We start from the raw sequence: 144,179 nt of genomic DNA, 5'->3' as shown, positions 1-144,179 counted from the left end.
CAATATCTTGCTCTCTCTCTTCTTCTGGCACCCCTATAATTCAGATGTTGATACACTTGAAGTTGTCCCAGAGGCTCCTTACACTATCTTCATGTTTTTGGATTCTTTTTTCTTTTTGCTTTTCTGGTTGGGTGTTTTTTGCTTATTCATATTTCAAATCTTTGACTGGATTCTTGGGATCCTCTAGTCTGCTGTTGGATCTCTGTATATTATTCTTTATTTTAGTCAGTGTATGCTTAATTTCTAGTTGGTCCTTTTTCATATCCTCAAGGGTCTCACTAAATTTATCGGTGGTTTCTAGAAAATTCTTGAAAAACCTTATAACTGTGGTTTTGAACTCTATATTCAGTAGTTTGCTTTTCTCCATTTCTGTCATTTGTGATCTGTTTCTTTGTCTCTGCATTTTGGCTGCTTTCCTGTGTTGATAGAGTGGCTTTGTGTGCTAGGTGTCCTGTAGGGCCCAGTGGCTCAGCCTCCCCAATTACCTGAGGTGGACACTCTTGGTGCACCCCTTGGTGGGCTGTGTGCACAGTCTTGTTGTAGTTAAGCCTTGATTGTTATTGGTATCACTGGGAGGAATTGACCTCCAGGCCAATTGTCTGTGAGAATCAGCTATGTCTACAGTGGGAGAACTTCTGTGCTGAAGACACCCTTCTGGGGCAAGACTTGCTTCAGTGGGGCTTTGGTGCTCACTGAGCCTGCCCCCTGAGTGTGTCCCTTATGGATCTGAGGAGTTGTAATCTGGATGGTCCCACTCTGACCACTGGGTACACTGGCTCTTGGATCTCTAACGAGGTGCTAATTTAGCCTCTGCCTGAGGCTCCCCAGCAGGAGCTATGGAGAGATCTGCAGAGTCCTCTTCCTTGTTTGGGGTTTGGAGGTGCCCAGATGAGGCCCAGCGGTGAAGCAATGCAAGCTGCTGTGGGGCCTTGAGCCTTGTTTTGGATGTTCTGGGTCTTTCTGACCCAGCTGCAGTTTGTTAGGTAATTTTAGATCTCAAAGGGCCAGCCCATTCATATGCAAAAGCCTCTGCTGGTAGCTTGGGTGGGGCGGGGTCTCAGGGAATCAACAGGGTGGAGCAAACAGCTATGGCTGCTCCTCAGTCCTGTCCTAAGAGGCCCCCGGATCTCAGTGTCCTTGGGTAAGTGCTGTAAGCACCTCTGAGAGAAAGCAGCCTCGAGTTCCGACTGATGCCAGACAGTCCAGTTTCTCCCCTTATGAGTCTGGGTCCCCAGAGACTTGCCCCGAACTGGAGTTCAGAGCCGTCGGGAGCGTGTGACTACCTCCTGATTGAAAAAGACACTGGGGTCCTCAGTAGCCAGCCCTTTCCGCACGTGTGCCTCTGCCTCCGTACCTTTGCACTTTGCTTCCGTACCTCCTCTGAGTCTCAGTGTGCTTTTCTCTTTCCTTCTAGTTGTAGAATTTCCACTTAGCCAGCCTTCCTGTGGTTCTGGATGATGTCCGTTTTTTCTTTTAGTTGGATTTTTCAAGTGGTTGTGAGAGGCAGCAGTTTCCAGTGTTTACCTATGCCGCCATCTTGGTTTCTCTGCTACTAGTCAAGTGCTAATGCCTTTTAATGTGTCAAATATTTTTACAGTGATTTTTCATCATAATGAACTCTATGAGGTAAACAGGGCTGGAATCATTATTTTTTTTTTTGAAAGACAGGCACGTTGAACTGAGGTGGTTAAGGGACTCAGCTGGTGATATGGACAAGCTGGCGAGGGAAGCCAGGGTTTTCTCACAGGACTGCATTTTCTTGCTTAAAACAAAATAAAACATCATTATTTTGGTCTAGAAAAAGCCATTTTCCAGGAATATTCCTAATTTCATTTGTAACTATAATGATATTATTGTGGTGTTGGAGATAATGCAATTTAGCATTGTCAGGAAAAGTAGAAAAATTACAGGCCATTGTGTAAGTAAGGTAACTGTCAGATTTCTGATGCACTGTCCACCCCTTTCCAAGGTCAGTTAACTCTTTGGGAGACTGTGTTTTGATGAATCAAATACCCCTTTAATATAGTGTGCTTAACTGACAAAATGAAATACACTAAACCTAAAACAGTATAGTTGATTTGGACACTTACAGATTTTTGATACTTACTTTTGGTTGCTTATGAGTGAGCTTCAAGTTATAAGATGTGGAATTTGTAATTCCTTTAGGTACCCTTTTGTATTATCTGCATTAACTTGGTAAAGAGGCACTTGTGTATCTATCTATATAAAAGCCTAAGCGAGCATCCGACCATTTGACCATCCAACCAGTAGCTATGATGCACAATGACCACCAGGGGGCAGACACTCAGCAAAGGAACTGCCAAGCTGCGGTGACTTGGCAGCTGCGGTTCTTGGGTGACGCACCCGGAATCAGAGAGAAGGAGCCCCATTCCAGGGTGCATCACCTGAGAACCACCCTCTTGCAATCTGGGACCCCTCTGGGGATGTTGGAGAGCTGGTTTCAGCCTGGTCCCCACAGGCCAGGCTGAGGGACTGCACCTGTGCATGACCTCTACTAGTGCTATAATAGTCCACTGACTTTCTTTTTTGGTGATACAAAATCACCTTTAAGTATCTTAGTACTATAGATATCAATGCAGTTTTACAGCACTGTGTCCAGCAGATATGCCTAGGCATGGGGTAGTCATAGGAATGCCAGATTAAACTAGTTTTTCTCCAACGGGGAGAAATAGAAACAATGTTAGTGTATATTAAGTTTGGGGAATTTTTTTAGTATTTAGTTTTTAAATATTCACCATGTGTATTCTTTTTAGGTCACCAATAATCGCGCATGCGATTGCAAATCCTGAGGGCCTTTCCTTTGTTCTCAACCTCTTTGATGATTCTGGAGCTTTGAAATCGGTGGCTCCCCCTTCCTGAACTGTCCACTACACTGGCTTCTGTGAAATGAGGCCCCACTTAGCTTCCTGCTTCTCTGATTAACCCTCATTTCCTCTGCTGGCTCCTCTTTAACTACTGACACTTCCAAGTTTCCATTTGGGTGCCGGGAGCCGGTCCATGCTTGCTGTTTCAAGGGACCTGGCATATATGGCATACTGTTCTTAATATGTTTGCTCACCTTCTTGGCACTATGTGTTTTAACCAAGGTCTCTGAGAAAGGTTGTTTCCCCAGGTAGGGATTTTCCCCTGAAGTTAGGGAGGGAATAAAACCTCTTAACTAAGTGCCAGGCGGGTAATTAATCACTTTAACTATGAACAATCATGCTTAAGCTACATAATCTTTACTCCCTGGAATGGAGATAAGAAACGCCCTAACCTTTGTAATAGAGATTGATAGGATTGAATCAACTGGTATAAATACAGATGTAACAAGACAGCAAGAGAGAGAGAGAGAGACAGAAATTGGCACAGAACCTACACAGAACCTAGAGACAGAAGAACTTCGCTGGAGAGAACATGGCAAAAGATCCTGGACTGAACCTGACTACAGAAATTGGCAAGAGAACCTGACTAGAACCTGGTGACTGAACCTGGCTGGAGAACCTGGACAGAACCTGGCTGGAGAACCTAGCAAGAGACCATGGACACAGAACCTGGCTGGAGATCCTAAACAGAACTTCGCTGGAGATCCAGACCAGAACTTTGCTGGAGATCCTGGCTAGGCTGCTGATCAACTGAACGCTGTCTCCGTGTCATTCCTTCTTCGCCGACTCCGTCCACACCTTTGGGGACCCCTGGACCCGCTGGGGTTGGACCCCGGCATTTGGGGACCTTATATGTATGTATTTGTTTTTCAACTCTGTTGATGACTTTTAGATTTGCATTTCCAGAACTTCCTCATCTGATCTCTGGCTCTCTGCAAGGGTTTCCTGATATTTTATTTTATTTATTAAATATATTTTTATTGATTTTAGAGAGGGAGAGGGAAAGACAGAGACAAAAAGATGAGAGAGAATCATTGATTGACTGCCTCCTGCACGCCCCTTACTGAGGACTGAGCCTATAACCTGGGCATGTGTCCTGACTGGGAATCGAACCTCTACCCTCTGGTTCATAGGATGAAGCTCAACCACTGAGCCACTGCAGCTGGCATGCCTCCTAATATTTTAAAATGGGTTTCTCAGTTGTAACTGCAAACTCGGTATGTGCAAAGGTGAACCCATGATCTTTTCCACCTTACATCAGTTCTTACCTAGGACTGAAGGGAAGAAGTTATCTTTAATTCATACCTTTCTTTAACATATGTAATTGGTCAGGAGTCAACGCAACTTCGCATTTTATTAGAATTGTTAACCCAATTTTACTTCCACCTAGACACTCACACTGCTACAATTACTTAGAGGTATTTCCTCTTGCAAAATCCACGCCAGCCTGATCTTGACCTAGCATGTTGATCAAGTTTCTCTTCTTCTCTGAAACCTATGATAGTTCCCTATTTCTTACCAAAGTAGGGTTTAGGTTACTTGACCAGGGTTGAAGGTTATGACCTGATCCTATGATCCTATCCTATCTGCCCTCCTACTTCCTTTTACTCTCTTATGTGCATCTTTCTCTTTCATCAGGAAAGTCTCTGTTGTTCCTGTGGGCACACACACTCATTCTGAGCTGTGTCATTGCTTTGGTGGCTGACTGGCCTACCTAGCCTTCTTCCCATTACGATCTTTACCTCTGCATCACCCACCTACCTTCCAAGTCCCACTTTCCTGTGACAGTAGTCCTGTGTACATATGACCTTCTCTGAAGTTGTTCCAAATTTAGCAGACTATAGAGTGTCTATCCTACAAGCTAATACTGAATCATATGGTTTCAATTATTTCAGTTTATATTGGAATCCTCTGAGGTCAGAGGTTAATAAATAGGTGTATCTGACCCTGGCTCCTCAATCAATGTTAATAAAATAGGTGGTGAATAATTAATAGTTGATTGAAAATGCTGATTTCTCAGATTTCCCAGTCATTCACATTATTTTAATATCCCACCTTGTCATTTGGAAAAATAAAGTGGTACCTCAAAGCTTTAAGGGAAAAATGAAATTATATTCTCTTATTTAGTTAAGAACATAGCTTTCCAGCTCACCTTTGGGAAAAGAGAATAAACATTAAACCCTTGATTTTTTTTAATTAATGGAACTCATTTCACAGGTCTGGCTCTAAGTCTATCCTAATTTATTAACAGGAAACACCTGAGTCTAATTGCTTTCTGGCCACAAAGTCCCTATTATTATTTTTAGACCTTTCTATATAAATACACATATAACTTTGATAAATATTGTAATCACTTATGTTTAGAAAAATATAACACTCTTTGTTCCTATGGCTGGCTGAAATTTTTAATTAAAGGTGATTTTAATTTGGAAATTCAAGATGTTATAAATTAAACTCCACTGTGCTTAACTGAGAGGAGAAGGAAAGTATTTGAAGTGTGGTCTGGGTGTTCTATAAGCTATGGAAAAAATGCCCAGTATAATCTTAATATAGTCATTAAACTGAAACTTCTTTTGTATATTTACAAAAGTAAAATTTGCTTTGTCGCTGAGTTGAGTAGTTTATGTTCTTCCAGACTTTTCACATTAAGTTCTTTAATGTTTTAGATTTGTCAGGCATATCTCACATTATGTAGCATACGTTTTATACATCAAAATGAGTTCAAATTGTTATTTTTGTTTAATTCTTGCTAATTCAACATAAGAGTTAGAGATTCTAGCTGCCAATTGTTCTTCGGGTTTGAGTGGGGATGGTGAGAAGAGTTGGAAAGATAAAGGAAAAAAACAAGGTAAATCAGGTATCATGGAGACAACTCCCTGGCTCTCCCCTAAGGTAGAATAGCCCTCTTAATAGAACCTATAGCTGAGTAAGAGTGAGTGTGACACAGTATCTGTGGGCTGTGACCTTATATTATTGGAAGATCAAGTTACACTCAATGGAAAGGCAGCATTTTGGGCAACACTTTAGTGCACTTGTCAGGATTTCCACTTTATACTTGTCAAGGAGACACTCTAGGCATGCCCAACTGGTTTTACTTTCTTTGCAAGATCTAGTGGAGAGATATTGAATGAGAAGAGGGATGGAGAAATCTGAACCTCCCTTTACAGAAGTCGTTTGATAAATCTGATGTAGAGGAACCTATTAGAAAAATAACTTTTGAAAACTAATTATTGATCACACTAATTGTACACAAATGCAAGCTACCTGAAAAAAAATGTAAACATTAATGAAAAAGCTAGAGTGCATTTTGTGAACATAATTTTCAGTTTTAGTCCTCTGCCTTCTTCCTCAGAAATATAGGCATCAACTTGGCATGTGAGCTTTTTCAGTCAATGTATGTGCACATATATGCTCCTCTAAATATATGTAACATTATTTCATAATTATACTAGAGGCCCAATGCACGAAATTTGTGCAAGAGTAGGCCTTCCTTCCCCTGGCTGCCAGCACCGGCTTCCCTCTGGCACCCAGGAACTGGGCTTCCCTCGTAGCCCTGACTTCGTCCAGAAGGTCATCTGGAAGGAAGTCCGGAAGGATGTCCAGTCTAATTAGCATATTACGCTTTTATTATTATATATTTCTAACAACTTTATCGAGATGCAATTTACATACCATACAATTCACTCATCTGAAGTGTACTATTCAATGATCGTGTACATTCACAGATTTGTGCATCTATCACACAACCAATGTCAGAACATGACCCAAAGGAAACCATGCTCTTTTTAGCTGTCACTTTACTCAATCCCCACCCCACCAACATCCCCCTCAGCACTAGGTAACCACTAATCTGCTTTCTGTCTTTATAAGTTTGCCTATTATGATGATTCCATATCAATGGAACCACACGATATGAGATACCTTGTGACTGGCTTTTCAATTAGCACAATTTTCAAGGTTCTTCCATGTTGGAGCATGAACCTGAACTTCATTTCATTTTCTTACTGAATGCCAGTCCATTGTATGATTATACATTTTATTTATCTGTTCATAAGTTGATGGCCATTTAGTTGTTTCTACCCTTGAGCTATTATGAATAATGCTGTAATGAACCTTCATGTACACATTTTTGTATGGAAATAAGTTTTCTTGGCTCTTGCTTATATACCTAGGAATGAATGATAGTAATAACTATCAGTTATAGTTATTACAGGGCAATTATAATGATAACACTATGTTTAATCTGCTGGGGGACTACCAGACTGTTTTCTAAAGTGGGTGCTCCATTTTATATTCCCACCAAGAGTGGGAGGATTACAATTTCTCCGCATCTTCACCAATACTTGTTATAGCAATTGTATATTTAAAACACAAGATTTACATTTTTTATGGTTTTAGATTCTTGGCATATACTTATTTGTTTGATAGCTGCAAGTTCTTCCATACTATAGATATGCAATAATTTCTTTAGTTATTCCTTTTTTCACAGATTTCCAGCTTGTTCCCAATGTTTCATTTTTAAAAATTATACTATCTGTATGATTAACATCCTTGTGCAAGAGTTTTTCTTCTTTGGATATATATGAAAGTATTTCTCTAGGATGGAAACTAGAAGTTGAATTACTCTCGCGTAGAGTGTAAAATTATTTATATAAAAATATATGCCCAAGAGGTCAAATATACTGTCAATCCCAATCAGTAACTAAGAACCGTGACTATTTCTGTGAGTCATGGAATTTCTCAAATGGGCAGCTTTGGCTCAAAGTCTCCCCATGGTCCTGCCTGAGAATTCACTGGAAAATGTGTTGGAATGATGCTGTAGTCTAAAGACTCCATCTGCCCAAAGCTTCCTTTCATAGCCCCCACTGCTGCTTGATGGCATCCCCTGCTACTCCTGCTCCTTCCACCCACTTTTCACACTCCCCCTCCAATAATTCTCTTGCATGTCTAGTCCTTTTTTGACATCTGCTTCTTTGAGGACCTTGACTTACACAAATTGAGTGGCTAATACCTCTGTCCTTGCCAGGATGGGAGGCAGGGCCAGTATCATGACAGATGAGTCGAGGAAGCCACTGGTGTGGGAGATGTACAAAAGAATTCATGACAGTGGGCATAAGTTCAAGACCCCTAATAGGCCCCTATTCCTGCCTCATGATTTTAAACATCACATTTCTATTAAGGGATGGAGTTTCTATTATTCTGGAATTATTAACATTGTCTAACCCACACATAGAACCTTGAAGGCCTCCACATCCTGGGGTGGTGAAGTGAACTTCTCTCCACCTGCATCAGAATGAAGACTGCCAGCACAATGCCTTTGAAATGCAGTTTTTGAACTTGAAAGTGCAAATGTCTAAGATGATATAACCTTTAGAATTGATATATGCATCATACAAACTCTGTTCAAGGAGGGCTGAGCAGCGCATACTGAACTCTGTGAATTACTTGGCTTTCTTGCATTTGGATGACTAACAATTACGTCAGTATAAATTCTAAATATACTCCTATCCTTTTTTTTCCTTTCACATCTCTAGATTTCCATATGGAACTGTATTATTTGGTTTCCTCCTAGATCAATATTGTGTATGTCTTTCTAACATGTTACTTTCACACATCTTAGGACTTATGATTAAAAATCATGCCCTTAGTTATTTTGTGGCTAAATTTTCATACAGGCAAATGCAGCTTCAAGGTGCAATTCAATGATGTGCAGGACTAAACTAAAACACCCTTAAGCAGACATTAATCTAATGTATTTTCAAAATACATGTGAATGAATGAAAGGTCATTAGAAGTTGCAATAATGTTAGTAGAAATCACCACGTGATAAGCTATGAATTATAAATGACAATTTATAATTACAGTCATCATTTAGGGTCTAATTGATGCAAAATTTATTCTTAATTCAGATGTAATTTACAATTAAGCTAACCTTGCATTATCCTAAAGAAAACATAGCATTATTGAATAGGAGATTGGAGCTAAGATTTTTTTAAAGTTTGGAGACATCTGTGCATTTTAAAAACATCCATTTATCTGCCATGCTTTGAAATATTACTCACTCAGACAAGAGCCTTAAAGAACTTTGCTACATTAAAAAATTCCTTTTAAATGCAACGTCCTTGAAACTATGATTGCAATGTAGCTTTTTAAAAAATTGCTATAACTTAAACTGTAATAATTTAGATTAATTTTCGTCAAGTTGTGATGATTAAGATTTTTTCATAAATGCATTTTAATATTCCACTCATAATTTAGCATTTATAAAAGATTCTTTTCCTTTTTTATCTTTGCAATACAGATTTTTTAAAAAATATTGAACATGGGACCCTTCATCCCCAGGCCGATGCTCTATCCAGTGAGCCAAACCGGCTAGGGCACAATACAGATTTTTATAAGGAAAGAGAAAGAAAATATGTTAAGGATGAAGTGTGCTCAGGTATGATATGTACTTCCTCTGATTTTTGGATTAAAATTGTGTTTTGAGGGGATTGCATGGGATGGGAAATGAGGGAAAGGTAGTTGAAGATGGTCCATATCCCCCTTTAAAATCATTTCAAATTCCAGAGGGGCGCCTCCCGATGGAACTAAGGTTTTGTGCAGCACCTGCGGCCTGGGGACACAGTGCTCTGGGTCGGCCAGAACAGTGGTATAGAACATATTGAAAAGAGTACTTAGTTCCCTAGAAGTTGATATTCTTGAATTAGTGGAATTTTTAAAAAAAATATATTTTATTGATTTTTTTCAGAGAGGAAGGGAGAGGGATAGAGAGTTAGTAACATCAATGAGAGAGAAACATCGATCAGCTGCCTCCTGAACACTCCCTACTGGGGATGTGTCTGCAACCAAGGTACATGCCCTTGACCAGAATTGAACCTGGGACCCTTTAGTTCACAGGCCGACGCTCTATCCACTGAGCCAAACTGGTCAGGGCTAATTAGTGGAATGTTTTAATCCTCAGATTTAAATGGTATATACAGTTTTTCTTTTTTTCTATAATAATACCTCCAAAGACAGACATATTTTTAAATAATGCATTTTAATAGAGATATTTACCTTAAATGTATGAATTCATCTTTGCCTATCAAATTCTGGTTTCTGATCATAAAAGTAGAGGAAGCATATATAAGAAACAGAAGAAAATTTGAAAAAATATATTTAGAGAAAGGATTTATGTTCTCTCCAAAAGTTAAGTATTCACTAAATGAAAATATTCAGGATTTTCCCCAGGAAAGTAAGCCTACTATTGCCACTATCACACCACAGAGACCTGCTCTGGAGGTTGGACACAGTGACCCCAAATGTTCTGCACCTGAGAAGTGAGGCAATGACATGAAGAATGGCTAACAGATGTCCCATATTAGTTTCTTATTCCTCATCAAATGAAATCATCCTCTCTAAAACCAAGACCTGTTCAGGAGAGAATAGCTTTTGCCAATCTGAAGAGCTTTCGGGTCTACATTTACCCAGATGTTTTGCTTTTTCCAACAGATGGCCCTCAGAATTGTCAGTTGCTGCTGCCAATGGGAGTGTTTTCTGAATGTCTTTGGCATGTCCTCCTGAGAGCCTCACAGCACAGCAGCCAGGTACCCAGGCCTTTCCAGTTGTGCCAGTCGCATTCTCACACAAAATGTAATGGAACAGATACACAGTGCCAGAGATGTGAACTATTTACTTATAGAAATGTGCTTCTCTTTGTGGAAAGCTCACATGCTGTGTTAGAGCACCCTTACATAGGTGGAGTGCAATAAAGAATTATTACAAATGCATATCACAAAAGTGTCACTGACGCATTTATGAATCTTTGGTATTCCAAACAAGTACCTTGGTTAATGATGCTACTACCCACACCACCAGACTTTTAATCATATCAGCCAGTTTGATCTATCTATTGGCTAGGGTTAGAGTTTGGGTTAGGGTTGGGGTTAGGGATAGGGTCAGGGTGATTATAGTCCATCAAGAGAATGTTCACTATAGATTTATTTGATAAAAGGAGATTACCAACAGTTCACTTTCTAATGGCACATTAGCACTTTTAGCATTTCCCCCAAGTGACAGCTCAGGCTATCAAATACAGAGAGGAATGAGATTTGCTGTAAGTTTGTTAAGGGGTGGCTAAATCTAAGCTATGTATAATTATGCACAGGCTTCTAGCTTCCTGGATTGCTCATGTTCATAATGAAAATTCTAAATGTGACATGAGTGTTTTCTCTTCCCAACTGCAGATATTTTGTACTCACATATTTCATTATTTGCAGGGTTCAATATTGACTTAGAACTAAATAAATTTAAATACATTCAGGGACATTAAAAATTATTTGGAAGAATTTCTGGAAAATTTCAGATCATTTGAGGTTTTCTTTTAGCAGTCTTTTCAGAAATGAAGGCCCAGATTTGTTAATAGATTAATAGCATAAGCAGATTAAAGGAAAAGGAGAATAAAAGAAAAAGTGGAAGATATGCCATTAAATGCTGGGCTTAAATAAATGAAAATCCAGTCACAAATAAAATGGCTCAATTCAGATCCACACAAGAAATACAAGTTTAAACGCACTGCAATGTAATCTGTTAGAGACCAAACATTGTTTTCTGTTTTTTTTGTTTTGTGTTGTGTTGTGTTGTGTTGTGTTGTGTTGTGTTGTGTGTGTGTGTTTTACTTGAACAATATTATTTGGCACAAAGAGCAAGTAAATAACTAAAACAAAATAAAACAATTAATCCATAATCTAACTACCTTATAACTGAGAATTTTATATTTTATTTAGTTTCTCCAATGTGGATACATTTTTACTCTGTCTTTTCTCATTTATTCTCTATCAGAGATATTGTTTAAATTACTGCAATTATGTTCATATGCACTATTATGGTTCTATAACATAAGCCAATCACCTGTTTTAGTAAAAAAATAAATAAAAAGGTTTTACTGGCACACAGCCATACCCATTGGTTTCTGTATTGTCTGGAGCTGCTTTTGTGATACAACAGAACAGTTGAATATTTGCTGCACAGACCATATGGCCTGCAACCTAACAGATTTATTAGCTTGCCTTTTAGGAAAAAGTTTGCTGACATATCATTATACTGCCATTGAATAGTAAATTTCTTTCCAAGTCTTTTCCATATTATAAAAAATTCCAATATATATTTATGTGCATATAAATTTATTCTCTTTTTATATTTTCTCCTAAAGAAACATACCAAAAATATACATATTTTTGTTCATTGTAAAATTGATTTCAAAAGTTTTGTGCAAGTGGCCACAAATGCAAATTAACACAAGTAATATCTCAGGTTACGAGATTTAATAAAATTTTCCAATATTAAAAATTATTATATATTTTAATTTTTAAGTTTAGCCACCATTTATAAGAGAAACTTTTATTTTTATTGTAAAAGAAATGCAATACTGACACATTTTTTAAAATGAAATTTGATAAATTGGTTCTAAAAAGCATCTAAAAAAGAAAAAAAACAACAAGATTAATTAGCTAAAATAAAATATATAATTAGGATATAGGTGGCCGGAGCATTTTACCAAATGTCAAAACATATTATAAAGCTATGTTTAACAAAATGGGAGTTTTGCCATATAATTAAACAAGTGCATTAAATATAAGACTTGAAAAATATAGACCTATATAATCTTGACAACTTTGGATATATTATATGTGGCATTTAAACTTTGTGGGGAAATTATGCACTAGCTTCTGAATGTAGTTTAGTAATTAGTCATCAATTTAAAAAAAGTTAAATTCTCATTTCACATCATATACAAGAAACCAATTCCAGAGGATTAACTACTTATACATCAAAAAACAAAATAAAATCTAAAGAAATCTCTTAAAATAATTATATTTCTTTAATTTGGATTGGTGTAGGCCTACTTAACTAATTAGCAAAACATAAAACACAAACATCTTAAAGAAATAGACTAACAGTTTTGTCTACATTTGAAAAGAAAACTTTTATATGGGAAAATAATCACACTCAGGATTACAAAGAGTAACAGTGAGAATTTATTTGAGACCTATTTATAATACAACACACACATTTATTAACTCAGAGCAGATAAAAGTTCATCAACTGCTAAGAAGAGCATTTGGAGTCACATTAAAATGTAAGTGTTCATCCTCCAATTTAATAATTCAACTTCTTGGTGTAGATTCTGAAGAAATAGTTACACATGAAAAGTTATAGTAATAATGAAATTGTAACTAAACTAAATCAATATGCAATAATTAAATATCATTAGCATCTCCATATTATGATTATGATTATGATTATTTCATAGGGGACATTTGGCATGTCTTGGAACATTTTCCTTGTTACAGCTTGGGGGAGTGAAGGGGTGTGGCACTGGCAATGTAATGGATAGAGCCCAGGGATACTCCTGAATATCCCATAAAACACAGGACCCTTCCCTCACAACAAAAAATTACCCAGACCAAACGTTAATAGAGCAGAGACTGAGCAATCCTGAATGAAGCTAAAATGGATATGGCAAACATTAATCAGCCTGGACTTGCCTTCTGGAAGAGAAAACCTGGCAGAAGAGGTAGCTATAGCCCTACAAGGAGAACTTGCTAAATGTGCTTCGGGGGTGGGAGGGAGGTCTCCTGGGAATGCAGAAGGAGAGATGGAGAAGCAGCAGACAGGGCTCACAGGAAAGGGTTGGATATATCTTGAGTGCAAGGGGAAGATCAGGGAGAGACTTTTCTGGAGAAATGCATGATCAATTTTGCATTTTTCAATGATCCCTTTGGATGTTGCTTGGAGGAGAGAAAACAGGGAGAGAGCCAGAGGGTTAAGTAAGTCAGAAGAAATCATTTCACGAGGAAAAGAGCACATCCATCACTTGCCTGGAAGGCTGCTAAAAGTTATCATTTTGTGACGTTAACATTTTTGCTTTTTTATTTGCATTTATCTAGTGCTACCATCCAGTGAGTTGGCTCTATCAGTAACATTGTGCTAAAAGTTGTGCACACACCATATAATAGAAGCTGTGTAGCAACCCTGCGAGGAGTGTTGTGTTATCTTAATTACAACAAAAGAGAAGATTGAGGTCAGAAGAGGTGAAGTGTCGTGCCTATCATCATGCAGGCAATAAAGGGCACAGTCAGATTCAGACTCATATCTGCATTTTTCCGTTCCATGTTTGTAATCACTCCCTCTATGTGAAATTCCCAGTGGGTTAAGCATAGGCAAGAATAACATAGTGCTTTAGCAAGGAATCCTAGATTTTTAAAGATGACATTTTGGTCTCACCCAAATGACACATGATGACAATTTTTAGCATTTTAGTTTTTCAATCAATCATTCAGACACTGAGCAAACCTCTATTTTATAATAATAGTTGGGTTTTCAAGCTCCCAAAAGTTTCCTTTCTTTATATATCTTTAGTAGTACAGGTATTGCATTCAGGTAGCTTTATTTTAAGAAGACATCTTTGATCACTTTGTCTCCCCCAGTGTCCCGTGTTACTCCTTCTATTGTTGTTCTCTGGATTCTCAGGCTACTCATAATATCACCCTTATTCTTTTCCTGCCCACCCCAACTCCATGATATTACCTCTTGGTTGGCCACACCTTTAAGTAGCTACAGCTCACTGGTCAGTCTACCCTTCATGAGTAGCAAGTAGAGCCGATTTTGACAATGTCTCAATCCTAGTTCTGAATAACTACAAGAAGTTCCCTCAGGAGCAGTGAAGGGAGAATTTGAGGGAGACTTCCCATTTCCATACACAAAATGTTTTTTCTCATTAAGTAGGAAGGAGGCAATATCTGACCATCAGTTACCTCGAGGTAAGTGCCTTGTTATTCCTGGACACCATTTGCTCTCCCTACTCCAACTCTATCAAAACTTTTCTAAGAGTAGCTTTCATGGACCTTATTTTACAAGTGTACCAGTTAATAATGTGGATTTTTTTCAATAGATGGAATTACACATATGTTGATATATATATGCGATTTCGATTTGATATGTATGCTATTTTGTTGCATTGACAACAAGCTTCAAAATTTCATGTCAAATTTTCTGAAGGTGTTAACATCATAGATATTTTTATGCTTAAAAATGTCAAATATCGGAGAAACTAAGATGGCGGCATAGGTAAACATCGGGAAATTGCTGCCTCCCACAACAACTTCAAAAATACAATGAAAAGACAAAACGGACATCATCCAGAACTACAGGAAGGCTGGCTGACTGTAAATTCTACAACTAGAAGAAAAGAGAAAAGCACACTGAGACTCAGAGGAGCTGCGGAAGTAAAGTGCAAAGGTATGGAGGCTCAAGCGCGCGCAAGGAAAGGGGCTGGTACCTGAGGATGTGGCTGTCTTTTTGAATCAGGAGGGAGTCACAAGCTCCTGACTGCTCTGAACTCCAGTTCCGGGAAGTCTCTGGGGACCCAGGACTCATACAGGGAGAAACTGGACTGTCTGGCAGCAGGCAGAACTCTGAACTTGAGGGCGGCTTTCCCTCAGAGGTGCTTGCAGCAATTATCGAGACACTGAGATGTGCAGCCCCTTAGGGCAGGGCTGAGGACCAGCCATAGCTGCTTGCTCCGCCCTTTGATTCCCTGAGACCCTGCCCCACCCAGGCTGTGGCAGAGGCTTTTTCATATGAATGCCCTGGGTCTTTGCAACCTGAAAATTACCTAACAAATTGCAGCTGGGCCAGACAGACACAGAACTTCCAAGAGAAGGCCCAAGGCCCCACAGCAGCTTGCATTGCTTCACAGCTGGGCCTCATCGGGGCACCTCCAAACTCCAAAAAAGGAAGGGGAATCTGCAGTTCTCTTCGTAGCTCCTGCTGGGTAACCTCAGGCAGAGGCTAAATTAGCACCTCCTTAGATCCAAGAGCCAGTGTACCCAGTGGTCAGAGGGGGACCATCCAGATTACAACTCCTTAAATCCATAAGGGACACACTCAGGGCGTAGACGCAGTGAGCACCAAAGCCCCACGGAAGCAAGTCTTGCCCCAGAAGGGTGTCTTCAGCACAGAAGTTCTCCCACTGCAGACCCAGCTGATTCTCACTGCCAATTGGCCTGGAGGTCAATTCCTCCCAGTGATCCTACAACAATCAAGGCTTAATTACAACAAGACTGTGCACAAAGCCCACAAGGGGGTGCACCAAGAGTGTCCACCTCAGGTAATTGGGGAGGCTGAGCCACTGGGCCCTACAGGACACCTAGTACACAAAACCACTCTACCAACACAGGGAAGCATAAAAAATGCGGAGACAAAGAAACAGGTCACAAATGACAGAAATGGAGGAAAGCAAACTACTGGATATAGAGTTCAAAACCACGTTTATAAGGTTTTTCAAGAATTTTCTAGAAACCACCGATAAATTTAGTGAGACCCTGGAGGATATGAAAAAAGACCAACTAGAAATTAAGCATACACTGACTGAAATAAAGAATAATATACAGAGATCCAACAGCAGACAAGAGGATCCCAAGAATCAAGTCAAAGATTTGAAATATGAGGAAACAAAAAATACCCAACCGAAAAGAAAAAAGAAAAAAGATTCCAAAAATATGAAGATAGTGTAAGGAACCTCTGGGACAACTTCAAGCGTACCAACATCAGAATTATAGGGGTACCAGAAGAAGAGAGAGGGCAAGATATTGAAAACCTATTTGAAGAAATAATGACAGAAAACTTCCCCTACCTGGTGAAAGAAATAGACTTTCAAGTCCAGGAAGCGCAGAGAAACCCAAACAAAAGGAATCCAAAGAGGACCACACCAAGAAACATCATAATTAAAATGCCAAGAGCAAAAGACAAAGAGAGAATCTTAAAAGCAGCAAGAGAAAGACAGTCAGTTACCTACAAGGGAGTACCCATATGACTGTCAGCTGATTTCTCAACAGAAACCATGCAGGCCAGAAGAGAGTGGCAAGAAATATTCAAAGTGATGAATAGCAACAACCTACAACCAAGATTACTTTATCCAGCAAAGCTATCATTCAGAAGTGAAGGCCAGATAAAGAGCTTCACAGATAAGAAAAAGCTAAAGGAGTTCATCACCACCAAACCAGCATTTTATGAAATGCTGAAAGGTATTCTTTAAGAAGAGGAAGAAGAAAAAGGAACTCTTACCATTTGCCACAGCATGGATGGAACTGGAGAGCGGATAAATACCACATGATCTCACTCATTTGTGGAATATAATGAACAATATAAACTGATGAACAAGGACTGATCCAGAGATGGAGAGGCATTGATTGGACTGTCAGGCCTTGGAGGGAAGGTAGGGGAGGGTGGGGGTAAGGGGGAAAGATCAACCAAAGGACTTATATGCAAGCATATAGGCCTAACCAATGGACACGGACAACGGGGGGGTGAGGGCATGAGCGGGGGGTGGGGGGGTAGAGGGTAACGTGGGGACAAGGACACATATGTAATATCTTAATCAATAAAAATATATTAAAATAATAATAATAATAACAATAATAACAGTGGATTAACACACACACACACACACACACACACACACACAAGTCAAATTTCATGCCAAAAAAAAAAAAAAAGAGCATGTGCGGAAAGTTTTAATTCATTACCTTATTTTGAAGAAAAAGTTATTGTATACTTCAGGAAGCTTATGGTGAACATGCTCCATCTCAAGATACTTGTGAGTGCTGGTTTAAACGCTTTAAAAGTGATGATTTTGATGTGAAAGACAAAGAACATCCAGGTCAACCGAAAAAGTTTGAAGACCAAAAATTACAAGCATTATTGGATGAAGATGCGTGTCAAACTCAAAACAACTTGCAGAAAGATTAAACGTTGCTCAGCAAACAATTTCCGACCGTTTACAAGCAATTTTGAAAGATTTTAAAGGAAGGAAAATGGGTGCCACATCAACTGAACGAAAGAGAAATGGAAAACCGAAAAGTCATCAGTAAAATGTTGCTTCAAAAGCACGAAAGACTTTTTTGCATCGAATTGTGACTGGCGATGAAAAGTAGGTTTATTTTGAGAATCCCAAATGCACAAAATCAAGGGTTGATTCAGGTCAACAATCAACATCAACTGCAAGGCCAAATTGCTTCGGAAAGATGACAATGCTCTGCGTTTGGTGGGATCAGGAAGGTGTGGTGTATTATGAACTTCTAAAACCAGGTGAAACCATTAATACTCATTGCTACCAACAACATATAATCAATTTGAACCACGCTTTGATCGTAAAACAACCAGAGTGGGCCAAAAGACACGGCAAAGTAATTTTGCTTCATGATAATGCACCATCACACACTTCAAAACCAGTTAAAGACACATTAAAAGATCTTGCCTGGGAAGTATTAATCCACCCACTGTATTCACCAGACCTTGCTCCTTCAGATTACCACTTATTCCAGTCAATGGCACGTGCACTTTCTGAGCAGCACTTCAAAACATAGGAAGAAATGGGAAATTCAGAGACCGAATGCTTTGCCTCAAAACAAGAAAAGTTCTATTGGGACTGTATCCACAAATTACCGGAAAATGGTGGAAATGTGTAGCTGGTGATGGACATTACTTTGAATAAAGCACTTTTGAGGTTTCTCTTGAAGTTATCATATTTTCTTTGATTACAAAATCCACCATTATTCACTGGTACACCTAGTACTTCTGTTCATTATTCCTATTCCCAGTGTCTTTGCAGCCTGACCCACACTCACGCATTTGTTGAGATTCTACCTCATCATATTTGCCTGAAAGTCTAATAAGCAAACATAAATCCCAGTGGCCTCTTGGTATTGCCGGCAAAGTATGTGAAAATTAGATCCTCTCTGTGATCTACATCTCACTCGTGATAACCAATGAAAAAATAACATGCATGTTAAAATGGTGGCATTGAAATATAAGATGTGATTAATCAATAAACTTCAACCCTATTCATTTCTACATCTGCTGATCCTTATGCTAAATATTTTCATTGTTATTCAAGAAAGTGGTGAAATACAGGTGACAATAAATATTCTAGACAAATGTCCAGACACTGTGATATCTGTCTCGATGTTGCCACATTCACTGCACACAAGATTTAGGGAAAGTCTCTAAAACTTGCATGATCTGTTCTTTTTTTTATTTTGTTTTGTTTTGAAGCATATGCCCAACTATACCACAAGACTGTTGTGAGCACTGAAAGAGATAACATAGTTTAGCGTGCTTTTAAAACTACGAAAATAAAAAACAGGTTATTCTTATACAGAAGTGAAAAATACCTTCACATTTACAGATGATCTGTTTGCAGTTAAGTCAAAGTCATGTGCGAGTGTTTGTCCATGCCACGTATTTAACATTTGGATGATAATCACCCTCCAGTCAGAAAGACAAACGTGTCACCTTCTCTAATAAGCATCCTCGCCCAGCAGAGATCAAGTTCTATTCCAACCAGTTCTGCACCTGTGGTAATCTCGATGTTTCATGGTGGCATTCTATTGTAAGCATCAAAGTTTTACAGGAATGAAAGAGAAAAAAAGGTCAGACATTGGTGTACCTGACACTGAGGTATGTATAAATAACCCAAACTCCCAGTCTCTAATGAAAAGGCTGAAGTTTTGTTCTCAAAGGCGTTCATGACAAGGTGCCTCCTCTCTCCAAAGCTAAAATGGACAGAGGATTGTGGCGGAAAATAAGAGAGATTAAAGGCCTTTATTTCTATATTGTTAAATTATCGCAGCTTGAGCATATCGCTCGGTTGTCATCTAATTGAGAAGTTTATTCAATGGAGTGGTACCCAAATTCACCCTGACACCTGATTTGTCATGGAAGATGAAAATCTAACATTGCCTGGATCAGTTTTAAGAATCTGACTAAAGAGGATTTTTGTCATATCTTTTTTGATCCTTCCTTGTTTACAGAATGCACTTCACTGTAGTTCGGAAAGTCATGATGGATGAGGACATGTGAAAGTTCTTCCCTAACAAACCTGATTATCTAGTTTTCCCCAAAGGAATTCCATTGATGCTGCATTACATAGAGGGTAACTAGCAAAGGTTAGCCACATGAAGAAAATTCTTAACATTTTTGTGACTGGAAAAGACAATTTGATATAGAAGGACAATGGAATCATTTTGTAACTATTGTTGGTATTTTTAAATGAAATTTCCTATTTCTTTATCTCATGCTGATAGAGCAATAAGTAGCTTAGCTCTTCTGTCTTCATTTAGCGAGTCATTGAGTTCAATAGATACAAAGTCTTTGCTTATGGAATAGAGGAGGTTTGGAACCCAGACTTATGATACAACATAGGAATATGCAACTATAACTCGTTAACAGCAGCCTCAAAACTATGGACCAACAGATTTGGCAGAGGCCATTTCAATTCCAATGCTGTAAGCGATGGTCTAACCCTTCTCAGCGCTCCCTGCATAAGGACATTGTGAATTAATGTTGGTGGATCCTAATTGAGCGCTATCTGGCTTAGTGGATTTAGATATGGCTAAAAAATATGTTCACTGCAAGCACTTGCCAATTTATTTCAGACCAATTAATTGTGTCAGTTTTAAAACCTCTTAACCTAGAGTGCATAACATGAGCTTTTCAATCATCCACGAGGTAAACTGGCCAGTAGATGAGCAAACCTAGACTCAGAGTCGTGAGGTCAGGAGCCCAGGAAGAGAGAGGGCAGCACCCACTGTTCCTCTCACTTTAATTTCCACCCAGTTGTAGTTGCTTATTTTCCCTCAGAAAGCTGTGATTTGGGATTTCTCTTTCCCAATATTTAGCTCCATATAAAACAATGACTTCCCCTCCCCACAACTGGGGCAAGTCTTTTTCTACATTTCCATCCATAGCTCCTTTGTTACCTCCCTACTTTTATTACCTGGAGGCCAGATCTGCATTGTCCTGGTGACACCTCGCATCAGCCTCTACCCCTGGGGGATGTGGGCAATAATCCTACTTCTGTGAGCTGTTGTGAAGACAAAGGGACACCTCCCAGGGAGAATGTAGAAGGTGTGACCAAAAAATCACTCCTCACAAGGGCATGCAGGACCTATATATCATTTGCGTCTTAGTTGCCAAATGCTTTAATTGCTTCCTATACAAATAACTTGTATTCCCAAGATGGCTGTATGCTCTGGATAATCTGAGTTGCACACATATTCAGCATCCTTCACCTGTCTAACAAAGTGTTTGTGTACAGGAGGCAAATATGTGAGTCAATAGGTGAATGAATAAGTCTCGATCCCCATCCTGTGATTTCACTGTGGAAGTCACTCCATGCACAATAGTTAGTGCGTTCATTTTAGAAGCTATAAAGATGAACTGTTTAGAATCCACATGACCAAGATTAAAATGCTTTCTGTGAGGCCAACAGGGTACAGGAATGCCTGCAAAGCTTTGGAATATTTTGAACCAAATACCAAGTCTATATCTTAAATCTCTCACTTCACACTATCCCCCATGAATGAGCTGCTCAACCAATGAAAACTATCAGTAAGCATAATTCCCTCAATAAGAAATCAACCAGGCCTGCCCTGACTAGCATTATCTACGATTATTTACCTTATAAATAGAGAAAAATTTTTTAAATCCAGCATTTCAAATTTGCCATGAACATTTATATTCATTTCAGTTTTATTTTATCCCTTTTACTGAAGAGGACTGAATAGCCAGGTTGTTAATATAGTGGAGAAACAATGGAAAGAATTGCTTTTCTCTCTGATAACACAAGCTTAAGAGATGTATACATGTTTGTCTCCCTTCAGTCGATTGCTTTATATAAAGTCCCATTTCTGCTGTTATTCAAGATCTCTTCTCCCACCAGCATTTGGTCAATTTGGCTTTGTGGTCCCTTCTGTTACTCAATGTCCTGCCCATGGCAACCCTCCCCCCAGCCCAAACCAAAAACAACAATAACAACAACAGAACAGCAGCAACAACTAGTAATAATAATGCCATACCTTCCAAAGGCCAACAGAGAGGATTTTTGGATTATTCACTCTTCGGGATAATCTCCACTCCCGATCTCCTACGTTATTAGCGTGCAGAATTGAGAATTCCCTGCATGTGACCCACCTTCTCTGCAGGAGAGCCATGAAACTCTCTGGCCCTTCGAGCAGTTTCAATGAATGAAATTAATTAAGAAAAGGAATTTGAGGTCCTGGGATGGGAATCCTTGCAAAGCACTTTTAAATTATAGTGTCATGACTATAGCGTATTGGAGTAAATGCTTTGATCTCCCTTCTGGTTAACAAGGTGACGCGATATGTTAAAGGCCACCGTTCCCTTTTGCAGGTTTGCTGATGTCACAGACCATCCACAGTATGGAGATCAGACACCCAGGGCCCTCTGCTTCCTCCCACTGATTTCACGCCGTGACCTCGCTGCTATTAAACATAGGCCAAGTTGCACTCTCAGGCCTCAGCCAACCTCTTTTTTAAGTGATCACTTACTCCCCAACATTTCTACTAAAATTTGATGATTAAAGATCACTTAATGGAGGCAGCCCGTTTATCCCTGTCCCTTGGGTGGTCCCCCAGGGCCTTCTTTGCTGTTTCAACACAATTACACAATGCTTCCAGGCCCTGTGAACTTGGGTTATACAAGAGGGTTATGGCAACAAAGACTGTTTTCTTTGGGAAATCGTTACAAAGGGCTGACCTTCCGAAAGTATACAGCACTCTGAAAAGCCGGAAAGCCCAGATGCTTACCACTGGGAGAGGCAGCGGCCAAATTCTAGAACCAGAGGCATCGAGTTAATGCACAGGAGGCATTGAACCAAGACCAGAAGGAAGAGAACTTTCTTTCAGGACCACTTATTTCATGTCCTGGAGCCGGGATTCAAACAAAATGCTTTTGTTGTCTCTCCAGTGCATTCAGGAGGACCTGACCTGGCAATGGCCGTGAGCCTCAGACACGGAGCAGAGTTGGAGCAAAACCAGGGCCATCTGGGAGGACTGCAGAGAGAAGCGGGCGTTCGTTCGATGCCCAGCTGCCTTCCTGGCAAATATTATGAGCCTGATTCAAACAAGTAAGTACACAAGCCAGGCAAGGCAACAGATAAGTCAGAAAAACCTCAGGTTTGGTCTGTATTCATCGCAGGGCATCCCGGGGAAGTCGCAACTTGTTTACTGTGAGGCCTGTTTCCTAACCTTGCTGACAGATGTGAGGGAGGGAGCTCCCTGGGGCCCGGGAGGGGCCGGGAATGGGGAGGTCAGTGAGAGTCCCCCTCCACCCACAGAAGCAATTGCTGTGACAGCAGCCTCACCCCCATCCTCTCCAAGGGCAGGGCAAAACATTGTGGGATGCACCGGACACTCTTCAAATCCACAGGGACCTCCTTTCCATTCAGTGGATTTGGTCTGCTCTGCCAGGCAATGAGGGCACAGAAATGAACCAGACAATACAGGGCTCCTTGAGACCCGGGGTTTCAGAAAGAGTCTTTGCAAAAGCAAGCGGCCTGGGCAACGCTGCAAGCAACAGCCTTATGGCTAGAGTGTCAGTCTTCCTAGTGTAGTGACTTCGTTACACATGGATTTTACTGGAATGTTCAAATGCATTCACAGTGGTTTAATACGTGGTTATCTATAAGATAGGACTCGAACTTCATCCAGCTAATGTTCCTTAACTATTTCCTTACTCATTGGCTTTTATGCTCATTTCTCCTTGCATTTTTATTTACTTACATTTGATTATGTATAACATGAATGGCATCCTCCTTCTTTGAGTATTTCCTGTGTGGAGTGTTTGCAGAGCAAAGCCCTAGGAAGGAAATTGTGGAGGTTTAGCACGTGACTCCTTTCCAGTTTCTGAATATATTTAGATAGTCTAGAGCTAAAGAATAATAGAAAGTAGATTGATTCTCTTTTCTGCTGCAATTACCTCTTGAGGACAGTTTTCTACATACTAAAAACTTTGGTGTAGAGAGTGTTATAATTTTAGTAGTTCTGTGATAATTACCTACCATTTAAGAGGGGGCAAACTTTCAAGGTGCTTTGAGAATTTCAAAATGGATTACTAAATACGTGTCTGTTAGCCTGGAACACTTGTGGTGAGATCATGGAAGACAGAAAATGAATACATGTCATCCTCATTGTCAAAAAGTGAGGGATTTTAACTTCTTTTCATTGGAAGTCAAATAATTTGCTACTGAAACAAGGCATGATGTTAGAAGATTGGTTTCCATTAGTCTTACTGCACATACACATATATGCTACCTATATGCTGCATATATGCAGTGGGTCTGGAATCTGTTACAGGTCTTCTTTTTTTTTAATATATATGTTATTGATTTTTTACAGAGAGGAAGGGAGAGGGATAGAGAATTAGAAACATAGATGAGAGAGAAACATTGATCAGCTGCCTCCTGCTCACTCCCTACTGGGTATGTGCCCGCAACTAAGGTACATGCCCTTGACCGGAACCGAGCCTGGGACCCTTGAGTCTGCAGGCCACTGCTCTATCCACTGAGCCAAACTGGTTAGGGCTGTTAGAGGTCTTCTTTAGAGTCCAAGGAAAAGGGCGGACAGCCCCTCCTGGGACATGCTCATCTATGACAGAGAAAGAGCTAGAGAGCAGATGGAACCATGCAAAGCCTACTGACCCTCTGCTCAGACACGGCCCAGGACCCTGGTCAATGGGTAGGGACAGATAACTCTGTCACAGGAGGGACTCAGTCAAGTGGTGACGGGGGTGTATAACTTTCCCTCAGCAAGGACAATGAAATATGTGGAAACAAAGATATAATCAAGCACACATCATTTATTGTAGTCAACAAATATAGGTTGAGTACAACCTATGTGGTAGGTATTGTGCTAAGATTCAGGGATTTAACTCTAAAGAGATATAGCTCCTATTTCAGGAACCCTACATTAAACCAATAAGTTTTGTAAGTAGCTAAATAATTACAGTCATAATTTTGTGATACAAGATAACGTCTGCCTCTGATAACCTGAGATGTATAATGCTTATTTAAGTTGTGACCTATTAAACAAGATCATCTAAGGCAGAGAAGAATAAGAACTCAAATAGAGTCAGATTCTTGCCTACTTTGTCCAAGATTTATTCGCTAGTGGGGTATAATTATTCCTGCCATATCCCACTGTAAATGTGTCCATAATCTAAAGGATTGGGTACCCCAGGGACTTCATTGGACCATAAAATCACCAGTAACATGCCTGTGTTGACAGCTGTGGCTCAAGGACTCAAATCTTTGAGGGACTTAAATATTTGACGATGCCACTAAGTTTACAGACTACACCTCCCACCTAAGGATTCAGCTGGATCCAATCCCGGTGCAGTATTTGCATTCTGTAAAGTGCTGACGTCACTGCAGACAGTGCAACAATGGACACCAGTATGGATCGCCTTCTCTCATGACTGATTGCTTAGGCACTGTTCTGAGCATTAATGTGTCTTATTCCCATTCCATCCTAACAACATTTCCACACAGAAATCACTATTAAATCCCCATATTTACACATACGAATGTTGAAACATACAGAATTTAAACACCTAGCTGAATTAAACTACCATCAAATGGCAGAGCCTAGATATGGTATAGTATATAAAGTCCCAGGTGAGAAAACCCAGTTTCAATGCCTTGCTCCTTTCTTGCTGCTTGTGCGTAGCAGGCAAGTCATGGAAACTCTTGGACACAGAGGATGGGGGTGAAGGGCGACTTCTTTCTTCCTGCTTGCCCTCAGGAAAATTTTGAATGTTCAAACACCTCTTCAAAGTATGAGTGATATCATAGAAATGAACTAAAATACAATCATCAATGACAAGCACTTTTCCATAACTGGATCATGTCTTCCTATTCCTTCTGAGTACCAATTTCACCTGCCCAGTAAAGACAGTGAGGAAGCTGAACCAAAGCCTCTCAGAGCTTATGTTCTGAACCAGCTCACCTCTCACCGGAACACAAGCCACTCTCCTGCACCAGGTGTGGTCTGGTGATTTCATTTCAGGATTTGGTTTTAGAATCAGGCAGACATGGATTGAAACCTCCCTTGGTTCTGCACTAGCTGTGTGATCAACACAAATGAACCAACCTTTCCGACTCCCATTTTATTCACCTCTGAGGTAAGAACAAGAATGCTAAATCCTCATGAATTATTGAGACTTTGAATTAAAACTAGGAATAAAAAAATAGGAATAAATGCTTAATGTGGTTCTTGAAATCATCATTACTCAAAACGCCCCCCTTATGCAGTCATCATGACATTTTAATTCTGATCAAAATGAGCAGATCTCTTGAAAATGATGTATAAACCTGCCTATCTCCCTGAAACAGATGATGAGAAGGCTTAAGCACTAAGCTGCCCAGTGGGTAATGCTAATAATAGAGCATCAGGTTTCACCTAGAAAATTCAGTTCACTACTCCCTAAAAAAAATTACAAAATAGTAGCAGGAAGTCACTGCAACACATTATTCTAAATACAGTATCTTGCATCATACATATACTATTTGGATCTCAGTGGAGTCGCAGGCCTGAAATTTAAAGCCTAACAAATTTCACAGGAGTTTGCATTTATTTAGTGAACACTTGCCCTTTTCTCTAAGGAGAAAAAGAAATGTTTACAGAAACCTCACATAAGATTCTAGGACTGATAGAATTTTATATAGAACGTACATATGGAAACACTGTTAACTAGTTAAAATCACGGGGATTCAGAAAGCGCTCTGCCAAATACAAAACACTGAGCAGTGTCTTCCTCTTGCCCTTAATTTTAAAGCAGCGGTCTACAGGGGCTTGAACCTCAGGGTCACCTGGAAAGCGTTGGGACCTCCCACAACCAGACCACAGTCTAGATCACTGGGAGCAGGCATCTATGATGTTAGAATTCCAGATGATTCCAGTGTGTATCCAAGGCTGAGAATCTCTGTTTTTGGGCCTTTTAATCCTGTTTTTTTTTTTTTTTATTTTGTTTTGTTTTGTTTTTTTACCTTCAACCGGTTTTATGATAAGCACATGAGGATAAAATTTGTGAGAAACCAAGGTAAAGCACTTTACAAGAGGAAAAAGCCCCGATTAAACATTTTAGAAGCAGGCCTTTCAGAAAAGTTTAGGTAAAACTCTAAAGGCATTATTTATTTTTCAAGAAGTAATGGGTGGGTAGTCAGGTGGTTCCCACACAGAGTTCCCATGATGTCAGCATCACCCCTGTCACTGCTTTAAAAGATGATGGGATCATCTGCTTCCATTTTCCACTGATAAAAACCTCATGTCCCAAGTGCGGCCTGATGACTTGAGCCTCATTTAGCCATGAACATGGGAAATGACAGGCAGTTCTGATGGATGCTTAAGAACAGCCAAACCACGCTTTCTCTGGCCTCAATGCAACTAAACAAGGATTCGTTTGTGCCCAGCTGGTATCAGATAGGCCACTTTGGAAGGCTCTCAAAAATGTGTGCAGCAGCCCCAGATACCTCTGTGGGTTGGAGCACACAGTAGTAAGGAGGCCAAGGTTGTGGGCTGGGCCACAGACTTTACCACGAGCCTCAGCCAGCTGCCCCCAAAATATGTGCCCTGCGTCCCAAAGCAGACAGGGTGACAAAATGTAGATGAATCAGTTCAGGTCCATTAGCACAACTAGGAAAACAACTCAGAGACTCACTGACTATGGATTCATGGCATCATCCTCAGGCAGAGGCTCGACCGTCAGGCTCCTTCCAGTGGTGATGTGAGGGTGGGCCTTTCAGGACATTGAGCAAAGGCAATACCACTTTCCACACCAGTGGTCTAAGGAAGTGTGTATGTTCTATGTTTTGGGACAATGCTTTAGTATATATATATATATATATTTACTAATATATATATTCCTGAGAGAAAGGGAAAGGGAGAGAAAGAAACATTAATGATGAGAGAGAATCATCAATTGTCTGCCACCTGCATGCCCTCCACTGGAGATCAAGACTCCAACCAGGGCATGTGCCCTGACCAGGAGTCGAACTGTGAACTCCTGGTTCATAGGTCAACTCTCAACCACTGAGCCACGCTAGCCAGGCAATGCTTTTAGAATATGATTATGAGAGTAGCGGTGATTATGTAGCAAATCTCACTGAAAACACACTTTAAGAGAGCAGAGGGCTGGTAGACATTCCGTCTCACTCGCTCTTTTCTTCTTTTTGTTTATCTATGGACCTTACATGGTTCTAAGACCACATTCTACAAATGAGTCTTCAACTATTCCCACTGGAAAGCTCAAGGATTTCTCTCCTTGAACCAAGATTTGGTTGTCTCCCTTCTTCCTTCACCTGTTCTGCAGGATTCTCTTCACTTTGCACCTTAGCAATTTGTTTAGTCATCTTCTAGAGCAATTCAACTTTTATATCAGGCAAGGAAATCTCACAAAGCAAGTTACATCTTGGTAAGTAATTGGCTAGTGCTTGGGGCATTTATTTACATAGGTTTACTGGTATTATTGTAAAGGCCACTTAATATTCACATTTTCATATCATACAAATCACATGATCAGCACTTCAGATGGAATAGTATGGTTTATTCTCAGAGAGGAAGAATAAGGAGGCAAATTTCAGACATTATCTACAGATGTAGTCCAAACTGATTTCTAAAGAACATCAATAAATAAGCAAACATGCACACACACACACATACACACACGCACACCTATTTCTCACATAATTTAAGAAATAATATCTATGATGAATTGGATTAAACTCCTAAAATTGAGTGAAAAAGCTATGCTTTGTGTTTTTTGTTATGTGAGGTTTTTGGTCTACCTTTGCAAATTTCCACACTAAAATATACACCACCAACAAAAGTAGATTGAATTATTATTACCCATAATTCTCAATTAACAGATAATGACCTTGTTATGGACATTAGCTGTAAAAGGATTTGGATCTTATTTCTTTTGCCATGTCCTAGAATTTCATTTGTACAAGATGAGGAAATCCAATTAGGCAGCCTGTTTGTTATTATGCCTGTTTTCCAAATTGTCTTTCTACTAAGCTTTGTAGTTTGGTTTCAATGGGATAAGTGTTAGGAACATTAAACTGAAAAATGAGAATATGGGGTGAATAATAAGTTTTTGACTGAGTATATAACTTTAAAATATCATGAGTAAAAAATATTTTAACACAAGTGAAACTTTTATGTTATGGCAAACAGACATAAAACAGAGCTTATCAAAATGTACTCCCTTTGGCCTGGCTGGGTGGCTCAGTTGGTTAGAGCATCATCCCATACACCAAAAAGGTGGTGGGTTTGATCTCTTGGTCAGGGAACATACCTGGGTTGAAGGTTTGATCCCCAGTCCGGGTGCATCTGGGAGGCAATCCATCGATGTTTCTCTCTCACATCAATGTTTCTCTCTTTCCTTTCCTCTCTCTAATATCAGTAACAATATATCCTGGAGAAAGGATTAAAAATGTTCTCCCCTTTGTTAAATTTATAGACCCACTTTATTTACATTTCTTTCAACAAAATATTACCGAGCACCTAGTACATACAATCATTGTCATGTACAGGAACTATAGACTGATTATGAAAAAGGTCTCTCTCTTCTTAAGAACCAATATCTGATATAAAACAAAATACAATCTGCATGATGAGTTCTACAATAAAGGTATATACAGGGGACAGTGGTCCCCCAAGAGTACTCTAGGTCCTGTTAGGGAGATGGAGGGAAGAGCCACACACATAGTGCTTAAGCTGCAATTTTTAAGAATGAGCTGTAGGTAGGTATTGAGAGTTAGAGTGAAAATTGTGCAGTAGATCAGAGCTCAGACACAGGATCCAGGAACCTTGATTCAACTCTTGGTTCTGATATGCTTCCTAGCTGGATGATGTCTTTCCATCTTTGCTCTGTTGTCACTCATTCTTCCAGAACAACATTTTTTATAACCCTGGTTTCAGTGATCATGCACTTGCAAATGATTTACAAATCTCCATCTCCAACCAAGATCCCTTTGCTGAACTCCGCACCATAAATTCAACTATCCATTTCCCATTACCCATTTCCACTGAAATGTCCTGTAGGGAATTTAAGATTAATATACCCCAAACTAAATTTATCATCATTCCCAGTAACACAATTATTTTTCTTTTCTTTTCTTCTTTCTGTCCCTCACTTGATGGATGAGTCTACTGCACAACCAATCACTTAAGCAGGAGACCTGAGATCATTCCAGGAGTTCTCCTTCTTCATCTCTTACCACAGCTCTTTTCTCTGGGTTTTAATCAACACTCATTTGTCTAATACGTACACTCTTCTTTCTTACCACTTAAACCAGCGTGGAGACTTATAATTTTTTGGTTGGGATCGGGGGTGCGTAGGGTGCAGGAGTGGGCTATTTTAATATCCTCCACTATTCCTCTACATTTTTTTTTTACTTCTCAAGTTTTCTTTTTTACCTTGTGTGGATATCCACAACAGCCTCCGAGTTTTCTACCTCTAGTCTAACCTCAACTCTAAGATCTACCATTTCCAGAGTCCCCTTTCTAAAATACCAGCTTCAGCTTGTCGCTCCAGCTCACAGCCCTTCCTATGTCCTTGAAGATGAAACTTGAACTACACTTCAAGACTCATTATAATTTTGCCCCTGACCTCATTTCCAGCTTCATCTCATTATTACTCTTCCATTAAACATCTTTGCTCCAGCAAGGTAGAATTACTTACATTTACCTGAAGGTGCCAGTTTCATGCCATTTATGAACTGCCTTGGCCTGGCTTGACCAGCATCACAGAGAGAAGTGACAGGTCTGCAGTACCCCAGAAGTCATCACTGAAGTATGTCCTACTTACATACTTATGTCAACTAAAGTCCTCCCTCTCCCTCTTTTTTTAAATTTTTCAATTACAGTTGACAGTGGTTAGATATTTATATAACTTAAAAACACATATTAAGTCCAATATAACACCATACATAGTTATTACAATATTATTGACTACTGTTTCTCTCTCTCTCTCTCTCTCTCTCTCTCTCTCTCTCTCTCTCTCTCTCACACACACACACACACACACACACACACACAAATATACACACTACACATTTCTGCACCTGCTATCCACTATAAGTGCAATATCCTTCTCATACCCTTCTAAATGTGATTAGCTCTTCTTTGGCCTTTAACACAAACCTTATCTTCCAGGAAGCCTTTCTTATGGGCTTCTCTCCCTTCCTTTTTGAATCAACTGGATTAAGTTTCCCTTCTGCACTCCCTACTATGTGATGGTAATTGATTCCTTTTCCAATTTCTCAGCCAGACTGCAAGCAATTTAAATGCAACGCTGGTGTGAAAATCCACAGCAATAAACACTTGCTTAGCACATAGTAATAACTTAATAAACATTTCCTGAAATGGAGCCAAAGACAAGTCACTTTCCCAGTTCGTCACTGTGTTCCTCCTGTGACCGCTCCTCTTTCCAAACCTGTTCCTTGGTTCATCTGCCTCCCTTTTGGATCTTCTCTGATGATATCAGACCTTCCTCCTCAACGTCACGTCCCTGCTGCAGAGCCCCTCTCACTTCCCTTTATCTACAGCCGTGCTTCTCAGATGGGGAGGGTTTTGCACCTAGGAGACACTTGGAACTATCTAAAGACATTTCTGATGGTCACAGCTGGACTTGGGGACATTGCTACTGGCACCTGGTGGACAGAACTCAGGGATGCTGGTAAACATCCTACAATGCAGAGGATATCTCCCCACCACAAAGTTTACCACGTCCAAGGTGTCAGTGTTGCCAAGGCTGAGAAACTACTCTGTAATACATGAGTAATCATGCCAACCACCAATCTGCATGCGTAGGGAACATGCTCCCCAGGAATGCAGAGAATATGGCGACTAAACACTGACTGGAGCTGGCCAGCTGCCCATCTGCGAGGCTTTGAAACAACAGGGCTGCTGCCCTGTCCTCAACCTCAGGACAAGCTCACGCGGTACCCAGGAGGCAGTGCCACAACCCAGGCAAAGCACAGACAATGCTGCCAGTCTCTACTTTGCATCCACACCAATGAAATTTCTGGTGGCCACATATTAAACACGCACATTAAGGGCTTTAACAATGTTTGCTATATGTGAAATAATATCACTGTGGCAGGAAGGAATTAATGTGTCTCCATGACTATCCCACCAGGGAGTAAGTCGAGCTTGTAGAAAATGATGCTCAATAGTCTCAGGAAAGCAGTTAGAATGGATTAGTTGCCATTTCTATGATTCACATTTTGCTGTGGAATTCAGAGTCCAAGGAGTTGATTGAGCCACAAAGTTACATGTTAAATTGCCAGGTATTAAATCTGGTCTGATTTCTTATGGAAGAAAGAGTGGATATGCGTCTTATACTCGGCAGTGAGGCAGTGCTAGGCAGCCAGTTAACCCTGAGAATAATAACCAAGGAATTAGGATATTGTAATAATATATATGTTTGTTCTGGGAACAGCGTAGTTGTCAAAATTCACACTGTGAAAAAATTGGCAAATTAAGTTGTGGGGTGAGCAATGCTACCCTGCGGAGGATTAAGCCTTTTGCAGCATTTCCAGAGCATCAGTTTAAACATCTGCTTTAAATTTCTATATGTTCTATTTCCCTGGAAACTAAAAATATTCTAAATTTAACATAAACCAACTCCCTTTATAGCTTATTTTATTTACAAAGACTCTGGGTAGTCTCTGATTTCTAACAGACCCTCAAAGATCATTTTATTTTTCTGAATGACAGTGAATTGCTAGGTAATTTTCTATCAACAGCTTCAATAAGTTCATTAATTCAACTTAATTCCATTGCTAACTTGTGCTAATTTGGAAATCACCCCACACATAAACCTTAGACAGAGGAGCCCCAGAAACAGGAAGGAGTTAGTCATTTGAGCCCCATTTCCAAATCTGAAAAAATATCAATCAACCAATATCTCATCACATCTCCAAGTGACAAGATACCAAAGAGAAAATTGTAAGAATAATAAACAAGCAGGGCTGTCTAATGTCAGAAAAGGAACACACCCATGCCTTCATTTTGACGGTCCAAGATTTTTTGAATATCAGTGAACAATTTGTTGCTCACTATAATGCTCTCTTCCTCTGTAAGCAATTTCTCAGCAAAGACTGATTTCTCATAGTGCTGGCACTGCCCCTCTTCCCTGCCCACCCCTCCCTCATTAATCACATGTCGATGGGCGGTCTGCCCACACATTGCCTATGGTGTGCAGACACTTCTAATGCCTAGCAAAGGGGCTATGTGTGTTCTGCCAACTGCCTTCTCTGCACCTCACAGAGAGCTTGCCAGCTTCCTTGGTTGCTACCAGAAGGGAAGCTTTGGAGTCCTTGTTGGACAAGCCAATTCTAGCTCTTTTAGTACACTCTACCGCTTTCCATGGAATAGTGAAACATCTTCCAAAGATTATTGCTTTAGTGCCTTTATTGTCTCATTAAAATACCTTACCATAGCTCAGAGGGTTAGATGGATACTTTCCCTTAAATGGTCACATTCTCCCTCCCTCTTCCAGAGCTCTCCATAAGAACCTTTCAATAGAAAAAGCCAAACCCAGTTTTTGCAGGTGATCCTGGGTTTTAGATCACCCTCAAAAGCACTTGGATATATTACACAAATTGACTTTTGATATATACTAGTACAACTGGCAAGGGTTAAATATATATGAAAATGATCAATAGTGAATTTCCAAATATTTTCCTACTATAAATTAAGGTCTTACAAATCCTTGAGGCTAAAATCAATAAAGTACTCAAAGTTAGGATACAACGATTTTTTAAATTGTTCCATAAAGCTTTAGGTTCAGCATCCCACAAAAGATTACTGACTAGGCTTTGTAGATCTGTTATACCATATTCTCTAACAAAGACAACTCTAAATTAAAATTTCAACATGCACTTTTATTTAAGGAAATCACTTGAGTTAAACTAATTTATACCCACCATTATTGTTAATTAATGAGATTTTACTCTTGTCTGTAATGATTAAATCTAGTTCCCAGCACAAGCAGGCTAGAGAGAGGCCCAGACAGGCAATTAACAATCAGGATCAATTATGTGACTCTAATATCTATGATTATGGGCAGTAGAAATGATGGCAAGTCCATAACTAGGGAGGTAGAAATGAACTTACATGATGCACACAGCCCAGGTAGATTATTTCCTGCAGGAATATCTAGGCCAAATCCAGTGTATAGAAGAGGAACATCAATTCAGGAAACTGAGAGCAAAGGTTAAATTATATAGCAATGCTAGATTTCCATAATTAACAAAAGGAATAAGAAGTTTATTCAATGTGACAGCATCAAAGTGAGTGAGTATTTATGAAATGACACCAAAAATGTAGACTGGAGTCAAATGATCACAATAGAACATTTTAGTTTTATTCCAATTAAATTAAATTCATAATTCTGTTAAGCAAGAGCCTAACATGATATGTCCTACAATTTCAATTGAACATGTTTCCTGTGTAGAAAACAAATTAGGATAGGGATGAGGCATGCATTTAAGCATAAAGATATGCATACCTGTTGTCCGGATGAGAGATAATGGCTTGTACTAGAATGGTGGCAAGAGAAATAAGTAAAGTTCATGGATTTGAGATATATTTTGGATATAGATTTAAAAAGTCTTATTGAAAAAAACTAGTTGCTTTGATGAAAGATAGCGAGAGAACAGGAGGACTCTTAGCTCCCTGGCTTGCTCACTTTGAAGAGATGGTGATGGCATTGACTGAGATGAGGTCCATTGATGAGAAACAGATTTTGTAGGTTTAGTACATTTTTGACTTGATAACTGTGAGTCATCCATCAAATAGACAGTTCTATATACAAATATGGAGCTCAGTGGATAGCAGCACAAAAGAGGAAAATCATCAGTATTTGATTGTATTTAAAGTCTAGACTGAGGCTGGATGATATCACCCGTAAAGAGAGTATAGAAGAAGAAAAATAATAGAACTTCGGAAAGAAAGTTGAGAAACTCCAACATAAAAAGTTAAGGTTGAAGTTGATATAGGAGAAATAAGAGGAATTGCAAAAGAGAGGAAAAGAAACTTGGGATATAAGAAAAATAAAAAACAGGAGTCAGTGGTGTCAGGAATAACGCAGAGGGTTTTAAATGACTTTCAGTAGTTAACATGTGTAATATCACTGAGAAATCAAGAGAGATGAAGACTGAGAGATATGTCCATTGGAATTGGTAATTGGATGATTTTAGTGACATTGAAAAAAAGAATTTTCAGTGGCGGGGGGGGGGGGGAGGAGTGGAATTAACATGGGCCAGAATATGAATGGGAGGTAAGGATATATATGTTACAAGTGTAGATCATTTATTTAAGACATTTTGTTGTGATGCTAAGCATAGTAACAAACAGTAGCTACGGGGGAAATTGCATTAAAGGAAATTTATGTTTTTAAGGATAGAGAATAACACACATTTTAAATACTGATGGGAATAATCCAATAAAAAGAAAAGCAGTATTAACAATGCAGAAAATATGAGATGATTATAGAGGCAAAACTCTTGATAGGTTAAGAGGGGATGAGATCCACAGCACCAGGGAAGGAAATGTATTTGACAAGAGCAGGGATATGTCTTCTGGTGATTAGGAGCAGCAGGAAATCCATACACCCGCAAGCAGGTAAATTTGGTGTTGTGAGAATAAGATAGTTTCCCTCTGACAAAATTTATTGAATTCATTTAAAATAAAGCATGATTTCTAGTTTTTCAGTAAAGAACAGGAAGATAGAGATTATTAGTGAGGTATGCAAGTGTGGGTGTGGTGCGGGGAGTTGGGAGGAGTTTGAAGAAGAAAGACGAAGATATGAAGTTGGTTCCTTGGAATGGGAGAGAAGATTTACTAGGGAAAGATAACAGAACTACAAGTACCCTTTTAAATGTGTGGTTGGCAATTAAAGATAAAACTAACCAACCCACGTATATCATTTTATTCCACATTCTTTCCAAGGTAAAGAAAGCATAAAATTAGATCCAAACATTGAGAATGCTTCAGGTAAGGGAACTTAGTGTGTTCACCAGTAAATATTACATTAATGGATCATGGAATCAGATAAAAATGTAGAAGGGGATGATGGCTAATGAAAAAGTAATGAAGTGAGTGGGTTGGATAAGAGGTCTGAATGTGATGGAAGAATTGTTGCAGCAAGCTGAAAGTAGAGAAATAATGATTCCATTGGGAAATATTGAAATCAGGATTTCAAACATGTGCAGTTACTAGTGATAAAGGGATCCAGGGCATGGCTTTGGAAGTGAGTGGCTAAGGCTACTAAAATTAAAGATCGCAGCATGCGAGGCAGGTAAGGCAGTGATAGATTAGTATTGTCCATATCACTACCTTAGATGTGGAAGTCATTGGGAATATGACAGTGCTGGATCCCTCAGTGAATGAGGGAGAGTGACCAGGAGGTCTCAAGAACGGTCATATGAGGAAGAGAGTTGGATGAAATGAAGGTTAAAAGATCTGGGGTTTTGGAAGAAGGAACGAAGAAAATGCATTGGTTTCAAAACAGCATTGGGCACGAGTACCCAACACAATACCAGTCCTGGGGTAGATGAGAAGGAAAAAGGCTGAGCAGCCTCCATTTGAGAGGTCCTGGGGGAAATGGCTCAGTCTAGTTTTAGTTAAGACAAAAAGAAGAAATAGCCATAACTGGTTTGGCTCAGTGGGTAGAGCGTCGGCCTTCGGACTGAAAGGTCCCAGGTTCGATTCTGGTCAAGGGCATGTGCCTTCTTGGTTGTGGGCACATCCCCAGTGGGGGTTGTGCAGGAGGCAGCAGATGGATGTTTCTCTCTCATCCATGTTTCTAACTCTCTATCCCTTTCCTTTCCTCTCTCTGTGAAAAATCAATAAAATATATTAAAAAAAGAAGAAGAAATAAAGGTTTGGAAGAACCAGGATGTGGGAGTCTGTGATGGTCACAGATGGAGTTTTTTAGGAAGCGCAGGAAAAGGATGTGGGAGGGAGTGAAGGCCTGAAGGATTGTTGGATACAAAGACGATGATGGCAGCATTAGATTAAGAAACCTCAAGTCAGTGCACAACCCAAGGTTTGAGATTCTTGTGCCACCTCAGGCGAAATCAAAAGATAATATACAGTGGTGTTAGTTCTGATGCGCCCTTAGAAGATGAAGAGAAATCAAGCACAGGTAATCCATGATGCTGAGGACGTGGGACCTGGCTGCTGCTATCTCCAGGAGTTCTGGATATTGAAGATCTCCAATTTTAGATTACATATTGCAGAATTAACAATGGTGAGTCAAGCATGTCACTGGGAAACAAATGAGTGTTAAAAATATTTTCTTTTACATGTCACCCTTTATGAAAAAAGGTTAAACCCATTCCCATCTTTCATAGGACAGAGATAATTTGTGGTTTGTGGGTTTTTTTTTAACAGTATTTTTAAAATATATTTTTATTGATTTCAGAGAGGAGGGGAGAGGGAGAGGGGAAGAGAGAAACATCAATGATGAGAGAGAATTGTTGATAATCAGCTGCCTCCTGCACACCCCCAACTGGGGATCTAGCCAGCAACCCACGCATGTGCCCTGAAGGGAAATAGAACCGTGACCTCCTGGCTCAAAGGTCAATGCTCAACCTCTGAGCCACACCAGCTGGGCTAGAGATAATTTGTTTTAATTTAGTCAAGATTTAGACCCTGCTTTATATTTTTATCTTAATTTGTTTTCTTTTTCCAAATGACACCACCTGTGACAAACTTTTCTCCTCAAAAAATCTAATGGAGAAATGGATTCTCCTCACTCCTCTTTCATTAAGTCACCCTGAAAGGTGATTTAATACATCGATGCCATGCCAGTTATGGAGGCTTGAAATTGGCTCTCTCTACAATTTCATGGGTAATGCCCTCCCAAGACTATTGATTCCTTTCTGGAAATTTAAATCTCTGAACAGCAACGGACGTTGCTAGGAAGAGCTGCACCGTCAGTAATCACTGCATCTTCTAGTCATAGCTCGGGCTCGTCTTTCACTCTAATGCAGATATCTTTTTACTCATCTGATATTAGATCAGACATCCTACCTCAAAAACTGTACATCTTCCCTTCGGTGGCACAGAACACAGGTTAAAAAAAAGAAACAATTTCATTGAGGCTGTGACTTGAAAGCAGCAAGGAATTTTATGACAAATGGTTGACTCATATGAACTCTCCAGAAAAGTACACATTTCTACTCAGCAATATCTCTTTTCTTTATTTCAGTGTAGGATGGAATGTCTCTTCACCTCAATCAGCAACAAACAGAAACCGACAGCAAATCATGAAGACGGTGACATTTGAACTGGGTGTTAAAACATGAAAAGCAGTTCTGAGAATATAAGGGAGGGGTGACTCAGTGTTTGCAAACTTAGGGGTGCCTGAAAAAAAGAAAAAAACAATGACATATTTAAGAATGAACAATAGTTCAGTGAGGGGAGTGTGTGTGTGGGGGGAAGATAGGAGTTATCACACACACAAAAAGTTAATTGTTATATGTTAATTCTAACAAGACAACTGGATTGAATTTTTAAAACACTAGTTCATTATTTAATTGTATTGGCAAGTTGATTGAATCAGAATGATAAAACTAGTTGAGAATGAGGACATAAACATAGTTGCACTAAGTCATATTATGACTCCTCTACTTCGCATTAATCTCTTTATTTAAGAGACACTGTGCCTCTTTTCAGCTTTTGGCAATTTGTACTAATACTCCTTGGACTTAGTCTCTAAGTGTTAAAATTAGGTATCTGAGCTGGGTAGAACTCTACAATCTATGCAACAGTTTTTACTGAATTAAGTAGTCAGCTAACATAGATACACAAATGGGTGTGTGTGTACACCCACCCACACATTATTAACTATACATATTAGTATATAGTTAATCAGGCCAATTATGTAGCCTATTTTTTTAGTAAAATTCCTCTACTTGAATTTACATATGTCATTATTTGAGATAATGTGTAATACAATTAGAACAAGTTTTATATAACAAATGCCAAATACTATAATTTTAATTTTCATAAGTTTGTAAAATTTCTGCATTGATTCTTTACCATACAGGTGAAAATCCTAACTTAGACTCACTGATATGTATTTTAGGGTGCCACTAAAAACCACAAAACATGTTTATATTTGCTTTCTTCTTATACAGGTATTTTTTAGTATATGAAAAATTAGTGATTCTAATATTTTAAGATATTTGAGCCCTAAATTTTATCTTGAAATAGCAAAGATTTCTTTAGATTGAGGAGATATATTTAAACAGTAGTGATTTTTTCTCTCTCTCAGAATGTGAATAAAATATTTGCCTGAAACTCTCTCAGGAATTCTAAACATTCTCTCTTTCCTATGAGTAAGTGACACACTAATCTGGCCTTAAAATAATTTGTGGAATATAATGAACAACATAAACTGATGAACAAAAAAATATCCAGAGACAGAGAAGCATCGATCCGACTGTCAAACCTCAGAGGGAAGGTAGGGGAGAGGGGGTAAGGGGGAGAGTTCAACCAAAGGACTTGTATGCATGCATATAGGCCTAACCAATGGACACAGACACCAGGGGGGTGAGGGCATGAGTCGGGGGGTGGGGGGAGGGGGGGTAATGGTGGGATAAGGACACATATGTAATACCTTAATCAATAAAGAAAAAAATTATAATAATTGTGGTCTTCTAATGTGCTCCAGGGCAGCACATCCAGAAAGCAGGGATGTGCTGGATTTGAGAATCAACAGGAAAGTGAGATAGGAAGGCAGATATACCTGAAGGCTATAGTGTGAATGGGTTTGTGACAAGTGATGGTGAGAAGCTGAGGCCTCATGCCAACAAAACTGACAAACTAGACCCAGGTTAGGACCTGGGGCAAGGATGGAATTTAGTGCCATCCTGTGTTCATCACTCCCAACACCCTTAATGCCCAAGGCCACATGGAGCAGAGCAGAGTAGTGCAGCTCCCCGCCTGGTTCCCTATCCTCACACTACCTCAACCCATAACGCCTCTCTTTAAGAACGCCTCCTAGATGGTTTAACCTGCTCCTACACTCCTGATTACATTCTATCCTTCACACAGCTCCTTAACCTTTTCTAGTGCCCAGGACTCCTTCCTCGTAGGCAGCGGTTCTCAACCTGTGGGTCAATGAAAATGAAAATACATCCTGCATATCAGATATTTACATTATGATTCATAACAGTAGCAAAATTACAGTTATGAAGTAGCAACAAAAATAATTTTGTGGTTGGGGGTCACCACAACATGAGGAACTGTATTAAAGAGTCGCAGCATTAGGAAGGTTGAGAACCACTGCTAGGAATTACAGATTAGACCAATAAATTAAATATATATATATTCAATGTCATTTTGTTATAACATTGATCAGATGCCGTAGGAACTTAATTCTTGTTCATATCAATTGGCCTACGGTAAAATTGGTTTTGCTATACATCCTTTTGCTGCAGTTCCAAGAACCTATCAATGATATTAAGTAAGGGCTTACTGTATACTGAATGAAACTGTTTTCTCAAACAGGTAAGCAGAAAACTCAACATTCACTGAAAGATATTAAGTCTCCAAGCAAAGTCTAGAGATAGACTTTGGAATTCCTCACTTTCTTTCTGATTTGGGGATGATTACTAGTAGACTATAGCCGCTACCCTAGTAACAACAATTTAATGCCTGGCCTCCACACAAGAAGGACTGCCCCAAGTCACACATGGAACCCTAGAAAAGAAAGTCTAGAGATAGTTTTTACATTATCCACGTCATTGGTTCGTAACCCCGTTGAGAGTTTACTGATAGTAAGGACTTTCTTTCCCTAGAATACAAGTGTGCATGTGAATACACACCATTGTGTATACAATCTCTGAAAATTTTTAGGTCACTTCTGCTGGGAGCCGGTCCATCCTTGCTGTTTCAAGGGACCTGGCATATATGGCATACTGTTCTTAATATGTTTGCTCACCTTCTTGGCATTATGTGTTTTAACCAAGGTCACCTCTCTGAGAAAGGTTGTTTCCCCAGGTAGGGATTTTCCCCTGAAGTTAAGGAGGGAATAAAACCTCTTAACTAAGTGCCAGGTGGGTAATTAATCACTTTAACTATGAACAATCATGCTTAAGCTACATAATCTTTACTCCCTGGAATGGAGATAAGAAATGCCCTAACCTTTGGAATAGAGATTGATAGGATTGGAATCAACTGGTATAAATACAGATGTAACAAGACAACAGAACTCAGAACCTAGACAGAATCTAGACACAGAACCTAGACACAGAACCTACACACAGACCCTAGACACAGAACCTACACAGAACCTAAAGACAGAAGAACTTCGCTGGAGAGAACATGGCAAAAGATTCTGGACAGAAACTGGCCACAGAACCTAGAGACAGAACCTAGCGAGAGAACCTGGCTGAAGAACCTAGAGACAGAACCTGGCTACAGAACCTGGATAGAACATGGCAAGAGAACCTGACTAGATCCTGGTGATGAACCTGGCTGGAGAACCTGGCTGAAGAACCTGGCTGAAGAACCTGGACAGAACCTGGCTGGAGAACCTAGCGAGAGAACATGGCAAAAGATCCTGGACTGAACCTGACTACAGAAATTGGCAAGAGAACCTGACTAGAACCTGGTGACTGAACCTGGCTGGAGAACCTGGACAGAACCTGGCTGGAGAACGTAGCAAGGGAATATGGCTACAGAACCTGGCTGGAGAACCTGGAGAACCTGGCTGGAGAACCTAGCAAGAGAACATGGACACAGTACCTGGCTGGAGATCCTAACCAGAACTTTGCCGGAGATCCTGACCAGAACTTGGCTAGAGATCCTGGCTAGGCTGCTGATCAACTGAACACTGTCTCCGTGTCATTCCTTCTTCGCCGACTCCATCTACACCTTTGGGAACCCCTGGACCTGCTGGGGTTGGACCCCAGCACACTTCATAGAGTCTTTTTAGCCCCAATGCAATTCACTAACCCTGGATTAAGAATCTGTGGTCTACATCAGTTTCTTAATCTTGACACAATTGAAATGTTGGACCAGATAATTCTTTGACAGGCTGTCCTATGCATTGTATGAGGTTTAACAGAATCCTTGGCCCCTACCCAGTGGCATTCCCTCCAGTTGTGACAACCCAAACGTCTCCAGATATTGTGAAATTTCCCCTGGGAGGTAAAGTCACTCCATTTCAGAACCATTTGTCATAGAGGGATGATCTTTCCCTCCAGTCAATTTATGTAATCAATTGGTAGAAGCTCCTTCACTGCCAAGAGCAGTGTGAAATTAAGTTAATAAGAAAAATAGTCACTACTAGGCTGACACTGTACAGAAAGTATGTACTTGTATGCTTGTTTGTTTGTTCATTGTTTTATCTTCACTGAAGAAAAGAGTGTACGCCACTCTGTGAGTGTCCAGAAAATATTTGCTTGTGTGTTTGTTTGTAGTTGCTTTTCTTCAAGCCATTCACATTCAGTGGGTGAAACAGAAGAATACACATCTAATCAAAATCATTATTGCCCAAATACTTCCTTTAATGGGGAGGTGGGGGGGAGGGGCTGGAGTAACTCAGATATTTATGTCCATAACAATACTGTACTACATCGATAATGAAGAGTTATATGAACATAGAGACCACTATTCAGTCTGCTCAAGTCTGGGAACCTATTTATTGGCCTATTGTGTGTGTGTGTGTGTGTGTGTGCACCCATGTGTGTGTAGTGGGTGGATGAGGAGACATATGTGTCAAATGTCCCCCTTTAAAACAAAGTCTAAACACATTTAAAGATATTTTTGTAATAATACCATAAATTATTATATTTAAGTCTCAAACCTAAATTAAAACAGGACTACAGAAATATTTACATATGACTCTTAATAATAATTTTCCTTTTGACATATCATATCAGTAGAATTCTATAACATTTTAATTTCCAGGAAGTTAATGTTATCAGCAGCATTGCCTAGGTTTGAAAAACAGTAGGACATTTAACATTGTACAGTTATCTGTTATGAAGTAATTTGAGTCCACAGGGATGGCTGTTGCTCTAAACCATCACTGACCAATAAAACTTTCTGTAGTGATGGAAAGGCTTTATCTCTAAACTGTTCAATACAGTAGCTATTAAGCACTTGGAATATGGCTAGTGTAACTAAAGAACTGAATTTTAAATGTTATTTAATTTCAGTTAATTTAATTTTAAGTGGCCACATGTGTTTAGTGGACACCTCTAAGTGGTGAATATGTACCCATTGAGCAATTTCATTTAGTCTGATTTGATATAATGTAAGGGAGTGGGATGACTTATGTGATAAAAAAAAAAGAAAGCTAGGACACAAATGTTCTCAGAGACGAAACAGTGGTGAAAAACAAAGGAAATGATTTCAGGAAAATACATAAACTATTCCATGGCTTTTAGAGCCTTTCCTGATTAAAAAAAAAAAAAATCCTTCTTATAATTTGGCTTACAGCATGGAATTCCTCACTTTCTTTCTGATTTGGGGATGATTACTAGTAGACTATAGCCACTACCCTAGTAACAACAATTTAATGCCTGGCCTCCACACAAGAAGGACTGTCCCAAGTCACACATGGGACCCCAGAAAAGAAAGCATTGGGGTCCCCAGATGACAACTTCATTAGTTGGGGGGGTGGGCACAAGATGACAGTGCCTACACCATGGCCTTCTGGATGGCTGGCAAGCTTAGGGTTCTTAGTTCAGTTTGAAACATCATGTCTAGTCCTTATTCTTAGAAGGATTACCTGAGGGCCAAGTAGGTTCAACATGCCCAAACCCCCAGCCTGGGGACAATCATCTATACCACAGAATGATGGAGCATCTGCTACAGAAATGGGGAGGAAGACATTTGGAGGTGACAGGGGTTTTGTACGGGAAGTGCAGGAGCTGGAGCCATTCCCAGCAGTTTCCAACAGACCATTCAGTAAGGTCCAGGGGAATGGTACAAAACTGCGATCATAGTCATCTGGCAGGAGATGAAAGACAAGATCATTCTTATCACCCCGCATCCATCCACCTGGAGTCTAAGTTATTCCATCTCCTGGTGCAGGGGGATGTGGCTCTTCCCACCCCACCAAATCATTGTGTCCCATTCTATTTCATTCTTCCCAGTCATCTTCTATTTGCACCCAGAGGTTTCATCCAGAGTGGTCAAGGGCAAGAAGAACAGGAGCACTTGCCAGAATCCTATTAGTCTCCCACTTAGGCTCATGTAGAGGGACTGGATGAGCAATGTACTCAATCAAGTGATTATTGCCCTTATGGTCTAGGACCAGGTCAATCCAGCAATAGGGTTCAGCAACCTTTGGGTGAAAGGGACACCACTCAACCAACTGAGTCATACCAGCTGAGGCACCAAAGTTTCATATATTTATATTTCAGAGAGGAAGGTAGAAGGAGAGAGAGACAGAAACATTAATGATGAGAGAAAATCATTGACCTGCTGCCTCCTGCACACTCCCTACTGGGGATTGAGCCTGAAATCCGGGCATGTGCCCTAAATGGGAGTCGAACTCAGGACCTCCTGGTTCATAGGTTGACGTTCAACCACTGAGCCACACTGACCGGGCCCAAAGGTTCTTTTTATATTAGATGTTAATTAATCATTAAAGTCTTGAATATTAAGTAAAATACTGGAATTTTCTACATTACAAGAGGCTTTTCCTTAAGTAATTATGATATTTCACATTTTTTCTCCAATGTAATTGACAGTGATTTGGGCTCTGAAGCAACCCCTCTCTGGGTTCTTGGGTTTCCCTCGTAAGAGGCCACACTGGATATACAAAATGACACACACAAAGTGAGATGAAGTGCTACCCAGTAGAGAGATGAGTAGGCCCCTCAGGAGTGAATTCTGATATTCAGTTGTGAAATTCTGAAATGCTGCATTCAGAAAATTAAAGTCGTCAAAGTTCACCAGAACTTTCTGATCACTCCCCTTCCAGGGCATTTCTTTGTTCCAAGGGGAACCCTATCAAGGGTAATACTGGATGGAAATACCGGGGAAATGGCAAATGCTTCTGACCTCTGGGGGCTTTTATTAAGCTTGGTGTCACCTCAGCATCGACACTAGTATCACATGATTCTCCGGGAATTATGAAGACCAGCTGTTCCCTCCCTATTGTCACCATTCAAGAGCAGGAGATCAAGTCCAAAGCAGGATTTTCTTCCAACGGTTTCAACATTACAGGCATATGAGTGTAAAGCATTTGTAAATTGTGAGACACTTATGTAGAGTGCTATATAAACCCTGTACTAGTATGTACAGTTCAAAGAATACACATAAAATGAACTCTCATGCAATCACCACCCATATTAAGATATAGACCATTTCCAGCCACCAGCCCCACTGGGTGCCCTTCTCTGACCACAATTCCATCCTTTCCCCTGCATTAACCATGGTTCTTATTTTCCCTTTGTCTTTAAATTTTTACCACCCACACATGGATCTTATAACAAGATAGTTTAGTTTTTATTGGTTTTGAACTTTTAAAACCACCCTATGCATGTTTTTCCATTCTTCTCTGTTTACCTGTAGATTTCCATTTTTGGTATGTAAAGGAGTACCTGGTATTGGACTTGTTCTTCTATAGTAAACAACTAGAAAACCACACAAAATATACAAAACAACTGCTTCCAGGCATTCTACAACAGGGCATCCGGGACTGTTACCCCTGGCAGAAGGCCAGCACACACAGTGAGCCCTGTAATTGCCTGTAGGTGCTTTCTTGGCTGTGAGAAAGTAGGGAAAACCCAAGCACATCAAGCTAGTTGCACTGATTTAACAGAGATCAGTAAGTCTAAGGCAATGAAGGTTTGTAGTGCAGAGGCCAGAAAGGAGAGCACTCTGCAGAGAGAGAGTTCTAGAAACCTGCACTGCCCACTTGAGTCTATGTCTGTATACTAAGCTGTGTTTATGTGTGTGGAACCTTTGTGAGGTCAAAGAAAGAATAATTACCTGGTGGCTATAGGCTAAGTAATCCTAATACCTAACACTGGCTCTGAGACAGTTGTGATCTAGCCAGCCGGAGTGGAACAAAGTTTGGTTTGTGTAAACATACAGGTTACATAATAGTCATCCCTGTAGGGTCTAGCTTTAGTGGTAGAACTAAACTAGTTTTAGAGTAAAGACTATTCCAGACACCCTTGCTTCTTGCAAAGTTTAAAAGCAAGCTTCAAAAGACTCAAGCTTATCTACAACTTACTTGCCTATCAAAACAAACTTTAATACTCTTTAAAGGAAAACAAGAAAATCTAGAGACTCAACAATATAGCAGTCATAATGTTAGGATCCCAGAAAATATGACCATGCATGTGTAAAAATAGAAAAGTATTTCCTATAACTAGTGGAAGTATAAGTCAAAAGAAAGATTCAAAAATATTAAAGATCATGGAATTGGCTGAAAATGTCTTTCAAACAGCTATTTTATATGTGTCTAAATATTTGAAGAAAAACTTGAACATAATGAAGAGATAAATGGGGAGATATTTTTTAACATGGTATGAACTACCCAGACATAAAAAAATTTAAAGGAAAATAGACATATCCACAATTATAGTTTAATATTTTATACTCCTCTCTCAGGAAGTAGGAAAATAAAGAGATGCAGAAATTAGTAAGAAAATTGAGCAATACTATTAACAAATTGGCCTAAGTGGGATTTGTGGAATACTACATACAGCAATTTTTAGAAAAACACATACCTTTTTCAAGAGCATATGGAAAATTCACCAATATAGACTATACAGTAGAGCATAAAAAGTTTCAATATATTTAAAAATTAACAATACAGAGTATGTTCTCTTACAATGAATCTATTCAGAAATAATAAAAGAAATCAGAAAATCCTAAAATGTTTTGAAATAAAAATACACTTCTGAATAATGCATAGGTCAAAAAAATCACAAAAGAATTATAAAATATTTTAATTCAGTTGTAATGGAAGAAAGAGGTGCAGCTAAAGTGGTATTTGAGTAAATTTTATAGATTTAAATGCATATATTGAAACATTTAAAAATTAAAAGCACTTACTTGAGCTTCTAACTTAAGAAACTGAAGAAAAACTTAAATCCAAAGTGAGTAGAAAGAACAAAATGATAAAAGTACAAATTTAAAACATATTAAATAAATGAATAAAAAAGAAAATCAATGAGCCCAGTGGTTGAGCATTGATCCATGAACCAAGAAGTCCCTGGCTTGATTCTGGATCAGAGCACATGTCCAGGTTTTGAGCTGGATCCCAATCCGGGGTGTGCAGAGGCAGCCAATCTCTCTCTCTCTCTCTCTCTCTCTCTCTCTCTCTCTCTCTCTCTCTCTCTCTCTCATGTTTCTATCTCCCCATCATTCTCCCCTCCTTTCTCTCTAAAATCAATAAAAACATATTTTTAAAAAATCAATGAAACCAAAAGCTGATTTTTTTGAAAAATTAGAACAAATGTAGAGAAATTTTGCTATATTTTTAAGGACATGCCATGAAGGTACAGGAATCAAGACAGACACTCAACAATGTAGCAGTCACAGAATAGACATATAGGTCAATGAAACAGAAGAGAAAAATTGAGAAACAGACCTTTAAATATACTGTCAAGATATTTTTGACAAAGGTGCTTAAAATTATAGTTCTAAGTTTGAAGGATAATATTTTTAACAAATGATACTGAGATAATTGGATATCCATAGGCTAAAAATAATGAAACTCAACCCTACATCATACCATACACAAAGTCAACCTAAAAATTGATTATATATTTAAATGGTGAAGTTGAAACTATAAAATTTCTAGACATACACATAATAGAAAATCTTTGTGACCTTGGAGTTTATTTTTTTAGAAAGAGTGGAAGGGAGTGAGGAGACAGAGAGAAACATCAATGTGAGAGACACACATTGATTAGTTGCCTTCCACACATACCCTGACCAGCGCCAGGGAGGGATCGAGCTTGCCAGTTAGATACATGCCCTTGACTGGAATCGAACCTGTGACCCTTCAGTCTGAGGGCCAATGCTCTATCTACTGAGCCAAACCAGCTAGAGCAGAGTAGGTAAATATTTTTTAATAGGACACCAAAAGCATTAAGAGTTTTAAAAATATAAATTATACTTTATTTCTATTAAAAGTTCTCTTTGAAAGACCATTACAAAATTAAATAGCATCATAAACTGTATTAAATTATTCACAATTCATAAATCTTATGATGTGTAAAGAATGTCTAACTAAATAATAATGTGACTAACCCAATTAAAAGGGCAAATTGTTTTCATAGATACTTCTCTATAGAATATATATATGAAAAAATGACCAATATTATTATTCATGAAGATACATAAATTTAAACCAGAATGAATTACCACTGCACACCTACTAGAATGACTAAAATGTTAAAGACTGAACATACCAAGTGTCAGGGAGCATGTGGAGCAATTTAAACTTTTATATATGCTTTCTGGGAAATGGGAAGTGGTGTAACCACCCTGGAAAACAATCTAGCAGCTTCTTGTATACTGTAAAATGTACTTTTCGTGTGGCCCAGCGATTCCTCTCCAAGGTCTTTACTCCATGAAGTGAAAATATATGCATACAAAAAGAAGTGCACACTCAGAAGGGCTACATTCATAATAGCTCACAGCTAATGTAGACCAGCAAGAGTCTGTAGCAAGTTGTGCAATTGCCATACAATGAAATTAGTACTTAGCAGTACAAATGGGATAAACTACTGAATTGCATGGCAGGGATGAGGCTCAAAACATTATACTGAATAGAAGAAGCCAGACACAAAGGAAAACAAACTGGGTGATTTCATTTCATGACATCTGGGAGAGTTAAATATAACCAACAGATCAGTGTTTGTCTGACGTCAGGGATACAGGAGTGGGGCTGAATGAAAAGAGAAATAAAGGAAACTTTTTGAGAGGATGGACATGTGCTATTTATTTATCAGGGTGGTGTTTACAAAGATACATATTTTTCAAAACTCATGGAGGTGTGCACAATGTAGATATTCCTTATTTTATGAATTTCATGCCTAAAAATGAATGTAGAATTTTTAAAAAAATGTTCTAATAATAAATTAAGCAATTAACAACCCAGAAACTTTTTTTCAAGTTTTATTTAATCAGAAATAAATATGACCTAATATGTTCCCTGTGATAAATAAGATGAAATTGCAAAGGAACTCACATTTACCCAGTAAATGTGCTCTTTGGCCAGATGTCTTACTTTTTAGGCATTTAGACTTTCCAGTCCCTATATTGTTATTTTGCAACTTGCTTCTTTGTGTTAATGAAGCTATTTTAAGATAAGCCACTGGCCAGCAGCTGTCTATTTCTTTCAGTATGGTGACAGGGGAAATAAACATTTCCCCTTCTTCCCCTGCTAATGCCAGGCCACACCGCGAGCCCTTTGGTTGCTGACATAGGTAGCAGCCTGTCTCTTCCAGTGCTAAGAATGCATTAATCCATCTGATAAAGGGCCGTTTCAGGAAGGTGAGCACGGCTCAGGGCTCTTTAATCTGTCAAGTTCTATTTTCTTTTACCTTTGAAATGTTCCAGAATCCTCTTTCCAATCTGTCATAGGCAAGTTTAACATCCCACTCCATAGTTTACATTAACTTTTAACAATATTATTGGCAGACATAAGGCCGATTTACAAAGAAGGCGGCCTTCTGTCAATTTCTGTATTGTTAGGATCTGAATTGTGTTATAAATTTACTTTTCAGTCTTAATGGAAACTATGCTCACATATATGTTATATTTCTAGGTTGCGGAGAGAAGAAAACAAAATATTTTGTGGTAAATAAACAAAACTCTGTTTATATTATTTCCTACTTGAAAACAACTTATAAGTTATTTAATTATTAGATAGAAATTTATTAGATGGAACACTTGTCAAAATGTGGTAAATACCACCATGCAATGAATGATTCCTCCCAATATGGTTGGAAATCATAATTTGCTAAATGTCTATAATCTTCAAACCACAATTTGCATGTTTTAGAATATGGACTAGAAGTTTTCTCCCTTGAAGCCCTGTGATATAAAAACAAGAGAAATTTATGTGCAGCTAATGTAATTGTTTTAGTGAATTACATAATTTTAAGTCTTCTCTAGCTATTTCCCATTAGATAGGCCTCTAGTGAGAATTTTATTGCAGCCTCCCTGGCAGCTTATCAAACTCTGTATAACAGAATTAGCTACTCCGATGGGGACATGTTACTGGAAATGGCAATATTTTAAACTTGTGCTTAGAGGATATTTACCAGTAAATATTAATGTTTACAACTGAAAATGTTTCATTTTAACAGATTATGGTTTCTTTCTTCCTCTCTAACCACGATTTTCCTCCTCTATATACCAAATAGTTACTATTAGGGATGTGATTCTCATGATCAACTCTTAATTACCCATGGGAATGGGAATACAGCTAAGAACATTTTTATGTCCAAAGTACTAGCCTTGAAAGTCTTGGACTGTGTCAACCTATCAATAAGCAGGTGTGTTCAACCTTAACTATGCACCCCACACTCTGTTAATATGACATGGTAGATATTTATTATGACAAGGAAATATAACATCTGTCTTCAAGTATTTCCCCCCACCCCAGAAATAAAGGAAACATATACACATAAATCAGAGAATAGTAAACTATAGATTATATCAAGGACAAAAAGTTATATTAGCTGTAAATGTCATACATTTTGTCTAGCTGTTGAAAAAGAAAGAGAGTATGAAAGTAATCATAACAGAAAATCTGGCATGTATTTAGTTATATCTATTCTCCAGGTCTTATTGGTAGGAACTTTTATCCTACTTAATACTAACAGTGATATATAAGGTCGGTATTATACCCATTAGCAAGATGGAGAAACTGAAACTTAGAGAGGTTAAGATGCTTGTCTAGAATTTACAATGCTAAACCCAGTTTTAGATTTCAATGGATATTATTGGCATTGATGCTTTTAAGACATTTAGCTAAGAAAAAAGGCTGGTTGTGTTTCAATGTTGGTTTACTCACCATTTACAAAAGAAATGCTAAATGATACATATAATCTATATATATAAAAGCCTAAGCAACCCTTACAACTGAACAACCAGAACAACCAGAATGACCAGTCAACCGGTCACTATGACACGCTCTGGTCACCAGGGGGCAGACGCTTAATGCAGGAGCTGCCTCCTGGTGATCAGTGCACTCCTGCAGTGGGAGCACCGCTCAGCCAGAAGCTGGGCTCATGGCTGGTGAGTGCAATAGGGCCAGGATGAGCGATAGCAGAGCTGCACCCAGCCCCGACTGGGGCTCCTCCCCAACCGCCTGCTGCTTCAAGCACTGCTACATTCCCTGAGGGGTCCCGGATTGCGAGAGGGTGCAGGCCAGGCTGAGGGACCACCCCCATGCATGAATCTGTGCACCAGGCCTCTAGTTATAATATCTACCTTTATATAAAAGCCCAGCAACCAGAATGACGGAACAACCAGAACCACCGGAACAACCAGTGGCTATAATGCACACTGTGGCAGCCAACAGGCCTGATCTGGGTCCAATCGGTGCCTACCCCCAGCCAGCCCAGCCCCCAACTGGCCCCCCAACCCTAATTGGGGGTGGGGCCGGCTGGCCAACCTCCTGCGGCCCCTCACTCCCCTGCTGGCCTGGCCCAATGGGCCCCCATCGGGGCAGGCTGGCCAGACCCCACCCATGAATGAATTCGTGCACTGGGCCTCTAGTATAATTTTAATGTAGAAAGATCTACAGAGCTGTATATTAAAAAGGCTGATATTATTAATACAAGATCTAAGGTACAGTTAGGATGAAAAAGTGAATAGAAAGAATAATAAAATTTTATTCCCTCTCCACCCAAAGATGTTTAACCATCAACCAGTGGGCTGTTATCAGATCCAGTGCAATATAGACTGTGGATTTGTCCCATGAGAGTAAAATGCTCATGCTGGGTGCTCAAGTGTTATAAACAAAAGTAGAATTCTCACGGCTGAGGACAGGCATTGGTTTTCTGACCAGGATGTATTACATTTCTTTTCTAAATTATAATCATGATTTTTCACAAGGCATTCTTCTAAGAATAACAGTTTACCTATAAAGTTGATGAATGGTTGTCAATATAATTTACATAAGTTCCTCTGATTGGGCTACAAATTATTTTTCCCTTTGAAATTGCAAAGTGGATTTAATTCCTTTTTTGAATGTGTTTTCATAAATAGCAATCAATGTATGAAATTTTCATCAACATGGAAACACATATATCTAGTTCATTAAAACTATCTTAGAGACATTATTCTCAGATTTCAAAAACAGATTTGACCTTTTCTTACTATGAACAACTTAAGATTTTAGATTGAAAAGATATTTGCATTTGAAAATATAAATTACCTTTTAAAGATCTACATCTATCTTTTGAAATCTATACTTTGTGCTTTGTTTCAGCCTCTCTTCTTTACTTTCTAAAAACTATAAAAAGGAGAAATATGTAGCACTTAAAAAAATAAAAGACATAAATAGAAGTCAGTAAAAGCATTGACATAATTGTTATCATTAGAAATAAAGGACAATGAAATCATCATTTCAGCCAAATACTTTGGGCAACAGGTAGCAGAAGGTCAATGAAATTTCTGAAAGTAAAGATGCTAGAAGTATTTTCAAAATTATTTTCCAAATTTTACTCTTTGACAAAATTGTTCCTTGAGGCTGACCTCCAAAAGCAAGATTCTACACCCAAACATTTATTACTCTTGTTCAGCAAACATAGGGCTGTGGATGGAAGTCTATTTGCAAAGCAAGACATTTGATGAGACCACTAACATTTGTAAATCAAAAATTCTCTCCCAGATTTCAAATGGACCATATAAAAGTTCTGACCTAAAATTAAAGCAAGTGTACAGTCCTAAAAAGTAAGAGATGAAATAAAATCATAGTAGACAAGATTTTTATATATTCAGTGAGTTTAAAATATTTCCAGATCGCCGAAACCAGTTTGGCTCAGTGGATAGAGCGTCGGCCTGGGGACTGAAAGGTCCCGGGTTCGATTCCGGTCAAGGGCATGTACCTGGGTTGCGGGCACATCCCCAGTAGGAGTGTGTAGGAGGCGGCTGATCGATGTTTCTCTCCCATCGATGTTTCTAACTCTCTATCTCTCTCTCCCTTCCTCTCTGTAAAAAATCAATAAAATATATTTTAAAAAAATAAAATAAAATAAAATAAAAAAATAATAAAATATTTCCAGATCGTTTTCCCCCCACATTGTAATTATCTAAATTCCCACCATGAATATTCAAGCATATTCTTAGTTTTATCCAACTGTCTTTTTTATTCTAGCATAATTATTTCACCCAGCAGTTATGCTTTTACTTTAACGTGTAGCTTATTATGCACAATTCCCCAATTCCACTTATTTGTGCACCAGGATAGGCTAGTAAACTCTGGAATTACTTCTTTTACCTGTAATCACTGTATAATAGGAACACAGTTTTGAAATGACAGATTTATTTGGTTTTGCTACTTACTAATAGACAGGAAATATAGGATCGGCACATAAGAAAATTATATCAGTAGAGTCAAATAGCAGGCAGTTAAATGCATGTGGTGCTCACATTTCCCTGCCTGGTTCCCAGGCGTACACTCCCTCACTGCCTGTCCCCGCTCCAGGCCGGGCTAACTGTCATTGGGTAGGAGTTCCAGTCCTCAAAGGGATCTTTACTGTCTCTGATAGCTTCATCCTCCCAACCCAACATGCTGTCACCGGTTTCCACACAGTGTAAGTCTTAGGGGTAAATAGCTCTGTTCCGTGAAAATCAGAGGCATGAATCATGGAGTGGAAAGACCTCTTCCTAAGCTGGAATTTGCAGGATTCCAGCTACAGGGCCTTACTGGGAACTAAAGAGAAATCTCAATCTGACAGGACACATGACTTAAGCTGCAAAAGTATTTAAGTGAATGAATCGGGATGGCTGGATAACTGTGCTGTAAATCAATCAAGAAGTCCAGATGACATTCTAAACCACAGACATAATGCTCTTGTAGAGAAGCAATGCTGTGGTTTACAGAAACATTCGGAGCCTTCGAGAGAGTTCAGGGTGGAAATCCAGCCCTCATCATCCAGTGCTATTTATAAAGGGGGCGAAGAGGATTGGTTTTGCTGTTCTTATGGTTACAATTGTCAGCATGAGACAGCAGTTTAAAAATGCTTCTCAAGAAATTAGAAAACAGACAAACTCTCATGAATGGCTGGGCTGCACATGCCCGGGGGCGCTTCAATATTGTGGCATTGGGCTTCCAACCACCAGGTTAGTTCTACTATCATGTCACTCAGAGATGCGATACCCTTCCCTTTCAGGAAAGTAGGATTGGCCAGCTGACAATCTCATGGAAGACCACACCAGGGAGTTGCCCAGAACTGCATGTTTCTCCAAATGACAGCAAAGCGACGTGCAAAGAAAACCGTCCACTAACAAACAGTAAACCTCCTTTTTCTACATATTTCCTCCCTCTCTTCTGTTTAAATGTCAAATTTCCATGTTTTGCTTTTGCCCAGAACACGAGTCTATCCCTTAACTCCTTCCTATTTTTGTACAGCTCAATTTATAAGATAAAGGAAAAAATGTGTATGTGTTTATTTTTACACATCCTACCCTTCTCTAGAAAAAACAAAGAATGTTAAGAAGCTTCTATGAGTTAAGTTCATAAAAATTATACAAGATTGCATAAATGAAGTGAGAAATTTAAAAAAAAAATGTCATAAGATTCAAAAAGTTGGGCCAGTGACAAGGCTAAAGATGCCTCTTCCCTAATTAAGGTCACCTCACAAACTTTCAACCTACTTTTAGTCAATGTGAAGAGAGAAAATTGATGAACTCATTCTTGGAATTCATAATATCACAACCAGGTAGGGCAAATAATGATAGCAAAGATCTGATGTAGTGATATCATGTAAATGATGTAAATTATAAAATGCCAGGTGTTATTCCAAGCATTACATAACTAATTTTAATCCCCAGATTAACCCTATTAAGTATTATAGTTATCCCCATTTTACAGATGACGAAAATGAGGCAAAGAGATTAAGTGACTTGACCAAGACCCATGGCTTGTAAGTAATGATGCTGGGACATTAACATATGCAGCCTGGCTTCAAAGTCCATGCTCCTAATTATTATGCCATGCTGCCTGCAGAAAACACAGAAAGTCCTCTGGGGGAAAAAAATTTGTCTGATCCTCATGATGATGCTAGGTGGGAATGTCCTTGAGAAAATCCTAATAGCAGACTCCCCGATACTTTGAAAACCATATTCCTAGACACATATCACACCAGAAAGCATCATAGTAAAATCACTTTTGTAGAAGACCAATTCCTGTCAGTATAGGAAGAGGTTGCTTCCGGCTATAATCACAGAAGGCCATCTGGAGGTGGTGGCATTTGCATCAGCTCAAAAGGATAAATAGGTTTTTAGAGGTAGGAAGTATAGGGAAGATGGGAATTATTTTTAGGCAGCATTTTCTAAACAGACACTAATATTTGAATGCAGCAGAGGAGTCAAAACCATTAGGAACTGTGACTGCACATTAAATCAGTCATGTTTCAGTACGCAAACTGGTCACAAATCACACATACACTCTGGCAAAGGTTTAGTTGATTTCCAGACATGTCTGGAAAATAAAATACATTATAAAATATGTTTATAAAAATATAGATTCCCAGGCTCTCCCAGACCCACTGAGTCCAAATTCCTGGGTGAAATCAAACAATGTTCCCAATGTCTGTAAGTCAAGAAACAGGACCCAGTTACTTCCAAGTTCAGTGAAATTCATCAGGTCCATGTCACATATCACAGAATCCTCAAGAATCAGCCGACCACTGATAAGATGACTGCAAGCAGTGAATTGTCTAGTAAAGAGATGACGCTCACTGAGGTCACCTTTCATACCCATTATCTGGATTGCACTGGCATTTCTGCTTGGCATCTCTTTTTCAAAGCATTGGCGTGGAGAGAATGTGTGCAGTCACACCAAGACAGGCTGCCTGTGCTCATGCTGGCTTGAAGTGATCATGCTAATGTGTTGGATTTCTACAGCGGCATGTTTCACATGTTAATTAAAGGGAATGCCAATATTCCAATAAATGTCATTGACATCTATTTTGCATTAAATCTCCTCTGAAGTAGCCTGGCGAGCCTTTAGAGTCATGGAAACATCTGAAATGGAGAAAATTTTATTTAATGTGTCCACCACATTTGTCCACTTGTTGGTGTCTCTCAAACACTCTTAGCTGATTGAGTTCCGTGCAATGAGACACCCCTGTACACTCGCATCTGGATAACAAATTCATGAAGCTGCGCCTGCTTTTTCCTCCTGCCTCGGGCTATGGTGCCATTCTGCAATCAGATAATATTTTCCAGCTTATGTCGCCCAGAGTGCTTAAGAAAAAATGGCGATGACACACAAAAATGAGCAAGCTCTTTAAATAGAGGAAGGACTTTATGGGCTCATACAAGCTGGAGAATAAGATTTTCATTTCTTTGTTCTTATTTTGTATACTGGTGCCACCCAGCCATTGAGACAGGACTGCCCACCAGCTGGCTTTCTTGGAAAGCAAGTTATGGGCAATATGCTGGCTTCAGAGCAGTTTTCCTTAATTATCAGCTTTCAGTAAAAAAAATAATTGTGGATTATGTGACAAATGATTAAGAAAAACAAAGAACACTTTACATACAAAATACTTGTTAAGAGAGATAGATGATTGGTGGATGGATGGATAGAGAGAAAAGTGGCTAAATATAAGCTCAGAACTAAATAATACTGTCCCCCTCTGTGATTCTGTACCTAAACTCAAAAAAGTAAATAATAGAATCCATTATTAAAATTTCAATATATATACTCAAATTTTGAATTCTTTAAAATGTATTACTCTCATTCCCTAAATATCTATTCATGTTTACCCAGTTCATTTCTCTTTCTAACGACTCTGATTAGTAATCACCCCTGAGAGAGTTTGTTAATCTATAGTGATCATGTTTCAATGACATATCTTCCTGGATTCACATGATTTACTGCCTTTAAAAATGAAACACACCAAGTTAATACGTTGTGTCCCTGTCTCTTTTAACCTTTGGAAAGCAAGCCGCATACTGCCAGGCAGATAGCACATGTTTAACGTAAACTTGCGAAGTGAGACTGAGGACTTCCCACACCACACATCAATCGCAGCCTCGGGAGAAGCAGTGTGAGAGCGGACACCCTTTGGAATGACCAGTTCGGCTGCACAGATGAGAGTGTGGGGCCCAGCGCTTCAGTGGCCGGACCCATCTGCCACCAGTCACTTGTGGGGGAGGCTTCTGTTTCTTGTCAGCCAGGAATGGGAAGCAAAGGAAAGGGCAGGGCACACCTATGCCCGTCAGTCAGGGATGCGATCCCAACTGCCCCCTCCCCCCAAACTGGTAAATAAATGAGCTGGTTTGCCTCAGATAATACCTCACCCACTAAGTCAGGCAAAAAATACACTCGCTTGGTAAGAAGCTCACTAAACCCCTTAGTAGGAATAAAAACTATGTACGATTTCTGTGTTAACTCTCAGAGACTGTCTGTAAATGGGGAAGATCCGTTCTTTGGCTTGTTCCAAGTTCTCCCCAACCTCTGGGTAATTATGTGATATAGTCAAGCAAAGCGGGAGTCTACGATATTATCAAGATATTATTTCAGTTTTTAGCTTCACATCCTGTGCGTAGACATCGCTAAAGAAAAAGACAAAGGCAGTACCTTCAGTTCAAGCACGGATGGTTTGATTTCATTTTTATCGAAGAAGTGGCATACGAGAGACACTCCTGATTGGCCATCACCTTCAGCCAGGAGCCTGTCACATGGGGAAGGCTTGTCTAGTACATGGTCAATGGGCATGTAATTTGGAAGGGTTGGGCCGTATTAGCAATATTTTTAACTTTCAGAGCCGTCTTTTTGTTCAGCATGTTATTTCTCTTCTGTCTTAGAAGGAAAACAGTGCAATGGCGTTACAAGTCTGAATGCACGTGGGATACTATTCTAAAATATAAAAAGAAACGAGAGTCATGTGGCAGCCAATGGAACTCTGGCGGGGGAGGGGGGGTGAACTTGGTGAGGAGCCAGCAGCCACCCTGGCGGCAGGGTGGGGCGACACATGTGCCCAGACGTCATCCAGGAGAGGGGAGGTGTGATTTTCTTCCAGTTTTCACCCAGTTTTTGAGTATCAAGGCTCTCTACCTTGCTTTTGAGGAGACAAGTGAGAAAACTACAAAAAGGTATATAGTGTTTTCTGCTTTTGGTTTTTTGTGTTGTGTGTTTTTTGTTTGTTTATCACATTCATTTGTAAAGTTTTGAGTGAATCTTTGTTATTAGTCCACAGAGTGAAGCACTAAGAGTGTCCTTACTCTGAGGTCAGACAGGCTGTTAGCTCTGTGAAACATACAGATGTCTTTACTTAACAACAAAGAGAAACGAAGGCATGATCGTGCCCCCGTAAACAGCAGCTTTCAGTCACCGAAACAGAAACAGCGGCCCGATTCTCCTCTCTCTCTGTGACTCCCCATGTGCAAACAGCCAGCCAGCATGGGACAAAAGGCTTCTATGTACCTATGTACTACTGGTCTTGGAATGAATGTGGCAACTCCCTTTAACGATTTTCCAGTCTTCTCTGTGAAATGAGCACGAGTTAGCAGTAGCTGCTGGGAGTGAGCCACATGGGAACATTCCCTAGACAGAGAGTTATGGGTGATTTCTAGGCTCTGACACCCCAGCTTCCTCTCCTCCCCCCTTCCTTCCCCCCACTGCCCTCAACATCTCTCCCCTAAACTCCTGCATCTCCTCTGTGGTCTCTATTTTCTAAGTTAGTGTTTGAAAAGCAATGCCATTTCTTTATGGAAGCCGATGAGGGCCCACAAATAAAACAAAAACATGTTATAAACAGAATCTTACAAGAGGTTCAGCTTTATAATGAACTCCTTACCATACCAGTTAGTGACAGCGGTGATGGCGACCGTTGCAACCTCAACATCTAATACTGCGTTTGTATGTTTTCCTTTGGTTTCACAACATCAAGCAAATTCGGAATCACACAGGCACATTGCTCAATGAAACAGACTGGGAAGCTTACAAGAGTAGGAGAAAGTTCGTTTGGGAATCCTAGTACCAGGTTTACTATATACATTCACATTTCCCCAGCAAGTATCCAATTTGGAGATGGTGGGTGAGTAAAGAGAGTCAAAGCAGTAACCACGCTCCTTTGTCCTTCATTGGGAAAATATCTGCCATGAGGCAGAAAATAAAATTTAAATGTATTTGTGACACTATGAAATGGCCAATGTTATATATATTTAATTTCAGATACTTTAGTATTTATCTGTCAGATGGCCATTCAATGTCTTAAAACAGTCATAATGTTAGGTTCATATGTTTCAATCTCATTTCTGAGGCTGTTTTATTTTAATGTTAGATTCATATGTTTCAATTTCACTTCTGATATGTTGCAGCTGTAGGGAAAGCTTTGCTAAATAAAATCTGTTCAGCTTTTTAAAAACATTGGTGAGATATGCAAGATGATTCAACGTTGTTCAAAGAGTATTTACCTAGAGGATTTACTTGATCAGAAAACAAAACAAAACAAAAAAAGGTAGTGCCCTACTGTTTCATTTGAGATACTTAATCCAGTACCTTGTCCAAAGGCATTTATGAAATTGGCGTGAAGAAGGAAATTTCTGAAACTCCCTGCCAATGTGATTACAGAAAACTGAAAAATTTGCAATTTGAGATTGTGCCCAATAAGCCAAGAATTTATGTGGAATTATCCAATACTGTTGTAAAAGTCACAGGCATCTTCTTTAAAAAAAAAAAAAAACAACATCAAACTGTTCAGTCAATGATGAAATAAGATAAGAGTCTTATTTTCATGTGCTGAAGGTGTTCTTTCAAAATGGCATTGTAACTTCAAGGGCTATAAAAAATATTTACCAATTTCCCAAAGTAAAATATATCATGAATGTAAACAATTTTATCACCATAAAAGGTGAATCTCGAATTACTGCCATCTACTTTCTTGTCACCTAGGAGTTTCTGTGAGAATTGTTGACAGGTGTTTTTAGGAAGCAGCACCGCTTGGCAGTTCAGAGAAAGTCCTTTAGGATGTCAAAGCCAGCCTTCTTGTTCAAAACTTGCCCCAGGTGGCTGTTTAACCACGTTGTACCCCTGCTTCCTCTTTTATAAAGCAGAGGAAACAGTCCCACCCACCCACAAGAGTAAAGTGATAAACAAATAAACAAAAATTAATTTCTTAACTGAGCAAGAAGACAGAGTGACCAGGTTGGCTGGAGGGCTTAGGAGGGACAGGAAGGTCACAGAGGGCATCTGTGAAGAGGTGATATTTGAACCAAGACCCAAATGAGGTGAAGCAGCTGGAAAAGAGAATCAAAACAGAGGGAAGAGCAAGTGCAAAGGCTCTGGTTTGGGAACATAGTCAGCAAGCTGGGGGGCGGATCGGGGGGGGGGGGTGGGTGGAGGGAGGCCTGGTGGCAGGATCTCAGGGATGAAGCAGAGAGAGGTTAAGAACTTTGGATTTTATTCTGATACCAACTCATTATCTAATAACCATAGAGGAGTGACTAAGTTCTTCTGAATGAAGTAGTAAGATATTTAAATTAATCCATGCATTGTTCACTAATTTAGAATAACTTCCTTAAATTAAATTTATTTAAACAGTACTAATGTAGAAAACTGAAAGAAAAGCCATTCCCACTCACCATCTCTCCCTAAAATGAACAACTATTATAATTGTGGGATATTCTTCCCATTTAAAAAATGTTTTATTTATTCCCCAAAATGGAAGCATACCACACACATCATTTTACACATTTATCTTTTTAATAATATCTCTTGGAGATTTTTCCTTTCCAGGGTGTATGTATTGTCATTATTTTTAAGTGACTGCTCAATATCACACTGTAGGCTTATCCTACCAGGCTCTTCTATAAGAAAACTTTGATTCTAATTTGTGCTGTCACAAACAATGCTTGGTATCTAAATCTCAGTGTGTATCTAAATCTTGAAATTCATGAGTCCATTCCCAAGCACAATTGCAGAGGGCTGAGGACCAGTGAAATGCCCATCAAGAAGGATGGCTGAAGGAGTAGGGTGGCCTTATGCTAAATATGAAGTCATTCTTCTTATATCAGTAAACACTTCTGCTCTTAATCCCTCCTCATGCCAATCTTCCAAAAAGTTCTCTGCAATCATGAATGTTTCATATGAGCGGCACTATATTTTGGTTCTCTGTGGGAAATGTACAGAGCATAACTCTGAAATAATATGGTGGGAAAGAGAGATAGGGGACCCAGAAAGAGGAGGTTGGAGGAAGAATCACCATTAAAGTTCCAGCTACCTGGATTTCACCGACATCTTAAAGTGTTTCTCCATCCACAAGGTGGGTGTCAAGATTCAAAACAATCTTATCTAGATCTCCAGGGAGACAAGGTGGCCGGCAGCTGACATCTGGGTTACATATTTAATGCCCAAACATTCAAGGAGGGAGGATCAGTCAAGCTAACTCTTTTGATTTCTTGTAAACAAAATAACCAATTGATGGACTGTTTGCTTCAGTTGTTTTGGATTTCTATATACACAGCCACATGCCAGTGATCAAAAAAGCATCATCTTCAAATTCAAAGCAACATCCAGGACCGAGCTCTATCATTCAGACAATCTAAGTGATGAAGAACAATGCTTCCACTGAAGTCACCCTCCCTTCACATTTACCCCAGACACCGAAAACATCAATTATAGGTAAATAATTATCACTTACCTGGAACACCAATGACCTTATTCGGAATTTTGGCTCTTTTAATTTTCCACCTTCTGTCAGCAGTGTGTTACTTTACTATTCATTGTGTTATTTCCACAATAGAGTGGGTTGAGAAAAAAGAAGTCAAATCCATATTAATATTTTTAGCTGTCCTCCTAGCTGGCAATGCTAATATTTTGATTAAATAAGTTGTGGGTTTCTATGTTTTTTAGTCATCTGTGTTTTAATTTAATTTCTTGAAAATTAATACTGTTTCAACAATCAAAAATAAGTCAATTGTTACCCATTTCCCTAAATAAATAGTTTAGAAATACTTTCAATAGCATTTACTTGTCTTTGCTTATAGCGGGCATTACACATCTATTTGAATATATATATATATATATATATATATATATATATATATATATATATATATATATATATATATTAGAAGCGGCCAGTGCATAAAATTGCATGGCCCCACCCACCCACGCACACCCCTCCCACCCGCCGGCCGCCAGGCACCCCGGACCTGGGCTGCTTCTCTCTGGCCACCACCACCAGGCACCCGGGACCTGGGCTGCTTCTCTCTGGCCACCACCACCAGGCACCTGGGACCGGGGCTGCTTTGCTCCAGCCACCGCCGCCACCCACCCAGTTCCCTGTGGCTCCCCTTCTGGTCGTTGGTCATTACGGCGTTACGGCCACAGGCCTTTTACTCTTAAGATCAGCTGACCGCCTCTGCTTACCTGTGCTTTCTGTATTTCTATACTACTTTGGAAAATGAGATCTTAATAAATTACATGGATATTAAATTAAAACCTGGATTATTAAATTATAAAAGTCTACTCCAATAGATATCCTTAAATAATTATTATAGATCTAGAATTATATAGCTATAGCCTTATATAAACCAGGAAAAAGACTAATCTTTCCTTCCTTATTTTCTAAGTTAAGATTATAAAATTAATTTGAGGGGCTATTGCTATTTTTATGCTAATTTTAACTTTACAGTATATCAATCAGTTTTCTAAAACTCATTCTGGCTAGTTGTTGTGTGGAGCAGTCTCCTATTCTTGTGTTTATTGTTCAATTTTGCAGACATACAGGGTATGCTGAGCCCCTTTCTGATCTATGTTCTCTCTTAGCAATCTTCATCAACTCTTATGGCTTTAATTGTCACCTATTCAAAAGATACATGTCATCTAGATTCCTCTCCTGAATTGCAAAGTGCATATCCAACTAATTATTGGAAATAATCACATAGACTTCCCAAACATACTTCAAAGCCAACTAGTTCAAACTACGTTAAGAAGCTTCTTCACCTGAAACTGACTCTTCCTTCCATGTTTCTCATCTTAGTTAATAGCAATACTATCTACTCATCCAATGGATCAAGGAAAATTTCTTCTTTCTTTCTCTCTCACTTCCCGTATCCAATCACTAAGTCTTGTTTAATTTATCTCCTAAATATTTCTTGGCTCAATTTATTTCTTTCCTTCCTGACTGTTTCTAGCCTAACATAGATCGCTGCTTCTCTCCCCGCGCGACAATAGTCCCTGGAGTTGTAGAGTAGACAACATTTGGAGTCATCGCTTATCCTCCCTCCTACCTTTAAACTCTCATCTGTAGCATAGTAAGCATCTTATAACTCCTTAAGTGGTTCATACTCTCTTACCTTGAAGCCTCCAGACAGGCTGTACTCTTTACCTAGTGTATACAGCATATATACACATATGTAGTATGTATATGTAATATAGCTTACCTAATAATAGACAAACATGTAAATTGACTGTACCTTCGCTACACTAACCAGCCAATCAGGAGAGTATGCAAGTTAACCCAACAAAGATGGCGTTTAATTTGCATATGTAGGCTCCAAGCGGTGGAGCTAAGACTGAAGGCGAGCCGGAGCAGTGAAGACAGAAGACTGAAGGAGACTCCAGCCGGAGCAGCGAAGATGGAAGGCAGCTCCGGCCAGAGCGAAGGCCTGGGTCCCGTGTGCCGAAGGAAAACCAGTGCCAGCAGCCAGGAGAAGGGAAGGCCTATTGCACAAATCTCTTCATGCAACAGGCCTCTAATATATATATGCAGGTATATATATATATATATATATATATATATATATATAAAACAGGCATGTATATAAGTAGAATATACTATATATACAGTTTATCCCATATTATATCTACCATATATGCTACATAGAGGTATATATGCAGCACACACACACACACACAATTTGCTCTAAAATATCTTCCCTATGATCACCACAAAGCTGGATTGGGCATTCCTCCAATATAATCCCAAAGCATTTGTTACTTTCTAATCAGACCACTTGTCACTTTTATTATAATTACTCATTTGCATGATTATGACCTCCAGTGGCATCAGTAATGTGTATCTTTTTATCATTGTGTCTGCAACATTTGGCACAACTCACAGAGTACATACTTAGCAAACATTTACTAAAGAAAAGAATTTGTGCATCAATGAACATATACTAATGCTTTAGGCAAAAAATATAACAAGGTAAGGGCTATGACCTTATTTAAAGCAAGCTTTATGGTGAAGCAGGAGATACTTGTAGATAGGATTCATGACATTATTATTTCATCTGTAAGGTAACTTGTGTCACTTATCTTCATCTCCAAAACCTGAGAATTGCTAACACTGTCTGGACAAGTAGGAGTGTTCAAGGGAAGGCGAGGATCCATGGCGTGCCATTTCCCTATTTCCCTATGTTTGGAGTTGACAGCTCAGCTTTAGCTAAGCACTGCCAAACAACTCCCAAGGAGATAACTAAAAACACCCAAATTGCCAGAAAATGGTTTTCCAAAAGCATGATGATTGGGACAACAAAATCGTGTAAATAAGAAGTGGAAAAGCATGGCAGGTCATCTAATCTCTCCTGTGAGAATACTCTTTTCAATGTTGGCCTCAATGCTCCACAGGGTGAATTTCAAGTGTAACCAGTGATGTGAATCCTACCTCTACCCTTGGGAGGCTGTTGTGCAAACCAAAAGTTTTCATTGCTTCTACTTGGACAGAATATTTTTAAATCTGCCTTTTTCCTGAATGTGTGCCTTTTACTCTCCCTCTCTTATGCCTCTCTCTTTTTAGGGTTTATAAATAAAAACAAAGGGTGATTTAATCTTGGAGCAAAAGTTTTCATTCGAGTATGGGTTGAGTTATAAGCAGCAAATAAAATCTTTCCATTTAAAGATATACCTAATAAGTGATGGTAATCTCTTTTTATTAAATTACTTATATTTCATTCTATTAATGTTTAAAAATTGAAAGGGGTAAATAAGTCAGAAATTGTCACTTCAATAGGTTAAATCTTAGTAAACTTCCAGAGAGTCTTTAAGTTCATTTGCTGAGATGCAAACATTTTTAATGGAGTATTCTTAGTTAAATGAGCTATTTGCTGGAGGTGGGAAAGGTTGGATTACATAGAATGCTAAGAAATTTATTTGTATTTATTTGTTTATCACTTTAATTTCATTTTTTCTTGAGAATCATGCCTGTTTCATCTCAACATGTTACCCTTTTATGTGATTAAAAGTATCTCTGGTTTATAAATAACACAATATTGGCCTTTTCTCTGTAACATTTGCAAAACATTAGTCTCATGTGTAACAATTACCTAAATTTTGGCCATATTTTCTACTACTGTATCAATTTTCATTGAATATTTTTCTTGAAATGACTTGTTTGCTTTAACTTATATATTTTAAAGTAATATTTATGTCATGTATTTAATCGCTTGTTTTTTTCCTAATATACATAAGTACAAACAATTTAAAATATTATTGCATAACTCCTAAAATATCTTTTTCCACATCTTGGAAAAAACTGATCTAATATGTTCCATTATAAATCTATAGATAATTTTCTTCTTCCATAAAAGGCATTAACTTTAGAGCTATTTTATGAGTCTCCTTCCAGTAAAAACTCTATATGATATAAATTATATTTTAAATTTGTTATATTTCTGCTGTTCTCATTACTATAAATCTATTTAATTTGAACAAATGTAGAGAAATTATAAGCCTAATTTGTAAAAATATTAGATTTCTTTCTTTTTAAAAAATATATTTTTATTGATTTCAGAGAGGAAGGAAAAGAGAGATTGAAATTTCAGTGATGAGAGAGAATCATTGATTGGCTGCCTCCTGCATAATAGCCCCAGTGGGGTCAAGCCCACAACCCAGACATGTGCCCTGACTGGGAATTGAACCTTAATCTCCTGGTTCATATGTTGATGCTCAACCACTGAGCCATGTTGGCCGGACTAGATTTATTTCTTAAATTTGTTTCTAATACAGGTGCTCGCGAGCCCACTTTAATAGTCAGGTAAGATGTAAGATGAATAATACCTGAACAGGAAGTGGTACTGTTGAAAAACTTCTGTTCTATTGACACTAATTATTGCTGGCATATTCTGCACTCACATTTTTTATGATGTTTTCCAAAATTGACAAGTCAAACAAGTTCTAAATTAGATATTGATTCATATAAAATTGTATATTTAGGTGTAGTTGCTTTTTTGGTTTACTACATTGGGTACCTCTGAAAACATTATCACTTCAAAATTACTGAGGAAAAAACAGTCTTTAACAACCAATAAACAGAGTGTGATATAACTTTGAGCCTTGTGAAACCTGCTTGCACTTGTCCTCCCTCTGGATTTATTGCTATCCATTATTTTTGTTTAGGATATTTTAGCTAGTTCCCAATTCATGTGACTCTGTTCTCATCCAAAGCAATTCTAATTAATTTACAAGTAAAATCATGATCCACTGTTTCAAATGCTTCACTGGAGCCCAACTAAATGACGTCAGTTCCCTCCTCCTCATCCATCAGCTTGTGACTCTACCAAACAAGCCTATTAGCATGGTCGGGTGTGAGTTGCTCATTATTGACCATGGGGCTTAATGTTCAAGATCTCTAACTGCTTGCAGATTGTCCTTCAATATTTCCTTCCTTACTTCACTACATATTGATCTGTTGCTTGGTCAAGTGTAAACATTTTATTTATTTGGGCATGTTTACAAAGAAGAAAACCTGACAAAAAGTAACTTGTAGAACCATTCTAATTGCTCTTTTTTTTCAAATTGCATAGCATTTAAATGAGGTGCTTTGGGATCTTTGGGCTTTTCTTTAACTTTTTTTTTTTTTAACTTTTACACAAAAGCCCTTCCATGAGAATTAGTAAGGAGAGTTTTATCATTAATTTGTGGGTACTTGCAGTTTCAGAGGAAAGTAAATCCAAGCTCATTAGAGAAGCATGAATTGGCTCAGGAGGTTCACACAGTAAGGCAATGGGTTCCACCAGGGTTCAGTCAGAAAATGAGCATTGTAGGGCAGAGAGGCGTATTGGAGAGAATCTCAGGATGTCTCTATGAGGCATGATAAAACCCATTCAGAACATTTATTTATGACATAATGGTAAGGTCTGCAATAAGCAATAGTTTTAATGATATCAAGTACCAGAAGTAATTGGCTCCAATTTCTATGATAGTGAAATTGTTTGATTATGCATGGATAATCCTAAAGTGTAGAAAAGTTTGGTGTGTGTGTGTGTGTGTGTGTGTGTGTTCCTCCTGGAAATCTGCTGATATTTGCTGATTGTATAGCAAATATCTTCTCCTTAAACAGCAAAGAAGAAAATTCACAATACAGGAATTGTTTCAACCTTCAAAATTATTAATGTCAGAGAAATTAGGGGTTTCCATATTATATTTCCTTTCCGTTCAGAGTAATTAAAAATTATGTTCATGAAAAGTTAATTTAAAAGACATTTGCAAATTGAGTATCCATGTTTAAAATGCTTTTGTAAACTTCTTGCTTGCTCAGTTAGCAAAACTATTATTTTCAAAGAGAAAAAAGAAAGTATATATTTTATCTTATCTGATCTAATCCAGTAAGAAAGCATTTCCATTTATAATTGAAGAATACTCTTATTTTGAGATATAATTAATATCTGATAAAATTCCAGGCTAGTTCTTGGCGACTAAAGGGCCTGGCAATATAAAATTTGAGTAGACATGTGTAGCATGATCCTAGTTAATTGTTCATGAGGGCAGGAAGTAGGTGTTTGAAGACAATCAAAGTAAAGAGAAAATTAATTTGATTTTTTCCTAATAAAATAGCTAATTTCTGGAGAATCCTATATAATAAAAGGCTAAGATGCAAATTGTCCCCTCAACCAGGAGTTTGACCAGGAATTCAACCAGGGAGCGGAGCTGGCTGGCCAACAGCCCCTCCATTTTCCCCTCCCCCCCAGCCACCCCTGCTCCTGATCACTTCCCCACCCCAATCACTCCCCTACCCTGATAGGGGCGGGGCTGGCCAGCCAACCTCCCGCCTCCCCTCCCCTGAGCTGGCCCTGCCCGATGGGCCTTGATCAGGGCAGGCCGGCCAGACCCCACCCGTGCATGAATTCATGCACTGGGCCTCTAGTTCTATTATAAATGAGAAACAGTAATAAATTTTTATAAATTGAAATACATCTGATGTAAATAAAGACTAATTGGGGTGGAATATTGGAATAGTTTGGAAGAAACTGAAAAAGAATGTTCTTTGACAGAAAAAAAATAGTGTCAACATTTTCTATTTGAAGGGCTGCATTTCTTTCAAATTTGCTTACAGACAATGTGTTTATTTCCTTTAAGATTTAAATAAAAAACTCATACAATGGGTGACTGAAAACCTCAGAAATGTAATACTTTTCAACATATAATGATGAGAACTCTCATACAGGGTGGGCAAAAGTAGGTTTACAGTTGTTCCTATGGGAAATAATATAATAACTAATAAATAATGATACAAGAATAAACTCTGTTTTGCATACTCGCAACTGGAAACCTATTTTTGCTGACCCCTGTGTTTTGTAAAGCCGCCCTTTATTATTCCCATTGCACACATTTAATGATTAAATGTCTCCCACTGAAAGCATCAAATTTTTATTCTGGAGTCACATGAATGAGCACACCATGATAGCTACATGACAATACAATAAAAAATATTGACAATGTGATCAACTGGGCAACACAACACATCCTGAAGCAGGTAAACGGCCCTTCTATGCTTGGTGCACCTCAGTTTCATGTACCTGGAGACAGCCAATGTTTGGTCAATGAGTACTCAGAGAGTTTAAACTTTTATATAGAAGAAAACCTATGTTAGCATTTTTAATAATAGAAGCTGTAGATTTGTCAAAGCAAAGACCTGAGTTAAGATATGAGCCCGATTTAAATTAATTAGGAAAATTTTTAGTTGTTTCCATATGAAAGATAGGAAAGCTAAACTGAAAATAAAGTTCCATCCACTCTTTGCACTTCTACTTCAAAGCACATTTTAATATTTTCTTTTAAATGTATATTTATATTATAAGTAGAGGCCTGGTGCACGAATTTGTGCACCAGTAGGGTCCCTCGGCCTGGCCTGCGGGATTGGGCTGAAACCGGCTCTCTGACATCCCCTGAAGGGTCCCAGATTGTTAGAGGGCACAGGCCAGGCCGAGGGACCCCACCAGTGCATGATCGATCAGGGCCAGGGAGAGACGCAGGAGGATGGCAGGCTGAGGAGGGACTGTGGAGGACTCCAGGGTATGTCCAGCCCATCTTGCTCAGTACTGATTGGCGGGACCCTAGCAGCAAGTTAACCTACTTGTCGGAGCGTCTGCCATCTGGTGATCAGTGCACATCATAGCGACTGGTTGACCGACCACTCAACTGCCTGCCCCCTGGTGGTCAGTGCACGTCATAGCGAGCGGTTGAGGCCTTAGCATATCATTAGCATATTACGCTTTGATTGATTGAATGGCCGACTGGTCGACCGGACACTTAGCATATTAGGCTTTTATTATATAGGATTGGTTGAAGGAAATATAACCTTTCTTTGTTCTAATCAAGATGGGGGCAATATCTAATCTGTTCTCTACAGTTGTTGGTATCTAGAACAATACTTGGTCTACAGAAAACCCTTGCTAAGTATTTGCTGAATGAATCCATGCATGGGCCTTATCTCAGCCACATTCAAGCAGAGAATTGGCTTATGCAATTGTGGGGACTGGCTAGGCATGTCCCAAGTTCATAGCGTATGAGTCAGAAAGGCAGGTGGGGTGCATGGGCAGGGTTGGTCATGCTGTCCACATGCAGAACTGGTACTTCATCAGGGAAGCCTCTGCTCTCAGGCATTTCCTCTGATTGAATCAGGTCTACTCAGGTTCTGTAGTATAATTTCTCTTCCCTAAAAGCTACTGATTATGGACCTTAATCACATCTGGAAAACACCTCATAGAAATATCCAGATTAGTGTTTGATTGAATAACTGGGGACTGCAGCCTAACCAAGTTGATACAGCAAAGAAGCCTAAACAAATGGAATCTGTAGGACCTTTTTGAATCCATCACTGAGCATTTCAACACAAGAGACTGGCCAGCTTACAGGTAGCACTTATCACATACTTGAAAGTCTCTCTGATTCTAAGCCTTTGGCATGAATTATCATTTTTAATAATTTAAAAGTTCTCTATTGATCTCATTTTCCAGAAGAGAAACTTCAGGTTAAAGAAAAATTAGCCTGGCCAGCATGGCTCAGTGGTTGAGCATCAACCTCTGATCCAGGTGGTCACGGTTCAATTCCCAGTCAGGGCACATGCCCAGTGTTTCAGGCTTGATCCCTCATGTGGGGCATTCAGGAGGCAGCTAATCAATGATTCTCTCTCATCATTCATGTTTCTATCTCTCTCTCCCTCTCCCTTCCTCTCTGAGATCAATCAAAATATATTTTAAAAAAATGAAAAGTAAAACCTAAGTAACTTTTAAAGTTAACTAGCAAGAGAAGGTTAAAAACTAAAATATATTATTGACAAAGCCCTAATTCTTAAAAACAATAATCCAAGTCTGGCCTTATTTCTAAAAATTGGCATATAAAGAAAGGAGGAAAATAAATGTCCACGTGTGTCATTTTAGGAAATAATTGGAGTATACTTCCCCCACTCCATCAACATATTCACCTGTGTCACTCCTCAGCGCTCCCCAGAAAGTGCTGAAAGAGAATATAGGATGGTTGAGATACTGATTATAAAGATATTTATTATCATTTGTGTCTTATTACAGCAGAATATTTTCAAAGCCACTAAAGTGCTTTTTTAGCCAACAACAGTAGGAAAAACAAACTTTCCTCATGTGCAACTGTCAAAGCTTATACTAAAATTATTATTGATTTTATTTAACTTGATTCAATGTCTGGGTCTGATTTTTTAGAAGTTTTCATAACTGAACCGGAAAAACAAGATTTTAGCATGTGAGTAGCATGTGAGTAGCATGTGATAAATGATTTCTCTGCGACAGTTCTTCACCCTACTTTTTCTCAGTCTGCCTTGCTATAGTTTTCTTATTTACATAACCAAGCCCCTGACTATCATTATGTACAAATCTATCTTAAATATAGTCTGGTCTTCCAAATCACATGGAAATGATAATGAGAGAGATAAAAATGAATTTGCCTGTATATAATCAAACATGATATTATGTATTACAAATTTTAATAAGTATTCTACAGTCTTAATTTCCAAGAGTTGGGATTTAGTGTATTTGATTTGTAAATTCCATAATGAATCTCAACCCAATGATATGTTAAAAAAAAAAAGTTAATAATCCATTTTAGCTTTTTCATAACAAAAATTAACCCTTGCCCTGACCGGTTTGGCTCAGTGGCTGGAGCGTCGGCCTGTGGACTGAAGGTCCCAGGTTCGATTCTGGTCAGGGTCATGTATCTTGGTTGCGGGCACATCCCCAGGAGGGGTTGTGTAGGAGGCAGCTGATCGAAGTTTCTCTCTCAGCGATGTTTCTGGCTCTCTGTCCCTCTCCCTTCCTCTCTGTAAAAAACTCAATAAAATATATATTTTTTTTAAAAAAATTAACCCTTTCATATAATATTAAACATGATTTTCTTCGATGTAGTGCTAGGGCTCCGATTTTGGCTCTAAGTTCTGTGACTGCCCGAAAGATAGAACTGGGAGAGAACTCACAGCAAATCCCACACAATCCAAGAAGAAGAAGGTCTTCCCAAAATAAAGAAAACTGAAAACAGATGCAGTGTCACCCTCCATTATGTTAGCTCGTGCATGGTTCTTGCTAAAGAACAGACACGCAATCTGCTTTGAATTATTTGTCACTTGGCTTCTTTATATTTCCATGCCCTATTTTGCATTTTGTTCACTACTCATTGTGTTACACAATCTGCATTCTGCAAAAATAATACTAATATATATTCTTACCAAAGATTGAAATATGTGTAGCCAAGTTTAGAAACTACGCAAGCTTTACGTTGTTGACTGTGCAACCCAACTTGACTGGGGTGTCAAGTTCACTTGCTTTTGGCCTAGCTGAATGTAAAAGGCCAATGAATTGGACTTTCAAAGGCTCATACGATATTCAAAAATCGTCTTGCACATCAAATGGCTTTTAAGACAGACCATTTTGATGAGTTTAGTGCAAATGAATCAGAAGCATATGGATTAAATTTACCTTAAAATACTCCTGGGTTTAAGAATTAAGAGAAAATGTGCTTGGCAAAACACATTTTAGGTTTTGCCTAACCCAGAACATTGGAAAAGTAGTTCAAGATGTTTGACGAACCCAAAACATGGCTGGGTTCACCCATCCCTAATCCCCGGTGGTAATAGCAAAGGACAGGCAGAGGCAGATTGTAGGTGCATAAATCTAGCTCAGGTTTCTATCATGGTCCTCCCAAACTATTGGATAACTTGAGAATGCCTTGCCTCATCTACATCAAAATGCTATGGGCTTTAGATAATCTCTGTTTAAGGACAGCAGAGTGTATGTTTTGTATGAAGGGTGTGGTTCTGCAGAATTATAGAAGCTTCTATGTACCCACTCAGTAAAAAAAGAGAAATCATAAGGTCTATGCCTACTGAGAGACTATCAAAACACATATAGACAATTCAATATTAATCTCAATGACTAGTTACTTGAGTAAGATTTTTAAAAAGTATTTCTATTTCTGAAATTAACAAAAATATGCTAAAGAAGACTCAAGGTTTCAAAAAGAAGCAACATGTACAATAAATAATGTAAAATTTTATTTTTTGTTTTCTTAATTAAATTTAATTTTTTCCTTCACCATTTATGCCCCCTATACCTACTCTTGAAATTTTATTTTATTTTCCAATATGAATTTATTCCTACATAAGAAATGGACAGCATATATGAATAAGTCATTAAATTATCTGAGTATAACTTTATACTAAAAGTAGTTGTTCATTCCTGATTTAGAGAACTTCCAATAAAACCCGAATTATTTTTCATTTGAGTTTATTGCTAACTCTTTACATGTGAGTAAGCAAATGCGGAGAAAAAAATAATTATTTATATACCATCTTCCTTCTCTTCTAATAAAGAAATAATCAGAAGACACAGATAATTGACTCACATTAATATAAATAATGTGATTCTTATAAAGTGGTGGCTCAAATAATTTCAAGTTATAGCGTAAAATATTCATATTATAAAATTTGGCTCACCATGTAGGAATGCAAACGACCTCAGTTAAGATTGTGTGTTAAATATAACACCTAAAGTATAATCTAAATCTGAGTTTTTATAACAAATAATATGTAAATGTGAGAAATATTCTTGAGCCTTACATTACTAAATATGAATGACACTTTACCGTGTCAGATTTGGGGATTAAATTTTCACAGGAAAAATATTTCTGATGTTAATAGAGTAATGATAGGCTACTTTCTGCAATGTGATAATAAAGTATTACAGGGACATATTTATACAGAGAAACTATATTGTTTTAAAAAATTGGCTCTGTTTATTTGCTTACTCAAATAGTAGATTTTATAAATAAGTAATGTTTGTTTTTAAAAAATAAGTGGTAACTGACTCAAGAAATGAAAGTGTTTATATAAAAATGTGTAGATGGAAAACACATCTATTTTTAATGACAAAATATTGTATAATATTTTAAAATAATTTAGTCTTTCATCAACCCTAATTTTCTGAAACCAGCAACACCAAAGATCCCAAAGGAATGTTATAAATCACCTGCACTGAAGACATATGTTTATTCTAGCCCTTCATTTATAGCCTTTTAGATTCTTACTATCATTTACTTATCATTTATGACCTATTCACCATTGTTTAATTTGTTTATGCTACAAGTATTTACTGAATACCTACTATGGGCCAGGCACTATTGGGTACAAGAGTAATATAATGATTATTTATTCAGAATTATTTTTCTTCAAAAAGTTTACCATATATTGGGTGAATTAAGACATATATAAAATGATATTATTAAATGTGGAAGAGATATAAAATCAGTATAGAAGCAGACATCATGCCAGCAAGAAAAGTAATAGCTAACAGTCTCACATTAAGAGATGGCACAGAAAAATGTAAAAGAAAACCAAAATTATATTGCCTAATAGTTTAACAATGGATGCCATAACGAATCATTTAAATTATGTTGATTTTGTTTATAAGGTTAGAAAGTATATCACACACTTTTAATCAACTTGAATTTAGTGTGCATTTTGTATCATTTGGAAATGACTACACAAAAGCTATGCATAAGAGGTTATAGTGTGAAAAGTGAAATGATTGAAAATAGGTATTATAGAGTGCTTAGTGTAGCCTGGCTGGTGTGGCTTAGTGGTTGAGCAGTATGAGGAAGATTGACAATTAGTTTTAAAAGCTTTAGGCTACTGATATATGATTTTTTTAAAGAAATTTATTTAGCCTGCTTCCAGCTAAGTTGATAGAGATAAGTAGACAATATTGGCCAGATGTGTGAGGACTGCATGTAGTCAAATTATGAGGAGGATTTGCTAACAAGAACAGTTTTCTGATATCAGAACTTCTGGGAGTAGGACCCACTCATCCCAATTCATAACAAGATTTCCAATTGATTCTTAAGCACATTAACTTTTGAAAACCACTATTCTAAATTCTATCAGGAATCTTTCTGGGAAAATGACAGAGAGAGTTTTGGCAAGTAGCTAGTGAGCAGATATCTAAGACCGTCACTGTCTACATACAAAAACAGACTCTAACGTAAATGCAGTAATTCATAAAGTTGGGGAGGGGGAGCACACATTTTACAATATGGGTACTTCATATTAGATCCACTTCTTAGCTGTATATTGACGTTTAGTATATAGATGGTTTAATTTTACTTGTAAAGCAGATATTGTGTTTCCATCTCGTTACTTCATGTGTCAGCTTCATACAAGTCCTCACATGGCTCCACCCCTGCCATGTGACACCTTTTACTAGGAAACCAGGGAGAGTGGGAAAGAGCGCAGATAGGAAAGTACATTCCCCAAATCATTGATGCATGAGGCCAATGTTACAAAACCCTTTTAAAGTTTCCCATCAAAAGTGATTTCCCCCCATAGTTTTCTAATCCTAATTTCCTAGGTTGGGTAATGTTTCAGTTATATGGAAAACACAGGGTGTCCCCCAAAATTTATACACACTTTGGGGTTTTATGTTTGTTTTTTTATATATATATTTTTATTGATTTCAGAGAGAAAGGGAGAGGAAGAGAGATAGAAACATCAATGATGAGGGAGAATCATTGATCAGCTGCCTCCTGCACCCCCCACACTGGGGATCGAGCCCGGGCATGTGCCCCAACCAGGAATCCAACCGTGACCTCCTGGTTCCTAGGTCAACGCTCAACCGCTGAGCCACACTGGATGGGCTATACACACTTTGAATAATTATTTAATTCCAATAGGTTAAATCTGAAAAGAAAGAAACATCAATGGAGCTATCATCTGTTAAGTGCGTATACATTTTGGGGGGGACACCGTGTATATGTATAGCAATAAGCATTCTTTAACTAGATCATGTAAATTAGACATAACCAATATTATATTTTCATTTTGACTTGTTTCTTAATTCTTTATAGTTTTAGTAATAAAATTAAAATAAAACCATTTGGGGAAGTGAACAGAAAAAGGGGCAACACATCCACAGCTATAGAGTGACACATATAAAAATGCAGAGTAATAGCAACTACGTAGATACACCAAGAGGAAGAGGGAGAGCAGGGAGTGAAAAGGGGCTCATCTTTGGGAACTGACAGAAAGGCAGTGTCTCTCCGAAGCACTTTGCCCCACCCAGATCACCTTCACTTCTAGTATGTTCTACTTAAAAAAAGAAAAGAAAAGAAAAAGAGTGGCCTTCAGGCATTAATGTGTTGGATTTCATCCTTCTCATAATTTTACCACCACATGCACACTCATCTACACCCATACAATTTCGCCTCTTTTTCTCTGATCTGAAAAAGATAATCTTGCTGTCTAAAGCTATCTTCATACTTCCATTCCTCTTCTGCTGCATTTCTTACCTCATATAGTGCCCTTACTCTCACCTCCTTAAATCTCTCTTCTATGCCCAGGAAAAGCCTTATCAGAAACTCCTGACATTGACCTTCATTTAGTTATCTCCCATTCTCTCTTCAACTCATTGGTAATTGAATTCCACCCCTACTATGCCACTAAAATCACTCTTCCTAAAATTACCCTTTCACCAATGGTTAAACCCTTTGGGGTGGAGTGGTGGGGGATTACATTTTAGGAAAGGAAGGAGAAGGGGGATTGCTAAACATTAAATGGGCCAATCTCATATTTTCCATCAGGCCCAACCCTTATTCTGACTGCCGAGGAAAGAGGTTCCTATACCCTTCTCTCAGGGTGGGGTCAGTATTTCAAACTAATACTTGTAAGACTAGTCATTTCAGTCCATTTTAATATAATGGAATGGAACGGAATAGAAGAAAGGACATATAGTTGTAGTGCATATGGTAAAGATACTGATTTCGTTAAGTTTTTGTTTGTTTTACCTACACACAGATACACAGCTATATATTCAGGTGGGTATAGATTAGTTTCTGGTACAAAATGCTTTACTATATGGGTCATGATCAAAAGTTAGAAAGGCACTGAACTTAGGTGTAAATAACCCTCTCAGTATGAGTGGTGACAGAATAACTTCAGATAGAGGTGTGTGCGTAAATATCCCACCATAACCCATCACAGAACATCTGGGCAAAGGAAGAGCATAATATATAACAAAAAGAGCAAGTGGGCAGTTCTTCGTGGTGTGTTTTTGCTCCCCTCCACCACTGGAGCTGTGTAGAATTCCTACAATCAGGTTACGCATGAGCCATCACCTATGGCATCTCAACAGGCTTTCTTTGGGCTTTTTGCTGTGTCTGCTTAATGCAAAGAACTGCTCTAGAACAGCCCACTTGGTTCCCCGAGTAATCGTTTTGGTGCCTGAACAAAAGTGAAGAGTAAGCTATTTGGAACATGCCCAGGTAATAAAAGAAACCTGAATTTAATTTATATTAAAGTATGTGAACTAGAACCTGCTGCCAAACCAAACATAAAAGTAGAAACAGCACAAATCTGTATGATCTTTAATAATTCGATGGAGATTACATTTTACTCAGGAATGGAAATCCAATATAAAGCAAATAAAATAATAGTATTAATAAATTCTAAAGAGTTTATGAGTCTCATATCAGAGTTACACAATGCACAAGGTGACATTTATTTACTTCATGGTTTAGTGAACAGTTTTGATTTATTATGTCAGACACAATTGAAAACATGCTTCCATAAAGTATTGTAGAATAATTCCACATAAAGGTGAGGTAACCTCTCATAGCTTAACTATAAAGGTTCTTATTGATTCAAATATTCTTGAAATCACTTTAGTTTCTAATATGAATAAAATACACTCATTATTACTAAATCAGGTTTACAATCGTCTCACATGAGATGAGGGGTTTTGAATTAGATAATCTTGACAGGTACATATGGACCCACAATTTTACTATTTTGACTATAGCTACAAACTACATGAATGGTTTTTTAAACGAATGTGCCCATTAGAGGGATTTACTTCATTTGACAAATGCAGTAACTGGTGTGTGAAGATGCTCAGTAGTTGCCCTAGGTTACTGAGTGTGGAATGTTCTACAGAGAATGTTCTGGTGTGTGATTTTCCAGATTCAAACTAGTGGATTTAAATAGAAAATCCAATGGAATTCCAAAGATTTGCCCTACAAACGTTTAAAAGATAATAATCTCTAAACAAATAAATAACAATGGGAAATAGAAAAACATGCCAAAGTCTCCACATGCTCTAGGAAAAATACCCTTTGGCCTCTTTCCTGTTTCATATTACAGTTCATAGTATATGAACATTTCAACAATAGTTAACAAAGGCTGCTTAGTGAATATGTAAGTGAGGCGGCAAGAGATTTGGAGCAATCATACTTCCAACAAAGCATATGAGGCTTGAAGAGAACCTGAAAGACCCTTGGATTACCACAAGCAAAAGAAACAACGTGCACAGGTAGTAACATAAAGGGTTTTTTAATAAACTATAACACTGTATTCGCCTGGTTTCAATGGCACAGTGGACCCAATATTTTTGTCTCTGTTGCCATTGAAAGTTGTTTTTGTCCCTGTATTTCAATCACTCTTAAGAAATGAAGCCCACTGCATGGGAGAACATATTTGCCAATGTTATCACCAATAAAGGTTTAATCTCCAACATTTACAGGGAACTCATACAACTTAACAAAAGAAAGATAAACAACCCAATCAAAAAATGGGCAACGGACCTAAATAGATACTTTTTGAAAGAGGACATAAGGGAGGCCAAGAGACATGTGAAAACATGCTCAAAGTCACTAACCATCCGAGGGATGCAAATCAAAACAACAATGAGGTACCATCTCACACCTGTCAGAATGGCTATCATCAACAAATCAACAAATGACAAGTGCTGGAGAGGATGCAGAGAAAAAAGAACCCTCTTGCACTGCTGGTGGGAATGCAGGCTGGTGCAGCCACTGTGGAGAACAGTATGGAGTTTCCTCAAAAAACTGAAAATGGAACTCCCCTTTGACCCAGGGATCCCATTTCTAGGAATATATCCCAAGAAACTAGAAACACCAATCAGAAAGGATATATGCACCCCTATGTTCATAGCAGCACAATTCACCATAGTTAAGATTTGGAAACAGCCTAAGTGCCCATCAGCAGATGAGTGGATTAAAAAACTGTGGTACATCTGCACAATGGAATACTACTCTGCGGTAAAAAAAGAAAGAGTTCTTATCATTTGTAACCACATGGATGGAACTGGAGAGCTTTATACTAAGCGAAATAAGCCAATCAGAGAAAGATAAATATCACATGATCTCACTCATTTGTGGAATATAATGAACAACATAAACTGATGAACAAAAACAGACCCAGAGAGAGAGAGAAGCATGGATCAGACCGTCAAACCTTAGAGGGAAGGTAGAGGAGGGTAAGGAGGAGAGATCAACCAAAGGACTTGTATGCATGCATACAAGCTAACCAATGGACACAGACACCAGGGTGGTGAGGGCATGAGTGGCAGGGGTGGGAAACAATGGGGAGATAAGGACACATATGTAATACCTTAATCAATAAAGAAAAAAAAGAAATGGAACTTTAAGTCTCAGGTGTTTCTTAGTGCAAAGGAGAGCATTGCTGGTACTGGAACTTTACTCAGATTCATGACATAAACATATTTGAGGAGATACCTGAGAAAATTGAAGTGCTGTTTTTCTGGGAGCAGATTAAAAATTGTAGTTTACCTGATAAAGTTACATAAGCAAACTAGGGAATAGTTTAAAATTTAGAGGCAGTATTTTTTAAGGAAAAATGTTACTCTAGTAAAGATAATGTCCTCAGAAGTGGAAATGCATTTGAAAGGCAAGAGAGAAAAGAGACGAATTTTGGTATGGCATCTGTATTTCACCAATATGATTATAAATTATTTTAAAGCACAGAGGAAGAGAATAATTGATCATAACATAGCTGAAAGAATCTAGAAATTTTTTCCCTTTTTAATAGAGAACTAATTTCCCATTGTATCATGGACTTCTAGATGATATTTGAGAACTACCTTTGAAACTTTGTGGTTTCAATTAGATCCACTACATAACCTCAAGTAGGTCAATAGTCTTCCCTGTTGATTTGATCAACTGTAAAGTATAAATAATATCACCGAGGTATATTTTGTATAAATGCCTGTTAAATGCATGCTTTTAAGCACTGAGTGTGGAAAATCAATATAAGTCACTTTGTTTAAAAAAATCAATTATACTTAAAATCTTTTATCTTAATCTATTTATGAATTTGTTTTTTCTTCAGACATTTAAAAATATATTTCTTTTATTTTCCAAGTAAACAGAAGCAAAACGTATTTATTCTATGCTGGAAAAGAGTATAAAATATTATTTACAAAATTTACAGAAGACTTTAATAGCATATCTTTAAATATAATTGATATTTTTGTCCTTGATTAAGTTTTATTTTTTTTTCTTTTAGTAAATTCCTACTATTAATGTTTAAAGCTTTGTAAGAGTATTTTGGCATTATCTATAATTTCAATAATATGAATTATAAGTTATTTTAAAGGCACAAGAAGAGACTATCATAAAACAGTAAGAGGAGGTAGGGATATTTTTGCCTTGATTTCTTAAGAAAGATGACATATTTGTGAGGACACTGGTCTACGATACATCTCTTTTTAAAAAACAAAAACAAAAAATGGAACACCACAAATTTGCATGTCATCCTTGCACAGGAGCCCTGCTAGTCTTCTCTGTATGGTTCCAATTTTAACATATGTGCTACCAAAGTGAGCACCGTGGCCCATCATTTTCATTGAGATCCTGTTCTATTCTGCACTCCCACACAGAGTTTGTGTTTATATGTCATGACTATACCAACTAGAAAAACTAGTATGGTATTCTGCCTAAAGGATGGTGGTACCTCCCCCTCTCTGCATTCGCTGGCACCTTTCTCTCCTTTCTACACGCTATCATGATGAGGTCTGCACACTCCATTTGACTTAGATGACCAATTAATGTTACAAACTTGTGCAAAAGTTTTAAGTATAAGTTGCATTTAGTAGGATTGTTTGGATTATGAGTGACAGAAGAATAGCTCTATTCTTTGTAATAAAAGGCTACTCAAAGGAAGGAATCAATAGAAAATTATACTCAGTTCATGGCTCATTACCATATTGGATCCATGCAATGTCTCTCCTCATGTTTTTAGTTATTACACGTTCCCCCATGTTCTACTTCCATTCCCTTCCCGCATCCATGAAAGCAAATGCCTTACCTTGTTTAATGTGTATTGCCACTTTAATAATGCCTGAACTTTTAATTACTGTAAATGGTTTTGCATTATGTGTATTGATCTGTTTCTTTGATTCTTAGCACCGTGCCTTTAAGATCCTTCCTTGCTTATATATAGAGAGAGTGAACTTGACAGGACATAGAAATGTACATTGCAGTCCTTTTTCTTTGTGACCTTGAATAAGTCATCTATACTTTTTGTAAACTTTTTGTCTAAGTTTTCTTGTTAAAAAAAGATTAAATTTAAATGTGTCAAAGATTTTAGAAATAAACTATACAAAAGTAAAAAAAAGTGCCATATATTTTGGGAGCTGCTGAATTAATAAATTCTATAGACACACTGGAATGAAATGGGAAAAGAAAGTACAAACAACCTTGTTACTTAGCAGAGTTGGAGAACTATGAGGCATTAAAAAAGATAAGAGGACATTTGCACAATGGAATACTATGCAGGTATAAAAAAGAAGAAGGAGCTCTTACCCTCTAAGACAGATGGAGGGACCTAGAGACTATTATGTTAAGCAAAATAAGCCAGTCAGAAAAAGACAAATATCACATATCTCACTTATATGTGGAATCCAATGAACAAAATAAACTGAGACAAAATAGGTCCAGAGGTAGGAATGCACGGGACAGACTGATGAATCTCAGTGGGGAGTGAGGGGTAGAAGGGGACAGGAAGGGATTAACCAAAGAGCATATATGCATATATGCATAACCCATGGACACAGACAATAGCATGGGGAAGGCCTGGGGTAGGGCAGGGGTGGAGTGGAGTAGGACAAAAAGGTGAGAAAATAGGACATATCTGTAATACTGGCAACAATAAAATAATATTTTAAAAAATGATAAGAGGAAATGAGAGTGCTGGGCAGCACCTGGCATTAGATCTTAGAGTGTGTACTAACATCCAAAAAGGTAGCCTTGATGACAATACCTCGGCCACTCACAGTTGTGGCTAAGGGTATGGATTAGGTTCTCCAGAGAAACAGAACCAATAGGATATATAGATATACGTAAGGGGAGATTTATGATGAGAATTGGACAGGATTATGAAGGCTAAGATGTCCGATAGTCTGCCTTCTGCGAGCTGGAGAGCCAGGAAAGCCAATGACATAATTCCGTCTGAGTCTGAAGGTTCTGATATCAGAGGGCAGAAGATGGACATCTTAAGTCCAAGAGAAGACAGACCATTTGCCCTTCCACCCTTTTTTGTTCTATTTGGGCCCTCATGGATTGGTTTCTTGTTTAAACCTGAGAGAGTGGATCTTCTTGACTCAGTCTACTGACTCAAATGCTAATCTCTTCCAAACAAAGATATACCCAGAAATAATGTTTTACCAACTATCTGGGCATCCCTTAGCCCAGTCCAGTGGACATGAAAAATTAACTATCACAGGGTGCAATTTGAAATGCATATCCCTGGAAAATGAAATGAGAAGAGGAGGCATGGATTCTGGCTGGAAAGCAGAGCCTACAACAGCAGGAACAATAGGTCTTCCAGGGTGGAGCAGGAAGGTTGTCTTGAAGGTCAAGGGTGGGGGTAGATGGCCTTGGGGAAGTTTTAGAATCCAATGAAGGCCCACTCAGTATAAATTTGAGAATCAACAGAAAGCTTATTGTTTCACATAACATCCTGGAAAGAAAGGATGCACCAGTGATTGTAGTAAGAGAGAAAATATTTATAAACTAAAGATGGCCTGCAATTTTTAGAGTTTTTATGTAGATATTCATGTATATGGCTTGATATTTAGCCTTTGGAGTTAATTTCTAACACCTTAATAGAACTTTATGTTAAACATTGTTCCTTATTAGAGATAAATTCCATGAGTATCCAAAAAGAGAGATTCTTTTCCAAATAACTTCTCTGAAATCATGTAACAAATCAATTTATTAAAATGCTTCCCACCATTTTCATCTCTAAAATATTATTCATTGACGTTTGCCTTACTTTTTTTGCAGTGAAGATGTTACATTGACATTGGATCACAGATACTTCTGGCTTTTGGTGGAGGACATTACACTAAAGTTGCAACCATCTTAGGAGGTGGAGATATTTTTTAACAAGACTTGTATTAAAATGGGGGGTTGACTTTAATTAAAATTAAAATTCCCTTTGAGTATGCTATATTTATACTACTTATTTGTTACATTCTGTAAAAAGTCTGAGTTTCTGGTGATAAAAATTCCTGCCAAAAAAAAGTCTGTTATTTCTTGGAAATGGTTCCTTATGTTTAAAGTAAATGAATTTAGAATAGTTTCCAGAAGAGTCATCATCCAAGAAAGGAACTCTGAGTACTTAAGTTGAAAACCACAGTCAGTGACTGTCTACGCAGCTAAAAGGAACAAGTAGGGATTAGGATCTAAATAAGCCACATTGGCTGTTTACACATGATGATGTCTCAATTCTATGTTTTACTAGGCTTCTGTTAACATTCCCTAAAGGAGAGAGAATGACTGGGTTGAATATGTCAATATTTATTTAAATGATTATTTCCTGAATCAATTCTCCTGAAATAGTACATGAGTCTTTGTTATATTTAAATTTAATGATTATTTCATTCATTGTATAGCTTGATGTATTTCCTTCCCACCATCACACACTCCCTAAACACAAACCCCTGCTATATCCAGCCTGAATTATTGCTGGAATGTTCTCATTCATCTCAATATATCTACTCTCAGTATATGGTCTAAACTCATTTTCATACCACAACATCATCTTTATAATGCCAATTTGATGATGCCTCTCTGGCTTCCAGTTTCAATGACTTCTCCTTGTCTTTAGGATGGACCCCACAGTCCCGCCTGGCTGACTGCCACCAGCATCCCTGTGGCCTCAGCTTTGGCCTGTCTCTCTCTCTCTTCTCTCTCTCTCTCTCTCTCTCTCTCTCTCTCTCTCTCTCTCTCTCTCTCCTCTAACAGCTCTTCCCCCTGCCAAGTACATTTCCACCAGTGTCCCTTGCACCACTTAGTTCCATTTTTGCTGTGGATCTTAGCTCAAACAGAAGTCTTTCTCCTCTACCATATCAGTTACTTGCATAGCACTCTATACATTTCCATCGAAGAAAATAACATTATATGTAATAATCATCCATTAGGTTATTTGATTTATATCTGTTTCCCTCACTGGACTGTAAGTTTCCATGAAAATATTGTTGATTGTCTTGCACTGTTATATCTTTGATACCTTGCAGAGTGCCTACCACCCTAAATGCAATGGAAGGAAGACAAGAAGGAGGGAGGGAAGGAGGAAGAGAGGGAGGGATAAAGGGAGGGAGGGAGGGAGGGACAGAGGGACAGAGGGACAGAATCATGGCACTTGCCCAGAATTTATTGTGTTGCTTTATTTTGTTTTGTTTCTGTTGTTAGGGTAGATATGTTTACTTTAAGTGGGTGAATTGGTATTGGCAAATTAGACTATATATCAAACATTATTAAAAAGAACTAATTTTCTTAGTTAATTTTCTCAAGTTTCATATAGGACTAAAGCCTGACTAAGCAATCCTAAAATCATATGTTCATAAAAAACTAAGTTGTTTTATGATACATAAATTAAAATTTATTAATCTCAGCCCTCTAATCTGAGGGTCAGTTAATAGAATTGTCTAATTTTTATAAAGTAAAAGCCCTGTATATTCCTTACACAATTAAAAATGATTTTTAAGGAATATATTCTGAGCCTACACTTGAAAGTCTTAATTCTGAGACAGGCCATGAAGGGAACATAGAAAATTATAGCTGGAAGAGAATTAGAAATCATTTAGGCCCTAGTCTACCCCCTTTCTATGGAGGATGATGTAACCTAAGAGAAGCTGCAGACCACACTGCTGCCTGGATTGGGTCGGTTGATCTAACTGGGTCTTTTAATGTTTACCACTCAGTTAGATGAACCAACCCAACACATAGGCAGCACTGAGCTGACACAGGCACAGAGTCTATCTGAGACGCTCACCACTCAGCCAGGAGCAAACGGGAATCCATGTTCTCTGTGACCAGGCAGATATAAAGAGAGAAAGGGGCTAAAGCACTCTGCCAGTTCCCCCAAACTCATCAGTCAAAGGCATCACCCCCTCCCCTGGGGAGGGCAGAGGGGTTGGAAGAGGCATTCTCTGTATGTGTCTCTGTCAAAATTTCCTCTTGCCATAAGGTCACCAGTCATCTTCGATTAGGGGCCCGCCCAACCTACTTCAGTCTGATCTCATCTTCATTACAAAATCACTTTCTAACTCAAAGTTATCAATAACTGTATTTTTTCACACAATACTATCCTCTGTTCCACCAAGAGCAGTTCTTTTAAATACAGTCCAATGATGTTTTCAGAATTCTCTTCCAAGCACAGACACCCATTCTGCAAGTTTTCATGGGTAAGCAATGACAATTTCCACTATGTCATGCATGCTTCCTGGATTATAGCGATTGTAAGACATGACCCAATTCCACAGCTGTTCACTGTTGGAGAAAAAATCCATCTTGGAACCAATGAAATACAATAAATTTATTTTGTAAATCTATTACCCACTCTATTAATTTTTCCTACTGTTGCTATAATAAGCTATCACAGCAGCTTAAAACAACACAAATTTGTTATTTTAGAGTCTTGTAGATTAGAAGTCCAACCAGGTCTCACTGAGCTAAATCAAGGTTTCAGTAGATGCGTTCTGCTCTGTAAGCTCTAAGGGAGAATCCATCTTTGCCTTTTCCAGCTCCTAGAGGTCGCCCACATCTCTTGGCTTTGTTTTAGCTCCTTTTCTTCACCTTCAAAGCCAACACCATAGCATCTCTCTGATCCTGATTCCCTCTGCACTTACCTTTCTCTGACCACAGACAGCAAAGGTTTATCACTTTTAAGAACCCAAGTGATTATATTAGATCCACCTGGATAATTTAGGCTAATATTCCCATCTCAATATCCTTAATTTAATCACATCTGCAAAGTCCCTTTTGTCATGCAAGGAAACATTTGGCCATCTTTAGGGGATCATTATTCTGCCTATCACAGCCCCCAATCCAGTCTATTGTCTATTGACTTGTCTTGATGTTTTTTTAAAGGACAAGTGTGCCTATAATCTGTGTTCTCAGGGTCTGGCACCAAGTTGGTTTGTTGAATATTGAAATAGTAGAAAGAATGGTAGACTTCCTTCTTTATGTCAACACAAGAAGTGCATGAGTTATGAGTAAGTATGACACTTTTCATAAATGTCAAGAAGCTTGATGCAGTTAGAATTTAGGTTGTACATTAGAGAACCTTGGGATGTAAGTCTAGATATTACACTGATCATGAGACATCCATAAATGTTGCTTAGAAGTTTAGGGTTTATTCTGTACCCAAAGACTCTCCATTCAAAAAGTATAAACAGGGAAGAGAGAAGATTTAATTATTTTTTAAAAAAGCAGTCTACTGATGGCACAAAAGGTGGTTTGAGAAAGAGACTGAAATTAGAAAGTTTATGGTCCATGCCTGTAATTTCAGGGCACTTCAAAGACAGAGGCTATGCCTTGACCGGTTTGGCTCAGTGGATAGAGCGTCGGCCTGTGGACTGAAGGGTCCCAGGTTCGATTCTGGTCAAGGGCATGTACCTTGGTTGTGGGTGCAACCCCCATAGGGAGTGTGCAGGAGGCAGCTGATCAATGTTTCTCTCTCATCGATGTTTCTAACTCTATCCCTGTCCCTTCCCCTCTGTAAGAAATCAATACTATATATATATATATTTTTTTTTTTTTAAATAAAAGACAGAGGCTACTTAGAATGTAGATTTTCTAATTTGAGGAGTTATACCTTTGTCCCACTGCCAACACTATAAACTTTCTAGTTTTTTTTTTAGAATATTTAAAATCACTTCGGAGTTATATTCTGCTCATTATTTAGGACTTCATTATATATATAACTCCTGAGGATGCATGCCTGATGATTAGCATATATTTTTTTCAGATTTTTCAAGCAAGCTTAATCAATTAATTTTTAAAGCATTTTTTTAAACGTTCTGAATGCCAACCCCAAATGCCTTCTCCATCTGAATTTTTTTAAAAAAAATGTAACAGAAGAGGTAGGAAGAATGAGACAGGAGAGGGACCTGACCAGCCACTGCTTCCTTTGAATATGAGGACCCGCAAGCCAAGGGACATGGGTGGCCTTTGGAAACGGGGAACAGCACGCCAGCAAGGGAATGGGGACTTGGTGCCACCAGGATGGAACACAGCTGTGAGTTCTGCTTTGTGAGATTTGAAGCAGAGAAACTGCCTAGCCTGCAGATAGAACTGGGACATGACGAGGGAATGGGTGCTGTTGTAAGCCACTAAATTTATGGTGATTTGTTATGGCAGACGTAGAATATTAACACAAATGCTGTAACGTGTTCATAAGTAATTAAATAGCCTTAAAGATTTTCTACTTAACAATATCTACCATTAACATGAGCTTTTTCATCTCTTCTTAAACTGCCTCTTTCTAACTCTTCACCAAACCAACTATGAAACTTGTCAAGGACAGATTTGTAAATATCTGTCTACTGTCACCAGATTAAATCTAAATAAATGTTGGCTATACCCAGACTAGCATCCCATGGCCTCAAATTATTCCTCTCTGTCCTAATCCAGACACTGTATTCAGAAAGAGGAGTTACATCACACTTAAAAACACTGGCTTTGCTCCTGATTTTTTAAAATTATTTTTAACATGTTTTTATTGATTTCAGAGAGAGGAAGGAAGAGAGGGATAGAAATCTCAATGATGAGAGAAAAATCATTGATCACCTACCTCCTGCACACCCCCTACTATGGATGGAGCCCATAACCTGGGCATGTTCCCTGACCAGGAATCAAATACTGACCTCTTGGTTCATAGGTTGACACTCAACCACTGAGCAACACTGGCCAGGCTGCTCCTGAATTTTTTAATAGACTTACTTATCAGGGTGTGTCCTACCTACTTCTGCTTCTTGTAAGAGAGAGAAACAAGTCCAGGTACAATTGAGAGGTTCGAGTTCTTCAGCCTCCTGTAAATTGAATTTATTGACTCTACATAGGGCTGTGCCCATGCTTAGCTGCATTATGGGTATTCTCTCCGTGTCCAAAGCTTCCCCAACAAGAAGGCAGATACTTCTATTGACTAGAAGGAAAAATGGAGGCTAATCTGTAGCATCCTAAATCAAAGTAAAGACCAAAATGAGGTCTCCAAGAACTGGGGAGATGCACACGATTACTGGTGTGACCAGGGAAATCAGAAAAAATACTCCTTGTAGGATCATCAGTGTTCACCTTGCTCACAACTGCAGTTTCCTGCTGCTGAGAAGGAAGGTTGTCTTTCCCAGTTATCACCATGATCCCCTCCCTCAGTGCCTCTTGCAGAGTAATGATAAGGTAGTGTGCCCACCCACCCAGGGGGGAATAATGGGGAGAAATCAAAATCAGCCCCTCCCTATTCAAGAGAACTTTAGGTCAAGTATTCCAAAGTTAAAATCTCAGTCAATAAACCTTTATAATTTGTTCCCTCCCTGAAAAGCTTTTTTTTTTTATTTCTTCTGAACACATGTGTATTCCCTTCTGTTTCAGATGTGTATCTGAATATCCTTTAGATGTATACATTACCTTGTTTACATTGACTCCTCTTAGTTTCCAATGTATATCTAATCTCCTCTCAAATGTATGTTTTACCTCTGTTTATTATTACTCTCTTCTAAACTTGAATTGTTTTTCAAATGTATAAATTTGTTTACATTTGAGTACCAGGGACTCCATCCCCTGCATGTATCAAAATGATTCCTGGATTGGGAGGTTTGGGAGGATTTGGAGATGTGTTCATGTGTTAAGCATTGAAATCCAGGCTTGTGGAGGCTCACCTCAGCTAGTCCTGAGTATATATATTGAGAAAATAATAAAAATTATGTTTCACAACTCTCAATAAACTTCTGTAACTTCTCCATTTTTCTGAATCTACCATTTTTTAGCTTGATTATTCATCTCTTTTTAAAAAAATGAGTTGCATATTGTTTTTTTTAGAAAGACTGTAAAAGACCTCGAATTTGAGAAGAACAGAAGAGACAATTGGTTTGAAATGGTGCGGAGTTCCGAATTTAAGCAAGTTTGGGAAATGTTGCATACCGTCTCCCCTTCTTGGGGAGTCAGAGTGCAAATTAGTATTTTGCAGAAGTGGCATGGCCTTCAGTAGAGAAGACTGGTCCCCCATGTCTAACCCAGTATTAGACAAGGGAACCCTTTTTTCTTCAAGGGCCAGGACTATGGTGAGAGGAATGGGGCAAGTGAGGCCCTTAGAGCCTCAGGCACAAAGTGCACCCAAAAATTCAGTGTTCAATAGAAATAACGTTTTGGTACAATATTTAAAAAAATCAAAATTAATTTTAAAAAGTCAAGTTTTCAAATTTTGAAATTAAAACATTGTGGTATTTTGTTACCCTAGCAGCATAGCAGGGAATACCCTATGGAAAATACAGATTCAAGGGGGGCAAAGGATTCCCCAATTCCCTGTGGATCACTTACTATGTGGTTGGCACTGCTTTAGGCAGGAAGGAAATAACAGTGAACAATACATTGCTGTATTGTTTTCATGAAGCCCTCCCCAAGCCTTTATGTTATGGTGGGGGACATAGAAAACAAGTTAAATAAGTAAAATGCATTGGATGTTAGTGATAAGTTCTAAAGAGAAAAACAGAGCAGGCAAAAGGAATGAGAAGAATGATGCCAATATTGATAAGATAATCAGGAAAGGCTTCTCAAAAGAGCTGGTATTGGAGGAAAGACCTGAGAGGGGAGAGGACGCAGTCATGCAGAGCAGAAGCCTTTCGGGCCAAAGGAATAGCAGAGGGAGAGGCCCCCGGGGGGGGGGGGGGGGGCGTATGCCCCGTGTCAGGAACAGCAAGCAGGCCAGTGACTCTGCAGCCATCAGAGGTCAAGGGGAACAGAAGTAGTTGAAGTGAGACCACATGGGGGGTGGGGCATGTAAGGCCTGAAGCCATGATAGGGTATGGCTTTAACTGTGAGTGAGATGAGAAGCCCTTGGAGGGTCAATCAGGGAAGTGACATGATCTGACTTACTTCCAAGATGGGCTGTGCAAATAAAAACCAGGACCTCTCCCAACTTGATCTGTCTCCACTTGTTTCATTCTCTTGGCTAGAGATGATGGGAAAATGAGGTGAGTCTTTTGATGGACCAGGGGTCATACCCCAGGGTTGTGAGACAAGGGGACAGAGAGTAAAGCAAGGATAAGCTTTCACAAACCATCTCCATGTGCTATGAATGGAGTCAGCAAGAGCTGCATCAATACGTCATAATTTTTAATAAGTAGATAGATATAGATGTAGTTGAGGATGTCGATATGGGAGGTATTTAATAGAATCCTACTTTGCAATTACAAAACAATAATTACATTTTTTAAAGTTTTCTTTTCATCTGTTTATTAATTATTTGGAAGGGTATTAGTATCTTTCTTAATCAAACATGAGAATGCATGCAATGCACAAAACTTAAAGAAGACAGACCTGTGTGTGCTCACGCATATGTACATGTGTGTTTCTATTATTAAGAGCTGGCACAGAATTTTATCATATTCTCTACTTCAAATATAAACTGCTTTGCTATCCATTACTTTAATTTTTTTCAAGTTTTCTTATTTAATTTATTTTGGAGTTTGTGAAACAAGAAGTATTTTGCCTTTTGGAAGGAAGCCTTGTTTATGAATGTTGCTACATTGATATTCATCAAGATTGGTAGCAGGCAGCTGTCGATAGTACACACATAGGGAGCCAGGCCTCTGGATGCCAAATTTTACCCTCTGTTGTGTGAACAAAGGCAATTTTTACTGAAATCAACAAAAGCTTTCCCCCAACCCTGACTTCTATCAAAAGGCATCTGAAGGCAGAATCTGACCTTAATTTTTGTTTTATTTGCTTGGAAGAGAGTAAAACAGTGAAACAAAAAAGAAGCGCCACTTGCCAAGCTGGTATTTAGCCAGTCAGCTTTAGCTTGGCCCGGGGGTGTCATAGCTGGCATCCACCTCGCTGCTCAGTGCCCCACCCTGAAAAAATGCTGCCCGTGTCTTCCTGGGAGGTTAATGTTTTGACTGTCACCTCTGGTTCAAAAATAAAACTTGGCTTTTTTTTTTTAAAATTTGTTTTTAAAATCTAGGTCAGAACTCAAGGAAGATATGGGAGATTTCCAAAAAAGACACAGATAATGCGGAACTTGAACTGTTGCTAATAAATACCTACCCTTTTCTTTCCTCTTCTAAAACAGAAATTAATAAGCTCATAAGATTTAATAATAGGTTGATACAACTTTAGTAATATGTAAAGCAGTTATGGCTCTCCTAATAGCTCCTAGAAAACATTTTCTATATCCTGTCAGATACATTTCTTTCCCTCTTCCTAGACCAGTGGTTGGCAAACCGCAGTTCGCGAGCCACATGCGGCTCTTTGGCCCCTTGAGTGTGGCTCTTCCACAAAATACCACATGTGGGCGCACGTACAATGCGATTGAAAGTTGGTGGCCCACGCGCAGAAGTCGGTTTTCGGCCTGGGCGAGTCTATTTTGAAGAAGTGGCGTTAGAAGAAGTGGGGGGTGTCAGTCGGGCGGGCGACAGAGACCTGGAGCAGGCGGTCTCAGGATACGCAGCGGGGGAGGCGCGTGCGATTCATGCACGAGGTGAGTGAGCCAATCAGTCAGCCACTCTGTGCAGTGGTTAGTGCTAGTCGCGTCCGCAAATCGCATGCGGGTGACAAAAGTACCTACTTGAAGCATAAAGTTACCTGTATTTTTTCCAACCAGCTGCAAATCCTACAGGTATTTTTGTCATCAATTTAAGAATTGTAATTCTTTTGTGTTGGTGGCTTTATTATTATAAAATGAAACATTTTTTTAGGTGCCCTGTTTGAGATGGCTACAAAGAAGAAAGCAAAGAAAAACAGAAGATGAAAACCGTGAATTTAAAGTTGAATGTACCTACCTATATAGTTTAAGTTTAAAAAATTTGGCTCTCCAGTCCATGAAGGAAAAATACCACATGATCTCACTCATTCATGGATAATAGAGACCATTATAAACTTTTGAACAATAATAGATACAGAGGCAGAGCTGCCTCAAACAGATTGTCAAACTGCAGCGGAAAGGCCGGGGAGGGTTGGGGGCAGGAGGTAGGGGGGCAAGAGATCAACCGAAGAACTTGTATGCATGCATATAAGCATAACCAATGGACATAAGACACTGGGGGGTAGGGGAGGCCAGGGGATTGTCAAGGGTGGGGGAAAAAAAAAGGACACATATGTAATACCCTTTGTAATACTTTAAGCAATAAAAAAAAAATTTTGGCTCTCAAAAGAAATTTCAATTGTTGTACTGTTGACATTTGGCTCTGTTGACTAATGAGTTTGCTGACCACTGTCCTAGACCTGTGGTCAGCAAACTGCGGCTCTCGAGCCACATGCGGCTCTTTGGCCCCTTGAGTGTGGCTCTTCCACACAATACCACGTGCGGGCATGCACGTACAGTGCGATTGAAACTTCGTGGCCCATGCGCAGAAGACAGTATTTTGTGGAAGAGCCACAATCAAGGGGCCAAAGAGCCGCATGTGGCTCACGAGCTGCAGTTTGCCAACCACTGTCCTAGACTATAGACGAAAAAGGAGAATTGCTCTGAGTTCTATTTCTGCCATTGTTTCAACTCACTATCAATCTCAACTGAAACTCTCCATCATAAAACAAAGCTGTAGCATCACTCTGCCTCTTGACCTCTCTTACATAACCATCCCAATTTTACGACTGGAGAATGTCATTTAGTCCTTTTTACCATATGCTTGGTAGGCTCAATACTAACAAAGCACAACAAAGAGCTATGACTTTAACCAATCAGCTTATTTAGGCAGTGGCTGGCACAAATCTGTTCTTACACCTTCTAAATGATGAAACATGGCTTTGTATGATTTCCATCTTAAACTATTCTGAATATAGCCAAATTTTTATATTCTCTAAAAGCGATGTTCTAAGAGGTAAGATATGATCATATTATAATAGCATTTTCTACAAGAATAGACTTTTGTCAACCAGTACTTCTATCCCAAAAGTCACTCACCATCTTTTACTCTATAATTCTTTCCCATATAATGAGGGAAGAAATCCCAATAAAAAAAAATCCCTTTTGACAGACCAAATGTTCCATGTAAATATTTAGGTACTTACTGGCCATCTTAGAGGCCTACAAATTTCAAGAATAGAAAGTTTCCATTGTCATGGTGTGGCCCCAGTCAGCTCTGATCGATGGCTGCAGAAGTCCCTTCCAAGTTCACCAGAGATTGTGCAAAATTTGTCTCCAGTGGTGGTAGTTGTAGGAATCAGAGGGTTCCTTTTACATAGATTAGATGGCAAGACTTGGGAAACAAGGTTCAGGTAAGAATCAAGGTCTGAGTTTCACAGAGGCAGGCGGTCTGGCCATGGAAAGGGAGTGAGGGGTTCTTACAAACTGAATTGGACCCCTAAACATTCATTTCTTGAAACCCTAACCTCCAATGTGACTATTTAAATGAAATGAAGACTCTTTAAGGAGGTAATGAAGGTTAAATGAGGTCATATAAGTGGGTCCTAATCCAATATATGAAGAGAGAAAGCCACCAAGGAGTCAGGCACCCAGAGAAAAGGCCACGTGGGGACACAGCCAGGAAAATTCCATCTGAAAGCCCTGGAGAGAGGCCTCAGAAGAAACCAAAGCTGCAGACTCCCTGACCTTGGACTTCCAGCCTTTTAGCCTTAATTTGATAAAGTAAATTTCTGTGCTTTAGCCACTTAGTCTGTGGTGTTTTGTTGTGGCAACCTTAGCAGGTTAGTACAGAGGCCTCTGCTCTTTTTTATTTATTTATTTTATGTTTTTTAAGTTAAACTAGTAAGTCAGTTGGCTCATAATTATTCAGAGTATAAAGAGTATGCCTACAAATATATGGCCTATTTCAAAATACTTACATTAATACATAATAGAAGCAATACAAGTTATGTCAGCCACCGGCAGCTGTTCTGGCACCATGGTCCTTTACCCTCTCACTGCGTAGGGAACTAACCCCCATATCCAATCCCAGCTCCTCTTGCTATTTAACTAAAAAACAAGAAAGATGTCCCACAGACATGCCTTTTTTAAAAATAAGGTTGAGTCTGATGCTAATTTTTTCAGTGTTAAAGTTCAGGTTGCTTGTAGACACTTTGTGCTCTTCCTCTTCTTCCTTCACAATCTGAACCCTTCCTCTTTGGACTCATTTCCTCCGACCCCCCATCCCCCCACCAGTAGTTGAACTTACACAGAGCAGAAAATGCATGCACTGGGGGCAGAATGAAAGAAGACTGAACTATAGCAACTATGGGAAGAGGGAAGAGAAGGACCAGAAGAAGCAGTGTTTCTTGTCAAACAGGAGCAGTGATCTATTGCCCATAGGGAGAGTAAGGCTAAGCCTCGTGTCCTTCATGCAGTTCAGGATAAAGTCTATAGTCCAGAGAAGTCTAACCACCCAGTGTCAAGTTGGAGTCTGTATCAGTTGGGTTATGTCACTTGAACATGAAGGAAAGGAAGGAATAACCCTTCTTCATGACTCCATGAGTCTGCTTGATCAGCTACAGTGTGGCCCTTTTGAAACAGGCTGTGGGAGCCCCTACCTTCTTTGTTAACTTACGCACAGCAACTTTCCATAGTCTAAGACACTGGCCACCTTGACTTGATCCATTAGGAGCCTGCATTCTGGCTGTGCCTCTTCATGATCACTAGCAGGCCAGTGTCTGTCCCCGGAACTAAAAGAAGCCTATTTTCCAAGTGACTCTTATTTCACATTCAGCCCATCCTAGGTCCCAGAAGCCCATAGGCTTGGCACACAGCCTCCATTCCAACAGGAAGAGGGCAAGAAGTGATAGCCAACTTGTATAGAAAGTTGGAAAATGAGTCAAATAAAGAAGATAATGGCCTCACTCTGTTTGTCTTTCCAGACATTGGATCTCTGGTGCAGATAAGGCTGGAGAGCCTCCATGGTAACCAGGGTCTCTTGCTGATCAAGGAAACAGGCCAAGAAGGACAGAAGAGAAGCTTCATCCTCATTCATTTCAGGCACGAAGATTAAGCTCAGACATATCTGAGGCATCAGCAAGGGAGGGCTCAACACCAGTTTGAGTTGGAAGGAAACAGGGCTGCAGAGGGAGGGCAGGCTGACTGGTCAAACAAGGGGCCTTTGATCAGGTTTTATTAGGTCTTTTCCTAGAGAAAGGAGCTAACATTTACAATCGGACACAGAGTTTCTCTCCTAAGAGAGGGCCAAAATAGTGTCTCATATATGTTTATATAACAGAAATGTCCCCATGTCTAAGTTTCTCTAGCTTGAAAATGAGGTAAATGGTCTTTTTTCCTTGTGATATCTGTTAAGTTCCTTTGAAGGAAATAGAAGACATTATTAACATTAAAAGACTGTTGTTGATTTGCTGTAGAACATAAGTCCTGAAAAACTTCCCTACCTGCATGCCTTTAGGCAGAGAATTTTACCTAGTTTGTCTAAGCAACGTTTTAGTATGCAAAGCAAAACAAAGCCACACAGCTTAACTTAATCAATGAGTCATGCCCGTTTTAGTTCAAATAAAAAATTCTTGATGCGTTTACTAAAAAAGTAATTGATGTGAAGATAGCTGTCCTAGATGAGTAGATGGCCCTAAAATTTGAGTATGCACTAGAAAAATAGAGTTTAAATGTATTTCTTCTAATAATACCCCAAATAAATGCAAAGGCTTTATTAGTTTCCAATGAGACATTCGTTCTTTTGAAACTATTAAGACATTCAGACCACTCCAATGTGAACAAGCCGAATGGAATGCTTTCAGTCTCCAAAGAATGGGACCTTTCTTGGTACCTAATTAGCTTTCTTTTTTAAGCCAGGGGGCTCTGCTCAGAGTCAGGGCACCTCTTCAAAGCAGGCCCAGCAAACCTATGTTATACAAGGTCATAGTCCGTAGACAGATCTCCAAGCACATCAGGTTGTGTTTCCTTTAGAGACACAGGAAGTGGGGAAAAGTCAGAAAGTGCAGTTTACCTCCCAGGCCAACAAACAACTATGCCAATTACTCCCCAGGGTAGTTCAGCACAATTGAAAGAGTCCGCCCAGATAATTATTAGTGACACAAGCATGTGCTTTGGTCAAGTTGACTTAGGTGTCTGGCTGAAAGAAATAGTCACGAAGCTCTATTGGCAAATAACCTCCCCTTATTTCTATTTTTATCAGAAGAGGTCCCCATAGGGTGCTCAATCTGTTCATACAATCAAATCATAAATATTTCATAGTTTCCTTAAATGTTGGTAAAGCAAATTTACATAAGAATAAAAACATAGGTATTTAAATTCTATTTTGACCAATAATTCCAGACATGGTGCCACAATTTTCAGTGATCATTAAGATCAGTAGATTTGCGTTCTTTTTCCTGTAGAAGTTATTATCTGGACTTCGTAAATAAGCAACTAAGTTTCAAAAGTCAAGTACTTTGAAAAATAATGAAATAGTGGAATAAGGTACCCTATAACTGGCAAATTATATTCAATAGATATGTTTTTAAAAGCGGTGAGCAAATTTTAATTTAAATGTTTAAGGGATATGTAGTGGTAAGGCATTCCAACTTGATTCTTAGAGTAAATAGATTTTTATATAAATAAACCTACAAAAAATCCTTCTCCAAGTTTTCTTTTTTATATTTGGGTTTTCCTATATCAAATTGATTTGCAAAATTGAGCTATGCTTATGCATTTAGTCAAATGGTATTTATGAAATTAATCACATGCTCAGTTATAATTTTATTCAGTGAAAAAAAGGGTGTATTAAGATTTCTCTGGAGTGACAGCAAAGGACTTAGGTGCTTTTCTCACACTCTGCCTCAAAGGGATATCATGCCGGTTCTGTTAACTCTCTGCTGCTCTGACAAATTACTGCCATCCTAGGGGCTGAAAACAAAACCCATTAATTATCATGGTTCTCTAGGTCAGAAATTGGGTTGGTGCCCCTGCTTTCTCTGCTCTTTATCCCACAAGGACATCATCAAGTGATCAGCTCATTGGCCTCTTATTCAGACGCTCTCAGAAGAATATGCTTCTTTAATCTCAGAGCCAGCAACATGCTGGAATCTCTCTGAATTCCCTTCTGCACATCTCACTAACTGCTAGCCTCTTCTGTTTCTGAGGGCTCCTGTGAGACCCTGGGGCCACCCAGATAATTCAAGGTAATCTCTCTATCTTCAAGTCAGTTTCTTGGTAACCTTAACTACATCTCCAAGTCTCTCTCACTACAGTGCCCGGATGCTGATTGAATGCCCACCGAACAGTAATCTTGAGTGAACATCTTTAGCATTCTACCCACACGCTAAATAATGGGCTCATCCCAAGAAGCTCAAATGTAGCCTAATTAAGCATCTTTTCAAACAAGTAGTCACCTATTCCACAGTTTTTAAGAAAATAACTTGGACTCTGCCCAGCTCACCTAAGGAATCTCAACTAACTTGTACAATCAAACATCTTGAAAAGCTATAGAATATAGCAAGAAAGCAAACTAAAATTAGAAGTAAAGTGAGAAACAAAACATATCAACACCATATTATCAACATTTTGGCCTTTAATAAAGCTGAGCTGTTAAAATAAACTTTTGTTTGTGGTTTACATTGTGCCATGGCCATTTGTATCTATTGCAGGTGAATGGGTGTTTGTCACTTAAGGGCATGAGAAATGCCTGACCTCACAATAGATTTTCGCATTCAAATTTATAAGTGCTTTTACTGGAAGAGTTCTTAATGGGAACTCCCATATTAACTATTGATCGCTTGCTTGCATTTAGTCTTTCACTTTACTTAGGTTGAAATATTGAAATGGGTCAGTAGTAGGTTTACCAAATAAATGGAATTTAAACTATATCTACTGCCAGGGTTGAATATATATGGACATTAATTGGTGGGACCCACAAAAGTCCTTCAAAACTTCTTTTGCATTGGGCTGAAGAGGCTCCCCATAGAGAATTGTTCCTAACGGGATGAGCCTGGCATGTGAAATGCCTTCATCCTCAAGGAAGTAGAGGGATGTTGAGTACAGTATGGTACTTGCCATCCAAAAATAAAACAAGTCCCACTTCTGGAAAACATTGCAGTGGAAACAATATTTGAAAGATCTAGTTTTATGCATTTTTTTTTATCAGTCAGACAGCTGGGAAAATATAGTTCTCTCTGTTATTCAGGAAGGAAAGGAGAAGCAGCGAGCACTAGTAATATCTCTATAGAAGCACTATTGGTTTTTATTTAATTTTAATTAAATTTATTGGGGTAACATTGGTTAATAACATTATATAAGTTTCAGGTGTACAATTTTATAATACATCATTTATATATTGCATTGTGTGCTTGCCACCCAAAGTCTAGTCTTCTGTTTCATTTATGTTGGTTTTATATCTGGTCACTTTTCCGAATTTTCTTATAATTTCTGGCTTCATTCATTTCATTATATTGGATTTTTTATGTAGGTAAATTTCCTTGGGTTTCTCAATAATTTTTAAGAGTATAAACAAGTTCTGATACCAAAAACAATCAAGAACCTCTGCTTTATTTCTAACATATTTCTTTGCAATGTTTCTACATTGAGTCTTTATGGGTTGATTTTTAATAACAGCATGGAGCTTTAAAAATTTTTAATTCAATTTATCTTTTAGTCAGTAACTTGAATAAGTTACATATATTTTGGTTACTGATGCATTTCAGCTTATTTTTCTAACATACTTTTTCTCATGTATTATTCCTTTTCCTTACCTCAATATTTTACTCTTTTCCTAAAATCTATTGAATTCACCACATTTTTCTCTACCAATCTATTTCTAAATAGATTGTCACTCATATTCTTAATATAAAGATTAACAGTATGTTTCTTTAAAAAAAATCAGTGTCCTTATTTATTAACTTAAAAGAAGTGTGGAGAATTTTGCACTATTTTACATCTTAGCGTATTCAAACTGCCACCCCAGTTCCCCCAGCACCCATTTCAGCATTCCTACATCTTTACTTTGAGAGGCAAAATTGTTTGCATACATTCATTCTTATATCCTTTTTCAGAAGTCATGATGTGTTTTCCAACAACATTTTATTTTTGGCTTAAGAGAAACTATGGCACCTACTGTTAATATAAAACTTTTCCCCTTTATATATTTAATGGTTTCCTATTTCCTAAACAAACAAACAAGCAAACAAAACCACATTAATTTAGTCTAGCATTTAGGTCTAACATTCAATATCAATATTAACCCACTATACTCCTGTTCAAGATACATTAACACTGAATAGGATTACAGGACATTTCCTAGGCATGTCACACCATTTACCATCACTGTGCCTATCTCTCTTCAATATTTATGCCTTGATCCCCTCCTGAGCCTTAATATTTCTATAACCATCTTGAACCATAACCTGGTTCAAATGTCCCTCCTTCCCAAAGACCTCCCTGAGAAGCTCTAGTGGAAGTAATTCCCAGGCACTGAATTCCTAAGCACTTTGTACCAGTCAAAATGCAGGTATCTTATGCTGCAATGATTTATACTTATTTGAGGTTGTATCCTATTTTCCCAGTTATATAGTAAGTTCTTTGAGAACAGAAATTATTTAACCCATCTTTGAATCTCCCACATCACTAAACACAGGATTATTCAGAAAACAGAATTTAAGTTAATAATTCTCAGGAATATAACAGTCAAAACCAACTGGCATAGAGCCAAGCAATTACTTTTTGGCTTTCTAAGATGAGATCACCAATCTTCCTGCACACAGTAGGTACCCTTGGTTTGGGTACATTGGGAATTATTCTACCATCGGCTGAGGGTAGAAGAATTGCAGCTGGAGGTCTCCTACATCCATGCTTTGCATTTACAGCTTCCGCTGACCCTCAAGAAGCAACAGAAAGAGTTTCTTTGACTACCACCATGCCTACCTCTCTACTACCATCTGCTAAATCATCTTAAGGCCCTACTATAAAAGTGCTGAGGAAACCACTACCTACTAAACTTGTTAGCAACATCAGTCCATGTACATGGTTGCTAAAGCATTTTCAAACATTTTCTATAACATTAAATGCTCTTTCATCAATACCCACAATGTGTCAAAAAAGGAAAGAAATGTAAATTATTGAAATACAGTGTGCCTCCCAGCCAGTGTTGCTCAGTGGTTGAGTATTGACCTATGAACCAGGAGGTCATGATGTGACTCCCAGTCAGGGCACATGCCCAGGTTGTGGGCTCGACCCCCAGTAGGGGGCATGCAGGAGGCAGCCAATCAATGATTCTCTCCCATCATTGATGTTTCTATCTCTCCCCCTCTACCTTCCTCTCGCTGAAATAAAATTAAAAAAAACATATTAAAAATAAAAGAAATACAGTGTGCTGACCTTACACAGGATGACATTTGCTAGCACTGATTTCATTTATCCTGACTCTCTCCATTTTCATAAGGACCTGTGCTACCATCTGAACTGCAGAATATATGTAAAACGTAACTTACAAATAGTTCCATAGCCCACTCTTTCAAATATACAAGTCATCTGTTATCTTCAGTTTAGCTCAACAAAAATTATCAAGTCCCTGCTTTTTACTGGATACTTTATTATGCAATACCTCCATAAAGATGACTAAAACACAACCCCCTATGCCCAGTGCACTGGAGGCAGAGGAGGAAATAAACACCTAAACACAAAACGTCAATATAATGTGGTAAGGTCTCTGATAAGAGGTTTTAGGACACATATTGGTTTCGAGAAAGGCGTCCTTGATGATCTCACCCTTGGCTGAATTTTTGGAAGTGGGTATAAGTTAAGCAGATGATTGTCAGTGATGCCTTTCAGACGGAGGTATAAAGTACTATTCTGAGGTCAGCCTTTTAGAGTTACTAAAAGGCTGTAGGAAGCACCAAGAATTGGGGCCAGCAGATTAGGTGGCAAACAGAATCTTGTATTGCATGATGATAAGCTGCGAGTTAAGTTACATTTACTATGTCCCAAACTGTGTTGCATGGGAAGATCAGAATCCTGCAGAACATAACCAGTTCTCTTGGGGGAAAAAATTTTATATATATATATGGTTCCATAGTCAAATTGATCCCCCTTCAGAAATGCGCATTGAGAATTTTAAAGGCTATGAAAAATCCTGAAGTCAAGAAGCGGGCTTCGGGTGAACCCAGCATTTCCCAAGCTTACTTGGCTTCTAATCATTTTTCACAGAATATCTGTTAACATCCACATGACTCAAGTGTTTCACAAAACACACTTTGGGCCACATTGGCTATAAGCAGTGGAGTAACTCCTGGGCTCGTCACTGTACATACATGTTGATGAATTTGGACTTTGTTTGGCATTCAGTAGGGAACCATCAGCACTGTTCCAGCAGGAAAATGACTTGATTGGAACCATGACTGGGGCATGTAACGCAACAATGATGCAAGGATGGATTGGAGGGAGGCAGGCGGCAGGCTGGAACACCAGTGGGGAGAATTCATTCTTGGAACAGTTCAAAATATAAAACTATAAACATATGTTTTGGAAATGTTTTCAGATTGAATACATTCTATGATAATATACTAGGGAAATTTCTTTGAAAATCCATAACAGATGCCAGCAAGAGCACTCTCCACTTTATCATCAATTAGCATGTATTGGGGATCTCCAGGGGGCACTGTGCATGTATATACTGTAACAACCAGCGACAAATTGCAGCAGGCTTGCCTTGTTGTCAACCCAGAGGAAAAATGATCAAGATAAAATAATTAATTTCAGGTGGATCCAATTACTGTAGTTAGTCACTACTCAACTATTTATGAAGCGCCCACAGGGTGCACAGGGACTTTACTAGCTTCTTGTGAAAACTTATAAAGATATTAATAATACAGATATTTTTCAACCACAATCATATGTAATTGGCATTGGAGCTTGAATAAAAACAGGGCTTGCGGTGGCTCATCAATGTTGACTGTGTGCAGCTACCAGTGAGCAGCCATTGAACAATTGTGCTCAGCATAAAAATAAATAAATAAAAGCAGCCCTTTTAAACATTCCATCATTGAAGAGGGTGTTGAATTAGATAATTTACAGTTTTAACAGTATGTAAGTCTATTACTAGGTAAAAATGTTGGGATAACTCAGTCCAGGGAATAAGTACTTCTAGTACTTCAGAACTGGGCAAATACATAGTTCTAATACTCATTTGGTCAATTAGAAAATACAGCCCTGACAGTTTGGCTCAGTGGATAGAGTGTCGGCCTGCGGACTGAAAGGTCCCAGGTTTGATTCCGGTCAAGGGCATGTACCTTGGTTGTGGGCACATCGCCAGTGGGGGGGTGTGCAGGAGGCAGCTGATCAATGTTTCTCTCCTTGATGCTTCTAACTCTCTATCCCTCTCCCTTCCTCTCTGTAAAAAATCAATAAAATATTTTTTTTTAAAAAAGAAAGAAAATGCATAAGGACACAAATATATGTTTGGCACTGAACAATGCATTGAGGAGATAGCAGTGAACAAAATGTTCTGAAATCATTGCCCTTGTGGAGGTTGGATTTTGTTAGTGGAGACAGATCTTAAGCAAATAAATAAGAATAGTTATTGATATGAATGCGAACAGAGATATAAATATATATATAGATATCAGTGTGATGACTACAATGGAGAAAAATTAGGCAGAGTAAAAAAAAAACACAATAGGGTCTTCTAAAAAGTTGGAAGCACTTGAGAAAAAAAATATTTCCAGCAAAAGTAATTGCAGGTGCAAAGACCCGGAGGCAGGGACATCTGTCTGTGGCTAGTTTAGAATGAAAAAGAGAAGGGGCAGTAGAAATGAGATGAAAAACAACAAGGAGTAGATAATTTATGGAAAATGCAATGAGTCTGACTTTTCTCTGAGTGTGAGAGGTGCATGAGGGTTCTGAGATGAGGGCTGATAGGACCTGACATGATTTTAAAGCAGCGGTTCTCAACCTGTGGGTAGCGACCCCTTTGGCGGTCGAACGACCCTTTCACAGGGGTCACCTAAGACCATCATGCATATCAGATACTTACATTACGATTCATAACAGTAGCAACATTACAGTTATGAAGTAGCAATGAAAATAATTGTATGGTTGGGTCACAACATGTGGAACTGTATTTAAAAGGCCAGAAGATTGAGAACCACTGTTTTAAAGGATTACTGTGGCTGCTGTGTTAGGAAAAGACTGGAGTGTGGGTTGACAAAGGAAGAAGTAAGCAAACTAGTCAAGAGGCTCCCTCACATTATAAGTGAGAAATGGTGGAGGCTTGGGCGTAGGAGGTAAGAGTGAAAAAGTAGTCGGATTTAAGAAATATTTTTATGGTAATGCTGTTTGCTAGGGGAAAGGCCAGAGATGACTTAGTCTTTGACTTGAGCAACTGGACAAATACGGTTGCCGTCTAATAAGATGTGGGGGACTGTAGGTGGAAGTAGGTTTTGGGGATGAAAAAATGAGAGTGCAGTTTTGGGCATGTTAACTGTGAAATGTTTATTCAGCATCCAGTTGGGGACTTTGAGTAGGCAGTTGCACATAAGAGTTTAAAAATCAGGCAAGGGTCCAAGGCTAGAGACAGAAAATTAGGCAGAAATGATCTCACCAAGAGAGAGAGCACAGATAAAGAAAGGATCTAGGACTGAGCCTTGGACACACCAATATTTACAAGTCAGAGAAACAATGGGAAGCTAGGAAGGCAAATTGAGAATAAAAAAGTCAATTAAGTAAGAAAACCAGCAGAGTGTAATAACAGAAAGCCAAGTAAAGAAATTATTTTGAGAGAGATGAAATTTTCCTTTTGTGTCAAATGCTGCTGGTAGATCAAGATAAACATAACTTAGTTTTGGCTATTGCATTTGGAAACACCAAGGAAAAGGTGTTTGACAAAGTTTTACTGGAGAGCTAGAGACAAACCTGATTGAAGTGGATTTAATAAAGAAGAGGGAATAAATTGGAGGGAAATACAAATAACTCCTTCAATGAGTTTTCCTATAAAAAAAAGAAGAAAAATGGGACAATAACTTCCAAGGTATGAAACTCAAGAGAGAAATGGGAGAAATTCCTCAATGGGAGAGATTACAATATATATTAATGTATCCAATACAGAAATAAAAAATGGTTATGAGAGAGAGAGAGAGAGAGAGAGAGAGAGAGAGAGAGAGAGAGAGAGATGCTTTGCACACTAGTATTTCATTTAGGGAGTAAAACCAGAAAGGAAAAATGTAATCTTTTTCCCAGAAGGTAGTTACTGGTATTCTTTGCTTGCATTTTTAAAAAAGTCCCTGGTAAAAGGCCGTGTTGCCTTTCTTTGTTTGTTTAAGGAAAATAGACCTCCAGGAAATGGGATTGTGGGCAGATGTGGTTCATAATGATTAAGAGGTAATGATTCTGATACAAACTGAAATCTATTTTTTAAAGGATAAGAAACTCCATCTATAACACAGGTATTTAAAAGAAATACGTGAAGTATTTCATCTGCTAAAGTCTTAGAGCAGGCCAAGCCACGGTACTTGGAAGAAGATCCTGTTGACCTGTATAACAGCATCCCCATCCCCTGTTATGGTCAATAGAAGCAACAGATTTGGATCCCACCAATTCTCTTTAGCTGCCTCTGCTGCTGGCTAGGAGAAGAATCAGAGAAAAACAGGGTTAAATTTTAATGAAAAATTTCAATTCTTAGAGATTACGAATTGGATTGATGAGTTTTTCTTTCCTGAAGGACAACATGCAGATTAAAGAGCTTTTAACTGTTCTTGATGCAATCAAAAGGTTATGGTCCTCTGCTAAAAACTCAGTTTCAGCCACAGTTTACGTAAGTCGTTCACATTACTCACTCAGTAATGATGTACTTGGCCCACTGCTTGTGGTCTGGTTCTCATTTGTTTGGTATTACATTCCAAGACTGCAATGACTCAGAAATGTTCCTTATTTTTTACAGTAAGAAGAAATAGCATGTTTCGCCTGAAAAATCTCATTTAATCACTTGTCTGTGGTCTTCCCACAATCTATCCAAACAGGTGTATATAAGTGAAGACTTCCACATATCAAGTTAGAAGAACCAATATCTCTAACCAGAAAACTTCAGAAGTTAGTTCCTACACTCATATGACATTAATGGTGTGAACCTCGAGGACAAAGAAGAGCTCCTGATGGCCAACTGGGCTCAAATTTTTTAAAAAGCAGAGCCTAGCAGCCATTTCTGCACAGGGGCCTCTCAAGCAAATTGCACTCAAGGGGAAGCCTGCCTCTGTGCTGAAATGCGGGCCCGCCTTTAAAAAAGGGTTCCTGGGGTCCTATTTCAACCAATAGGTCTGAGGCTCTCCCCATCCAATTGGAGCTGTGTGGCCCTGACCAAGCGGCTCTATTCTGACCAATCAGGACAGTGTCTTTTGGGCCAATCAAACTGAGGATTTGCTGTCCTCATTTACATGAGAACAAATCAGCCAGGAGTGGAAACTTCTGTCCATATAAGCCAGCTCCCCTCTGGCTGGGAGAGTGCACTGAAGACCAAAGACCACATTCCCAGCTAGAGACGAAACACCGAAGATGGGGGCCTCCTGGCCTCAGTCTGGCCTCAGAGCCGCCTCTCAGCCATGTGGTTTTTTTATAGCCATGCTGCATCACTGTTTGCACTGAATAAAGTTTTCTTCACTGCACCTCAAACTGGGGATTCCTGTTGGTATTGAATTGGTGCCATTAACAATTGGTTGACAACAGAAAATTTAAACTCTTTGTAATACTGTATAATATTTACCCTCATCAGAGTATAGCTGCTGAATAATTACAAGTATGCTTTTCAGAATATAGGAAAACTTTCCAGGATAGACAATTAGCAAATATTTATGAACACTCTATCAAGTAAGTAGGAGAGAATGCAATAGTTGCACCTATTTGAAGAGATGTAATTATTCAAGAGATGTGCAAATTTTGTTCTATGTTGACATGGAAGATAAAAGGAGGGGTAATATGTAAAAAATGGTGGATATTGTTTTGACACAGTTTAATTTTACTATGGACTATTAAGAAAATAGATTGACTGTCTTTGAACCTGCAGATCCCTGAAGACATCTAAGCAGAAATAAAAGTGAAGAATCAGAAAGTTAATAGGTATTCATTTATTTAAAATAAAAAAAAAACACCAAAAAACAAAAAACCGTTTCTCCCGATTTAAATTTTCCCTATGGTTACCTACTCCAACCTCTTTGGTTGCCTGGTTTCTTCCCCCACTCCCATAGTAATTTATAGCCAGTTTCAAAGCCTGATAGAAGTTCATCAACTAGAAGTCAAAGCAAAGGAATCCAGTGCCATTCTCTTAGTCACTTGAAATTCCTTTGATTTAACAAGGACTGCTCTCCATCTGAAAATAATACTTTGCGAAGCCACATTTTTATACTCAGGATCATGTCAAGTAAGTTATGTGATTTAAGATTAACTTTCTTGCTCACTCAGTTAAATGTTTGGGCTACAAAAGGAAAGTGAAAAAGTAGTAGTAAATTCATTGGACTAAAGAAGTACTTTCTCTCTCAGAGGTGAAATTGTTGCAGAATCATCTCTGGGTGATCACATCTTAATTATTTTGTATATTGTAGCCCAGAGGTTTGTTCTCCTATTTGTGCGGTGCCAGAATGTCTAGCAATTACCTCCTTCCCTGATGTATAAGAGAAAGTACCTGCCCCCAAAAGAATTCATTTAGATGAGACAATGTCCATCAGTATTGCATTAATTCATCACCTCAGCTTCCCAGATTTGCCACACTGCCCTAGAATGAGATCATGAATTCTTAAGGATTTCTGATTTTACTTCTCTAAAGCTCAGTTGATTCCTCTATAAATGAAGGCTACATATTACATAATCCAAAAACCACATTCCAGCACAACATTTTAGGATTCCATTCCCACAAGTCCAGTTGTTGCAACCCTATTATCTTCCAGGCATTGAAAATCCAACATTTGAATAAATCTCTTTCTCCCCTCTGGTAAATCAGCAATATTCACTGTGGCCCATAACCATCTTCTGAAAGAATAGATATGATACATTCCAGTTTGGGACAGCTCTAAGCCCTCTGTGAGTTCTTGAACATCGTTCTTTTGTGACTCAGCTATGACTGTGTTCAATTCTGTGAGTTCTTTCTTGTGAAAGTTATCAAGATCTATGCATTGAACTCATCTATCTGAGTCAGTCATTTTTATCTGTCTCCACTTTAGCGTGTCTCTCTGCCTCCCCTCACATCACTGCCTGCTCAGAAGATGAGATCAGGGCTGGCATCAGTGAGGGAAGAGCAAGTAAAAATAGCCTTCCTGTCACTGTCATTTTTCTATAAGTGCTTTCTTTTTCTTTTGATAAAGCGATAGTATTTTTCCACCTTCTGCCACTTAATAATTTTAAACAGATTTTTATATCTGAGGGCTTCATCTGTATCTTGCTCCAATAGTACTGGTTTATCAACCATAGCATGATATAATATTAAAGATCATTGGATTTGGACGAGCAAGATCTAGGTTGCTGCTGGATACTCTTTGGAAAGTATTCAGAATCTCTGAGCTTCAGTTTCCCAATCTTTAATGTTACTACATCAATAGTCCAGTACTTGATCTTAAGACCTCTTCTTCTTTCTGCTTCTCATCATTGAATTTATCTCTGAAGCATTTCCATTTTTTCTGGATAGACACGTAAATATGTTAATTATGTAAGTAAATCAAGATGTAATCATAGCATTTTAGAGTCCAATGATTTCTCAGCAATTGGGCAATCCAACTCTTATACTTTATGGATAAAGTAAAGAGATACAGAGAAATTAAGTGACTTCTTGCATAAATAGTGACATAGTTGGAACCAGAAACTAGGACTCAATCTCCAGTGTCTTTTCAGTTCTGATGTCAATGTTACCATTTTTATAACCCTATGAAACCTGGTTCTCATGCTTTCTATATTCCATCTAGGGCAGAGGAAGGAAAAACAACCTTTATCCAGCCTCAATGGTTAATTTCCATCTCTAACACCTCCTAATTTGGAGACTTTGAGATGAGGGGAGAGTGTACGGTCTGAAACACAAACCCAGAATGGAAGATGGAACAGGAGAAAGAAATGTGGTACATCAGTGCTCTGGACGTCAGAGGGAAATGAGAGATAGAATGAATTTCCTCGAAGGTTCTACCCAGTGCCTAGTATCTAAAAGCCTTTAGATGTGTTAGAGAGAGTTCATAATATAGACCCTTAACCGAACAGAAAGAGCCTTTACTTCAAGGAAAGCCACATTGGGAAAGCCACAGACTTTGAAGATCTTGCAGACTTTGAACACAAATTTCTAAGATAACTTCTCGACACCAGGGACTGAATTAAGCATTGAGGATGTAAAGAGAAATAACCAGAGATCCAAGCTGCAGGTGATCCTTGTCTATCTAGTGAGGTGGGCAGAGAAGTCAATGATGACAATGTAGAATGCTTTGTTCTGCAGGATGTAAAAGGGGTACCTATAAAACAGTAGAGGGGTGGCGCTTGAACTGGGTCTTCTAAGATGAGGAGAAGTTGGAGATCAGAGTGTTCCAGGAAGAGGGGGCAGCATTTGGGAGGGCAGGAGATTATTCAACAGCCTGGGTCCTTGGAGGTTCTCACTGGTCACAAGACCAGTGTGGTCAGGAGGATAACCATGATGGGCCCCAGGGAATCCTGAGGCTGAGCAGCTACAGGATTATATTTCAGAAAAATCACTGATGGTTGTACCGAGGAAGAGTTAGTTGGGGACCACAAGAGCGAAGAGTAAGCAGGGAGCAGTGTGCTAGACTGGTTCAGCTGAGAATCAACATGAGGGCTATGAGAAAGATGCCACCAGAAAATAGCTAGCAGGAATTACTGGTGGAATAGAAAAAGTGGAAAAGAGGAGTTTTCTTTTAAATGTGTGATATTACTCATCTCAGACACTACACGGTTAGCATATATGCTTACATTTCAATAAAGTTGGCTGGCAGTCACGGTACATTAAAACCCATCCCACAAAAAATTATACTCTTGTAGTCAGTCCTCAGGTTAAGGCTCCATATCTATTCATAAGCACATACTCCCAACACTATTTGCATATTAGGTCATAGTCAGTCACTAACACATTTCAGTGTGTTAGCTGTCATGGGCAAGCCTGGTTTTAGGCCTCCAAGGCTAAAAGACTGGACAGAAAGTCTAATGAGGAGTGGATTTGGGAGGGAAATGGTCTTGGTAAGCTTCCCAAGACGGAGAGCTGTGTGGGACTTTCACAAGAGAAGATTTTGAACAACCAGAGTCAAGATTGGAGCTCTGAACACAAAAGGGAAATGTCTGCGGGGAAGGGGGGAGAAAGGGGAGAGTCAAAGGAGAAAAGAAGTAGGGAGAGGGAAGGTGTGGCCCTCCCTGACATTCATCAGCTTATTTTGGCATTCTGGATCTCTGTTGCCTATGCAGAGAGAGACCGAGCCAGCCCCGACACTGGTGCTAATACATGTGACAGGAGAGCACATACCAAGCCCGGACAAAGGGAGCTCAGTGAACACCCCTTTTACTATAGTTAATTTTAGGTGTGAAAACATCCGAGGAGAGACAAAAAGATATGCAGGAATGGCGATAATCTTGTTAGTCATCTGGGTAAGATACAGCCCAGCGCTGGGTCTGACATTCACCTTCCCTTCCTTGGAAACCATTAGAGGAAACCAAAGCTGCCGCTGAACAGACCACAATATCCAAATTCCTTGGTTAATGATGAAATCTGCTAAACTGAAATGTGTCTGCTAAAATGAACTTCAACAGTTCCCTGGCTTATATTTTTGTTTAAAGAACCATTAAACTGCAAAGTAGGACTCAGGTTGGCCAACCTGTAATTTTGCCAACGAAGACATTTAAATGAAAAATTTACCGTCTACTCTACTCTCTCCATCATTTCATAAAGGAGTAGACATTTCAATAGCAAATAAAAGCAGAAAAGTTAATTCCTCCAAAGAAAGGACAGTCTTTAAATAGAATGCTATGAAAGCTAATTGGGTTTCTCATTTTACCACTGACTATAAAACGTTACCGAACCTTGGATCTGCACTCAGGCACCACTGTGGAAGTAGAAAAAAGGCTCAGAGACCCAACTACAGTCGTCCAAGGGGCACCTTCTGCCCTCTCGGGGGGAGGAATCAGAGAGCATGACGTGCATTTAGGTGAGGTCAGGATCTGACTCCAACTAGGAGCATCACTGGCCAAAGGCGAACAGAATCGTTCTTTTTCCGTGTCCACGTTTTCTGCCAGTTGAAAACTCTCCAGTTTCTTATTAGATTCAGGTGTTCCTTCAGTTGACCACCTTCTACCCTCCTATTTCCCCCCTTGCCTGAGATTATGATGTAATTTATGGAGCTTCTGGCATCAACAACTTGGTTGTAAACTCCCTGAATGTTTCTGGTTTGTTAGCAGGTGGCCTGGCCTGCCAAGAGGGACTCACAGTCTTGGATTCCCCCCCCAGGTTGACCCAGATCCCAAAATTGGTATTGGCCCTGATGGGCATTACAGAGCCTCATAATGTTCGTACAGGGCAGATGGGCCCTCTGGGGGCAAAGCTCCATCCAAACACCTCGTGTGTGCTGGACAGGAATACAACCCAGGAATCGGATCCTTTTCCTTAAAACTGTGTTTACAATTCACTGAGGAGATGAAAAAAGAAGAAACAGGTGAAAAGTTCTGGCCAAGTGGACTGCTGTTCCAAATATTTCCCAACTCAGGAGGTAGCAGAGAATTCAGAAAACAACCTCAAATTGCTTTTGCTAGGCTTCCTCATCTGTGCTGCCTAAAAGGAGGAAGGCCTAGACAGAAAGCATTTGCTGGATCTTCAGAGTTGGAACCCAGCCCTGAGGAGGGGTAGCAAACTAGAGCTGGAAAAGGAAAATTACAAATACATGACATTGTCAGGAGCTGGAAAAGCCTCCAATTATTTACTCGGCCACACAATAAAAGTCACAGGAGTTGTGTGTCCTTAAACAACCTTCTGCTGGCAGAGGGACACCGTTGAGTGGCTGTTTTGCTGCTAGATGCAGTAAAGATTAGATAAGAAAGCAAACAGTCCCTTGTATGACACTCCAATCCTCTAACTGCCAAAGGAAGATCCCAGACTAGACCAGGCGTGGAGAGGATTCGAGAGTCTCTCTAAGTGCTTCTCAGAAGCAGAGGTGTGATTTACCAACCAAAACGCTGGAAGAGAGGTGAATAGTGAGATCGGGTTCTGGTGGGAGGACATGGAGAGAAGGACTGTAGCCTGTGGTTTGTAGGCAAGTTGCCATTCGTAGGCTTTTTCCTCCTATCACTGTTCAGATTCATTTATTACTTCAAGTCATAAACTACACAAATCATAATGATCTATGCACTGTGTGGGTCACAGGAAAGCAAGTGGGTGGGGTGTGTGTGTGTGGGGGGGGGATAAGTGGAGTTCTAGTTGTAATTCTCCCATTACTATCATTTTAAGCTGGGAGGAAATCCATCTCACCTTCCTATGTCCCCGTTCCCTCACATGTGAACATGAGACATAGGGATGAACATCCCCTCCAATTCTTGAAATACACTGCCTTCTGACCTGGAACTCAGTGGGAGAATCTTAGGTATCAGTGAAAAGGCATGTGCCATTGACCACCTAACAGTTTCCACTGCAGCTAAGCTTTGGACTAGAAAAGTCCAGTGTGTCTTACGAGAAGGCCACAATGAAAGGAATGCTGTCCATCACCAAGTACATTTTCTCTGTCCTGTGAACCAACTATCTCCGGGAAGAGGAACACATACAGATCTTCAGACTATGGATAGGGTAGCATGATGTAATACTCAGGGATATTTGCTGTAAGACACAGCGAAGAGGCTAAAGAAACAAGGACACAGTGCTCATTCATCTAGTCCATGTTGGGAAAAGATGATTTGCTTTTTAGGGAGCTCCCCAATTGCTCTTTTCTAATGCTTAGCTGCCCTTATTTGTTTAAACTTAATCCAATTTACATATTTAGATATACATACAATTCAAATACTGCTTTATTTAACTTAAGACACGAGTATTAAAGGAATAGCATATGACAGATGTGCTGCTAGACACTGGTGACACAAAGATGGAAAGATTGGTTTGTTCCTATGTTTGGATAGTTTACAGTCTCAGTGGCAAACTGACAAATACCAGTAATGCTATTCTAAAGTGGGAAATGATGGTGATATCGCCTAAGAACAAAGTGTTTTGGAGAACATGACCAAGGACATCGGGATTAATACTACTGCCTTTGCCAGGATAGAAGTACAGAAGAGGACGCCTTTGAGTTCAGGTGTGGCCTTTGCCAGAGCAAAGCATCTACCTAGATCTAGGACACAGGAGTGTGGCAGGAAAGGCATCTGAGACAGGAGGACACATCTGCAAAGGCAGGGGGAAATGGAAGTTTAGTCAAGGTTGCTGTTCCCAGGTGACTCAACCATACCACATGAATGATCATGGGAAAGAGGAAAAGGTGACAGTGACAAATTAAGCAAACTATAGAAATGGTCCCTGAAAGTATAGTCTTCCATGTCTCGGCATTATTCACAGTAACCAAGACGTGGAAACAACCGATAGATGATTGGATAAAGATATGGTTCACATATACTATGGAATACTACTCAGCCATAAGAAATAATGAAATACTGCCATTGGTGATATGTATGGATCTTGAGACAAACTAAGCAAAATAAATCAGACAGAAAAAGTCAAGAACTATATGGTTTCATTCATGTGTAGGATATAAAGCTGAAAGCAACAAATGAACAAACAAGACAAACAAAAAACAAAACCTCATAGATACACACAACAGTTTGGTGGTTACCAGGGGGAAAGGAGTGCACAGCAATCTTTGTGTCACAAGATTAATCAGTTTTGATATTTATGTGACTAAGGCTTCATCTTGACAATGGAAATGGCAATAATACTAATGCTTAAGGATGTTTTGCTCGCTTTATCGAGCAGAATCTGCACTAATTTCTTTGAGAACCATTTTTTTGAAACATACAAAGGGTAGTAAAGGGTGAAGGGGGTAAAATATATGGTGATGGATGGAGATTTGACTTTGGTGGTGGACACACAATGCAATACACAGATGATGTGTCATAGAATTGTACACTTGAAACCTGTATAATCTTATTAACCAATGCTAAAGGTTTTCAATTTTACCCATAGGGGGTGAGAAGAAATTATCAACACTGACATCATTTGACCATAATGGGATTGTCAATGTATAAAAGGAAGGTCCCTTAGAATATGGGTGTCCAATTATTGCAAGTTTAATGAAATGAGGAGGAGGACAGCAGGAGCCAGGACACTAAATGATTCAAATTCATTGGGATCATAGCTGCAGTTTGGCGCCACCTGGTGACTATTGCCTAATTGGGTTTAACTACCCATGGGGGACTTTATCAGTGATTCCATTGTGATAATGGCCTTGCTTCCTTGACTCAGTTTCCTGGACCTGGAGATACCAGAGGCAACATTTCTTGCAATTCCTGCCCTGCCTTCCCTTCATGATTCTTTTATCTTTTTTCCTACCCCAAAGTATATTTACTCTGTCCTATAAACTAACTCTGGGAAGAGCAACACACAAATATTTTCAGACCATGGATAGTGTAACATGGTATAATACTCATGAGTGTTTGCTGTAAGACACAGCAAAGCCACTAAAGAACCATGGTTTTGGGGTGTTAGATAGTGGACTGGAATCAGTCACCAGGGCCTTTATGTCACAGGATTCATTGGTCTTGAAATTTATATGACTAAGGTTGCATCCTGAGAATGGAAATGGCAAGAGTATTAAAGAGTGCCTAAGGATGTCTTGCTCATTATATTGAGTGGGATCTGCATTAATCACTTTGAGAACCATTTTTGAAACATATGACATGCAAAAGTCGCCAATACCCATACACCGTTTCACAAATGTGGAGATTTGAAAAAGGACCTATGAAATCATCTCATGCTAAATTTGTAAATATGTATGTTTAATAGATGAGCAACCTGAGGCCTAGAAAAGTTTGGTCCCTTTATTTACACAGAGTTTCACACATTAGAGCCAGAGCCCGGTGGAGATCCTGGCTAACATTTTGGCCTTAGTTGGGTTATTTTCAGATCTCAATGAATCCTATAGTTTGAAAAATGTAGCCATCACCAAAATCTTTTGTATTGTTTTAACACCTGTCAAAGAAAATGGAAGGCAGGAAGATCAGAGACCATCACATATTAACACATGGTACCAGAATCACCCCAAATTTCTAAAGAAGTTTTAAATATAATTCATGTTCCTGATGTTTCAAATATTCTGATTCACTTTTTACCAAGAAAAAGAATAAAAAAGGGCAGATGCCTTTGAATTTCATGGAATCTACCCAAACCACAAGTTAGAAGTATCAAACTACAGTCTAATAACAAATGAAAAAGACCAAACAAATGAACAACAAAAACTAGGCAAACAAGAAACAAACAGAGGAGGTCCCCCAGGACTTCTAACTCAAATTGTATCCCCAAGTAAAGAAACTGTTAGAGACAAGTTCCAGACCATAGAAATATCTGAGGGCTTGCACACTTAGTTGAATAGTTGGTAAGTGAAGGTTATTTAACCCTGTAAGCAACATCCTTGGTCTGTTCTCTCAAAGATATTAGAGCAAAATGAAAATGACTACTGAATATTACTGTAGCCTTCATTAGTCAAAGAACCCACGATACATATTTTTAAACAAATTATGGACAATAGACATAGATATAAAGAAAAATTCTATTTTTATAAAAAGAATTACTATGATTCTTTTCTTCTTCATTCTACAAAGTGCACTGAACGAAAAGCTCTCTTTGTGGACAGAGCAAAAACCCTTACACTACAGTAATTATCTAGGACAAGAGTAACTGTCACAGTGACCTGTGAAGTAATATCAGTGAGCATGGTTAGGTCTGGCACTAGAAGAACTATGAAAAAAGTGACATTTATTTCTATTTCAGTCCTCAAAAGATCTTCATCCATCCCCATAGCAAATGTCGTTGATGTAAATAATAGTGGATGGAAAACCACTGGTCACAGACTTGCCTGATAACAAGAATGCACCTGTTCTTCTCATACTGTGCTCAATTATTATTTACTAGAAGCCCGATGCACAAAATTCGTGCAATGGGCTCAGCCCTTGTAGCCCTGGTTTCATCCAGAAGGTCATTCGGAAGGACATCTGGAAGTCGTTCAGCTGTTTGGTCTAATTAGCATATTACATTTTTATTATTATAGATTGCCAGGTAACCCCACTGTGGTGTGAGCTCCCTGAAGATAAGAAGGATGTCTTATTCACCTTTGCATTCCCATATTTTAGCACAATACCTAATTAATATATAATACGCATTTAACATATGCATGATTCATGAATTAATAACTATTACATACAGAAAGGAAAAGTGAGAAGACCACCTAGACTGATGGAAGATAGAGTACGGAAATGGACTAAATTGGTACAATGGGACCAAATTATACATTGTTCTACAATGTCCTGTATCTTGGGTTTAAACCAACAGTCATATCAAGGCTTGTAATGTTTTTGACCAGGAATTTCACAATGAAAGAAACAGAAATGGCACCAAGGGGAAGGGTAGCAGAGAGAAACATTGAGGAAATAACGGATCTAATTAGCTTTCCATTACAAGATAATGATGACAAAAAGATTTTTTTTCAAATTTTCTACTACTATAATGAAAATAGAATGCTTGTATTTATATAGTTATTAAACTATAAATAAATCAACATCAACATATGATATTCATAAATAGGTGTAAACTATGGCACAATAATTGGTTACTTATCCATTTTAGTATTTTGTCTACTTTCAGTAAAAATATTTTTGATGTTACCAAATTGGCATTACTTTGTTTATTTCACAGTCCTTAGTTACCAGGCAGGCTCAGTCCACAAATCCCAACTGTTTTCAAAAATCAACTTCATCTTCAGAAAATGCAAATGTTTCAACGTTGAAGAGATTCAAAACAGTAGAGAAATCTAAACTCATTTATATAAATAATTTCTACTGAATTTGTTAAAGTAAAAGAAATCTTATTTTTTATAGCCATGACTTTTATTAAAAGAACTAATCATTTCAAGATGAGTTGTTCCACTTTACAAAGGCAGAAGCTTGAGAGTCACTCTCAAACTCTCCCACCCACCCAATTAGCTACTTTTGGCTTAAGTATAGCCTATCCATTTGTACCTGCTGCATCCAAAAACTGAATTTTCCAGTGAAGAAGTGTCCTTGTTATGGCCAGAAACAACAAGTGGTATATAAATACTGCAAAAATAAATTGCTATTGTCCAAGAATCCTTTCTAATAGGCATTGATTTGTTTCTTCTTTTTTCCTCTCCGCCCCATCCTCTTCCCCCTCCACCACTTCTGTTCCCCTCTCTCTCTTCTTTCCTCCCCCACCCCCTCTTCTTTTTCTATTTATCTTCCTTGGGACCAAAATGAACTTAAATAGACCTCCAAGCCTCAAAACACATAGAAATACTGGAGTAAAATAAATATATAATACCAAGCCCAAAGGAAGAAAAGAAAAACTGGGGAAAGTGAGGATACACAAACCAAGAGTTTGAAGTGTACCAGATACCACGAGGTACCTTAAGTGTAGAAGATAGAAGGCTGAGAGGAGAGGTGGGGGTTGGGCATATATTGGCCCCAACATCAAGAAGCTGGGATTTTTCGGCCACAAGAGGACATGAGCTTTGGCTTTGGTCCTGCCCTGAAAGGGGAGTTCGTTCATGATTTAGGCAAGGATCATGACTGTATGTTGTAACTATTAGAGAAAAGATCACTGGGGAATAAATAGTACACTAGACACCAGAGTATAGCTACCAAAAACATAAATTGTAAGAAAAGACCATGTACCATTAGAATGAAGATACCTGGATACCATCATCTTAGCTAAATGAACAAACTTAACATTGTGAACATGGGATCAGCTAGCATTGTCCACCTTATGCAGGATGAAGCAGGCAGCTTATCCATGAAGTATCGCCACAGGACATACTGAGCCTGAATTTAATGAAGTCTCTGGGCCTCCAGTTTATAGGAGATAAAGTAGAGGATTCAAGTAAACGATAACATAACAAAACAAGCAGAGAAAGAAGGTTGATTAGCTACAAGAAAACTTCCCTGGGGTCTTCAAAAAATCAGTGTCATAAGAAAAGGAAGCAGATGAATTTTTCCAGATCTAAAATGGCTAAGGAGACATACTGCCAAATGCAATGTCTGATCTCTGATTAAATCCTGGGTAGAAAATAAAAATCAGTAAAAGACATTTGGGGGAAACTTGGAAAATTTAAGTATGACATAGGTATTTTATTTTATTAAGGAACTAGAGGCCCAGTACACAAAAATTTGTGTACTCAGGGGGGTCCCAAAACCTGGCCTGTGCCCTCTCACAGTCTGGGACACCCTCGGGGGATGTCCACCTGCTGGCTTAGGCCCGCTCCCCAGGGGATCGGGCCTAAGCTGGCAGTCAGACATCCCTCTTGGCAGCCCAGGAGCGCTCAGGGGATGTCCACTTGCCAGCAAGGAGGAGGCCTAAGCTGCAGTCAGACATCCTTAGTGCTGCTGAGGAGGCAGGAGAGGCTCCCGCCACCACTGCTGTGCTGGCAGCCATCAGCCTGGCTTATGGCTGAGCAGAGCTCCCCCTGTGGGAGTGCACTGACCATCAGAGGGCAGCTCCTGCATTGAGCATCTGCCCCCTGGTGGTCAGTGTGTGTCATAGTGACCAGTCATTCCCAGTGGTTCTGCTGTTAGGGTCAATTTGCATATTACCCTTTTATTATATAGGATAGAGGCCTGGTGCATGGGTGGGGACCAGCTGGTTTGCCTTGAAGGGTGTCCTGGATCAGGGTGGAGGTCTCACTGGGGTGTCTGGCTAGCCTGGGTGAGAGGCTGAGGGCCATTTTCAGGCTGGCCACACCCCCTTCAGGGTGGGGGTCCCCACTGGGGTGCCTGGCCAGCCTGGGTGAGGGGCTGATGGCTGTTTTCAGGCTGGCCACAGCCCCAGGCTGGAAGCAGATATCTGGGATTTATTTATCTTCTATAATTGAAACTTTATAGCCTTGAGCGGAGGTCAGGGCCAACAGGGCAGGTGGGAAGCTTGGCTTCCTCCATTGCCAGGACAACCTAAGCCTCCTGTTCAGTACAGCTCGGTGGCCGCCGCCATCTTAGTTGGGTTAATTTGCATATTTTGTCCTGATTGGCTGATGGGCGTGACTTGTGGGTGTGGCTTGTGGGTGTAGCGGAGGTATGGTCAATTTGCATGTTTCTCTTTTATTAGATTAGATTATATTTCTTTTTGGAGAATGCCTTTATGTTTAGAAGAAAAATGTTAATTTTTTTAGGAATAAATGTCATGATCTCTGCTACTTATTTTCAAATTGTTCCACATCAAGAAGTGTGCATGCCTCTGTGTGTATGTGTGTGTATAGAGAGACAGAAAAGAGAGAAAAGAAGAACAAAATGATAACAATTGTTGAATTTAGGTAAAACGTAACTCCTATTTATTCTACTACTCTTTCAATTCTTCTATATTTAAGTTTTTTGTTGTTGTTTTTTTTCCAAAATAATACATTGAAGGAAATCAAATGAAAAATATATTAGGATCTTACATACGTTTACAATTTATATTCCCACTTATTCAATTGTCATCAGTATTTTCCTCTTGTTTTTAAAATCTTATTGTTAGCATAAAAAATGTACAGGTAAAACAAATCTTCTATAGAAGTAAATAAAATGATGCAGACACGCCAAAAGTTCCTGTTTAATTTCAGCTCATTAAAGAGGAAAGGTACTGAAAGTAAGCTGTAAATGAACCATTGTACCATGTCTGTGTTTTCTATATTACTTTGGATTCTCTCCCTTTCAGTCATGTGTGCCAAATAATGAACACATTTCTAAGCTCACTTCAGACTAAACATGATATGCTTATATTTCATAGAGGGAAACTGTTGTTTAGGGGGAAAAAAATCAGGACCATGGAATTCTTTGCTGCAAGTAGTCCTGAAAGGCATGTCCAAGTACCTTTTCCTCCTGAAACTTCATTTCCTCTCTTATGTGGTCAGAATTACCTGATAGTTTATCCATTACACCCCCTCAAACAGTGAGTTTAAAAAATAAAATTCTAAAAGATCAATGTATGATTTTTAATTCTTTTCTTTCAACTTACCATGATATGAAAAATGAATGACCTGGAAATTGATGGAATGATCCAGAGAGTCCAGATCATCCAGATCACTTTTATAAATATAATATACACACAAAGGATAGTTCAGCATATATATTTTAATTAACTCTATGATTTCTTTTTAATGAGAATACCTCCAAAATGGGCTGGAGGAGCTCAATCCAGGACTTCAGAGGCTGGAAGTCTAGACCTGAACAAGGGGTTGGATGGCAAGGATTCGGAGCAGCAGGAAGCCTGCTCGGACCAGTAGACAGCCAGGAATGAGAGGAGCCCCAAGGCCAGATTCCTGTAATAGCAACAATGTTGTGGGAGAGTGAAACTAAGAAAAGCTGATTGTGCCTTGACAAGTGATCCTGGGTAAGAAGGGTTCCTGACTACCAGCATACCTCTCTGGAGCAAAATTTCCTCAAGGCAGCCACTATAAGTAAGAAAAGCCAGAAATAAGATACAAGTTAGGTAGATGACTGCTATGGACTAAATTAAATTCTCTCAAAATTAGTATGTTGAAATCCTAACCCTCAGTGTGATGGTATTTGAATATGTGGCCTTTGGGAAGTAATTAGGTTCAGGTAAGGTCATGAGGGTGGGGCCCTCATGATGGGATTAGTGCCTTATGAAAAAAGTAAGAGACACCAGAACATGTCTCTCTCTCTCTCTCTCTCTCTCTCTCTCTCTCTCTCTCTCTCTCTCTCTTTCCCACCCCCCTAACCCCCCGCCCCCATGTGAGGACACAGTGAAAAACAGCCTTCTACAATCCAGCAACAGAGTTCCCATCAGAGCTCAGCCATGCTAGCACCCAGAGTTCAGATTACCAGACTTAAAAATTTTAAGAAAATAAATTTGTGTTGTTTAAGCCACATAGTCTCTGGTATTTTGTTATGGTAGCCTCCCAAATCATGAATGAACTCCTCTTTTAGAGTAGGATCCAAGCCAAAGCTGAAAAACCCCAGCTTCTTGTCATTAGGGCCAATATATCCCCCCCAACCTCTCAGTCTTGTATCTTCTACACTTAAGGTACCTCATGGTATCTTGTACACTTCAAACTCTGGTTACCCGAGAAAAGGAGGGGTGTATGAAAGGGTAAAGAGGTCAAATATGTGGTGATAGAAGAAGATTTAACTTTGGCTGGTAAACACACAATGCAATATACAGATAATCTATATCATAAAAGGCCCGTGGTAGTCACACCATAACGAGCAAATGAGCGAACAGTGGCTCTTGGAGTGGGTGGGGCAGGGCACGAGCTACTAGCAGCGGAGAATGGTGATAGGTGGGGCAGCCAGCTGAGGCAAGCGGAAGCGAGCTATTCACACTGGCCTCTAGTGTGTCATAAAATTGTACACTTTAAACCTACATAATTTTATTGAATAATTTTCCCCCAGTAAATTTAATTTAAAAATTAAAATGAGCAAAAACAAAACTGACTTTTCACAGAAATGTAAATAAAAACAAACATATGAAAAAGATTCAACTTCATTAATTAGAAAAAACAGAAGTCAAACAAAATTTGGGTGTGGTTTTTTGTTTTTTTTGTTTTTTGTTTTTTTGTCAAATTAACACTGTAATTCATCTAGGATATACAAATTGGTTTAAGCTTTTGCAGAGCAATTTTATATTGGCCTTAAAAGTATTCAAACATCCACTAACACATTAATTTTATATAGGTAAAGAGCACAGTTCTGAGAAGGGTCAGTCCTGTGTTCAAACTTTAGCTCTTATGGAAAATAGGAAGTTAGTACCTACCTGACAGCTATTTTGTAGAGGTAATGATTGCAAGCTCAGGGTCAGACCTACTGGAGGTGCACAATGAACACGCAGTCATTAACAATTGTCACTTAGGAGTTCATCTTAAGATAATCATCAGGCAGGAACCTTAAAATGCACTTTAGTGATCAACAGGGAATCTATATATATAAAAGCCTAAGCGACCGTACGACTGAACAACTGAATGACCAAACGACCAGTCTACCGATTCCTATGACGTGCACTGACCACCAGGGGGCAGATGTTCACTGCAGGAGCTGCCCCCTGGTGGTCAGTGCGCTCCCACAGCCAACCTCCCGTGGCTAGCCAACCTCCCAGGGTCCCTCCCCCTGGCAGGCTGGCCCCCTGATCGGCCCAATTGCCAGCCAGACCGAGGGACCCCACCTGTGCACGAATTCGTGCACTGGGCCTCTAGCATATTTATAAAAGTTATACTGGAAACATAAAATATAAAGTAAAATGGAAAAAAAGTTAAACTGCCAGATGTTGTATATAAGAACAGGGGGAGACTGTAAAATAACTTAGATGAGCTCTTTTGTAATCATTAAAATAAGGGATACTTGCTAACACAGGAAAATAATATTGTTGAATTAATTAGAAAAACGTTTATAATTATTAGTCCAAATTGTAGTATATTTTTAAATGTGTGTGTATATACACACAAAGACATTTAAAAACCTATTGTGGAGTGAATGTGAGGAATAGTGATCAAACTGTTTGCATTGGTATTGATTCTGGGTTGTGAGAAGATTTCTCATTTATCCATTGGGTTCCCCCACCCCGCCTCCCAAGATTAACACACAAGAAAAACAATACATGTGCAACTATTATTCCTAAAAACAATGCCTTTAATAATCACAGGTATTAAAGTATTTTCTTGTCTGTCATTACAGTTCTTTGTATCTTTTGGCATAAATATTTTAACTGGTTGTGATTCATTACTTATTTTTCTTTCATAGTATCACCTTACAGGGATAAACTTTCTGCTTGTTCCTGCGATACCAGATACAGACAGGGAGTCATTAAGCAAGTAACTTTGTAAAGATACTATATCCTGGACTTAACATTCACTCCCCTGACAGAATTATTCATGAGATTTAGCAGAGGAGGATCAATTTAGGTGGATTGGTGCTACTCAGACAAGAGCTGCTTATTTTTAAGCCATGTCTCTGTAAGTCTAGTGTGCAGTTATTTCAATGGTCTCTCATTCACGTTGTGAGAGCCCATAGTACAAATGCATAGAAAATCAAATGTTGAATAGAGCAATTTTTAGTAGCTATCATGCCCCTTCAAACTATCTCAAAGTCAAAGACTTAACATATCATACCTTTTGGTTTATTGAATGTATGAGAAACCCTTTGTTAGTCTGTTTTTACTGTATGACTCGACGGGGGCTCAGGATGTAATGGTGAGTGTGAGCAGACAGTTCCTGCCCATGGAGATCTTTCAGTCTAGAAATCAAACCAATATGACATTCAAGTAGCTACCCAGATGATTGTAGCCTTCCCTTGTGAGATCTGATAGCACCTGCCTTGTGTACCACAGCTGTGATTCTCAGTGTTTAGACGGCATAACAATCGGACCTTGTATAACATGGGGATGCCCAGCCCTGCCTCCAGGGGCTTTGACATGGTATATCTGAAAAGGGAACTAGGAGTCTGTGTTTTTTAATAAGAACCTAGGTGTTTCTGACACAAGAGAGCAAGACTCCGCACTTTGGGAAGGATTCACAGTGAGGTAACCAGTACCTGTGATTTTGCAAATGTGGGAAGACACTAGACCTGACTTCAAGTCCCTGGAAGCTCTTTTCTGGTTTCCTGGAATCGTTGAACGAGGACTGTATGACTTGGAGGTAAATAGAACAGTCCTTACTTTCACCTAGGATTCAAACTCTTATAGCTCTCTTATACCTGAGTGGTTGGTGCACCCACCTTGCTGGTAATTAAACCACAATGTCAAGAATGCCTGAGCTCTGGGCAGAATGTCCACAGCCACCCCTCCAAATTCATGTCAAACCCTAATGCCCAACATGATAGCATTTGAAAGTGGGGCTTTGGGAGGTGATGAGGCCCTGAGGGTGGAGTCCTCATGATCGATGAATACCTGGCCCCTGCTGCCCTATGAGGACACAGTGAGATGACGGTTGTCAAAGAACTGGGAAGCAGGCCCTCGCCAGACACTGAGTCCACAGACGCCTGATCTTGGACGTCCCGGGCTTGAGAACTATGAGTAAATGTGTGCTGTTATAAGCAACCCAGTCCATGGCATTTTGTTATAACAGCCAAGCGGGAGGAAGGCAGCATCTGACTCACCTTTTGAATGGGGCGGAAACCCATGTTGTCTGAGGTCAGCCTTGGTTGGTCTCACCAGCGAAACGGAATCCTCCGGCTGGGCCGTGGGTTTGTCAAACAACTTGAGTTATTTTTCAAACCTTTTGGATTGAGTAAAACTAAAAACTCATTTTGCCAAGCACTTTCACCCATAATTTTTAAACCCATGTGTATTTTAAGAGAAATTTAATCCATATGTTTCTGATTCATTTACACTTAAATCATCAAACTGTTGTTTTGTAAGAGCTATTTGATGTCCAAGGTTTTCTGAGCTTTGTAAACCTCTTTTCTTAGAAACAGAATGTTGTGTTTTGCCAGAAGTTTGACTCCTTGTTGAAATGCCAAAACCAGGAGGTTTCAGTGGGTTCCACATTAACCACAGAAAGCTTCCTTTTTCTTTCCGTAAACACACAAAACACCAAGCCCCCCGAGGCCAACTGAGCTCATCTCGCTTTATCGCGACAGTCAATTCTCTTCCACTGGGAAGTTCTGCTCTGTGTTTATGCAGTTTCCCAAAAGACAAGTGTACCATGTTTCTGTCGCCTTGGGGACAGCTCACGCAAAGCTGTCCACTCACAAGGCAAATCCCAAAACATAGACTTGTGAAATTGACAATACATACCGGTATCCAGACAAACAAACAAGCAGTTTCCATTCCAAGAGGAACTCGATTCCTTCCACGGGTGCCATGCGATCTTCCCACATTTACCGTCTTTATCAACAACAGAAATAATACTTAGCAAAGAAAATTAACTGGCAACTCCTCTCTAAATTTCATTTGCAAAAGAAACAAGTGCTCTGAACCATTGCAAAGTATGAAATGGGAGGACTCAATAAAAACGCGTTTTTGAAAGTATTTCCACTCGATGATCAGAGTAACTTAGCAGACTCTCAGAAAACGCGGTGCTTTAAAATTATTTAAGATCAGTTTTACGGGCCTTCTAAAGCACATTGTTTTATGCGTTGCAGGAACAGTGGAGCAAAAATGCATCTTAAAATGATTAAGGATAGAATTTTCTTCCAGTCACTTATTAATTGTTTTTGTTAAGTAGTAAAAAAATACATCATAAAGTGTTACCCAGGTTTTAAACTTTTGGTTTCCAGAACATCCTGCTTCTCATTTTTGAGACATTTCACAAGAAAAAAAAAAAAAAAACCAAGGTCACTTAACTTGCGGTTTGGAGTCCTACAGGTTTTTCAGTTTTTTGTTTTTTTTCCCTCTTTTGGCTGAACTTTTTGATAAAAATGAGACACTGGAGATTGTGAAACCTGAATGGATGTTGTCCTTGAGTTTTGCATTTTCCTTACCCTTCTAACCTTAACTTCCACAAAGCTTGATGGATACCGTTAAGGTTTCGACCAATTTTACGTGTTTAGCTTTATGATTTTTCTTTAATTGCTTGTGTAACCTACAGCTTTCCACTATTCATTAAAAGGGTTTTGCAAATGACTTAAAGCCTGTTGCTTTGACAAATAAAAACCAGGCTTATTATTCCGCCGATAATTGGACAATAATTACAATGTTGATTCTCTTTTGTTGGGCTTGCTTAATAAACCCTGAGTAGTTCAACGGGATTTATGGCTTCCAGGATTTGAACAAGAGGTCATAGAGGTCTTTACTTTTTCGCCAGCTGACCTTTTGTTTGAGTTTAAATTAACCCAATTTGTGCTGCTTTTTATATCAGCTCTCAAAAGTCAGGCCTGCACAGTTCATTGTCTAGAGCTCCACAGCCATCCAACCACTGATTTTTATTTTTCATTAAAATGTTATTTAAATATCTAGATGATTTAAAGATATAACTAACTAGTGTTAATCACTGCAAACACAAGCATGCAAATGGCAGAACAGATCAGCCACATATGTTCGTGAATGTTGGCCTGCTTTCTGTAAACTCTTAAAATAGTGGTTGTTGCGGACGAGAAGGCTCTCCCATGCACCTTTCTGACTTTCTTAAAAAGGCTACATCTGACCTTTTCTTAAGCAAGAACACATTCATAATAACCATTAAATCTGAAAATTGCAAGCCAAGAATAAATGTTTTCTTTTAAATCTTTGAATTTCTCATGTTCCCTTACCTGCTTAGCCTATGGAACACAGAGAGAGGACGTAAGGTATTTTGCTGTTTTTATTGTTTCTGCAATTAGTTCCAGGATTCATCCAACAGTGCATTGGACATCTGCCATGTACCTGTGGTCTTTTTTTTTTTTTTTTTTTTTTTTTGAGCTAAAGGAAACTTGGTCTGTGCTGTCTGAGAGTTCAGGGTCAAGACAAGAAAACTGCATTATTCTTTTTGCAATATATATTTCCTTCAACATTGATCTGAGGATTTTTGTTACATTACATAGCTCTGTCCCTCTGGAATAGGGCTTCATAAATACCTATGGCTTTTTAGAGGAAAGAGCAACGTTTTGTCCTGTTGCTATCTTGAACACTCTAATGGCTCTTCCCTGACTCAACAGCCCTACTTCCTACTGAAGGGCAATCATTGTTAGGTACTTAGGTTTAGCATGTCTGTTCAAAAAAAAATATATCGGCTCCTAAGCTCGTCAACATCATCAACAGTCACCTCCTGGTTAGCACTTATGACACTGTATTCACAGCAATGAATGTTCAATAGTCTGAGCAGTGGTATGATGTTGGCTCAGACAGCTCCTCATACAAGTGTTGTCAACAGACAGTAGAAAGAAAAAGCAGTGTGGCTCAAAGGGTTCTAGACTTGTACTCCAGGGTTTTAGCGTCAGTTTTACCAAGTGTAGGTACTGAGAAAATTACCCCTTCTAAACCTGTTCTTCTCTGTTGAATGGGAATGATGAAGTGCCTCTAGCATTTTTGTTTGTTTGGGGTATGGGTTGTGTGAGATTAATATAGGTGAGAGCTCAAGAGACAGTTAGATACAGAAAGCAATGATTAACTATGACGAGATCGGGTGTGTTCAGGGTGGTATGGCCGTAGATTAACTATGACTTGAATCAGAAGAAGAAAGCATTCATCAGGCTCATTAACCAGTGCCCTGTTTGCAGCTGTCTCCTGGAGTAGCAAAAGGAGCGCGGTGGGATGGTTGCTCTTAAGCTAAGTTATATTTGCTAGAGTCTGGGAACTAGACAGTTTCCGCATCGTTCCATCATCTGTCACAACTTCAACTACCATAGCTTTATCTATACAAAACCAGGTATATGGCAAATATTCAATGTTAATGAATGAATCCTGGAACTAATTATAAAAGCCATAAAAACAATAACAAGATTCCCTATGTCCTCCATCCAGCTGGCTCAGATCAATGTAGAGAACTATTGTCAACCAGGGTAAAGAATTATCTGCTGACAATTCATTTGCATTTGTTCTCTGTCAATCAACAGATGAAAAGGTTCCAGCACTCTCATATAGGCTATTGAAAAGAAACTGTTCTTATTTCCTGAGAATAAAAATGTTTGTTATTTTTGTTTTATGCAAGATCAGGACAGGTTCTGCTATTTATTTTCTGGACAGGATGCACTTGGGCAATTCTATTCTTCTGTTTATATTTCTCATTTCATAATGAATAGGTTAGACCAAATGATTTCACGAATCCCTTCTACTTCCAACATTCTATTTTTTATGACTCAAGCTACTAGTTTTTGAAAGAATTAATCCTTCCAAGACAGGTGATTGGAGAAGACAGAGCATTTTCTTTAAAAGAATGTTTTTATTGATCTTTTAGAGAGACAGGAAGTGAGAAGGAGAGATAGAAACACTGATGAGAGAGAAACATCAATTGGCTTCCTCCTGCATACTCTCTACTGGGGATTGTGCCTGCAACCCAGGCATGTGCCCTGACCGGGAATCGAACCGATGACTTTTTGGTACATGGAATGATGCGGAGCATCTATAATAATAAAAGGGTAATATGCTAATTAGACCTGACATCTTCCAGACATCATTCCAGACATCCTTCCTCACGAAGCCAGGGCCGGAGGGAAGCCAGCCCAAGTCCTGGGTGCCTGTGGGCAGCCCGAGGGAAGCCACACCGGGGCCCCGGGTGCCTGTTGGAGGCTGGAGGAAGGAAGCTGCCCAGTTCCTGGGTGCCTGCTGGCGACTGGAAGAGGGAAGCCTGGGTCCCAGGTGCCATAGGGAAACCAGTGCCGGCAGCCAGGGGAAGGAAGGCCTACTCTTGCACAAATTTTCGTGCATTGGGCCTCTAGTCTATAAATATAAAAGCCTAAGTGACCAGCTGACCAGCCAACCGTTTGACTGGCCAACTGGTAGCTATGATGTGCACTGACCACCAGGGGGGCAGATGCTCAATGCAGGAGATGCCGAGCTGAGATGACTTGGCAGCTGCAATTCTTGGGTGATGCACCCAGAACCAGAGAGGAGGGAGCCTGATTCTGGGGTGTGTCATCTGAGAACCACTCTCTTGCAATCCGGGATCCCTCAGGAGATATCAGAGAGCTGGTTTCTGCCTGATCCCTGCAGGCCAGGCCAAGGGACCCCACTGGTGCATGAATCCATGCACTGGGCCTCTAGTTGTTTTATAAAAGTTGAGACCAGCTACAGAATGGACATCAGTGTTCTGAGTAATAAGCATCCAGTTATGTAAGAATGCAAACTTGCAGCACAGGTTCTGAAATTATTTTCATCCTACTATTGGAGTGGTGGGTGATTGCCCTCTGGTTTGGAGCACTTTTATCTTTTTGGTTACACATCTCACACCTGAGTCAATGCCTATTATAAGTGTTTCTAATATTAAGCTGCAACTTATATGTGACTTGGACAAAATGCTTAACTTTTAAAACCTCAGGGTTGCCCTAACCAGTTTGGCTCAGTGGATAGAGCGTCGGCCTGCAGACTGAAGGGTCCCAGGTTTGATTCCAGTCAAGGGCATGTACCTTGGCTGTGGGCACATCCCCAGTAGGGGGTGTGCAGGAGGCAGCTGATCAATGTTTCTCACTCATCGATGTTTTTAACTCTCTATCGCTCTCCCTTCCTCTCTGTAAAAAGTCAATAAAATATATATTTTTTTAAAAACAAACAAAAACAACAAAAAAACCCTCAGGGTTGTTTTTTTTCTATAAAATACAGCCAATAATACCTAACCAATAAGATTGTTAAGCCCTTATCACAGGGGCTAATAAGAACCCAGCCCTGACTGGTTTGGCTCAGTGGATAGAGCGTCGGCCTGCGGACTGAAAGGTCCCAGGTTCGATTCCGGTCAAGGGCATGTACCTGGGTTGCGGGCACATCCCCAGTAGGGAATGTGCAGGAGGCAGCTGATCGATGTTTCTCTCTCATCGATGTTTCTAACTCTCTATCCCTCTCCCTTCCTCTCTGTAAAAAATCAATAAAATATATTTAAAAAAAAAAAAAAGAACCCAATAAATAGTTTTTACATTTTAATTAAGAAGTTAAATATCTACTTATATCTTGGTATAGACTTGTTGACTTTAAATATAGCCACTCAAATATTTAATAGGACTATCTTGTGGTGTTATAAGAGACTCCATAAACTAGCTAGTATTTGTCAAATAGCAGCTTAGTGGGGTAGACAACAAATGTAAATAAATTTGGATAGGTGACATCACTCTTCAGAGAAGTCTGTGTGGAGCAGCTCACAAGTAAACCAGGTTAATGTAAATTGCTCATATTGCAAATGACAAAGAATTATTGCATAAGCCAAAGGAAAAGTCTTCAGAGAAATACACAATAACACCCTCAGGCATGTATACACATGTGTGCATGCACACACACACACACAGAAAACTTTTAAGAATAAGTTTTGTAAACCACTGACCACAGTGCCTGACTTGTCATCAAACAGATAATAATGTTACTTCTTTATTTCAGAAGCCACACACTTATAGCCCATCAGAAAAATCAAATCCACAGACATTTTCTTTAGCCACATTTTGTTTTTTTTACATAACACATGAGCCAGCTTTTAAAAAGTAGAGTATTTCATAACTTAAAAAAAACAATACACCTGGGTCTCTGGTTTCTCACAAAAAATTAAAATCCTGAAGATTTGCTACAACTGAGCCTGCGTTTCTTTAACACAAATCTACGGGGACAGAGTAGTTGCTGCTGCTTCCTTCAAACTTGACCTTAATCACGAAGGTCTCCACCAACTCAGTGCTTTCAGATGTACTTACACCCGGTGCACGCACTGTCTACCACCTTGCAGGCTTTGGCATTTGCAACCGCCAAAGCCCTGGGAAAAGGCTCCATTTGCTCCAGTCTCCTGAGGAAGGAGGGATGCCATCTGGCAGTCCCATCAAGACAACACCTGGGTCAAGTTGGTACATGAGTGATCAGGGGAAGTGTGGCAGGAGAAAAAAATGAGTAAAAGGCATCTTGCTTCCTTGTCTCTCTTCCCCTTTATTCCCTTTCATAGTAGATAAATGAGATCACATGGGGAATTTCTAAGCACTTTAAATTTTGAAGGGCTATCTGTGTGGACCAGTGAAAAATGGAAGGTTGCCATTCTACTGTCACTTAATCCAGCTCACTGCAAGCAGTTAGAAATTCAGGCAGAAGTCCTAGCGAGGGAAAAATGAATAGACCTTGACAGCCTGGACTCTGGTATCTCTTTGAAAGCTAAGTAGAGTAAAAACTAGCTGAATAGGCTGCAAAGCAAGGACCAAGACAGCAGCTCCCCATCCTTCTCCTGGATTGGCTTTGCCTTAGGTGCACTACCAGGTGTCTAAGCCTCAGTAATGAGAGGTAGCCCCATTTTTCTTGATACCTTTGGTTGACATATGTATATGTATTTGTCCCAAATGTCCAGAAAGTTCCATGGAACTTTCAACATATGCAACCACAGTCCAAAGCTGCCTGCAGAAGATACAATAGCAAGAGGAACAACCACAATGAACCATGAAGAAGAGGACTAGAGACAGAATGAAATGTTCAGGTGCAGTCCTGAGCCATTTTGCGGGCGTTCATGTATGTACTCTTGGGAGGAGAAAAGGAAACGACTAGTAGATGCAGCAAATAATGAGTGAGTAGCCAAGAGGAAGCTGGACTATCAGGCTGTCACGCCCGCTGTGGCAATCTGGGTGGGAGACAGAAGCTGTATTTTTATTGTGCCACTTACAGGGCACAGGAAAGCCCTCACTGACCACACAGGTGAATGTTATGGGCCTGTCTGGTTCAGCCAAGTCTTCGGATATTTTCTATCTCATCCAAAACTGAGACCACACAGCATCTACAGCATCGTTAAGCACTAAGAATTGTCATAATATCGTAACAGGAGGCATTTACTAGCAAGTTCCTTGAGTTGTCTCTATAAAACGGGGATAACAGTTCCAGTTCATGCGGTTGGTATGCTGCTTAGTAACATGTCCAACTCAGAGGTGTAATAATGTGAGTGTTCATATGCCATTCTACACCCCCCCCCCCAAAATAAAAACTTTGAAATAAAAAAAAGTTACATACTTATGCACTAATTGATGGTATTACACAGTGATCTCATTTTTTACTTTCAAACAGTAAGCAGTTAGGATATTCATTTTATATGTAATAAATATGAGACAGGGAAGTTTATGTGACTTCTCCATGGAAACCCCTATGGGAACATGGTATAACACAAACCAAAGCCAAGGTTCATCTCAAAAAGTCTATGATGCCTCGTCTTTCTCCATTTAATGAAATTAGAACCAAGGAGAAAGTGTTCCCATGAAACTGATACAGAAAACGAAAACTCCTTATGGTCGTTTCTAGGCCACTTCTGTTCTGAGAACAGAAATCAGAAAAGTTGCCTCTGCACATCTGACATGCTCATTGATAAAGGGAAAGGTGCTGAATAACAAAGCATGATGATGTCATGTAGCTGCTTCTGTGCGGGATACTGGGAGGGCCCGCGTGGAAGCAGCCAGTGCTGGCTGTGAATGTTCTGATCCTGCTTCTCCACGGCCCCCTTCCTGGCTCCACAACCCCTGAGCCATCAGTGGGTGGCCTCCACCTATGGGCCAACTCATGAAATTCTAGTTTAGCTACTTTCTTGGAAGACTGACAAATATTGAGGTCATTTTGGAATTTTCTGTGAAATGTGGCTGAAAGAACTTCCCTTTCTCCGTGGACAATTGTGCCGTTAAGCGACCACCTATTAACAGGTGTCCTATTCCTCTCCACTCCCTCGCCTGGCTGATATGGGGCAAATCCTTTCTAAATCTGGGCAAAGCTAATACCATGGCTGCATTTACCAAATACTAAAAATGTTGAAATCCATGACATGTTACTATAAAAATGATTACACCTCCAAATTCCTACTTTTAGATACATAAAAAGTTCTTAAAATATCCTATAGCTTAACATGTTATCAAACACATTCTCAAATATTTTCATAAATACATTAAAAACCATTGCTTTAGGGCAATGCACTGTTAATTTTAAAAATGCGAGCCTTCTGCATTTCTCCCCATCTATTATTTGCAGACTTTTTATCCTCTTATTTTCCTGAGAATTGTATGTTTGGAGCCTTTGCTGAATGCAATAACAATATCAGAGAGTAACTGTCATTGTTATACAGCTACTGAATCTTACAATATATTGGCCCAAAGCAGGTCCTAGTTTATTTTCTTTGTTAAGAAATCAAATAGCCGCTGAACCGGTTTGGCTCAGTGGATGGAGCGTTGGCCTGCGGACTGAGGGGTCCCAGGTTCGATTCTGGTCAAGGGCATGTACCTTGGTTGTGGGCACATCCCCAGTGGAGTGCGTGCAGGAGGCAGCTGATCGATGTTTCTCTCTCATCGATATTTCTAACTCTCTATCCCTCTCCCTTCTTCTCTCTGTAAAAAATCAATAAAATATATTTTAAAAAAAATAAATCAAATAGCCATCATATCAGTGACTGTATTACCAATAGGAAATCCAGCCTGCAGTTTATCTATACCGTTGTGGGTAAATTTTCAGGGCTGATTATAAAAAAATTTGAATAATTTAGAAAAAATGTTGAGGTTGTGAGATTCTGGTCCTACAAGTTTAGATAATATGTAACTTCAGTTCTACTTAAATTCTTTTTTTTTCTTTCAGTTCTAAATTAACTCATTATGTAATATTTTTATAATTTGGATTTAAAATAAACACATCAGAAGTAATTTCAGACATTAAAGTAAATAACACGCAATTTTTATATTTTAATTCAATTTGGTTGCAGTTGCTGCTTTAGAAACAACAGCAAAGTGCTCTATCGTTATATTTTCTTTAAAATACTTCTAAAATTAGAAGCAGATCTGTATTTTCTTTTTCGTGCACTTGCTCTTTTCCCTGCCGCCTGCCCCGACTGGAATGTTTTTGTTATCTTCAATGATAGTCGACAGCTGGACCTTCTCACAGACCGTATTAGCAGCTGTGAAATGCTACTGTCCTAAGTAGCAGCATTAGTTGGTGACGGATGCGATGTAATTGCTGTGATAATGAAATTACTTCAAGGCTTCAGCCAGTCTTCAGTCAACATTTACTGGAACCTATTGTTTGCAAAGTACTGACTTTACCACACTAGCAAAACTCAATCTAGCTGAAGGGACAGAAGCTAGGTGCTAAGGTCCTTTGATTGCATACCAACAGGGACAAATTAATGCCATATAAACTAAGTATTTAGGTCTGAAGTGTCGGCAAATAGAAGAGTAAAATAATCCAGAGGAGGAAAATGAGACACCCATCTGAAGCTAAGAGAAGGAGATGGTGGTGAACCAGGGACATCTGGGGATTCAATCGCTGTGATAAGGTGCTGTAGGGAATATCAACTAGAAGACTGAGGAATAACAATGAAGCACACAGACTCTGATGCACTCTGGGACTATGTCTTCAACATCTACCAACCAAGGGAGAGGATGCATTCCAATAAGTCACTTCTTGAACAGAAAAAGTATCTCAACAGAAATAGACATACCGAAGCATGTTATCAAATGACAGGGGGTTGAACCATAAAATAATAACATTTAAAAATAATTAATGTCCACAGCTTACTAATATTTTATGGGAAAAGTTAAAAACTTTTCCTCTAAGATCAGGACAAGACAAGGATGCTTACTTTTGCCACTTCTATTCAACGGGGCACTAGAAGTCCTAGCCAGAGCAATTAGTCAAGAAAAAGAAATAAAAGAAATCCAAATTAAAAAGGAAGAAGTAACATTTTCTCTATGCCATTATTACATGATCTTATATATAGAAAACTCTAAAAATTCTATATGCTAAAGAAATGTTAGAACTAATAAACAAATCCAGCAAAGTTGCAGCATATGAAAATCACTATACAAAGTCACCTGCATTTCTATGCCCTAACAATGAAATAATTCAAAAGTTAAGAAAACAATTCCATTTACCATAGCATCCAGAAAATAAAGTACTTAGGAATAAACTTAACTAAGGAGGTGCTTTTACTTGTACACTGATAATTACAAAGCATTGTTAAAATATTAACAATGTTAAAAGATACAAATAAATAGAAATCTTGTATTTATGAATGGGAATATTTAATATTCTTAAGATGTCTATATTATCTAAAGCAATCTATAGATTCTATGCAGACCCTATCAAAATCCCAATGATATACCTTGCAGAAATAGAAAAATCCATGTTAAAATTCATATGGAATTTCAAAGGACCCTGAATAGCCACAATAATTTTGAAAAGGGAGAACAAAAGTGGACTTCTCACACTTCTTTATTTGCCACAAAGCTACAGTAGTCAAAACAATGTGGGCCTGAAATAAAGACAATGGAATGAAATTGAATAGAGAGAATCCAGATAACCCTCCAATATATGGTCAAATGATTTCCAAAAGGGGTGCCAAAACCATTCAATGGGTAGAGGAGAATCTTTGCACCAAATGATGGTGGGAAAACTGAATATCCATTGGTGAAAGAAAGAAGTCAGACATGTACCTTATATCATATAAAAAAATTGACTCAAAGTGGATCAGAGAAGTAAACACAAGGATTAAAACTACAAAAACTGTGAGAAGAATACAAGGAGAAGAGTTAAATGGCATTGGATTTGGCAATTATTTTTTGTATATGACACGAAAAGCATGGGCAAAGAAAAACTAGATAAACTTGACTTTATCAAAATGAAAAACTCTTACGCATTAAAAGACAGTTTTAACAGAGTGAAAAGGCAATCAATCCATGGAGTGGAAGAATATATTTTCAAATCATATCCTATATCGTATATAATGAAAGCCTAATATGCAAATCAACTGAACAGCAGAACGACCGGTCACTATGATGTGCATTGACCACCAGGGGGCAGACACTCTACACAGGAGCTGCCCCAGCCTGCATGCCCCAGGCCAGCCAAGACGAGTGCCAGCAGGGGCACCCCAATCGCTTCACCAGTCACCCCACAGATTGGCCCTGATCGCCAGCCAAGCCTAAGGACACTACCCATGCATGAATTTCATGCACCGGACCTCTAGTATCTGATAAAGGGTACATGCAGAATATCTGTACTCCTACAACTCAAGTATTAAAAAAACAAACCCAATTTTAAAATGGCCAAAGAACTTGAATACACTTTTTTTCCATAAAAAGATATACAAATGGACAACAACCTCTTGAAAAGGTACTCTGTGTTGTAATCATTAGGAAAATGCATAGGAGATACCACCTCACTCACACCCACTGGGGTGGCTATTATAAAACTAACAAAGAAACCAAATAGCAAAGATGTGGGGAAACTAGAACCTTTGTGGACTGCTGGTGGGAATGCAAAATGGTGCTGCTATGGAGAACAGTATGGAAGCTCCTGAAAAAATTAAAACTAGAACTACCATAAGATCCAGCAATTCCATTCTATATTTAAAAGAATAGAAAACAGAGACTTGAACAGATATGGACTTTGCACTTTAAAGGACTTTGAACCTTAAGACAGTATGCTAAGTGAAATAACCCATCACAAAAAAAGACAAATGATGTGTGATTCCACCTGTAGGAGGTACCAAGGGTAGTCAAATTTATAGGGACAGAAACTAGGGTGGTGGTTGCCAGGGACTGGAGGGAAAGGGGACAGAAAAGTTAGAGAGGTTATGGGGACAGAGTTTTGCTCAGGAAAGAAACAGAATTCTGATGGCTACACAACAAAGTAAATGTACTTAAATCCACCAAACTGTATATTTAAAAATGCTGAAATGGTAAATTTTATGTTATGAAATGTTCTCCACAATAAAAACAAGAAGATAATAAAAATGACAGCGGGTAGCATCTATAGGGGAAAGGTAAATCAGAATCATTACATTGTGATAAGAAAAACAGACTCTTGCCATCAAATAAAGAGTTTTGGGTGTGTTATTTAAGGGGAATTAGACATTGCAAACTGACAATTTAAAAATGGAAACAAACAAAAAAACCAAAGCAACATCAATGGCTTAAAGTGCATAAGAGTTTCACCTTAGCACTGAGTGTCAAATAAAACCAACCAACCAACCAACAGGAGAAAACAGGAGAAATGGTGGATTTACGTTAGACCAAGTGAAGTAAAGGGTCTGAGCAGGATGCAAACAGGAAAAAAGAAGCATCTTAAGGGGAAGGGACATACATGGGAATTCTGCTAAGAAAGTGGGCTTGAATTCAAATGGCCAACATTATTTGCCTTAGTGGTAGTTTAACTGTAGGCTTTATTAATGATTTGGAGAAACTGCATCCATCCATGCTTTCCCCAATATATCCCCCAACTAGAAGGGCCATATATCATCATGGAAACATGGCTGGCTAGAAGTTGGAGGATGCAGAAACTGGGCTACATTATTTGGGGCACATCATGTAAGCCTTCTGGGTTTCAGTTTTCTTAGTTACAAATAAAAATGTTGGACTGAGGAGTCCTATGGTTCCTTCCTGGTTCCCCACTTTGTGACTCCATGGGGCTCCAAGTCTCTGACAAGATGAAAACTGTCAACAATTTAAAAAAAAAACACAAAACCACAGGTTTTCATTGCAAAACTGGTACAGATAGTACTTTGATTAGAAGTCATAATGTGCATAGTCCATACAAATGACTAATTTTTCTGCTTTTTTATAGGGGAAAAAGTGAAGGAAGTGAAATACTATTTAGTATCACAGATTAGGCACAATGTTACACACATAGTGGGTTCAGAGGAAAGTCGAATCCAAGGAAACAGATGACCAAGCTTGCGAACTGCAGCTCTCTTCACCTTCCCTTCAGAAGGACAAAGGAAGCGGGTGAAGAAAGGAAGGAGCTGTGGAAGCAGTGACTGTACAGGCAGCTCTGCTTCCTATGGTTTAAAGGCAGTAACACTATCAAGGAGCTTTACTGCCAGCAAATCAGTCCATCAAACACCTACCTCAGGTTCTGAGCGCTCAAATCTGCAAAGCAACTGTCCAGCACTGGACACTGCTGGATATTGGGATCATTAATCAGTTCTGCTCTCAAAAGTCCACAGGTTAATAGGAGAGACAGGCATGGAAGCAATGATGAGATCGTGCGAAATATGCAACGAAAAATACTAAGTCACCAAAGTGAAGTCATAAGCAATTTGTGGAAGAAGATAACATTCTCAAAACTCTTCTGCAGGGGCAGTTGCTGTGGGGACTGATGCGTGTGCCATGGGAGATCTACCAACTCATTGAAGTCTCCTGGTATGTAAGGCATGTACTCCCATCTGTGCATGTATCCACCTCCGGCAGGCAGAACACAGCCTGCCACTGCCACCTCCTTGTTCCACAGAAATGAAACAAGGGTTTCCAATGGCTGCACCAGAGGCAGACACCCATGCTTGTACCGCCAACAGGATTGAAAGCTCTGGAGACAACATGAGTGTGCAGCTGGCCCTGTTCCCATCGGTAAGGTCCAAGCCCCTCCCAGTTTATATGACTCTTCAGGAATGTGAGGTACTTCCCTCTTTTGCATGTTTATGAATTTAGGGAGCCAACTCTTTTATTGAATATCATTAAAAGAAGTAAAAAGATAGATTGGCCTTTCTTCCCTAAATTTCTCTTTGTGTAAAGCCAACATTTTCACAAGACTGGGCTCTGGCCAACTGAGCAAACAGCAGGGCAGTTTTTCTGTTTTGTTTTGTTGTTCAGTAATTGTTATCAGTTGAAGTAAGCCACTCAGATAACAAGAACAATAGCTCTCAAAGGTCCCAAATTGGCTATGGTGATGAAATTTCAGTAACCAACAGAGGCACTGACTAATTTTTCTCTGCCTGTGCCTTGTTCTAGTTTCTTAGTTAAAAAGATTGATTCAAAGTGCTCACTTCCCATCAGCACTGCTTGAGATCATTGTGTAAGCATTGCATTCCATTGTCTGTCATAAAACAACGCAGTTTGCAGGCTGTTTAAGCCCTGCAATCCTTAGTAGGGGCTAATTCTTTCAGGGTTCTGTGGCAATACTTAACACATTTAACAAACCATAAAACAAATAAATTGACATAGGTCATTGGGCCTTGAGTTGCAAAATATGGATCAATAGCTCAGAAACATGAACATTTCTGATCAATATACAAGTTTTCATTTGGACTATTAAGAATGCCAGAACGATTTCAGATTATCATTATATGAAAATCAATGTACAAAACATTCCTAAAGTTTTCTTTAAAGAGTAGCTATCGCCTTTGCTAGTTTGGCTCAGTGGATAGGGTGTTGGACTGAGGACTGGAAAGTCCCGGGTTTGATTCTGGTCAAGGGCACATGCTTGGATTGCGGGCTTGATCCCTAGTAGGGGGCGTGTAGGAGGCGGCCGATCAATGACACTCTCTCATCACTGATGTTTCTATCTCTCTCTCCCTCTCCCTTCCTTGCTGAAATCAATAAAAAATATATTTTTTTAAAAAGAGTAGCTATCAACCCATATCAATGAGCTCCTTTCCATAATATTTATACATTTGAACATGTTCAATCAGCTTACATGACTTTGTTTGTTACACTTCTGTATTTTTTTTCCGAGAGTCTGAATCTGAATCTGGTAAAAATAATAGCGCCAATTTACCTCATGCCTGATGCTTCCCTTGGAAAGCATAGAAGAGGACTCCCATGTTCCCATGGCTCTTGGTAAAGGAACGATGACGTTGGAGAAGGACAAGATCTTTAGAGCTAGCCAAACAAGGGTCAAGCCAAGTAAGGAGATAATCTAGAGTAAGGCTCACAGTCACTATGGGTAGAAGTCAGTGGGAGACACACTGCTGAACAATACCCCAAGGAAATCACATACCACCTCTAAAGAGACCAAAAGTATGTCCTAAAACAAAGTAGAGATGATAGGTGTAAGACTAACCTGAAACCAATAGGAAAAATGTCTGCCTCCCTCTTCCAGATTCACAAGTCCCTCAATAGAGAATCTAGGCCTTAAACGGAAACAGAAAGAGAGGGAGAGGGAGAAAGGAAGGGGACAGGGAGAAGGAGAGGGGGGAGAAAGGGAGAGGAAAAGGATGTGGAAGGAGAGAGAGGGGTACAAGAGGAAGAGGAAGGAAATACCTCAGAGCCAAGCATGGCTCTCTCTTCTGAGTGCCTTTAACCACAATCTCAAATGACATCATTGAACATATTAATATATAGTAAAAAGGAGGTGGGGAGGTTGGTGTTAGAGGAGAGCAGAGATTAAAGCAATGATAAGGAAAAAAAATACTCTTTTTTTTTGTAAGAGAAAGAGAATATTGCATTATAATGACAAATACTATAATAGATATAATATGAACCGTGCTGTTTTCATTATTTTATGGACAGCACTTCTGCCATAAAAGGCTGGTTAAAGTCCCAGCCTGCAACTTCACAGCTATGTGATCATGAACAATTTACCTAGCATCTTGGTATCTCGTTTCTTCACTTAAAAATGGAGATAGTACTAGTATCTACCTCATAAAGTTGATGTCAACTTAGGTTAATGTATGTAAAGTGGGAGGTATGACATAAGCATATAGAAATATTAGCTACTAGATTATACCCACGGAGCCAGTTACATTTAACTAAGTTTGAGGTTCAACTCTATACTTGAAGATAATTTAATTGAATTCTTCATATATTAATTTTTGAGAAAGAAAGAAATCACACAAACCATAAGAGCTCTCACTAATAACATATTGATTTTACTCCAATTGATTCAAAAAGTTGAATTCTTATTATACTAAGTTCATTGACCTGCACCAATTGATCTGTACTAATTAGAAATTGGATTAGAGGTTTTCATTGTTTTAAGGACAGCAGTTTCTGCCACAAAGGCTGAGCATCATTATAAAATATCAGGGCAATGAAATCAGAGCTAACAACTAAAAGATCACATCATTTTCTATTATAAGCATAAATACTTTTGCTAAATTGATAAATCAGATGTATACAGATATAAATGAATGTATGAATACACACACAGAAACACACACACACACACATACATACCCACTACTTACATACCTCTAGGTCATATAACATTTACCAATTTACTGTAATGCATCAAGAATTATCTTGGATTTAATGGAATGGACTATTTTTATTAATACCCTAAATGTTTTATGAGAGAATAATCAAAAGTTCATTCCTCATGAGTAATATTTAACACTACTTTTACCTTTTTTTTCTGATTTGTTATTAGTCCTCGAAATATATGAGGCACTGATTATTGCAAAAGCAAAGATTTGTTGTATTTTAGACTACAGGACAGAGCACATTGTAGAACATATATTACTGTCCATCCCCTTCTCGTGCTCACAGGTTCTATGTTCAAAACTCCACATTTAGCGAAGCAGACTATGGCATATGTCATTTTGGGGACATCAAACAGCTGCGTGGAGGTGTGATTCCCATTCACTAGACGGGTAAAGGCCAGAGAAAAATTTCAGCAACCCTGAATTTATTTAGTTGCAGAATATTTAGTGAACTTTAGTTCATGTTCAAGCTGTTCACAGGAAGAATCCAGATTTCTGTCACTGAGGGTTGGGGAAGCCTTGTGACATTAATGAGTTCCAGATCCCAGGCCAAGCAACCCTGGCCTTCCTTATCCACCATCCCACGGAGTTAGTAGGGGAGGCTTTGCCTCTCCCACTGCTTTCCCTCCAGCTCTGATTTGTAACAGGGGAAGGGAAAGGGAAAATAGGAGTGGAAGCCACCAGAAATGACTGTCCTAATTTAGCATTAGCAGGAATTTGTAAACCACCACTAAGCAGATAAAGCTAAGAGCTACTAACTACAAACATAACCAAACAATAACCTCTGTGACTGTTTAATGGAGACCCTGATTAGAAACACAGAAGCCAGAAGCCTTTGCTGGAAACCGGGGAGCAATGATTATTCAGAGAGAAAGGCTAATAGGGCTTGTACACAAAATAAGCATTTTGTGAAGAAAAGAGAGGCTGTAAAGTATTGACGCTGAATGGCAATTCGGAAGTTAGTGAATTGACACACTGGGATAAAGTCATAACCTTTTGAAACACTCGCCTACTTTAAGTGATTTTATGCAGATATAGGAAGATTTCTGTTTACTTTTTCAAGAATGTAGTTTGTTGTTTAGAAGTGCATGAGTCACTGAATAATCTTTCTCTGGGTGTCAGATCTCCTGGTGCACAGTCAGCTGAGAGGAACCTATTTTGCATATTTATTTGTTTCTGAATGCATTGCCCACTTAGAAGTGCACCTGGCAATGCCCCAGAGGAAACATCGTTGGAATTACAGCTGCCATTTTCTACTTCAGGATTTATCAATCTCATCACTGACACAAAAAAGATGCAACATGGCCAGAATAGTCAGGTTCAAGTGTCTCTTACATGACCTGGACACAGCTGTTTCCTTCTACTTATTTACTTTTGTTTGTTACCAAAGGTTTCTTTGGTTTGGAAAATGATGTAGAAGCTCACTTCTTCTGGTGATAAAGAAAATCAATGCTAAGGACATTCCACATTTCACTGAGCTAATAGGGTAGCCACTAACCACATGTTACTCAAATTTAAATTAATTAAAATAAATAAAATGAGCAACAGCTCCTGAGTTGAACAACCACATTTTAAGTGCTCAGAAGCTACTGGTGACTGGAGACTGGAGACTGGTGTTTGGGGGCGAATAGACCCACAGTGTTTCCATCACTTCAAAAACATCCATTGAACAGTGTATATAACCAGTCGAAGCACTTTAGAGACAAGAAATAATTTCAGTAAACAGAAAAATGGCCCTAACCGGTTTGGCTCAGTGGATAGAGTGTCAGCCTGCGGAGTGAAGGGTCCCAGGTTTGATTCCAGTCAAGGGCATGTACCTTGGTTGCGGGCACATCCCCCGTAGGAGGTGTGCAAGAGGCAGCTGATCAATGTGTCTAACTCTCTATCCCCTCTCCCTTCCTCTCTGTAAAAAAATCAATAAAATATATTTAAAAAAATAAACAGAAAAATGCATTTCCTCTTTTATGTCATTGTTTTGTTTTCAAAGATTTTTTTTAAAATAATAAGTATTCCTAAAAGAGAATATTTCCCATATTAAAATTGTTTACCATGTCTTAACCATGTAGCTTCTCCATGTTATATGTTAATGTCCAAAAATTAAAATTTAAAGTAATCAATTAATGTAAAATGATATCCAATGAAGTGTTAAAGTAACATTTAAATTCAACCATGCAACAAAAATTAAGACTTTTTAGCCAGGTTACTCTGCAATGTAATGTTTTTATAATAATCAGATTAAATTATAATAAACCTAAATATGCCCTGTGTATAAAATAGAAGTTGTTGTTTATTCATCACATGGCTGATATTATGGAAAAATTCAATATGCACTCAAATCATTGGTGTGAGTGTTTCAATGTTATTTTTTTAAATATCAGCGTCACATTGGTAGCAAATATTTCAAATTGCTAATTCTTTCAATGTGTTTTTATACAGAAAAAAAGCCAAAGATAAACCAGTCGATTTGATCTCTAAGAATTAAGAGTTTCCTGTATCAGCAGTGAATCCATGGACTGAATTCCTTGGTCTCATGAACGATATCAGTGAGGGCAACTGTTATTTATCAAAAGCTATTAGAGCTGATTTCTATCTGAAGACAAAGAAAATCTGTACCTAAGCTTATGTGTATACATATCTACATAAAATCAGAGTTTTCACAAGCACTGTTCAAAGAAAGCCTCCTCCTTTGAACATGTATGGGAGCATTTCAAGCACAGCTCACCCTGAATGTATGAGGAGTTAACCTGATGCCTGTAACTTAGCACCTTTGTACTGTGGTAGTGGCGAGTCGCTTAGTGGTTTCAGATGTTAGACTTTAATGAACCAGGATGGGTTTCCTTAGCATGACACCAGTTTATCTAGTTTATTAGCTTTGTAGTTTAAAAATTTATTATTCTTTTGTGCCTGCAAGCATTTTCATGACTCTCCTTTCTTTTGAAAAATGTTCCATTTGTTGTGCTTTGTAGGAAATAGTCCATTAAATAGCCACTTAATTGCTAGAATTAGCTCCTTCAATCATGAATCAATTTCTTTTAAACGTATTTCTTTAGGGAAATTAAAGGAACTAACCCGGGCAGGCCTATGTCAATTTTCATTGGAAGCTCTCAGCAGTTAATGAGTAAGTACTTTACAGCACTCAGCTGAGGAGAGCAGGAGACTGCATTTCAATTGCCTTAAACTATGAAGCCAGCTTTAGCATGTCTTACCATATGTATTCTCATTTATTAAAGACTATTTTTAAAGTTATCAATTAATAGCTCTACTAAGTACTTGGAGCAAATCAAGTAGTAAAATTTTAATAACATAAAACAAACATTAGCTTCTCTGGATCCGGATACATGGTCAAGCCACACACGCTATCTGCTAGGTATGTAGCAGTCCCATCAGAAATCTCAGACTCACCACCATGCTCATAACCCAGTCTGATGTGTTTGCTATGCCTGTGTTGCCTTTTTTTTTTAATTACCATGTGTGGCCTGCCTGGACTATAGCTAATTGGAATGGACATGGGAATTAACTCAAAGCAACCATCCTGCAAAGAGGCCATGAGGTACACGCTGACCAACAGGTCTGCCTGCTCTGGAGGTGATTAGACAGACCACTTGAAACCTCTTTTTCCCAATTTGTGAAAGAGACAGAGAGAGACACGTATTGGTTAGTTGGAAATGGGGTGAACAGGATGGACAGAGATGAGGCGTGGCCCAGTGCTTGTGCGATAGCTAATGGAATCGTCCTTGAGGTCATCACACCTGCTAAACTATTTTCTTAACTGAAAGGTATAGTTGTCTGTGATGCCTCGTTGAGACATTTGAGACGCTCCTCATCTTCCCTTGCTATCTTTTCAACCAACCATGCATTGACTGAATGAGGCAAACTGAATTTATTCTTACAACCTGAAAAACAGCAAACAACAAAGGTTATTTCATCAAGCCTATTGGATGTAAATATTTTAATGAATCAAAATCGAATTTTTTTTGGTAACTATGTAGTTATGGATGTTAGCTAGACTTATTGTGGTGATCATTTTGCAGTATATACCAATATAGAAGAATCATTATGTTATACACCTAAGGCTAATATAATGCCAATTATATCTGATTTTTAAAAAATTTTAATTGCTTCAACTAAGGGTGAAAAAATTGACCTAAAGCAGAGGTAAAATATCTTCTTCAAAGTGTGATAATCATACAAGATGGACTATCTTTCTCCTTTGGACTCAGATTTAACTTTGCAAAGAGTAAATTGAAAGGTGGACAGATTTTAGTTGTCTCTAGATGAGTCCATTTCTCATTGCGATTGTCTACAGATTAATATGCATACATACTGAGCCCATTACATATTCCATCTGATAAAAAGCAGCATCAAAATGAGCTCAACCATACAGAAGTAAAATAAAAGAGAAGAGAATATCTTTTATTTTTTTCAGTCTTGTGTAGATCCCTCCTCAACCAATTCTGACAATTTTATCCAGTCAGTTGTTTCTCTATTTTAAATTCAGAGCACGGAGGAAATGCCAGGAGTCACTCCTGATTAGCTCAAAGTGTACAGTTGATGACGACAGCGGAGGTGTCAGTCCATTTGTCTTCATCTACTTACAATTTCTGACCTGACTCTCTGCCTGTCCGTGGA

The sequence above is a fragment of the Myotis nattereri genome (assembly GCF_964212035.1).
Source record: "Myotis nattereri genome assembly, chromosome: 4".
Taxonomy (NCBI): Eukaryota; Metazoa; Chordata; class Mammalia; order Chiroptera; family Vespertilionidae; genus Myotis; species Myotis nattereri.
Note: the sequence above shows the minus strand (reverse complement) of the source record.